This window comes from Astatotilapia calliptera, chromosome 16 (genome assembly GCF_964374335.1).
Source record: "Astatotilapia calliptera chromosome 16, fAstCal68.1, whole genome shotgun sequence".
NCBI lineage: Eukaryota > Metazoa > Chordata > Actinopteri > Cichliformes > Cichlidae > Astatotilapia > Astatotilapia calliptera.
Genome location: NC_137437.1, coordinates 35,685,846 through 35,830,024, shown reverse-complemented (window position 1 = coordinate 35,830,024; position 144,179 = coordinate 35,685,846). Strand labels below are relative to the sequence as shown.

The 144,179-nt window shown below is 42.4% G+C and overlaps 5 protein-coding genes across 16 annotated transcripts; 3 read left to right on the top strand and 2 right to left on the bottom strand.

Annotated features, from left to right (window-relative positions):
• Positions 1-23,059: 23,059 nt before the first annotated feature.
• Positions 23,060-31,844, bottom strand: LOC113008066 (eIF5-mimic protein 2-A-like). Its single transcript, XM_026145215.2, has 12 exons — positions 31,391-31,844; positions 30,664-30,736; positions 27,720-27,896; positions 27,425-27,519; positions 27,282-27,347; positions 27,000-27,135; positions 25,444-25,553; positions 25,036-25,206; positions 24,594-24,740; positions 24,180-24,318; positions 23,793-23,915; positions 23,060-23,658 (listed from the first exon to the last, which is right to left on the bottom strand). Exons 2-12 carry the CDS (start codon positions 30,725-30,727, stop codon positions 23,627-23,629), a joined length of 1,260 nt encoding a protein of 419 aa, XP_026001000.1. The 5' UTR covers positions 30,728-30,736; positions 31,391-31,844; the 3' UTR covers positions 23,060-23,626.
• A 494-nt stretch (positions 31,845-32,338) lies between these two features.
• On the top strand, positions 32,339-87,822 carry myo1b (myosin IB). 8 transcript variants are annotated; one of them, XM_026145208.2, is made up of 32 exons: positions 32,339-32,627; positions 39,723-39,869; positions 44,677-44,792; positions 57,120-57,214; positions 59,349-59,453; positions 60,921-60,967; positions 62,434-62,497; positions 64,044-64,142; positions 64,905-65,008; positions 67,151-67,298; positions 67,879-67,997; positions 68,563-68,649; positions 68,749-68,814; positions 71,284-71,388; positions 73,093-73,155; positions 73,503-73,703; positions 73,890-74,116; positions 74,352-74,552; positions 76,278-76,371; positions 78,913-79,062; positions 79,147-79,215; positions 79,310-79,396; positions 79,726-79,812; positions 82,339-82,425; positions 83,209-83,295; positions 84,033-84,107; positions 84,191-84,325; positions 84,429-84,535; positions 84,654-84,786; positions 85,165-85,317; positions 85,530-85,660; positions 85,745-87,822. In XM_026145208.2, the coding sequence occupies exons 2-32, from the start codon at positions 39,744-39,746 to the stop codon at positions 85,875-85,877; spliced, it is 3,501 nt and encodes a 1,166-aa protein (XP_026000993.1). In that variant the 5' UTR covers positions 32,339-32,627; positions 39,723-39,743; the 3' UTR covers positions 85,878-87,822. The 8 variants fall into 8 exon arrangements, with proteins under 8 accessions (XP_026000993.1, XP_026000994.1, XP_080147123.1 ...); XM_026145209.2 differs by lacking the exon at positions 79,726-79,812; XM_080290997.1 differs by lacking the exon at positions 82,339-82,425.
• A 31,787-nt stretch (positions 87,823-119,609) lies between these two features.
• Positions 119,610-122,776, top strand: LOC113008285 (uncharacterized). Its single transcript, XM_026145589.2, has 3 exons — positions 119,610-120,396; positions 121,215-121,375; positions 121,572-122,776. The coding sequence occupies exons 1-3, from the start codon at positions 119,931-119,933 to the stop codon at positions 121,914-121,916; spliced, it is 972 nt and encodes a 323-aa protein (XP_026001374.1). The 5' UTR covers positions 119,610-119,930; the 3' UTR covers positions 121,917-122,776.
• Positions 122,777-123,009: 233 nt separating this feature from the next.
• Positions 123,010-137,003, top strand: cfap65 (cilia and flagella associated protein 65). Of its 4 annotated transcripts, none has more exons than XM_080290994.1 (35): positions 123,010-123,161; positions 123,294-123,376; positions 124,310-124,497; positions 124,574-124,676; positions 124,946-125,112; positions 125,242-125,447; positions 125,790-125,926; positions 126,009-126,234; positions 126,369-126,637; positions 126,707-126,901; positions 126,992-127,200; positions 127,314-127,470; positions 127,609-127,728; positions 127,854-128,105; positions 128,198-128,337; positions 128,479-128,563; positions 128,664-128,810; positions 128,975-129,140; positions 129,228-129,356; positions 129,471-129,684; positions 129,898-130,026; positions 130,186-130,276; positions 130,383-130,468; positions 130,595-130,661; positions 131,126-131,236; positions 131,326-131,517; positions 132,147-132,305; positions 132,389-132,550; positions 134,302-134,418; positions 135,086-135,220; positions 135,301-135,351; positions 135,444-135,661; positions 135,755-135,871; positions 135,988-136,356; positions 136,467-137,003. In XM_080290994.1, the coding sequence occupies exons 2-35, from the start codon at positions 123,296-123,298 to the stop codon at positions 136,513-136,515; spliced, it is 5,244 nt and encodes a 1,747-aa protein (XP_080147120.1). In that variant the 5' UTR covers positions 123,010-123,161; positions 123,294-123,295; the 3' UTR covers positions 136,516-137,003. The 4 variants fall into 4 exon arrangements, with proteins under 4 accessions (XP_080147120.1, XP_026001090.2, XP_080147121.1 ...); XM_026145305.2 differs by having other exon boundaries at positions 126,989-127,200; XM_026145306.2 differs by having other exon boundaries at positions 123,056-123,156; positions 126,989-127,200.
• On the bottom strand, positions 136,673-142,901 carry LOC113008130 (FAST kinase domain-containing protein 3, mitochondrial-like). Of its 2 annotated transcripts, XM_026145309.2 has the most exons (10): positions 142,443-142,901; positions 141,378-142,191; positions 141,054-141,204; positions 140,744-140,931; positions 140,474-140,642; positions 139,514-139,599; positions 139,181-139,349; positions 137,885-137,954; positions 137,583-137,697; positions 136,673-137,307 (listed from the first exon to the last, which is right to left on the bottom strand). In XM_026145309.2, the coding sequence occupies exons 2-10, from the start codon at positions 142,173-142,175 to the stop codon at positions 137,158-137,160; spliced, it is 1,896 nt and encodes a 631-aa protein (XP_026001094.1). In that variant the 5' UTR covers positions 142,176-142,191; positions 142,443-142,901; the 3' UTR covers positions 136,673-137,157. The 2 variants fall into 2 exon arrangements, with proteins under 2 accessions (XP_026001094.1, XP_080147122.1); XM_080290996.1 differs by lacking the exon at positions 142,443-142,901 and having other exon boundaries at positions 141,378-142,430.
• Between the last annotated feature and the right edge of the window lie 1,278 nt (positions 142,902-144,179).

Genomic DNA, 144,179 nt, shown 5'->3' with positions numbered 1-144,179 from the left:
TACCGAACGGCTTCGAAGCCACAAACCTAACGAGCTGTTTGCTAAATTCTAATTGGTGCTTCTCACTGTGCAACAAGGAGTTTAATATGAAAAAAATCCAATATTGCTGTAAATCCTCTGCAGCAGCAGGCAAAGGTTATAATACAGGGATAAAACATAATCATTCAAGTAATGAGGAGAGCTTAACAATAACACAAGCAACACAGTTTATTCACTCAGACTGAAGAAAAAACTTTGTTATGTTCTGATTAACGTCTTTGCTGTTATCTGACTGCCACACATCAAATATGATATTCATTACATTTAATGTTTGGATTTTCCTCTCCTGCCTCCGGCTGCTTCAGTCCATCCAAATCAGAACTATAAATAAGTGTAAGATCATGACTCTGCTGTCACGCTCCATAAGCTTGATGCCTGGTCTATTTTCCTGTCGAACTCAGGGGGGACTTTGCAGGTGGGAACGTCAGAGTGCCTTTAAGCTGTGTGCGCGTACGCAGTAGACACAGTGTATCAGCCCTTCTTTATATTTTCCTTTCCCCGACCCTCGAGTCACAAACCTGTTAATAATACAATATCACCCGTTGCATTTTTTAAAAGCCCTCTTTAAAAAAAAAAAAAAAACGTACTTTGATATTAAAATCAGTAGGGAATAATTTCCCGCTCCCCACGGTAAACAGCTACAACATAAATCAGTTAAGCTTTCTTTTTACGGGAACGCCACAGGATTCGCTGGACAAATTAGAGCACCATTAAAATGATGAAAATAGAACCTGACAAGCGAAGGGCTACCTCAAAATGTTTAATGAGCCTGCACACTGTCAATAATGGGTGTTGTTGACATTGTGTGTAACACACACACACACACACACACACACACACACACACACACACACACACACACACACACACACACACACACACACACACACACACACACACACACACACACACACGTCTCAAGACTGTTGCTGGTAATTATTTGACAAGGCAGCCATTCTCATCTGTTGTTGTATAAACAGTGAGCTTTAGCATAATAAGTCCACAAGCCTGCTATCAATCAAGGCAGAGGGATTACAGTGGACTTAGTTTAAGCTTTGATTTCCATATACGGGACTTGAATGTACAGAAGCTCCCGTCTGCGGCGCTCTTTCTTTACCACATGTGAAAGAGGGATGAGCTCCCAGAGGACATTAGGATTTAGGTAAAGCAGTGCTTTCAGTTTGTTAACTTTAACAGTGATTCTGCAACTAAAATGCTTATTAAAAGATTATTATTATTATTAGTAGCAGCAACGTCTTAAGTCTTGCAGAACTCCTTTTGTCGAGGTATTTAAAGATGTCGTGCAGATATAACTTAGGAGCTGCAGTCATCAGTGATAGTTTAAGATACATTTAGCTTTTTCATGGCATTCATGCTTTTTGCAGCCACTCTAGAAGTTGATGTTGACGATGGTCAGCGTTTGTTATGTCTGCCTGCTGCTACAAACAATGACATGTTCGGCTGCACGGCGCGCTGTGGCGTCTTGGCTCGAGTGCCTGAATGTGTTCTGAAAGCACTGACAGAGTGATAGTTGGAAAACATGAATAGGACTTTAGAAGGCAGAGCATTTATCTGCATGGTGCCGGGAGATGCCCTGCCACTTACACTATTGGTAGTCACGCACTAAGAGGTTTAAAAATATAATTGAACTGAACCATTAGGCTGTCGGCTGAAGTGGACGAAATAAAACAAACATCTGGTGAAAAAAGGCTTTTTGCTTCACTCGTGCTTGTTAGTTTCAGCATGTGACCCCTGCTGCGTCCACTGTCACGCTGTCAGAGCCATTTAATAAACAGAAGGTGTTGGCAAACGTCCACAAGCTGTCTCAGTGTATATTAAATAAATACGTATTTTCCGCACTATAAGGCGCATTATAGTAATTTGGACAGAACCAGGTTAGGAAAGAAATGTTCTCTACTGGTAAAATACTTCATTTAGTACTTTTTAGACTAAACTGGAGGTCGATCAATAACCACTGAAACAGACGAGGAAATCATCAGGTATCCAAATTGGTCACTTAAATTGAAGATTCTCGTTCTCTTAGCTCAAGTGCTAGATCAGGTTGAGGATGCACTCAAAGCCAGCCCCCTTTCTTTGCATCACAGCATCACTCCAGACTGTCTTTCAGCTTCATGAATTCATTGTTTCATCACAGAGAAAGAAAGTTTCACCTCTCCTCTCTAATGGAAAAGTACAAAGAAATCTGAATCATACAAAGGGTAGTATAGATATATATATTTATTTAAACTGGCTGCCAAATCTCATGTATGCATTGCTGCTGGTCCACGTACACACTTTGGAAAGAGAATATATTGAAAGCAATGGGAGTTTCACCTCTGTAGTCGTAGAAGCTCGCTGATGAGGCCAAACACTACATGTTTTATGTTTTCATCATCTTTCATTCGATATTTCCTTTTCTATTCATACCACCCAGGTACTAGGCTCTAGGGAAAAACGCTGCTTTTCTTCGGAGCCACTGTCGACATTACCAGATATTGTGTATTGTATGTTTTTATAGCAGCCACAAAATTTGCTTGCTCTACTTTCCCAGGAAAGAGTCTCAGTGTTGGAAAACAGAATTCGCTTTGGAGTTCATTATACGGTCAATGAGAGTAGATGTTTGAAGAGGCATTTCCGTCCAGCATATGAAAAAGCATAGAAACTAAGATGCACTGCCTCTGTTTTGTTTTAAAGCAAAATAAGCACTTAAATTTTAGCATCCAAACAAGACAGAAATATTATTAAGCAGAGGAGTTTTCAAAGTGTGGCTGTGAGCTCGCAGAACTGCACACTTTGGGTATAATTCATTCAAAGTGTAGATTTAACATTTTTCCAAGATAAACAGTCCACTGTTGTGCCGATTCTGAAAATAAATGTCTTTGCTGTACTACGTTTGATTGTGTGTGCGCGCATGCGTTACACACAGTTCAGCAATTTTATGCAGTGGCTGCTTTAATACACACAATCTGCATGACTTGGACCCACTCGCTCCTATCAGCAAGAGAAGATAAAGCTGAAGTTGTTGGTGCTCGCTGAGGCGCCAACTCTGCCACTTACTCTGATTCTCAGTACATTCACCCAGCTCACAACCTGCACCAATTATTCTAACTCAACACGCTTCATTCTGTGGATGAGCAGAAGTGGGAAATATTTAGATTTCTGTGTTTTGTCTTTGTGGTGAAATATACAGGGTGGGCCATTTATATGGATACAGCGTAATAACATGGGGATGGTTGGTGATACTAAAGTCCTGTTTGTGGCACATTAGTATATGTGAGGGGCAAACTCCTCAAGATGGGCGGTGACCATGGTGGCCAATTAAAGTCGGCCATCTTGGATAGAACTTTTGTTTTTTCCAATAGGAAGAGGGTCATGTGACACATCAAACTTATTGGTAATGTCACAAGAAAAATAATGGTGTGCTTGGTTTCAATTTTTAGTTGCTTTTTCCTCTCCTACGTCTCCCTGCCTTATGGCTGTGACTCTTTTGCATCACTGTGGAGGATTTTTGGACACTTTTCTTTGCAAAATTGGTTTAATTCAGCCACACTGGTTTTGGTTTTCAGTCCAAACACCCTTTTTAAGGTCGTGCCAAGGCAGTTTATCTGATTTGAGTCCAGACTTCAACTAGGTCACTCCAAAGCCTTTGAGGTCTTCGAGGTGGCCCTGCAGGTCTGTTTTCAACCATTGTCAAGCAGCAACGCAGCCCCAGACTGTTACACTACCACCACCATGCATGACTGTTGGAGAGGAATTTTCACTTACATCAGATATGCTCCAGTGCAGTCTCCCAAGATCCTGAATGGTGATTGGTTGACAAGTGGGAAACGATTAAACAGAATGCAGCATGAAAGCAGAGACAGTGGCTGCAGTGACACTTGCTTGGTTTTCTGAAGTGCTGTTAGTTTCACACCAAATGTAATGACTGTAATGTTTCAGACAGAGCTGGTGGACTCATGATGATCAGTTTTAAAAGTATTTTACAGGAACTGCAACAGTACGGGATGACTCTGAGGAGGCTCTGGGAAACCTGTCCGATCATGGAAGGAGATACTGTAGAACAGCGGTCCCCAACCCCCGGGCCTCGGACCGGTCCGTGAGTCGTTTGGTACAGGGCCGCGAGAGTTGAGGCTCAGGTGTGAAATGTATGGTTTTCAGGGTTTTCAGCGTTATTTTGTTATCGTTTTTATCGTTTACTCCGTTTTCCTGGGTCTTTTCACGTGTGTTATGAATAAATCTTCTTTTTTTCGGTACCGGTACTGGTTTTATTTTGTTGTATTTATCCGCGACACCTTAAAGGCCGGTCCGTGAAAATATTGTCGGGCATAAACCGGACCGTGGCAGAAAAAAAGGTTGGGGACCGCTGCTGTAGAAGACAGGAGACGGGGATTATTCCAAACACAGACACTCCGTGAGGAAAGTCCAGCTGGTGAGTGTGAATGTGAATATCGTTGCTCACTTGGAGCGCAGAGAGTTGCTTTCTGAGTGAGAGGTTTGTTTTTCCACAGGAGAGGAGATCGGAGGGCGAGCAGGCTGGTGAGTAAGCGAGGTGAGTGTACCAGGGAGAGCCTCCAGGCGAGGTGGACCAGCTTGACAGAGACAGGAGAGTGATTTGAGTGGGTATTCCACACCTCGGTCACAGGAGTTCACACACACTGTGGAGACAGACCGTCTGGCAGAGACTGGCAGCTGGAGCTGGTCCTTAAATTCAGGTTGGTCATGAGGCTGATGAAAACAAGGCGTGGGAAGTCTGTGCTCCACAAGAGCCTCTGCTCAGCTCCTCCTGGACTCAGGGACTGTTACAGACTCCAAAACAAACTGAGCAGAAGTGGGTTTGTTTCAAAGAAAGAAGAAATATACAATATAAATCATACCAAATTTTATTGTAAAAGTGAGATGTAAATGGGACTAGATATAAAGATTTCCACAGTCAAATTTCCATCTATTCCATTTTCCAAAGAAGAAAGAATTTGTGTGTTTAAACCATGAACATTTGCAGGTCCAGCCTGCGACCCTGGTGACCTCTGGGATTTCAAGCTTGAATTAGAGGCTTGAATAGGTCCGCTCAGCCTTTCAGTCTGTCTCCAGCCAACACTGTCAATTTAGGCCACGTCCACACTGTTGCATTTTCGACTAATGCGTCATCGTTTTCTCTCCGGTTTGGCCTCCCGTCCACGCTGAGACGGCGTTTTCAAAACACTCTCGAAAACGCACACATTTGGAAATGGTGCGTTTGTGTCGCAGTGTGGACAGCAAAAACAGAGACTTTCTAAAACGATGACACATGTTAGTCATGTGATGCAGTCATGTGACTAATTAAACAAAGACAGCGGAGGGCGTTACACAGCAGCTGTTTTGTTTGACAGCTCTATTAAAGATGAATATCAGTCTGCACGCGCTCCTGAGAGCTTTTCTTCAAATTCTTTAATTCTCACTCGCTTTTGCAACTTTGTACTTTTGTGTTACTCGCAGCAACAACTCCACCTCATTGTGAGTCCATTTAAAAAACTCGCTGCTTTTCCTCCACATTTTGCTGCAACGTTTCAAAGAGCCGGAAAGTAAATAAGCGGCAGACGGAAATGAGGCAGGTCGAATCTTCTTGCGCTTCACGCATGCGCAGGACTGGAACGTAATGTTTTCAGCCGTTTCAATGTGGACGCACAACTGTGTGAAAAAGACCGAAAACACTAGTGTGGACGCGGCGCGCTTTCGGAAGGAAACGCCGTTTTCAAATCTGTCCGGGCCGGTGTGGACGTAGCCTTAGCATGCGACTTTTTTCATTTTTCTTATGAAAATACAGTATTTCAAATTTCCTTTTGTTTTCTAAGCACACAATAATGTTAATGATGCAGCGTGACTACATTTACCGTTAGCCCTATGATGCCCTGTCCTGTCCGGGGTGTAACCCCTCCCCCTGTTTCCTCCTTTTGAGTGACGATTCCAAACTGTCCATTTATCCCAAACTGAGTCATTCATTGAAAACATCGGCTAATAAATTGGTGTGTTTCAGTGATACTTTGAGCTACAATAAATGTACAAAGTGTCCACTTAAAGTGGCTCTCAGGTGTTATGGTGGACAGAGAGTCAGCTCAAGCTGAGATGCTCTTGCGAGCTCTGAGGTAACGTTATGACAGAGCAGTGAGGAGAGACACTCTTTAGAAAACACTTTACAATTCTAGGGGTGTCTGTGGGTGCTATCTATGCAACAACTGTCTTTTCTTGGATTCAGTGCAGCAACAGATGATGTGTGAACAGAGGCTGATCATTCCTCTGCAGCATCATCATGCTAAGTTTACCATTAACACAATACACGTCGTCCAACAGTGCACACATTGTTAAAGCTTAGGCTGTGTTTATATTAGAGATGGCACGATACCACTTTTTTATGTCCGATACCGATATCATAAATTTGGATATCTGCCGATACCGATATGAATCCGATATAGTGTTTTCTAATCAACAAAACTGTTTTTTAAATATCTTGCTGCATTTTGTATAAGTTCATACTCAAGTTTAAAACAACAACTACACTAAAGCTATTCTGTTATACCTGTATGCAAAAAAAATATTTCATAGTTCAGCAATACTGATCAATCTAATAAACTTAAACCTGCACCATCCTCCCTATTCTGGTATTTTAAAGAGTACTTAGCAGAAATATTAAGCAACCTAACTAATAGGGTTCCAACTCCCAGCAACAATAAAAATAAATAAATAAAAAATAGGGAACCACCCCTCACGCTCCACCTCATGATGCTTAATCGACGTAATCAACCTTAATTTGATGCAGTGTGAAAAAAATGCACAGAAATCAATTATTTTTCAAGAAATATTAAATAGATTCAACATCTTTCTTCAACAAAATTGCAGACTGCACAGATGGTACCTTCCCAAAGGAAAAAGTACTATAGCTTACTAGGGTATATATATTAGACTTAATAGTCACTATATCAGAATCAGAATCAGAATACTTTATTGATCCCTGGGGGAAATTATTTTTTGTTACAGTGCTCCATTTTAAACCAACATTAAGACAAGACAGACAATACGCTAACTAAGAATAGTACAATATATACATATATATACATACATACATACATAAGTCACTTATAAATAAATATTTGGAAAAGAAACATGTGTAGTTGTAGCAGCAAACAGTGTGTTAAGTGGATGCGTTGTACAGGGAGATGGCCACAGGCAGGAAAGATTTCCTGTGTCGTTCAGTGGTGCTTTTCGGTAATCTCAGTCTCTCACTGAACGAGCTCCTGTGACTGACCAACATGTCATGGAGTGGGTGGGAAACTTTGGGTGTCAGATAATTATTTATTAAAAGCTCGACATTTTAAATGAGAATAAGAAAGAAAAGTATGTCTTTGTGCCCCCTTTTCCCTGTTCATGCCCTATCGGCCCCCCTGGCTAAACTTTGCTAGATCCGCCCCTGCACAGTTACAGCCGTCAGCTACATAGAAAAAGATCCTCGAGTAGAAAGTAATATTAAATAAATTCTAACAACAGCTGATCAAGCTTAAACGTGCTGCTGTTGTTCAGCCGCTGGTTTCCTCTTTCTGGTGCAAAGTGGGCCAAAAGCAAACTAGAGAGACGGACTCGCGACAGAAAAGCCGATCAGCTGATCATTAAGCAGTTTCACCATTGAAGTAGCAGCAAGAAGAGGCAGTCGCTCCATATATCGCTTGTTAAGCTTAACGCAGGAATGCTTTACAAACATTCAGAGATGGACTTACACACTTGCTTTACTTCTCTCGGGGATAACTTTGTCGGAGATGAAATGCCGGGTTGCTAGCGAAGCTCCAACGTGATGCATACTGCTCCGACGTGCTAACGTTCTGAGGTGAGTTACGGCGTGTTGCAAGTTTTGTGAGGTGCTTTCGTGATATTTAATGGATCGGATTACATTTTTTATTTTTCTCCGATATCCGATCCAGTAATTTAGGTCAGTATCGGACCGATACCGATACGTAATATCGGATCGGTCCATCTCTAGTTTATATCACATTCATAACCTCGTACTCTCTGTATAACTGCAGAAACCACAGCAGTAACCAACAAGGTGTCACGGCTGCGGGGCCGACGTGTGAGGAGTTTGAGACAGGATCCTGAAGCAGGCTCTGGCTTGGAAGTGAGCGAGCGTTTATTTACACAGGTGGTACAAACAGAAACACGGCGAGCAAAGCAAAACCTGAAGGTGACCTAAACTGGGGATGACTAACCAAACGAACCTGAAGGGAAGACTCCGGGAGAGAACGCAGGGAAGAAACACAGACGGACAAGCAACTAACACGAGTGAACACGCACTATAAATACACAGAAGGGAACGAGGAAACTACACACAGGAGGGAGGCAGGGGAAACGCAACCTGAACACACTGGCATAACCACAGACTTTCACAATAAAGCAGGAAACTCCAAACACACGCGAAGACACAGACTCGGAGACGCGGGCTTTACACAGAGACCTGACTACACTAGTCGGGATGATACAGAACAGAGGGAGCACAGAATTAACTCTGGGAGGTCAAATAACAAAACCTAAAAATCAGAACTCAGGATGTACCACGAAACTAGGGAGCTAGAAACATCTAGGACAGAAAACCCAAACAGTCACAAACCATTATGAAATCAAAGGTAAAAGCACAAAAACCAAAACCACTGGGTCACTGCCCCAGGACCGTAACACAGGGGTTTTTAGGGTAAGTTAATGTTGTGGTGGTAATATATGACTCCATGGCCTGTTTTGTCTAACACACAGTCAGATCTCACTTTCAGTTTAAATGAGGTTGAAATAAGTCATAGCTGGACCCTCGACTACTGACATGACTCGTCTTTCCCATGTTGAACCTGTTAGAGGTGCACATCTCTGTGAGAGAGTGCGATAGCCAACGAGAGCCCTCGTTCCATATTGTAATATAGTTTCACTAAAATATGTCGGGAATCCTTCTACTCTAAACAGTTTGCAAAAATCAAGGAGATGACTTAGAATCCAGATTTTAAAATTCTGAACTGTAACTTAATACATGTCTTGTTTTTGAGTCATAATAATAATGTAATTGTTCACATCAGGAAGGCTGACGTATCTGTGGTGCGCTAGGCTGAAGAGCAGCTTTCAGTGAGGAAGCCTTGAAAAATTAAAAACACTCTTTTCACCTCATCAGGTTTCTTTTGTCTAACCGAATAATGTTTCTAAGTACTGCTCTGATATTTGAGGGCTTATTTGAACATACACTGTGCCAGCACAGCACAGCCCTACACTAGCAGGGGTTAAGGAGCAATCAGAGCGCGAATCCTGCACACATCAACTTTGACTCGGATGACGCTGGGATGAGAACAAAGCTAAAATGCATCACAATGTCAAGACCTGCAATTTGAAGCTGTCTTTTCTTCAGCGGCTCTGTGGAATTGGAAGCAGCAATAAAAGATAACTGACATTGTTCTCATTTCACTGCTGTATTCCCCCTGATTAATTATCATCAAAGCATGTCTAATCAGACATAACAAACATGCTTAATTGGAACAGTTCTGACCTGTTTGCCCAGTGGTGTGCAGAGTATACTGTGGGAAACGGCCTGTGCAAACGTGCTACAGTACCATTATTTTTAATTGAGTTGTGGCGCAAACGCCTCACACGAGCTTGCAGACATCAAACAGCAGCACAGCATATGCAAACACGATCTCTATAGACAGACTCTACACATGAATATGGATCATTTGTAAGCAAGGGGTAATATTTCTATACCCTCTGCTTTCTGATCTCTGTTTGTAGTCCCAAGTGCTATTGACCAATCACATACGAGCAGATTAAATGTAGCCAAACAGTCAGTAAAACAGACCAACAAGAAACTCACTTGAAAAATGCGGCTCACAATAAACTTAAATGTAGATGGATAAATCAGGTGTACTACTCAACACTTTCCGCCAAAACTAGAGGGGTAGCTATCTTAATCAAGAAAGATACCCCGTTCAAACATAACTCCACTATAGTTGATAAGAATGGGAGATATGTATTAGTGACTGGGGAGCTGCATACTACTCCAATTATTCTACTGAATGTCTATGGGCCCAACCATGACGATCCAGAATTCTATAGAAAGGTCTTCAGCTTAATTCCGGATATACCCAACAGTAATTTAATAATTGGAGGTGACTTTAACCTAGTATTAGACCCATATTTGGATAAATCCTTGACCAAAAAAAAAAAAAAAAAATCACACCGTGTAAAAGCAGTAACTTTATTAAAACATATATGAAGAATATGAATATCTGTGATGCGTGGAGAATTTTAAATCCATCAGGTAGAGAGTATTCTTTCCACTCCCACGTACACAATAGTTATTCAAGGATTGATTATTTTTTGGTGGATGGAAAAATGCTCCCCCTAATTCGAAATGCAACCTATCATAATATTATTATCTCTGATCACTGCCCCGTTACTTGCTCCTTTGCACTTAGTAACCCCATTAAAACATACAGAAATTGGAGATTTGACCCACAATTACTGAACGATTTAGAATTTAAACAATATATAAACTCTCAGATGTCTTTATTCTTTGATATAAACGATAATGCTGAGACCTCTCCAGATATACTATGGGAAACGTTTAAAGCTTATATCAGGGGGTTTATAATATCATATCAAGCGTCACGGAACAAAAGGAATAAATTAGAACAGCTAAATTTAGAAAAAAGAATCCACGAACTGGACGTCAATAATGCAATGGCTCCTTCTTTAGATAAGTATAATACTATTTGTGCACTAAAATATAAACTAAACCAAATATTATCTATTAATATTAATAGAACTCTCACTTTTGTGAGACAGAACTATTTTGAATTTGGGGATAAACCCCATAAGTTGCTAGCCAGACAACTAAAGAAACTAGAAAATGATAGAGCGATTCATAAAATCAGAACAAGTAACGGAAATCTGGTCACATCACACAAAGATATTAACGATAACTTTAGACAGTTTTATGAATCCCTCTATACTTCTCATCCCACTGCAGGGCCTAATGAAATGCAGGAATTTTTAGATAAATGTGATCTTCCTGTGTTAGACCAGACAAATGCCAATATTTTGAACGCTAAGATCACAATTGAAGAAATTACAAAATCTATCGGATTACTAAAAAACAACAAGAGTCCAGGCCCTGATGGGTTAGGGAATGAGTTTTATAAATACTTTAAGATCAAATTAAGTCCATATCTATTTAAATTATATAACCATGCATACAAAATGAGCACCCTACCTCCAACATTGAATGAAGCAACTATTATAGTACTTCCAAAAAAAGGCAAAGCAACGGAGGAAGTGGGATCATATAGACCTATTTCTCTATTAAATTCTGATGAAAAAATTCTGGCTAAAATACTAGCGAGTAGACTTAATACAGTAATAGATAAATTGGTGCATTCAGACCAAACAGGTTTCATTCCAAACAGGAGTTCTTTTAATAATCTTCGACGTCTATTTAATATAATCTATTCCCCCAAGGTACAACAGGACCTACTTATACTTAGCTTGGATGCCGAAAAGGCATTCGATCATGTGGAGTGGTCCTACCTCTTTGCAGTCCTAGAAAAATTTCAACTGGGACAAGATTTCATCTCTTGGATAAAACTACTTTACAATAATCCCACAGCCAGAATTCTTACAAATCAGACATTATCAACTCAGTTTAAACTCAGCAGAGGTACAAGACAAGGATGCGCTCTTAGTCCATTATTATTTGCCCTGGCTTTGGAACCCTTAGCACAGACAATTCGAAGCCATATGGATATACACGGTTATGATACAACATACACTTCTAATTCTATATCGCTTTATGCTGACGACATATTATTATACATAACAAAACCATTAATATCCCTCCCAGCAATTCTCTCCGTGATTGATAAATTCAGTACTTTCGCAGGCTACAAGATTAACTGGGGAAAAAGCGAAATACTGCCCATTAAATTAGAGAATAAACAATGGCTTACATCTTTCCCATTTAAAATAACCTATGAAAAAATCACTTACTTGGGCATTACAATACCAAAAAAAACACAGCTCCCTAATGAAAGAGAATTTTCTTCCCTTACTGGAGAAACTTAAAAATAACATTCAGTACTGGAGGACACTTCCTATTTCTTTAATAGGGAGAGTGAATTCAATAAGAATGGTATTCCTCCCGCAGTATTTGTATCTGGTTCAAAACATCCCAATTTTCTTGCCCAAATCTTTTTTTAAAAAGATGGACGCCATCATTATGCCATTTATATGGAATTATAAAACACATAGAATAAAAAAAGACCACTTATGCAAACATAGATCCCTTGGTGGACTTACACTACCTAACTTTATGTACTACTACTGGGCATCAAATTTAAGAATAATTTCCCTTCTATTGGATGACACAGCAATACTCCCTAACGGCTTACAGATGGAGCGGGAGGATTGCCTTCCTTACTGTGTTGGTGGAATACTACTCTCTCCTATTCTTTTGACAAACTCATATTACAATTCAAATCCAGTGATTTATAATACCGTACAAATTTGGAGACAAATAATTAAGCACTTCAAATTGAAAAAACTATCAATGTGTACATCCATTACAGCTAACCCCTCTTTCCTTCCATCATGTGTAGACGGAGCTTTCAATATATGGCAGGAATTGGGAATTTGTAAATTAAAAGATTTATACCTAAATGATACTTTTATGTCATTCCAACATTTAAAAGATAGATTTGGATTGCCTCACAGTCATTTTTTTAGATATCTTCAACTAAGAGACTATATCCGTACATACCTGCCACAATTTGAAAACATATCGTCCGATCCTTTGGACAGATGTCTTAGTGATGGAAGGGGGTTTGAACAGAGAATTTCATTATTTTATAATTCAATACAGGAGATGAGTATACCTTCAACTACTTCAATCAAAGAGGAGTGGGGAAAAAGATTTTGGGACTCTCCTATCAGAAGATTTCTGGCAGGAGGCCTTACACAACATAAATACGCCTTTTATTAATTCCCGTCACTGTTTAATTCAGTACAAAATTATACACAGACTACACTATTCAAGGGAAAAACTTCACAAAATGTATCCAGAGTGTTCCCCCCTCTGTGAAAAATGCAAGATACACTATGGAAATCTGTTACATTGTTTTGCACTATGTCCAAGGCTTCAGGGTTTTTGGTATGATATTTTTACTTATATGTCTAATATTTTTAAAAGTAAGATTGAACCAAATCCGACAGTAATCATCTTTGGGATTTCCAACGAAACACAAAATTTACAACACTCTCAAAAAAGGTTTATGGCATATGCTTTGATTATTGCAAAGAAATTGATCCTGCAGCTTTGGAAAGGCAATGAGACTCCTGTATTAAAAATGTGGCTTACTGAACTTATAAACACTCTTCACCTTGAAAAAATAAGATATAGTATGAATGACAATGTAAAAGATTTTGAATTAATCTGGCACCCTTTACTTATATACCTTGGGAAAATATAAAACTTTGTTTACTTGTTTCTCTTCCCTTTTGCCGACAGCCGGGGTATTGGGACCCCTTATGGGTGACTGCGGGTTTTTTGTTTTTTTTTTGTTGTTGGTGTTGTTTAATTATTTGCCTTGTTAGTTTAGAAAAAAAAAGGAGCATAAGCTATGTTATGTCAATTTGTAAAAACTACAATCATGATACTTGCTCTCAATAAAAATATTTGAAACAAAGAGTAAAAGAGCCGAAAAGCTGAAACGCGTCTGTCAGCTATTGCCTGACAATTATGTCACTTTTCGTCAGACTTTTTTTAAAGTGCATCTGAATTTGTAATCAGTGACTGGCAGATGGAAATCCTGGCCTGCTGGCTGACAAACTGGACGTGTCACTGAGAGGCTAATTTATGGACTGACTGAGTGACTGAATTACCAGACTGGTGCAGTCATGACACTATTGTGAAATCAAAACTGGGACATGTTCATATTTGTATTCAGAAAATAAAACTATTGGCCTCAAATAGTGTGCACAGTGCTAATTTGATAAAATACAATATTGTAGACACACACACACACACACACACACACACACACACACACACACACACACACACACACACACACACACACACACACACACTTATTGTGGTGGACCTTTGTTGTGTGGGGAATTTTGTCCCTGGTAGATTCTCCCAAGGCAAACTGGTAGATTCTCCCAAGGCAAACTGGTAGCCCACACTGGGGGAGAGACTCATTTGAGACCGCCTATCGGCCGAGCCTTAACCCATGAGGTTCAACCAGGTTCAGGTTGAACAACGACGTGGGTCTTTCCTCCTGTGGGGACAGCCCCTGCATAAGGAAACATAACGGCCTGGTGCTTAATGTATTGGACAGCACTTGAAGGTGGAGACCTTGGTGCCCAATTTCTGGCTTTGGACATGGAGTGCCACCTCTTTAATGGGAAAGGAGCCCAAACCTGTGCAGGAGGCTAAGACGATACAGTTGAGCTAACCTCACCACACATATTTATATCCTGTATGTTAGAGGTTATGTGAATCAGGACACAGGTGCTGAGTAATGTTAGGACTTGGTGGACCTTTGGTCTGCATTCCAACCATCGAATTCAGGCTCAAGCTGTGGGTAGTGGACAAGTTATAAGCTCAGTAAGCTTGGTTATGTGCTAGAACCTTACTCACCAAACCCAAACGTCTTGGACATGTACCAAAGCCAAATGTCCACTCCAGTCACTTAAATTAGCAAAGGGAAGTTAAGGCCAACCAGACAGTGATTTGCTATTCCTCGTCCTGTTGACACAGCCGTCACACCACTGACTTTAAGTCTGGCTAGGACTTAAAGGTATGTCAGAACGAAGTTACTCACCTCTGAAGTCAACCTCAAGTGTCCATTAGAGCAGGGGTGGGCAACTCCAGGCCCCGAGGGCCGGTGTCCTGCAGGTTTTAGATCTCACCTTGGGTCAACACACCTGAATCACATGATTAGTTCGTTACCAGGCCTCTGGAGAACTGCAGGAGCTAATTTAGCCATTTAAATCAGCTGTGATGGATCAAGGACACATCTAAAACCTGCAGGGACACCGGCCCTCGAGGCCTGGAGTTGCCCACCCCTGCATTAGAGGAAAGTTGCCGTTTGTCTAAGGCAGGGGTCCCCAATCCCAGTCCACGAGGGCCGGTGTCCCTGCAGGTTTCAGATGTGTCCTTGATCCATCACAGCTGATTTAAATGGATAAATTACCTTCTCAACATGTCTTGAAGTTCTCCAGAGGCCTGAACTAATCATGTGATTCAGGTGTGTTGACCCAAGGTGAGATCTAAAACCTGCAGGGACACTGGCGCTCGTGGACTGGGATTGCCCACCCCTGGTCTATCCCCTCATTTATCTCATCAGCGACACACAAAATGTTCCGTGCAGCATAACACTGAGGAAAGTGGTAATGCCTTGTTTTTAGCAGAGGGATAAAAAAAGATATATTTAGTGTTCAGGATGTTTGTGACTTGGTTCATAAATCCATTTTGTGCAGCACTCTGCCTCCAAGCAGTTTTGCTGCTGTGGCTTGGACATGTGTTTTGGTCCAATGCCTTTATTTAAACAGGGTTACTACTGAAATTACTATATCAGTATTATCAGAGTATGTTTTATTTAATTATTATGAATGAATACAAACAAAATTATGGCACCAAATCTGTTTTTGACACTGAGTAGAAATGGAGGCTGAGAATTTGTGCAGAATAATCTTTTTTTATAGAAGCGAGATGTTCTTCCAGTTTCATTATAATCGCCTTTCTCTCTGCTGCTCAGCTTCCTGTTGTTTCTGATTGTCACCACAGCTTGAAAGAGCAAGGCAGACAACCGATTCACTTCCTTCCATCTTCCAATCCTCAGTGATTTCTCCAAAACACTGAAATACTGCTAAACAGTTCATCATCACTGTGTTTCATTTGGATGCGCCTGCTATTTATGCTGTTTATGGTCTGGAGGTAATAAAAGCTCTGCTCGGTTCAAAATAAACTAAATCCACCTACCAGCACCCAGAGATGGTCAGTAATCTGATTACTTTTTTCAGGTAACGAGTAAAGTAAGGGATTACTATTGCAAAAACGGTAATTAGATTACCGTTACTTTCCCGTAGGAACGCTGCGTTACTGAAACCGTGATTTTTTTTTTTTTTTTGCGAGAATGTCTCATGACAGGGACGTAAGCGAGTGCGACGTTCGTGACAACAGCTGTGTGCAGATCAACAATGGATCATATATCGAGTGCAGAGAGAGTATGAGCGTGCAGCGTTTAAAGCGTGGAAGTACTGACCTTACTTTGAGTTTGATTCCATAAAAAGTGACAAAAACATTAGTGTCCGCTGTGCGTGGGAAGAAAACTTCTTTTTACAGCGAAAAAACCCCTAAACTTCCAAACAAGCACCGAGTAGCTACGACGTAATGGGAAACTCACAGAGAAACTCGCGGATTCTTCCACTGACCGCGGCACACCTGCACCAGGGTAAACCTCCGCCTACCCCACTCCTGCTTTACAGGTGAAAATAGAGCAACAGGACCGCTGAGTCTTTGACTTTATTTATTTTCTGCTGTGTTTTACTTGCATCTATTTGAAAGACTGAGTGTAAACACAAAAAATATTTTATTTTATGTGCTGGAATGTGCAGAAAATAGGTTTACATGTTAAACTAATTTCTTCCAGTCAGAGAATGTTGCAGATAATTAAATGTTTGCTTGATGCATAAAGTTAAAAGATTAAAACTAATAAAACAAGTTTTAAAAAGAGACTTTTCCATTTGATTACATTTTGTATGATGGATTATGTAGAAAAAGTAGAATTGGGCTGAAAGATCTATCGCTCTATCACCTACTCAGGTTGTAAATCGTGTTTTTAAAAAGTAACTAAGTAATTAATTACTTTTGAAAATAAGTAATCAGTAAAGTAACGGGATTACTTTTTTGGGGAGGTAATTGGTAATTAGTTACTGATTACTTTTTTCAAGTAACTTGACCAACACTGCCAGCACATGCTTTTAAAATATTGTTAAAAAATAGACTAATTAAAAAAACAGAAATAAAAAGTACTTCCTGCCTTACTGGTTTCTTAGTTGTTCTTTTTGTCACTCTTACACGTTTCAGATGATCAAATAAATTTTAGTATTTGAGAAAGTTAACCTGAGTAATAAATATAAAATGAGTCAGTACTGACTATTTACCTGCTTCCTGTCTCTGTCCAATTTTAATATTTGGCAAAGATAACCGGGGGAATTTAAAATGAAGTCTATAAATGAAGATTTCATTTATTAAGGGGAAAAACAAGCTTACCTGACCCTGTGTGGAAAAGTAATTGCCCCTTCTTGTTAAATTGCTCACTAACTGTGATTAACTGGACTTTTTAGAATAAATGACGCTGAGCTGAATAAAGAAATGACTTAAATAGAAGCTGTCTGACAAAATGAAGCAGGCTGAAAGATGTCAGAAAGCAGCACATCCAGCCACAGTGCTGAACTGTTGCCAAACACAGACTCGTCCACTTCTCTGGAGTCCGCTGGCAGCGTGCTGTACGCCACTGCATCCAAAGCTTTGCATTGTCCTGGTGAGGAAAGGCTTAGATGATAAAGATGTTCTTCAGCTAATCTGAAGGCCACGTGAAGGTTGGAGGTCTGTAGCGACCGCCTCTGCTCTATGAGCCTGACCCTGCTCTCAATGGTCAATGGTAACTTTGACTCTGTGATTTTACCGGCCACCACGTCACGGCTCGGGTGCTGTCATTGCCCATCGCTTCCACGTTGGTAGAAAACCTCTAACAGCTAAATGTGCAATATTTAGTAGTGAGGAAATTTCAGGACTGGACTTGCACAGGTTTCATCCTATCACGGTACCACGCCGACACTCCTCGTGTCGTTCTTTCGTTTGTAGAAGCAGTCTGCAGCAGGTGCTTGATTTTCACACCTGAATTCAGTGACTTGGAGAGGTGACTGAATACTTTTTGGCTGCTATCTGGGAACGTTAGCCAGCTAATGATAGGATCTATAGTTTGTAGTAATCGACGTCTTAGCTGGGAAGCACAGAAAAAGGACAGGCACCCTAAAAGTATCAAAACACCAAGTTTATGTTAGGATACGTTAGCTAACCGAATGTATCCTTGATGACTGATCTTGCATCAAGACAGAAGCAATGTAGCATCATTTACTAAACTTAGCTTTTCTTCTGCATCCACAGGAAAAACTGTAACGTGAGAGCTGAGCTATTTTATTTGGAATCACTTAAAACAATGAGGATCGCAGCAGTGCAGAAGCATCCTGAAACCAGAACACTGTTCACTCCTGTCCCAAGCTTAAAGATATATTTACATATTCATATGCAGATACCTGTTTTAGGATCATGTTTAATATTTTGGACAGTCGGTGTTTAGGTCAGCTTTGGTCTTCTTTGATTTCCTGCATTGACGACACCATTTGGAGGCAGAATTCGTTACAGTTAGCACCGTGTTTAGCCATTTTAAGAAAACTAGAGCTGGAAAAAGATTTTCTGTTGCTTTAGTCATCACAGATAATCAGCTACCTCTCTCTGTTGTACGTTATCAAATGTTAGGGTGCGATTTAATCATTTAGTTGAAGCATTTCTTTGTTTCGAGCGCTCTGCCTTTCATAACTCTGTACAATCTTTTTCTTTTCACAAGTCACTTAATCACTTAATCAAGTCACTTAAATCATTGACTTTGTTACTTTTGCATTTTTTCTGTTTCAAATTGTTTAAGGACATAAACTATAGTGAAAGTATAAAGTAAGGAAAATATGCAAAATGTGCCTCGAAACATAAGCTTACTTCACACCTCGAGGACAAAAGACACAGACCCTTAAAAATGCTCTTGATTAAAATCTGTTTTTGTATCTCATCAGTTAGAAAATGTCAGCATTCTTTATGTTTGTGTGAGTTTATCGATTTATATTTTCTATGTAACTTTTTACGAGTGATTTAACATTAAGTGGATTCCTCCTCCCGGCTCTGCCGTTCCTCACAAACAGTTTTGTAGTTTTTTATGCCTTTCTGCAGACAGTCTGAGTCCCTTGAGCTACTGGTGCATAAACGGGCAAAAGAAAGCAAAAAGCTGCATGCAGACCGAACACATGCACTCTCTCTGCTTTCTGGAGTCACAGTCATTACGCGACACTCCAGGGAGACTCGTTAAAAACATTCTGGAGACGCAAACTTTCATTCCATTTGCAAGTTATCTGTGTGGTTTGTCAGAGCCAAAGTGTTGTGATGTAGCTTTGGTGTTCCCACGGGAATTCTGTCAAAGCACCGGCCCCTTCCCTCTTAAGTTTGTGCAAAGCTCCAACCAAAATCAGTTACTGCAGCTGCAGAAGTGTCCTGATTAACCGTGACAATGGTTATATGTTGGACTATTTGGTGCAAACGCCTGTGTGAGCCACATCAGCTCTACAAGATGCCACAAGCTTTATTCTGTGGATACAGAGCCACAGACCAGCACTTACCCAGTAAATGGCAATCCTCGAGTCGATCATTCTTTATCAAACCAGGCCATCCCTCCCTTTGCTTCTAGTCGTTTGTACACAGCTATCAGACCGGGGCCAGCGAAGAGGGAAAAGGACAAGCCAGGAGAAAGTAATGATGTTTGTGATGAGCCTCAGAGTTGACTTAAGTCTAGCTGCTAAATCCCCGGACTCTCACAGCCAGGCCATTACGCACACTCCATGTTTCCCTCACAAGCTGTGTGAGGGGCTTTTGGGGAATGAAGATGCTCTCATTTGAGGCTGTGGTGAACACTACATCACTCAACCCTGCGTGCACCACGGGCACGTTTCACCGTTGCCATTATGACTCCTTTCTCTCGGCGATGTAGCTCCGTCCAGATCGCACGCTGCGTTTAGCCGTCTCATTTTTGATTTTATAGAAGGACCACCTAAGCCTTTTTTTTTTTACTGCGTACCCTTTATACTAAATGCTTCTTGGTTGATTGTGAGCTGTCTGAGTGTTCATTGTTTGTGCACAAAAGACCTCCCACTCAGAGATCATGACTGAGGATTGAATGTTGCCATAGAGTCTGAGGTGCATTTTATACCGTGGTATGAGAAGAATCAAATATGCAAAGTGAAGAAAAAATCTCTGACTGTGATTCTATGAAATTCTAAGCTGTATCACTGCTTTTTCCCTTTTGCCAGCAGGAAACGGACACATTTCATTGCTCTGATATGACTTTGGTTGTTAATACAGAAAAGTGAAATGCGAACGGAAAACGAGAGCTACAGTCAGGCGTTAATAAAAAGTCTTTATAGTTTATGATGGCACACCTCCCCGCTTCCTTTACCCACAGCGCATCAGCTGTGAATGAGTTATGTTCATCCTCTGTGACATAAAGAACTATCTAATCTAATCTAATAACTTTAATCTCAGCCAAACCGATTTACTCACGAACAAACAAAACACTGAAAAAAGCCCAACAATAACATTTTTAGGTTGTCTAAGTGACTTATATATTACGTTTAACCCGAGTAGCGAAAGTCCGCGGTGATCTGAAAATGATGTGCCGGGAGTTGTGCCGTTCTCGGCCGCATCAGTGACCCTCGAGCTCCCGGCTAGCTATCGAGCTGGTGGGTAGCAGACGTCTCCGAAAACGTGGAAGCACTTTTGCAAATATGGGATATCTTGATAAACCGAGCAGATATTTGATGTTTACACAGCTACTTTCTCGCCTGAAAATATGTTAAAAGTTTCTTTTGTGACCCAGAAAGATTAATAAGAGTAATTTTAAAACTTAGTAGCGGCCCACATTGTTGGAAACTGGAGTCTGGCTCGGCCGCGCTATGCATTCTGGGATATGGTGGGCCATGAAGGACACACCCGACCCATCCTTCAAATTCGGGGAAAAGGAGGACGCGTTTGTCGGCTGCATTCGGAGGAGTCTACGAATTTGGACAGCCTTCGGCGCGTCGCTGTGACGTAATCGGTCTACAAATGCGGCCTCAGGAGGATGCAGCCCAAACAAAAAAAAATGAAAAAGGATGCAGCCCATGAATTTGGACACGACCATTGACTGTGCAGCGTTCTCAGTTAAACAGCAACGGTGGCCTGAAAGGTTCAAACCGACGTCGCTGTCTTCTGTAATTAGCTGCCTCTACAATGGGATCGTTATACATGATGAATAACCTTGAGAATAAACGTGTCAGGCCCAGACATTAAAAAGGCAGCTATGTGTGCCTCAGTGAGACAAAGCACCGTTACATGCGGGTAACGGGACCAACAGCGCCACGATGACAAAAGCACGCCTGTAACCCAAAAACTCTTCAGCTGTCTTGGTTTCCCGACACAGACGCTCGCTCGTCTATGAATAAGAGCAGGCAGGATGGCCGCGTGCTTTAAAAGAGCAGAAAGCTGATGGGAGGACAAACAGTCAACATGTTGATCCTGGTTTCCATATTTCACCTGGTGACTTCCATAAAACGCAAAAAGCAACCAAACACAGGGTCATGTGACACAGCGCGGCCTCTTCAGGAGAGCGAGATGTAGTTTGTGACGAAAACTGAGTAATTATCTCAAGTCTGTCTCTTCTCATTCAAAATAACGGTTACTGTCTCCCCGTCTCTGTTGATTCAGATGAGTTCTGCACCGCGGTCCGCAAACACGCCCAGCCTCGCTGTCACTGAGAGCCAGGATTTAAGCCCGTCTCAGCCAGTACGTTTAGCACCAGTCTTTGCACCCTGACATGCTGTGAGACACACCTGTGAAAAAAGAGCACGTGAGTACCTACTGTATATCCAGCAGCATACGTAATTGCTGAAAATGGCAGAGAAGCAAAACAAACAGATGTGTCAGGGTGTGCACAGCTCATTATGCTGCAGCATCCCTCAGTGTGCAGCAGTGCACATACTCAACGACACGCGGGGAGGAGCCCAGTGTGTGAGGCGTGAATAAATAAGATGATTACTATATATATATATATATATATATATATATATATATATATGAGCGAGTGAAGACATGCAGCACTGGTAGCGAGCAGATAACAGTACTGCACAGTTAGAGGTGGAGTTGGGAGGCATCATTGCCATTCAGTGCTGCACACGTGCAGATGTGCAAATCTGAAAAGCAGTCGCGTCTCCCCCCCGCAGCACGTCACTCTCCCAAACCGTCTCATGTTCTTTACAGTGACTAAATAAAACTAAAAGGCAAACAAATCCTCCTGGGACACGCAGGCAGAGAAAATACTTTGGAGTGGAGCTGTGTCTAATACTTTCTAGTCTGGTTTCTTCAAAATGGCATTTCTATTTGAGCTTCACTCCAAAACTCTGGGAGGCTTAAACAGGGGCGATAATGTCTCTTAAGGATTTACTGCCATCTGTTGGCACAGAGGGAAACTGATTATTGGTCGATTGTACACAGGCTGCTCTGCTGTACTTACAGTATGTACTGTAATTCTCTGTACTACACGCATTTGAATAAAACAGCGAACATTACTAGTTCATCCTATGCAGCTTTTTTGTAACTCAGCTGTGAGAGCCAGAGTGCTTGTTTGTGATGTGATGACACGATCACTCTGCTTCCAACAAATCCACATGTATAGAGCTAAAATAACTAACGATCGAACACAAAGAGCTGGACACAAACGCATCCTGACCTCTCCTCGTCTTGTGCTAACATTACAATAAGCGGTCTGCTTTCTAGACTTTGTGAGATGACTCTTATAATGAATGTGGACCATTTTCATAACATCTTGAATCACCATCTCACTTTCATTCCTACATGCTTGACTGAACCATAATTACCATTTAAAGTGGGACAGGAGTGAAGAGAGATCTTTGTTTGCAGCTCGGGTCACGCATGGCAGCCAGCCGTTCTTGATTGCATGATTAGATAAGGCCAGCCGAGATCAGTGAAAACTTTAGTGCGATCTCAAACACAAGAGCTCAGTTTCTACTTTTCCATGTTTATCTGTGTACGTACACATCTTCTAATTGCTCCTTTAATTCACCTTCAACTCCACATGAACGGATACGGCAGTAATGAAAACCATTTATTTGAAAATGTGCGATAAAGGGGAAAAACCCTACAAAGCTAGCGTGGTTGTTACACATGATGTATGGAAAAATCAAAGTTCTGTTTATGATGACGCGGCTCCATTAACAATAATGGATAAAGAATCTTAAAAACTGGCAACAAATTCAAAGTTGTCACATATCTGAGACGCAAATCAACAGTTTTCACTTCAGAGGACCGAATAAGAGCGATCAAACACAAAGACTGAAACACGCCTTCACATGGTCGAATTTTAAAGGGTCTCATGTTTAAAAAAACCAAAACGCTCTGCTTTGTCACATGACAGAGGTTTCAGTCTATCAGCTAAATGTGGCACTCTGATTGGCTCCTGAAGGAGTTTGAAGATGAATACGAGCATCAAAAAAAAAAACAAAAAACAACCCCATTAAAGCCCTTACATTGCAGTCGAACTAGATATGAAGAGGTAGAGAATAGAGAAAGAAAAGAACTAGAGAACAGGCGTCTGTTATAAATTCTTGTACTGCATCTGATTAAAAATACAAATTTCGATGGTTTTATAGGCAGAGGTCTTCAGTCTGCATCCTCCTCCTCCGACTCGGACTCTGAAGGAAAGGAAACATCCGTCACCAGACGCGTAAACTCGACGTGCATTTAGTTACTAACATTTGGAGACCATAAACACGAGGCGCGTTTTGGGGCATCTCCCATCAGTGGCAGACAGAAACGAGGTGCTTACCTTCCTCTGCGTTCTTGAGCCATTCAACAAACTTTTTCATCTGCTCAAGGAAAACGCTTTTTCCTTTAGCTTGGTGGGCTTCATTGTACCACTTCAGAATCGCCTCCTCGCTCAAGACATCGGCTGGGAGAAAAACACACAAAGATAAAAACGAGAACATAAAACAGAAAAAGAAATCATTTCAACTCGACGCCAACAGCACAGATGCGTCCGCAGGTGCCGGGAAAACAAATGTCACCAGGCAGGTTGATGACATCAATCAAGGCAAAGTTTTGGCTATAATCTCTGGCCATCTGGCATCAGTCGCACAAGCCTGCGTCGCTTCCTGCCGCAAAGTAAACGTCTTTACTGGTGGGAACAGGAGCCTTATGGGCATAATTAACTCACCTTTGTAGAGCAGTACAACGATCTTCTGAAAGGCCTTCATGAAGTGGATGTTGTCATAGCAGTACTCCTGGATCTTCAGCAGCAGCGTGAGCTCTGAGAGGCCCTGGGAGGTGAAAGCCTTCAACAGCGGGCTGTATTGCTGAGGATGGAAACCAGGGAAAAGCTGGAGTAAGAGTTTCACACACAGAGTGGGAGGGGGAGATGCTTCTGATTTCTCCCATTACTTCCACTTTGCCTTACTAAATCAATTATCTTCTCTGCAGAGTTCAAAGCCTACAGCAGCGCGGATTTTCTAACATCTCCGAGGCACGATTTAAGAGCGACACCCGTACGTTTCTTTAGATCTCTCGGATCGTGTCATAACTGCCGTGGGAGAGAAGAAGAACAGGAAGAGCAGAGCGACGCAGGTGTCACCTTTAAGTGTTTGATGGCTTGTTCCGTCACGAGCTCCTCCTTCTTGTTCCACTCCACCGAGCTCATCACGCTGGACCAAATTAGTCCGATCATCGTCTGCTCAGAGATGTTGTTCTTCTTGATTTCCTCTCGGACGTAAGCAATGATCTATAAGATCCAAGCCGAGAGACGGAACAAACGTTACTATCAACGCAGACCAACCACGGCAGACATTACCTACAAGCATCCTGGCAGGGTACAGAGGTTGGCAGGAGCAGATAATATGTTCAGGCTGAGTGGATTTCAGGAATTTGCCATTGATCCACTGCATCCGTTTCCTCACCATTCCTCAAGACAAAAGGGTGACAGGTCAAGCAGAAAGCAATCTTAAGTGCTACTACACAGCGGTGTGCTGCGAGGAGCGAGTCTGTGTAAAAGAAGATGGAAAACCACGAACACTTACGTCTTTGAGGGGCTCTCCACATGACATCAGATCCTCAAGCTCTTTCTGCAGCTCTTTGCGAGCACCTATGGACTGCTGGTTCCTGGCAAAGTCGGAAATCTCCTTGAGCCCGGCGTCTGTGAAGTACTTTGAGAAGTGCTCGCAACTCCGCTTGTTGGCTGGGAAAAGTTCCTGCAAATTTACATAATCAAACATTGAAGCAGACCGAACAAGCCTTCATCAGCAATTAGGAGGCCTTTGGTGCAGTAGCTGCTGTGACTGCCACAATAGTTTGAAACTATTCAATTTATGCAGAGCCGTAATTAAGCAGTCATATTTAGAATACGCAGACAGGCCGCTGAGCGGCATGGGGAAACGCCGCTTCGCCTAAGCCTCGTAGAGATGTTGTAGCGAAGATGTCGTTCTCACCATAAGCCTGTTGTCCATGCCAACCTTTCGAAGACTGGCAGCAACCGAGTTGATGTCCTTTTCAGAAAGCCAGGATTTGAAGAGTTTTACAGCAAAGCAAGGCGAAACACCTGAACAAATGCACAAAAATGTGAGTCAGCTGTTACTGACAGACCTGCCAGGATAAAGAAAGTCAAAGTAATCCGTCGGTAAACACAACACCGAGGCTCTTAACTGGAAAAATGCCACAAACAAGAAAACATTCAAGTGTGGACCAACGGGTAAATCAAATAAACATCTGCATCTACAAGCTAAATAAAAGTGTATGATGATCAAAAAGGTAAAACCATCAGCATCCGTCGGGTCCTTTAAAGGGCGCAGCAGTGGATGCTGATGGATTAACTCATCACATCTATTAGCTGTTGTGTTTGTGGTTAATCTCTTCTTCTGGTACAACACAGACAACCGGCTGACAACGCCCACTCAAAGCAAAACTTCACAGCACCATCTGCACCTTTTACTGCATCACACATTAATAATACTAGCATGTAACAAGAGCACTTATTTGCACAGAAATTAGCATTACTCCATTACTCTGAAGCTTTTTTTAAAATTGCCTTTTCATTAGGGGGGCTGCGAATGGAAAATATTAAGCATTCCCTTCATGCACGTGTAAAATGTAGTAATGTAACGCAGGCGCATCTTTCTAGACTTTCACAGACTCGTGCACTACTGTAAGACCTCAGGTTCTCTGTAGCCTGGCCATGCAGCTGCTATCAGCTTGCACAAATATGCAAACTCTGTGTCAGAGGGACAGACGTTAGGCATCTCTGTGTGTAGCAGAGCAAGTCCACTGTGTGACCAATTACATTGACTTTGGTTACTCAGGGGTGGACAGCTTTTTTAGAATATATTTTATAATTTAACTATATTTGTAAACAAAGAGTGGAGCAGACAGTCCTGAAGCAGACGTTTGACACCAGCTGCTTTAATGGAGATTCCCCAAATGTTTTCTTTGTGCGTTCAGTTATTTTAAAGACTCGTCTTTGGAATCATAAAGGATACGACTTCCCATCGCTGACTTTCTTTCAGGGAAAAAAAGGGAGAAAATGGATTCAAATGTGACTGATGACAAGTAAATGACGAGAGAAAGAACAACTTCCACAACTCAAATGGGAGGATAACATTGCAGTGACAATGTTTAATATTGAAAGTTTAATAATTTAGTTCCACTCATTGAGTTTCGGCCCTGCTGAATGAGCAAAACGTGAGATTTCTGCAGCATTTTTTCCCCTGATTAATCCCAGCAGCTGAAAACAGACACGTCTGCAGGCATCAAAGGCTTTTCCATAGTCTCTGACTAAAATGAAAGCCTACATACTGTCAACACTCGTTTGCATGACTGCCCGTCCCTCTGCTACTTCTACATTAATACCTGCAAAGCATTCAGGCTGTCCAGATAAAGCAAACAGTGCGCTGTGTGTGTACAGGTCCTTAAAATGTCTGATAAATGGTGGCTCGGGAAGAGAAACCGTGAACATAATTCTGCACACAGACCGAGTATTAAAGCAGAGTACCTTCTTTGACCAAATTCTCATTGAAGAGGCTGCTGAGAATGGATGCAGAGATGTTCCCGTTGGCCAGCAGAATCCCTGTTAGCATGGCCAGCTTGTTGCGCTCAGACTCTGTGAAACCCTTGAGAAACAGCAGCAGCTGTAAAACAGTAAACATACAGGCTGAACCACAGCAGAGGCAAAGCTGTACTCTTTATATTTTAAACTGAAACAAACTGCTCAAGACCATGACCCGGTCAGGCAGGTCAGGCTACCTACGTGACCCGGCTATGCAGAGAAACAAACCTTTTTGATCTCCTCTTCAAATCCCTTCTCCAAGTATTTGTAGCGCCTAATGAGCTTGTTAAAGACCTAAAGGGGAAAAATTGCTTTATTATCCATAAAAACAAATGGATATTAAAACGTGAACTGAACACAGTGGTATTCACCTGTGCATATGCCTGCATGGTCTCCATGTCCTCTTGTGCTTTGAAGAGACAGAACTCTGTACAGGTCATGTCATCTGACAGCGTACCCCCGGGGGCTGAAATTAAACACATATTCGTGTCTTAGGCGCATCACATGTTTCACCTCTGCTGATCACTGTATCGACATCAATTCAAAAACAGGGGGGACACTTGTGCACGCCAGTATTAACCTGAAGACCCAGAGAGCGCTCGACTGGGGGACACATTTTATTACCATGGTATAATGCAAAGTTTAAAAGAAATGCCTGCAACTCACCCAGCATTCCACCAGCCACCAGGATGTCGAACAAAGTCTCGGCATAGCGTCGGTAGTCAAGCTTTGCACCAGAGGCATCAAGGAACTTTGCGACAGCTTCCAAATCAGTGCCAGTTTGGTTCAGACCCTGCACAATGCTCTCCTGAAACTGGGAAGGGTCAAACCTCTCCTTTTCATCTGTGCAAAAAGAACAAAAAGACAAATTAGTTCAGTTCATTTTTTATTTCAAATGTATACATTCAGCATCATTTCGTGATATCATTCCATTATTTTGTTTGAAAGGGAGTAGGCAGAAGTATACACTTGTTTGGCTCTACCCCCACAAATTTTACATCTCATTCATTTAGTTTTCTTTTAGTCTTAAACAAACAAACAATGAAACAAAAGCAAAACAAAACAAAAATCATCACAATATAGTTACTTTCATATAATAAAAGACAGAATATGTAAATGAGCAGATTCACAAATACTGAAACAAATAAACCAAAACATCCCAATTACCGTCCTGGGTTGACCCCATTTTCTTCATTCTTAAATTTGTTTTTTATATTTTATTTTAAACTGGTATATGTTGTTGCTTTCTTTTATTTCTTATGTTAGACCAGGGGTGTCCAACTCAAATACACAGTGGGCCAAAATTCAAAACTGGAACAAGGTCGCGGGCTGACGTTAATATTTATTGAAAAAAAAAAAAAATCCCTCCAGATTTAAGAATGAATCTTTTCTTATGGACTCAAACAAGTTTTGCTGAAAAACTGAATAAGGAACAAGCAAAGCTTAATACTAAACAATATATATATTAGCTGTATAATACCAGTAGGCCAGCTCTAATAATAATTTGGTATGGCTTCGTGGGCCAGAGTTTGACACCTATGTGTTAGACTGTTCCATAATTTAACTCCCACTATGGAGATAACTTACTTTAAAAAGTAAGTTAACTTTAATCCACCAGAAATTTGGAGTCAATAAATAACAGACAGACATTTAAAAAAAATATTTCTCTCTCTAGCTGGAGGCTGTAAAAAAAACTTTTTTCGAGTCATTTGGACTTGTTGGTGCGTTTTCAATCATTGTCCTGGTGTATAACACAAATGTGCTTGAGGGCATGAAGTAGTGGCTGAATGTAATCGTTCAGGACTTTCTGGTAGAGAGCAGAAGTCGTGGTTCCATCAGTTGAGCAGGTCCTGAAGTAGCAAAGCAGCCCCATGCCATCACACTCCCACCACCATGCCTGACTGTTGGCATGACGTTGTTTTCATGAAATGCTGTGTTAGGCCGGTTTTATGTCTCCACCCGCGTACATGATTCTGAGAGGACAGAGGGGGAGAGGGGTTTTCACCCACCCCAGATGTGCGTCTGTGCGGTCACCCAAGATCCTGGAGGACTGGATGACGTAAGCAACTAAGTGACGTAAGTGTGATGGAACAGAGCAAGGAGCAAAACCAGAGTTCACCCAAAACGGGAGGGCCATGAAAAAACTTCAAAGGCCAAAAAATAAAGCATGAAAAGCAGAGATGGTGGCTGCAGTGACCTTTTCATTGTTTTTAACGCTGTTTCACTTCAACTCTTTGTTTGTTAGAACTTCGCTCTTATCTGCAGCTGCCTGATGGATCAACAACAGCACACAGACTGGTTTTACCACGTACTTTGTAAACTACCTCAGTCTCACAAGAGAGCTCTCTGCAGGCATCTGGGCAGTCCTCAGATCAGAGCAGACAGCGAACGCACCGTCTGCTCAGCCATAAAAACAGCTTCAGTTTTACATCAGATGTAACTGAGCCAAGTGAGGCCTGCAGTTCTTTAGATGTTGCTCTGGGTTTGTCTGTGACCTCCTGGATAAATCGCTCATGTGCTCTTGGAGCCGTTTTGGTAGGCCGGTTGCTCCTGTGAAGGTTCACCACGGTTCCAGGTTTTCTTCACGTCGCTGACGGCTCTCACTGTGATTCACTTGAGTCCCAGAGCCTTACAAACGTCTCTGTAACCTTTTCCAGCCTGATAGATGTTTTGTTTTTCAGCTGTTTCTTTAGCTCATGGCATGATGTGCTGTTCTTTTATTTAAACCTGCTTCACTTACCAGACAGCTTCTATTTAAATGAGTGGTGGGCGATCGTGGCTCAAGAGTTGGGAGTTTGTCTTGTAATCGGAAGGTTGCCGGTTCGAGCCCCAGCTCGGACAGTCTCGGTCCTTGGGCAAGACACTTCACCTACCGCCTACTGGTGACGGCCAGAGGGACTGATTGCCCAGGGCAGCTGTGGCTACAACTGTAGCTGCCTCCACCAGTGTGTGAATGTGAGAGTGAATGAATAGTGGCATTGTAAAGCGCTTTGAGGGTCTCGAAATGAAAAGTTATTTAAAACTATATAAATGCAATCCATGAAATGATTTCTTGGTTCAGCAGAACTCATTTCATGGATTGAAATGATGTGTGGGTGTGGCTAGTGAAGCTGAACTTAGATTTCGTTTAAAAAAAAGAAAAAAGGGGGACTCAGATAGTTCAGATTTTTGGCATGATGAAGAGCCAAAAGTCTTTTAAATACTACATATATTTTTTTCATATTAAGTATTTGTTCCCAGTTACAAAACGTTGGCAGAGAATGTAAAAGATTAAAAACAGGCAAATTTTGGTACTGCCGGCCTGCATTATTGTAGGGTCTTTGACAATAGTTGTAAGTCAAAGACTAAGTGGTTGAGATTTGGTGCTATATAAATAAAATAGAATAGAATTGAATCAGAACTGAAAATTGGCATTGGTTATCTGCAAGATTTTTTTGTTTTAATTATGGCATCAAGGTTGGAGTCAATCCAGGATTTCACAATCTGTGCTTTTCCATTGCTGGTAGCATGAAAAGCTACAGGGAGGACAGGCGGGCGTGATCTGTATATCCTGATGAAACCACCTGTGTTTAATGTGACCAAAACAAAGTGATGCTCGGCGGTTTCTCACCTCTTTTCCGAGTTTTGAAACGCTGGCCTGTTAGCGTAGGCTTCTGCTGCCTTTGATTACTCATAAAAACACTCTGCAAGAAAAACATAAATGAGCTCAGGGTGAGGAAACAACAATGGGATCCGTCCGCACAGTTCCACCCATGCATAATCAAATCTGCATGAATCATACAAATGTTGTGTGCATGTGGGAGCGCAACGTGAAACAAGCCAGATGTTAGCCACCCCCATTATTTGTTTGGGAGGGAAGGGCAGAAGCTGGTATGAGCCTTCACCCCTGGGGATGTATACACACACATATACTCATACAGGTATAAACAACAATGCTATTTACCATAAATGTTAGCGGTAACCACAGCTATTAGCATCGTCCACGTCACCACGCGTGCTAAATGTACGAGCAGCAGTGCATGCACAGCACCATACGAGGACATTTGTCTACCTTCGTTCATTGTCATGATACGAATCTATAAAAACAGCACTTTACTCTGTACATATTATAAATATCACACCAAAAAAGGCCAGCTGTGACAGTCTATATTTATCAAAGCCGAGCGAGCCAACTCTGGATATCTGACTTCAGATAACACAATAACACTGGGGCAGTGCTAGCTTGCTGCTAACTATAATCCATTTTCCTGGAATTTCCATCCGCAGTGTCGCAGTAAACTGAACTAGTGCGAGCAGCGCTCGGCTCCACAAAGAGAAAAAATTAGTCAGAAACTCACCGAAATCCTCTTTAAGAACAAAAACAGTCCGTGACAAAGAAACTAGTATAACTGGACTCCAGTACAACCAGTTCTAGGGAAGAGGAAGCTGTAGACGTAACCGCGCGTGCGCACTAACGCAGTCTATTTGGGTCGCCACACTTGACTGAAGAGCGAAATTTAAGCGGTTAAAACCAAATAAATAACATGCAGTGATACTGCAGGTCTTCTCTGGATGCAACGCAGGAGTGAGTGATATTTAAAAGAAAATCTGGTTTAAACCCCAAATACCGTAAAGTCCGAATCTGTAAATCAGTACAAGAAGAGACAAACACCCCCCAACAAAATCACAAATATGAGTTTCCTGTGCACAGAGAGCGACTTTAACTATTAAACTTGGCCCAGAGTTTCATTAAAAGCTCGTCAAATCGTCGTTGCTATGTAGTATTAAGACACAGGAGGGGGGTATTGTGCTGTCGGGTGGATGGAGTGTCTGTCTATATATAACGATGAAGGAAAACTTTAATGTTGCTTCACACTCACCTCGTAAATCTTGGTTTTATTCCCTAAAGTCGTGTGGGAACTTCTTCAAACAAGTTTGGCCAACTATAACCTAACCAGTTCGCCTTTTTACAGTTACTTATGTGAGAATAATTTAACAGATCATAATACCGCATAATGAAAGTTCACTTTTAAACAATCAAAGTCCAGTTTACTTTTTTAAAATTCTTCCAAGGCTCAATGTCTCTGCAGCAAACCGCCTCTTTCCTCCGCACAGGAGCCATGGAGCAGTTAAAACAGCTCACGTTGCCTGAATGTTTAGTTAGTAAATATGAGGAGGAAGCAGCTCGCTGTTTGCTTTCTGACTTGGATGTTTCGTTAAACTATTATGTGTGGGGACAAAAGATGAAGTGGCATTGTTTCCGACGACACCTGAAGGCACCACCTCCCCAGCGCTGGAGGTGATTAGGGGACTCACTGGACGAGCTGACTAGCCCAGAGCCGCCTCTCCAGCCACTCCCTACGCCCGGCAGTTTCTGCGCTCTCAAGTCCATCAGAGCTCCATTCAAAGTGCTGAGATTCGGATGAGAGCCTCTTCCAGCCTCATCCAACACAGGCAGACACTAGTTAACCCAAAGACAGCAGGAAGGGCTTCAGGAGCCTCTCCTGACTTGGAGAATCATCCCGGGATCTTTTTTTTTCTTGTCCGTGGAGTGGATTTAGGACAAGAGGGAGCAACTTCCACAGAGCTAAAGCGGTAAGTTGTTCTGGAAGTGTAAAGCTTTTTTCTTCTCCGTTGGCTCTGGTTTATCGCTGTTACATTTTCGGAAACTCTTCAAAAGTTAACTTTCCATTTCTTTAGATCGCCTGCTTCCCAACTCATTCATTCCTCCCCTCTCCGTACAGGAGGGGGTTGGGGGATAAATATATACGTTTTTATTTTTTGTGTCTGTTTCTCTCTTTCTCTCTGTGTGTTTCTTACTTTTCTATGACTTGGGGAGAAAGCGCAGGAGGGATTTCGTTTAATGTCTCTTTCTTGCTGCAAACCGCGGCTCATTCAGCAGTATTCCTGAAAACCGTTGTCGCTAATTGCCTACATCTGCGGGCAAGAACCGTCTTTGTGGCTGAGCGGAGCCAGAAACCCACTGCAGACCCTGAACCAGAGGACAGCAAGCGCCAAACGAGCGTTTTCAGGTGCTGCTGTCACCAAACGCTCAGCTCTGTGTGTGAAATGGCAGATTTAATGGCCCATGCAGAGGACGATGAAACTCTGGAATCATTTAAAGTTTTTTTCCATTAAAATATCCTTGCATTGCCCCACTCTATGATCTGTGGAAATACCTGGATTAAAGGTATACAGAGACGGATCAATGCGAGATTAAATCCTGGATAAAGTGGGTGAAGGTGGGCTTAGCCCTCAGTGCGCCCCCGGTTTCAAGAGATCATAATGTTGCTGACTGGAAAACATTTCTGCTCAGCATGGATAAAAGTCGTCTCTGAGGAACATCCCAAAGTTCCTCCTGGACAAAGTGTTTGTTTTGTGCCGGAGTCTGCTGTGGGTTGGGAACCAGCCTGGAACTCGTAGAAGAAGCGAAATACCTCATAGGAAGGAAAAAACAGTTGCTTTAGGGGGAAAGCTGCTTGGGGTGCTGCTTCCCTTAGCACATCTGTAAATATAGTGTTCAGTGCCGCAGAAGCTGGAAATGAGTGTTAATGGAACAGTCAAGTCCAAACAATGAGCAACTGTTGCTTCACTGCCTTTGATGCAAAGTTGTTTTTAATTCCCGTCTTTTCTTTTTTTTCCCAACTCCTAATTCCACTGGTGAACTTGGTGTCCCAAGAAGATCAGATAAGACCTTTTAAAAGAAGAAGAAGGAAAAAAAAAGTTGGTATCTTTCCCTTTGTGGGTTGCCACAAATATGTCCCACCTCTTTTGGCCAGATTCTCAGTTGGGAAACCAGATGGGAACTTTATTACCCGCACTGATCAAACAAACAGTGATGTAAGCTGAGTGTGAGAGGTAGTGTGTGGTAAGCCTTCAGAGCTGCAAGAAAGACTCCTGGAAAGAAAAGTAACAACCGTTTAGCTCAGCTGGAAGAGGGCTGCGTGTCGGCCATTGGAGTAGCTCTGCTCAGCGTGAGCTTGTTGGGCAGCTTGCATCAAGTTGCCACAGTTTTGTAACATGTGCCAAAAGCCTCTTCATGAACACTGTGGGGCGGGATGCTGTGGCCTAATGCAGAATGGATGGCAGTTCAAAGTCCCCCAGCCAGCGCCATGGTAATGAATGGTGTTTACACTTCCCTGCCTGTGTAACCCGGTGTAGTGTGGCGTGTGCTTGTGTTAACCATGCATCAGCTGTGATAGAGGGAGGCCTGCATGCTCCGCTGCCTTCAGCAGCCTCTCGTGCAGGGTGGGGATCTGAACGCTTGAAGCATTAAAAGTTCCACATCCACGTCACGGCCTCATCAGCATGGTGACAAATTGGAAGCCCATTATTGTGATTTTTCTCCCAGTTTTGCTTTAGGTGGGGAGGTTTTTTCTTTCACACTTCATCTTGAGTTTACTGTCCTAACAAAGAACTATTCTCAGTGCCGTGCAACTCTGAGAACTTTCCACCCATTTGACTTCGCAGCTCAAACTTCACTTCCTCAGTTTCCCAGAGGAGCCAGAGTAATAATGCCATACGTTTTTATTTCTCACCGCTTCATCAAGTCCGCTGCAGCTGCTTTCCCCATTCTCTTATTATAAAGGGAGGCAGACAACACTAAAGCAGCTAACTCAGAGCAGCCTGCAGGACGGTATATGAAAGTGCTGCCGTTCTCCTGTGCGCTTTTATTTAATGCCCAGAAGCGCTTATTTCAATACTGATTGAGTGCTCGCGCTGCGGTTTAACCCTGATGACAAAGTAACAGTAGTTGATCACAATAAATGCAAAAAGTAGAAAATCTTAAATCTGCTCCATCATAAGATAACTTTTTATTGTCCTTGCACAGTCACGTTGGCACTAAGCACAACTAAACACAGTAAACATTAGAGTGGATAAAGTTAGATAAGAGATAAGATAAGACTTTATTGATCCCACAACGGGGAAATTTTTGCGTCACCTCAGCTCAGGTACAGATATCAGAAGGAAATACAAAAATACAATAAGTACAATCAATGAAAGAAAGTAAGATAATAGGATGCCAGTGCTCTGTGTTGTTTAGTTTGGTTGTAACTGCCATTTTTCTTGTGATGAAATTTGAAATGGTCTGTAAAGGCTGGTCCGCTTCACCTGGTCAGTGCACTGTGTGTGAGTCACACCGAGCTCTTGCAGCGCTGACCTTTTTGAAGGAGCAGAAACTACTGAATAAAGTCCTCTATCGGAGCTTATTATCTGCACCGTTTACTTTTATCTTAGCTTCTCTGTTGGAATAAAAATGAATAATGATTTCCAGACACTCCGACCTCTCGGAGAATGTTGCAGATACTTCTGTTTAAGCTGTGTGAGCGTATTGTCTCATTAATAAACGAGCTGAGCTTCCAAGCTTACAGATGGTTCGTTGGGAAGTTTGGAAGCTGTGCAAGCTGCACAGACTTATTTAAATAACTTTAAGTACAACAGAAAGAAAATTTCAGTGGGGCTGAGATCACAGCAAATGAACGCAAAAACCCAATTTCAGGAAGTCTCTCGTGGTATTACCAGAACTTTGGCTGCTTGTGTCATGAACATGTAAAGCCCCATTGCTCATAAGAAGAAGCTGACTCCTCCAGTTCTCAGGGTTTGTGGAGTAAACATTGTGTAATACTTTGTCATCTTGATTTCCAGATACTGCCTGCTTCTTGCCTGACTGAACGTCCTCATGTCTGCCTGCACTTTGGGCTGTATTGTAAATAAAGAACAGCATTTGTGTGTGTGCTGCAGGTTCATGTTGGACCTGGATTGTGCGTTCGGAGCTAATGGGGTCACATTTGTGTGAGATCTCCTGTTTATCATCTAGTGTAAGGTTCAGTTTCAGCGTCTGTGCTGTCACAGCGGCTCTGGGCCGTCGGCGTGCCGAGCTTTCCTCACACAGATCTGCACCTGGAGTGTTGGGGACCCAGGAATTCCAGTTCAGTTTCCAGGCAGCTGCTTGTGTTGAGCTCCTGTAACCCTCGCTGCGTTGTCCTGCCCTGCTCTCTGGCACGGCCCCATGCCACGCTGCTGCTCCATTAGGGAGGGCTTTAATCTGCATCAGCGGCAGCAGCGTGCCATGTTGTGACTTTTCTGTGACAAAGCTGGACTGATCTGCGGGAAATTTTACAGAGTATTATGCTGCATAATGGATGTTTATTATCATCTGTTCAATGCCACTATATTCCCAAACAACTGCTCCAAAGGCAGCGTCACGAGACCCGTGTCTGCGATTATATCAGAGGCCACAATGCAGAGCCTAATTGGTCGACTGTCCTGGAAATACTGACATTTTCAAAACCGTTACAGGTTTCTCAGCAGCGAGTTCACTGGCTCCGCTGTGTCTCCAGCGTTGTCACTATTTGTGTTGTGCAGGCCTGTGAGTGCCTGCACGGCTGTTGACCTTTGTTTGGACTCGTTTTTCTCTCTGAAGGGCAGAAAGAACATCAGGACCTGTAAATATTAAATGTACTTCTAATGGTGATTTTTGTATTCGTGTTTCCCCCATAGCGTGATCTGACTGAGAAATCTAGGTCAATGTCAGAGGCACAAAGTAGAGCACATCTCATATTATTGCTGCGACATGCATCCATTACTATCAGATCTCAGATGATAAAATCTCTCACGTGTTTTATTTTTCTGTACAGACACTTTGCTCCTTCTTAATGCAGCACTTTAATCTGATGGACTCGTAGATGAAATTCTGATTTAGAAATTAATTCTGAGAGTTGTGTCAGAGGCGGCCCGGAGTCGTGGGTGTGCTCTATCTGCTCCGCACATCAAGCTTCATGCTGCGTTAACAAGCAGGGGTTAAGGCAGTGCCGCTGGATGGCTTTGAGTCTGCAGCACGTCACCGACAGCTGATGATGAGTCATGAAACATCGCCGCCCCGAGAAGTTTTAGTAAAAAGTGGTTATTAGGCTTCAATTAGCAAATCACTCAAAGTCCTCGTGTTACATCTGCAGTAACGTCCTCGCTGAGCTCCAACCGTGGGAGACTTTAAGTTTTGATGTTTTTGGTGTAATATGCCAAATTGAAATGTGTAATCACAGCCACGTGCTGCACACAGGCGCTGTGCCAGTGTGAGCGCGCTCAGTAAAGGTGACTGTGAGATACAGCCTTGCATCGCTGATCTAGATTTGAGATGAATGACAGCTAAACCATACCATTTGATGCATTTGATGCTTAAACATGCAAAATTCAAAAAGCACCAGAGAGAGAGAGAGAGTGACAAAGCCGGGCACTACTAATCTGGTTACTCCGAGGAAATTGGCAGAGGTTAATACGAGGTCATTCAGGTTTAGGCTGATTAAATCAGTGTGTTTATATCAACCACAATTTTAAAAAACTTCTTTTCTTTTTTGCCCTTTATCTGTGACAAACCACAAAAGTCAGTGTTTTTCGTGTTTATCAGTATAGATGATATAAGTTTTATCCCCCATTTCTCTCCCACACGGCAGTAAGGATAATCCCAGGAGTTTAATCAAAGCCATCAGGTTTTCTCTCATTCTCCCTCTCTTGGATGTAGTACAACATTTAGCAGCAGGCAGCAATTCCCATTAATGGGATTTTTGTCACAGGCTGCCTGGAAGCTACTTCTAAATGTGGGGTAGTGGGTTATCAGCCGAGGATGTCCAAGATGCAGACAGATGCCACATTTTTGGCACTCGGGCAGCTTTATCTCCCAGGTCAACACGAGGCGTCAGAATCTGCTTTTGCTCAGAACGAATAAGCTCCCTGCTTTAAACACTCGTGTTTAGTAGCAGACTTTCAGTGTGGCGTGGCTTTGCACTCGCTGCCATGACCGACCGGGCAATCAGTTTGCAGTAGATGAGTATTTAACTGGTTTGGTGTAATTGGTTTGACTAATATTGATTGTTGCAGGCTAGTACAAAATCCCCGATGCTCTGGATGCTCAGTAATTACAGAGGAGCTATTAGGTGTTTTGTAAACTTTGGTTTATTTACACGTGCAGGCTTTAGGAAGTCTGCTCCTCTCTGAAATGTGGAAATGATCCAAAATGATATTTATTGATTTGCAGCAGAGCAGCTGCATTATAAAGTCCTACACATAAGCAGCATATGGGCTGAGATCACAGAACAACTGACTGCTGTTTTTCATGCCTCCAAAGAATTTTGCAACTGTTTCAAATGTAAGTAATTATATTTTTAAAGTGCGCTGCAAACCACTCGAGCAGCTGGTCGACTCGAGCCATCACTGGGGCTGCTTTGGCACGAGGCCATCAGGCCAAGAGGAAGTAACCTACTTATGAAATATATATACTTAAGTAATCACATATTTCTCCCCTTACTGGAGCCTGCTAAACCGAGATGGGGTTGATGACATCATTAGAGGCATTTCAAATGTCTTGGTTTCCTAAATAATTTTTCATCCATCATCGTTTTTTTTCTTTTCAGTCTTTAAAAGTTGTCTCCGTGCTGAGTGTGAGAGCGAGTGCTGCTGGAAACAGACTCCTGCCTGCTGCTAAGAACTGGGCAGCTTCTTTATGGGCCAATAATAGTGTGCCCTGCGGGGGAACACAAGCCAGGGAAAAAGTGAAATAGAAGTCTCCAGTTTTTTCCAGAAAGTCGTGCTGTTCTTACGCTGCAGCTAAAAGTCGGTTTGACAGCTGAAAAATCTTTTTTTCCTTTTTTGGTGAAATATCCGCCCCTTCCTTTTCCGCACCTCCAACAGTTTCCAGTCACGTATCGGATCCACGGTTGAAGATGCGTCTGTGTCCGTGAGGCACGACGATATTGTTTCTGTGTTTTGAGTGTCAGACGTCGCCTCGTTTTCGGGCTGCTTCTGATTGCCACCCACGACGGTTCATTCATTCCCAATGCTGTCTAAAACATCACAGTGCATTATGCCCCTGTCATATTTTCATTTGCTTCAGAGCACGATCCGTTCTGACTATTCAGAAAGAGACGTCTGTCCTACCGGCGAACAATAGACGACTGCATGGCCTCATCTATTGGTCTTGTGTGGGCAGTCTGTCACAACAGCAGACATTAGGTTTTTGGTGCAGCAAAGCCCTGAATGCATCCCAGGCCCCTCTTTTATCTCCAGCCCTATGGCGTTGGGATTACTCTCCCAAAGGAGACTGGACTGAAAACTGCCAGCCGCAGCACAGTCTTTGTCACAGCCGGGACTCTTTTCCAGCCGAATATTATATCACAGCAAGCAAAGCAGCACAGGAGAAAAGTACAATTCTCCAGTGGAGTTCATGGGACTCGTACGAAACCCCGAAACAGGAGGAGACTCCAGCTGAGCAGACACCCACAAGTCAGGGGCAAAGTTGCTTAGTTATGTAAGTTTCTATGGGACATTCTCGCATGCCACAGGGGAGAAGGAGACCTATTAGCCAATCAAAAGGCCCCGCTCCGCCTCTGGAGGCAAACTCTTGCCTTCCACACATGTGTACCCCTGCACTGAGTTTATTTACATTGGCTAAGTTTAGGACTGTTTGTTTTCTAACGAGAGGACGCCTCTGACGAGTTTGCTGGAACGTGATGCACACAAAGACAAAAAAAAGGATCTGATAGGAGACACAAGGCTGATGCATTCTGTGCTTTTTCTTCCATATAAAACATGCAGTTCTGTGCTTCATGCACACTTTGGCCCACCAGGATTCCTCCAGAGCCTTCCCCTTTTTCTAAATGAGTCTCTAATGTATGTTTCCTTCTTATATCCTTGCAGGGGGGGACGACTACAGCCAAGATGGAGGTGAAGACGTCACTTCTAGACAATATGATTGGGGTCGGCGACATGGTCCTCCTGGAGCCCCTCTCTGAGGACTCCTTCCTTGGCAACCTGAAGAAGCGCTTTGACCACAGTGAGATCTATGTAAGTCTGCTGCTTCCTACATTAACAAGGCTTAATAACACTGACTTCAGATAACGTGGAGAAAAAGACGGGCTCGGTAGCAGAGCAACAACACTGCTTCACTCTCTCGCTCTGAACGCTACAGAAGGCTTCTCCTAGGAAATGCACAGATACTTTTCATAACTCTATTGTTCCTCCCATGCTTCACTTATTTCAGTGTTGGCTATACAATCAATAAATCAAATCACGGAGGAATGTAGTCGGTGCCCTCAAATGAGGCATGAAATCCAGAGCTTAGGAGGAAGGAAGGCCCGGCAGTCTAGCTGACGACTTATCTGTAGAAGAAGGGGATTGTTGAAGTGTATCCACCGTATCAGACAATTGGGCTTTATGTTGTGGCAGCGATTCTTCTGCTTTGTAGGATGGCGGCCATGTTCAGTGTGAAGAATATGTCTGGTTATTCTCAATGCTCTTCTTCAGCTCTGTCAGTGGTGAAGAAGTTGGAAGTTCCCTGTTTTGTTTGTTTGTTTGTTTGTTTTCTTCATATTCGTTCCCCTGCATACAAACACCAAAGTGTTACTGTGAACACGGAGCTGTGAGGACGTCCTGGGTAAATGCACGGTACTGCCTCACGCTGATAAGCTGAGGATCTGTTGCTGTTTCTTTGTTTTCTTCCCTCTGCTATTCATCATTAACATTGTATTTCCAGGAGACGTCGCTTAGTTCGACTTTGATTAGATGTTGTGCACTTATTGAAAGTAAATGGGATTTTACTACCTGTGTGTAACACTGAGCTGTGACACCATGAGTGCAGTTAGCTCAGGGCTGGGCAACAAGGCCTCGAGGGCCGGTGTGCTGCAACTTTTAGATCTCACCCTGGGTCAGCACACCTGAATCACACGATTAGTTCATTACCAGCCTCTGGAGAACTTCAGGACATGTTGAGGAGGTCATTTAGCCATTTAAATCAGCTGTGTTGGATCAAGGACACATCTAAAACCTGCAGGACACCGGCCCTCGAGGCCTGGAGTTGGACATCCCTGAGTTGGCTGGCTGTAAAACTAAAGAGCCATGAAGAGAAACTCAAACCTGAGATGAATGAAGAAAGGAATGACCGGCTGTCATTAAGTTACTTAATGTGAAAAGTAGTGAGTTACATCTCGAGTTATGTATTCCTCTCACACTCCAAGGAAGAAAAAATAGAATTCAGCTAAAAGTGAAGATTGGAAACCGTTAAAGTTCAGTAGATATCGCTGCCACCCTAACCTTTAAATGCTTTGTCCACTAATCGTCCTTCTTCTGCAAAATAATTAGATTCAAAAAGTTACTGTGATTTTTGTGATCTGAAGATGAAGCCTTTGTGGTGACATTTTGAAACCATAAACTCAGGTTTTCCCTGTGTGGTGCTCAGAGATGGGCAGTAACGCGTTACTGTAATCTGATTACTTTTTAAAGTAACGAGTAAAGTAAGGGATTACTATTGCAAAAACGGTAATTAGATTACCGTTACTTTCCCGTAGGAACGCTGCATTACTGCGTTACTAAAACCGTGATTTTTTGCGAGAATGTCTCATGACAGTGACGTAAGCGAGTGCGACGTTCGTGACAACAGCTGTGTGCAGATCAACAGTGAATCATATATCGAGTGCAGAGAGAGTATGAGCGTGCAGCGTTTAAAGCGTGGAAGTACTGACCTTACTTTGAGTTTGATTCCATAAAAAGTGACAAAAACATTAGTGTCCGCTGTGCGTGGGAAGAAAACTTCTTTTTACAGCGAAAAAACCCCTAAACTTCCAACAAGCACCGAGTAGCTACGACGTAATGGGAAACTCACAGAGAAACTCGCGGATTCTTCCACTGACCGCAGCACACCTGCACCAGGGTAAACCTCCGCCTGCCCCACTCCTGCTTTACAGGTGAAAATAGAGCAACAGGACCGCTGAGTCTTTGACTTTATTTATTTTCTGCTGTGTTTTACTTGCATCTATTTGAAAGACTGAGTGTAAACACACAAAATATTTTATTTTATGTGCTGGAATGTGTAGAAAATAGGTTTACATGTTAAACTAACTTCTTCCAGTCAGAGAATGTTGCATATAATTAAATGTTTGCTTGATGCATAAAGTTAAAAGATTAAAACTAATAAAACAAGTTTTAAAAAGAGACTTTTCCATTTGATTACATTTTGTATGATGATGATGCAGAAAAAGTAGAATTGGGCTGAAAGATCTATCACTTTATCACCTACTCAGGGTGTAAATCGTGTTTTTAAAAAGTAACTAAGTAATTAATTACTTTTGAAAATAAGTAATCAGTAAAGTAACGGGATTACTTTTTTGGGAAAGTAATCAGTAATTAGTTACTGATTACTTTTTTCAAGTAACTTGACCAACACTGGTGGTGCTTACCTAAATGATGTGGCTACAGTAGTTAAACCCACTTCATATATGCAATATTAGATGCAAATAAAAATAGACTGTTTATGGAAAGGTAAATCACATAGCCCTAAATCTGCTAAAGCTGCACCTCAAGAGCGATGACCAGGAGAAGCACTAAAACCTGTACTTACCCAATAAATCTGCGGTGTGCAGTCCTTGCTTGCAAATGTATTTTCCCTCATGTGGCATCATTCCTTACAAACGGGCCCATCCCCCACACCAAACTATCATATGACAGCTCATAGCAGAAGAAACATGGCTTTGTCTTTCAGAGGGACAGCACATCATGCGTCTGTAACTGGAAAAATGTCCCTGTTATTGTGTGGCTCAGAGGAACCATGAAGACTTTCATACACAATAACTTGATTAGATGTGATGGCGTCTTTTCCTTGCGTGTGGATTTATTGATAAAGAAATTCATACAGTGTCTTGACTGTGCACACATCCTACTTTCTTCATCTCATGAACAACACCAAAGTATATAAATGTAAAAAATATGCAGGCATGCAGATTGGAGCAGGGATCGAACCACCAACCCTCCGATCGCCTCCTGAGCTACAGCCACGCCTAGAAAGTAGAAACCCCGTGATCGTTAAGACGAATCTGAAAAAGCCTGCGAGTTCCAGTTTACGTAATGGATCGATGTGGTTATAAACCTGACCTGCGAACGCCGGGCCTGCGTCGTTCTGCATTTCTGCATCGCAGCTCGGCTTTGAAAAGGATCGTCAGAGACATCAAAAGATGCAGGAAGATGTGCTACCAACTGAAAATCACCACGGGCTCAGGTACGACGGTAATCAGGAGGTACAGAGCAAACTGCTGTCCCACTAATCAGAGCTGCATTTTTCATCCTTCTGAAAAGACGCTACAGATGGTGAGCTACCCACACAATCGAGCTCTGAAAATCAGCCTCGGCACAGGCGTCGTTAGAGGAAATCACGGTTTCTGTGACAGCTCATGCAGTGTGAAGGACATTGCATAACATAAAAGAATCACATCTTGCTTGATCTTTGGCACAAACATACAAGATAAAACTTTTCCAAAAGCCCACAAAAAGAAACCGGATGTGCAGCATGCCGTGTTCAGTCAGATGTGAAAGAGATGGAGGTCCAGTATGTTGGCCAGTACTCCCACTTGTAGAAATGGAGGAGGGAGTGTTATGCTAAGGGGATATAGTTGGGGACATGACGACTCCCAGTCTCCAGAAGGCTGACTGAGGATTTCAGCGTGACGACGTTAAAGAAACAAACTGTTGCCTGAAAGTAAAAAAGCATCTCCAGCAAAGTGCAGCTGCAAAAAAAAGGTTTTCAGGTTTTCCAAAATAATGAAACAAAGCTTCATGTTGAGGAGCGTGAATGTCTTTGGCTTCATCGAGGTCTTAGTATTTATAAAAAGGAAACTACGTAGGAGCAGATGCCCTGCTGTTCATCCCGGGACAAACACAGCAGACACTGTGGGGTGATGGGAACTTTTAGTCCCATCAGTTCAAAGCTCTTCGTACATCTTCTGATGTGTGAGCTGAACCACGAGGAAGCATGAAGCTCCTCTCAAGTTGTGATTTATTTAATGACTTGAAAAGGCCGAGTGGGGGAAAAAGTTTCAGGTTTTTAATGCTTCTCTTTTTTGTGTGCGCGCGTGTTCTGCTTTTGCTCAGAACACGTGACTTTTTGTTTACATTTGCAGCTCTCGTTGCCTCTGTGCACATCCTCTGCACTCGTGCCGCCTCTGGTGTGTTATTGAACGAGAGGCAGTGGGAGGCTGCGGTGCTGCCACAGGGAAGGCCGTGCTCCGCTCTCGTCAGAGTGGCTTATGCAACAGCCATTACCATAGAGAGCAGAGAAAATGTTTCAGGTTGATGCTTGAAAGGTTCTGTTTGCCGTGTAGGAGGATGATGATGGAGATGATAGCTGGTTGCGTTCGCTTTGAGACATTTCTGATGAGTGTGATTTGTTGGACTTGTTTGGATGTTACATGAATTTGTTCCATTTGATATAAAACACTGATTTTCTTTGATTTAATAAAAATGACTGAGGTTGGATGTTCTTGCATTTTCCTTTGATATCAGCTGACTGATGTTTTTGTAATATCAGAGCAGGAAGTTTGTCTCATCTGGACTTTGTCCCGGCAGCTGTTCCAGGCTTGTTTTGTATGGCAGCGTTGGGCACTAAAGCTAAATGACTCTGCTCAGCCCACAAACGTGTTTTTCTCCTTGTTTTCACACATCACGAGCTTTCATTAAGAATACCTGTCTGAGAAACGCTGACATTAGCAGAATTCCCGTCCCTTTGATTCAGAGACTGCCCGTCTGCACGGCGGCGTTAAGCTGTGCAGACTGAGAAAGTAACCTGTGGATTGGTGCTAATGCTTTCTGTCTCTCCTTCTCCCTTCAGACATACATTGGCAGCGTGGTGATCTCCATGAACCCTTACAGGTCCCTGCCCATCTACACACCAGAGAAAGTAGAAGAGTATCGCAACAGGAACTTCTACGAATTAAGCCCACACATGTGAGTCCAGCTCTAAGGTCCTCTTCACACCCGGCGAGCGTATAAATGTAAATTAAAGAGAGTGAGGTTAGATTTGGTTTGGAAAAAGGACTTTTTTGAGGCTTTGTTAGCCTTGATGTGGTGAGAAGAAACTGTCATCTGTCTCTTGAAGATGGGGTATTGAGAAGCTCTTTGCAGATTATCGGTTTGGACCCAGTGACTAATGCATTGGGATGGATGGAGGAGGTGGGGGTGCTGAGATCAGAGGGACCCTAACTAGTGTATGGGGAGTGTTGGCCATTCAGTGCCGTGGCATGCCATCTGTCCGCTGGCAACATTAAGTCAGCACTGCTGCGACTGTGCCAAGACAAAACAAAGCTCGGCACTCGTCAATTAGCCCGCTGTGTCTCTGGGCTGCGGCAGAAGCCCTCAGAGACTCCGACTGGAGGAGCGAGAGTGCTCTCGTCCCAGAGCAGACATACTCCCTGCAGACAAAAGCAAACTCTTTGGCTTTACTTTACAGCCGGAGCCGACACGACACAGTTTCAAGCTGCTTTCCCCCCTCCTGTTCGCTGGTCAGTGCCTGTCACGTCTCTCTCCTCTCACCGCACACAAAGAGGCTCAAGAAATCCTGCTGTCGATTTTTGTCTTTAACATTTTCATCATTGAATTCCACTTTGACTGCCGTTCAACCCCTTTATGATAAACGTTCCCCTGTATCCTTCTGTCATTATTTTGAAGGATGTTAAAGATGGAAATCATCAGAGCCGCGAGTCTCACGGTCAAACTGTGAAAGTAGCCAGAAATGTAAATGGCCAGCATGATTATCAGAGCATTACAAACAACAACACTGATTTTTGGCAGCGTGCAAGATTTTCAAAATAATCTCTTAACTGCATTTCCACTGGATCATTTAGGTCGTCGCACAGGGCTGAACAGCAGACCGTTTGCACTGCTAATATGAACTGAAAGGGTTTATTGCTGTAAAAAGACAGCCGTGCATGTTTGAGAAAAATGCATGGTTTCAACTCATCTTCCTGAAACTTTGAAAACTGGAACAATGAATAGAAGCCTGCGACTCTGTACAGGTCAAAAGGTTCATGGTAAATTAAAAAATGTGCGATATGCAGCAGGCAGAAGCCCCAGAAACAGGCTCTGCTACAAGCTTTTCTTTTCATGCTCTGCAAAAAGCATCAAAGCGTGCATCCCTGCAGAGGGAGCAAGAATAATACAACGTATGGATAATTGCTCACTAAAGATCATGGCCTCTTTAATGGGACAGACTCTTTAAGAAGAGCTCAAAGGCAGGTTATGTCAACATGCTTCATAAATTGATGTTAATCCTCGAGTCGGACCATCTGGACTCGGCTTTGCAGCACAGCATCGATCTCCTGTAATATTAAACCCTCAGTGTGGTCACATGCGTCCGCCCGGGCGACCAGCACTTGACAGAAATTTTACAAAATGTATGTAAATGTACTAAAACCTCAGGAGGTCAGTTTGAGTCATGCGATGCGTGTGGCTTCGTTCACTTCTTTCCATCTTGCAGCTGAATGTTTCCCATACTGACATTAGTTTTTTCCCCTTTTACACACAGAAAAGATGAAAAACGTGCTCGCTGCAGCTGGATAGCTGTGGTTTACAAATTCATTTGAATGTTGTTATTTGAATAGATTTGACTTGACTGGTATTCAAAGCAGAGCAGTGTTTCACAAACACAAAGGAAATCATCCTCAGTCACAGGAGTCGCCTTTTTGTTTTTAAAGAGCTGACGACACACTCGGCACGCCGCGTCCACTCAGTCTGCTCCTGGGTTGTTTTTGTATTTATTGTTTTTAAGCGTCGATCGGGACTCTGCTGTGATGTAGCCGTGCAGGCGAGGCCAGAGCGGAGCAGGAGAAATCAGCCAGTATGAGCGTGCATCATAATTTGCTTTGTTTCGTTTTTCCTTCTCGAATGCACAATATTTATGGACTCTAGAGAACCGAGTGTCCGGCTAATATTTTTAGATTAAAGATGACTCTCGGTTCTCTGCAGCGTTTCCAATTTTAAAACACAAGTTCCTGTTTTTGGTAACTCATTTAGCCTCTGCAGGAATATTAGCACACTGACTGGGCGGGTCTGACGTCCTTCAGTGTTGAGCTTTAATTAAGCTAACTACAGGGGGCTGTATAATCGTCCTCTTCTCATCTCTGATCCTCATTAGACACTTGATACGGTATAAAGTCAGAAGCTCAGAACAGACAAGGTCGCAGTTCTTTGGAGGCCCCAAAGATCCAGAAGCACGAAGCTGCATTAAACACAAATGGATGGCATCATGCCGTGGTCACTTCTGGCTCCTCGATGGCTGATGCTGAAGTAGTTGTTGCAGTTACACAATGATGCGTATAAATGGCAGTTCCCTCGATGCTGGTGCGTTTGGGCGATGGTGGAAGATGTGCGACTTCAGGTGATTCAGGACAATTACGGATTTTGTAAAACTCGTTACTATTGGTTAGTGCTGTTGTGTTGTTGTTGCCTCACTGTGTGTATACCGGGTGTGTGTTTGCTGTAAGAGTAAGTTACATCGATGGCGTGCAGGTGGAAACGTATTTCGCACCTGCTCCTTTGGTCCCCAGACAAATTGTGATGTGTGTACATCAGCTGGAGGCAGACCTGCAGCTGGTCCCCTATCTGTAATGTTGTAAGTAGGCTAATTGACTGTTGAGCTCCCATCTTAATTATAATTATTACGAATAAACAGTGGCTGATGCCAGGCCAGAGAGCCGTGCAGTACATATTGATCAGTTTAGGAGAACCCGCGTAGCAGTTATCGAGCAGCCTGCAGTCTGATTCACGACCTGCACATTGCTCTGGAAGATTTTACAATATCCAGAGATGCTTTTGAATATGTATGCCTGTAAATTCTGCCCATGATGGCTCGTAACACCTTTTAATACTGAAGTTTAGGGGACTGTAAGTCTTTTTTGCTTTTTCCATTTTTCCTCTCTCTGTTCATAAAAATGGCTGAACGCAAGCCCGGATGGAGATTTCGTTCGTAGTTCTGCGGAGCTGCACGGCCACACCCGTCTGCATGAATCTGTCCGCTCTTCTGTCTGCTGTCCAATTAAGTAAAATGCTCCCTGCCCAGATGAGGCACCTAATGATTAACTGGCAGGTGTTTTCCTCCTTTCAAAACACAGGCAGCCCATTAGAGATGAACTAATCAGTGGGCTTTCTTCACGCGCAGCAGCATGCAGATGGCCTGCAGTCCTGTATTGTCTGCCCCTTGCCACTTAGCCAGTCACAGATTGAGGCGTTTGCATGTGTGCATACGTTTCTGTGTATATGCACACACCTCTTTGGAAACTCTGAACAAACTCTGTCCTTGTCGTGTCCGGAAGTCCACATGTGGGCGCCGAGGTCGGGCGTAATGAGGTGAAACCTCGTGGATCAGCGTAGTCGGGTTACAGTTGTGTTTAAGCTTGGAGTTAACATTAAAGTCAGTGTCCTCTCTGAAGCCACCATTACTGTGTGCTGACAGTCAAGACAAGGATCACATTTTCCTAATGTTTAATAAAGTTTTGACTGAAGCGCTGACCACAGAGCTTCATCACCATGGTGTGCATCAGCACTTCCAGCTGTCACGTCTGTGTCTTGACGTCAGTATTAAGATCTGTCTCAGCATGAGGCGCTCAAAAGTTAATCAAAACAATAAAGGAATACAATTACACTTCAAGTAGAGTTGTTTGATTTGAGCTTTGCTCTTCATTATTATTATTTTCCCACTGGTCCAGGTCCAGTCATATTAAGCATAATGTGAAGGACCTGCAGCATCTGTTAGAAGCACTGGTGACATAAATCATTGTTATTACACTTTTAATAGAAAGACTTGTGCTCACGAGGTCAAAGGTTGGGTATCACGTGTAAACTAACTGTACTTCCTGTCTGATAACAGTCATATATCAGATCTCTCAATGCGACCCTATGTAATGTTTAATTACACTACGTATAACGCGTTAACCCTTCTCCACGAGTTTACAACTGTTTCATCCTTCTCACAGATTTCAGCTTTCACTTCCTTTTTTCACTCTGATCCAGAAATTTTCAGCTTCTGCTAGTATTTTATTTATTTTGAACAAGATATGGTTGGAAGAAATAAAGTTTACTCACTGGATGTGGACTTCAGAGTCATTTACTGCAGGATGATATCACACCTGTGCTATCTAACACTAACCAAAAGGCAATATGTGGATTTATGCATGTTATAAATAATATGAAATAAGGACACAGTACATATTATTGAATATTTGCACAGCTCGAGCTGTTGGGTAACAAACGAGTCACATGGACTGTTCTGGTGTTATAATACTGTGTTCAAGGACGCCTTGGTAAGTTGCACCTCAGAACCTGCATGTAGGTGGATTTAAGTGGGCACTTGTTGAAATGGCACTTTGACTCAGGTGGGCAGCGTGAGTCCTCTCCAGCATGTGTGTTGGCGTAATGGTGAGACGATAGAAAACGTGTGTGTGTTCCTTTTTCCACCCACCTCATCAACCCAAGAATAAAATGCAAATGTGTTCAACTGGATAATGCAAGAATTTCTAATCAGTTGCTGCATATTCGTGCATGCAGGCAGTACTCTGGCTGCTTATATCATTAGAAAAATGCAGTACAGTGTACACGCACTGATTAGGAGCCTGTAGAGCTTAAGCAGCCCATCAGGTTGAAACTGAAAAAATGGCTAATAAATGCAGAATAAACGAATTATTTTTCGGACGTCATGACGGTAATAACCTCCCGTTGCCCCTGAGGAGAGCAGTCCCTTACATCCTGCTTCTTGCTCACGTTGGGCCCCTGTTGCTTGTTACTGAACGTACAAACCGTGAGATGAAAAACGTGTCTGTGTTAAGTATGATCGTGCTGGTTTTGACTCTTGATTTGTGCTGTAATTCTACATGAGCAGTTTTCATCTTTTTGATGCCATGAGACTAAAAACCCTGCTGTCAGTGTTTAATTTAGAAAGCTTTAGATTTTCCCCGTCTTCAAAGACGATACGTTTACCTGCCAATAGTTTAACACGATACAGATTAAACACTGCTGCGGCTGACAGTTATTGCTTCGGCGAGCATATATTTTTTAAATGGATTTGCTCTGTGTGTCAGCGTCCAAATCCATTGTAAACTCTGCCTATTCATAGTCAGAACAATGGGTGCAGCTTTTATCTGTGTACACAGCTTGCATAACAAAATATGTGAGGCATACCGAAACGCAGGCAAATAGATAAGACTCGTATTAGCTGCGTGCAATATTGTTCCAGCGTCCAACCTTATATCTCCGACAATAATAAGATTTATTTATATTATTGTGTGCTGAAGAGCCTCAATAGAAGCGAGCACACACCGCATGCTTTAATTAATTTTTTGCAGGTGCTCAGTAAGTATTATCTGCCCCGAACAACACACAGACACACAAAGTAAACTCTCACAAACTGATGTCTTATTAACTGTCACACATAATAATCTCACTAAGACTGAGAGTAATAACAAACTGGTTTATGTGTTATTATGAGGCAGATCATTTATTTACATTTTGATATAACAACGACGTACATTATTATATAAACTCGTATTTCTAAGGCTACGTCCACACCAGCCCGGACAGATTTGAAAACGGCGTTTCCTTCCGAAAGCGCGCCGCGTCCACACTAGTGTTTTCGGTCTTTTTCACACAGTTGTGCGTCCACATTGAAACGGCTGAAAACATTACGTTCCAGTCCTGCGCATGCGTGAAGCGCAAGAAGATTCGACCTGCCTCATTTCCGTCTGCCGCTTATTTACTTTCCGGCTCTTTGAAACGTTGCAGCAAAATGTGGAGGAAAAGCAGCGAGTTTTTTAAATGGACTCACAATGAGGTGGAGTTGTTGCTGCGAGTAACACAAAAGTACAAAGTTGCAAAAGTGAGTGAGAATTAAAGAATTTGAAGAAAAGCTCTCAGGAGCGCGTGCAGGCTGATATTAATCTTTAATAGGGCTGTCAAACAAAACAGCTGCTGTGTAACGCCCTCCGCTGTCTTAGTTTAATTAGTCACATGACTGCATCACATGACTAACATGTGTCATCATTTTAGAAAGTCTCCATTTTTGCTGTCCACACTGCGATGTATGTATGTATGTATGTATGCGCTTTTGAGAGTGTTTTGAAAACGCCGTCTCAGCGTGGACGGGAGAAAAAGTTTTCAATCGAAAACGCATTAGTGTGGACGTGGCCCAAATCTGTCTGTGAGCTGTGAGTTATTACTGCCAGTCACACTTGACAGACCCAAAGAGCCTGACCCCAGGCCCCAAAGGTCGAGCTGATGGCGTTACATGGAGAGATGTAGGGATGATTATCAGGGCCAAGCTTGATTTTTGCATGGATTGTAGACCTTGGACATTGGAATTAATTTATTGAGAACAAAGGTTGCATATTAAGCAAATGACTATGAATAGGAACATTTTATTATTGAGATTGACACCAGTGTATTATGTAACCTTGCTGTATTATGTAACCTTGCTATGACACCTTGCGGCGTCATAGCAAGTAACAAAGTAGACGTGTTATTAGAGCACACAGACTCAAGAGAAGCAATTTTGTCGTGTTGTGTCCAACAAATCGAGATTTGAAATGACTTTGGGAAACCATCAACAATGCAGCTTTTGGGTGAAGAAGAGAGGGAACATCTGGCCTGCTGTCAGCTCCCGGTTCAAAAGCCCGCGTCCATGATGGCACGACATTAGCGACTTGCACATATGCTGTATGATAAACAAGTTTTGCAGCATATGCTGCCGTCCAGATAATGTTGCTTTCAAAGCAGCCTTGCTTATCTTAGTATTCTACCTTTATTACAACAGCATGGCCAGGTAGCAAGAGTCTCTGTGATAAACCGGCCGACCTGCAGTCCTAGTCTGTCGCCCACTGAAACAAAATAAATGAACACGTTTATCTCAGTACCAGCAGCCACGTACTTAAATACTGAGATTTGTTTTGCATTTAAAGGCCTCTGAGCCTGTAGTGACCAGGAGCCCTGAAGAGAGGAAGTCCTCAAACCTGACTGGACGGCGCTTTCGAAGCTATAAAAAGCTGTTTCCATCATGCTGTCTGCAGCTCGGCACATGTGGCCATCTTTTACACAATTGTTACTTTCAAGGTTCTTTTGCTTTCCTTAAAATTTTCCTTTGCATAAATTCTCATGACACCATTCAAACCTTTTATTATAGATTTGAATATGTGTGTGTGCATGAAAAATATGTATTAAAGCATATTCACAAAAGCCTGATGCCAGAGATTGATAAAATTCTTTGCTTGAATGCGTCTTTGAGGATGTTTGCTACCTTGCTCAACCTGCTGATTTCCTGCTTTCTCACTGATCGCATACACAGCTCGGACTGGTGTTTTCCTCGGCTCTGGAACACTAAATTGCTGTGTGGTAAAATAAATTAAAGCTGTAGATCCTTTCAAAGTTTGATGTATGGGTGGATGGTATCAATGAGCAATTTAGCCAAGGTCTTAGACGACCTAGTGTTGAATAAATTATAGAGCTGTGGCAGCTGTGCTTAACTATGAACTTTCAATTTAGTAAGTTATAGGTGTTCCTTATTGCACGCTGCACATTTCGAATCCTCCTTTGATTATGAGACAGTAGTCATATTCTTCTTCTTTGTTAGATGCTCGTCCTGTGAGCTGATCTTTTCCTTACCACCTGTTTTACAGAACAGCATTGTTTTACTTGGTGTGCAGATGGTGCACATCTGTTAGGATCAAGATCTTTTGTGTGCATGTGCGTATCCGCTCTCTTGCCCACCCACACCACAAGGTTAAACTCTCCAAGCATGTGCCACTGAATTTGCGCGTCCCTGTGTTTCTTGCAGCACTCACCCACTCTTCCACCTGGCCGTACAGCGTCAGGAAAGAGTTGTTTCCTTGGCTTCTTCTTTGGAGCGCGGCGGATTTCCTGTAGAGGAGCCAGGTCACGCTGAGATCACAGGCTACTGTGCTGCCCCCTCCTATGCATGGAAACGAGTAACAATAACTACCACTGCAGGGCAAGATATGAAACGATTTTTTGGAAAATGACTTCGCAAATGTGCAAAAGGCGGCACGATGACACGGCTAAGAGCCCCTGAGTAAGATGATCATTAATTGGGGACAGCCTTTTATCTTCCAGTAGCTGGGTGGGCTCCAGGCCATACATTACAGCTTCATCACCATCTATCCTGACATTAAAGTATGTTCAGTCTCTCCTCAAAGTACTCCACCCTTGAAATTCAGGTCACCAACCTCCTGTGCTACCAGAGGCTGGTGGTAAAAGAACTGAAGGCACTATTTTCTGCTGCTTACCTCATGCCAGTGTGGCTTTGTGTTCACCGCTGCCACGTGCACGTCCAAATTACAGCCTGCAGGCAGATGTCTAGGGGAGGTGCCAAGCAGCGCTTACAGCCCAAGGCCTGATCCCAGCCTAACCCCCATCTCCACACACTGATCAGGGAGGCCTCTGGGGGGTTTTTAGTCCTCACTCTCTGTTTTCTCTCTCAAGGTCTTGATGCTTCATCACTTCACAACTCTAATTGCTGTTTAGACTCATTTCCCAGCTTTATGTTGCTCTCTTATTTGTAAATATGCACATTTTTATTTATTTTTTGTCCATTTAATAAAAATACAGAATAATTATTATCACAAACTGTAAGTTGAGACAAATTACTGGTGATTAAATGTTTTATTTCTTCAATTTTAAGATGCAAATCTTGTGAAGGTTTGGGTGTGGCTTGTTTCTGCTGACCTCTATTCATATTATAATTACGAATATGAATAGCAAGTGTGTGTGTGTGTGTGTGTGTGTGTGTGTGTGTGTGTGTGTGTGTGTGTGTCTCTCACTGGGACAAGTCCGTGGCAAAAGACCCCCACTCTCCTATTTTACGCCCCCTGCCCTCTCCTGGTACACTCGCCCCTTCCCCCGGGCCCACAGGCTTCCTCTGGGGGGGATAATTGTGTGATGGTTTGCTCATTGTCAGGATCAGGTCAGGCAACAGGAGTGTTTTCACAAAGCAGACATCTGCTGTGCTCTGCTGCCGTTTTCAGCAGTGACGTAATGTCCTGTGGCAGGTCTCGTCCATGCAACCCCGTTGGATTGGTTGTACAGGAGAGGGCAGGGGGGTGGGCTGTGATCAGAGCTTGTGGGGGTGGGGATTGAATTAGAGGCTTATACTTGGGGACAGAAAAAAATAATGCTGCTAGCTGGAAGTTGGTTTCAGTTCCCTGCAAAAACGTAACATTCACGATTAATTTCACACTCAGTGTTTCTGACCTGGAGGATGCGTGGAAATAAATCCACGGGACGACGAAGTGTAACCTTCAGATATGACTATATCTATAAACCTGTTTTGGCTTCCTGTTAAATCCAGAATTTAAAATCCTGCTCCTCACATACAAGGTCTTAAATAATCAGGCCCCATCTTATCTTAATGACCTTGTAGTACCATATCACCCTATTAGAGCACTTCGCTCTCGCTCTGCAGGCCTACTTGTTGTTCCTAGAGTATTTAAAAGTAGAATGGGAGGCAGAGCCTTCAGTTTTCAGGCCCCTCTTCTGTGGAACCAGCTTCCAGTTTGGATTCAGGAGACAGACACTATCTCTACTTTCAAGATCAGGCTTCAAACTTTCCTTTTTGCTAAAGCATATAGTTAGGGCTGGACCAGGTGACCCTGAATCCTCCCTTAGTTATGCTGCAATAGGTGTAGGCTGCTGGGGACTCCCATGATGCACTGGGTGTTTTTGTTATTAATCTCTGTCTCTCTTCCACAGCATGTCTTTATCCTGTCTTCCTTCTCTCTCCCCAACCAATCGCAGCAGATGGCCCCGCCCCTCCCTGAGCCTGGTTCTGCTGGAGGTTTCTTCCTGTTAAAAGGGAGTTTTTCCTTCCCACTGTCGCCAAAGTGCTGGGTATTTCTCTGTATGTGTTATTGTAGGGTCTACAGTAAAGCACTGTGAGGCGACTGTTGTTGTGATTTTACGCTGTATAAATGAAATTGAATTGGCAAACTGTTGTCCTGGATGCCTACAGCACATCTGGGTTATTATTTATTAGCCATATTTACAGGACTCCAGGGTAAATAAATGGACTGAATGGGAGTTTAACTGGAATCCTGTTCTTTGGTGTGGTATGGTTTCTCTGGGTTCCTTCATATTAGTTCACAATTATATTTACTACTCACACCAGCCTGTCAGTCGGAGAAATGCTGCCCTAGTATAGCCCATTACCTTATGGATTGTTTGCGGGCCTGCACTGGGGGCTGTTAAAGGAGAGGCCTGGCAGCAGGGCCGAATGAGGTCTGATCCAAATCAATGTGTGATGGTGCAGAACCTTGAGCTCCATTAGCCCGCCTGAGCTTTAACTTCATATTGTGGTCTGGAATACATTCACTAGGCTGTCTATCTCTGGCACTCTCTCTGTCATGGCTTCCTACTAGCAATCAAGTTCTTTACAAATCAGGGGTCAGTGTTAGTTCAGTGTGTGATTGCACGCTTTAAAGTTCGGCTCCGTGCAGCCCCGGCCTCACTAATGCATTCGCTGCTTCACCCAAAATTAGATTTAGGCAGGAGTTTCATTTTCCACGTCTTGGTGGATTTCTGAAAGCTGGAGCAGGAATTACAGAATGATGCCGGACAGCCTTTGCACAAACTCGAATGATGACACTTCCTTTAGAAATCGCTTTGAACCTAATTTAACTGGTTTTAAAGCCAGATGGTTGGAGCTCATTTTGATGTGCAGAGTACTTGAATCTGACAACAGCATTGCCTCTACAAATAAATGTAACCTCAGCAAGCGTTCAGAGTTCAGACCCAGTGCCCAATGGTAGTGCTGCGTGTCAGCATCCGTGAATGTCACATTCCTCCCTGCGTTCACGTCGGGTGCACTTTGTGCATATAAATTCTTGATTTGGGATATTACCGAGACCTGGGACTTTTCGAGTGTTCCCACCCTCCAGGCAGGAATAAGAGCAAATTAGACGCTGGGGAGAGGCTGTTTCTGAAGCATTCCTCCAAAATGACCTAGAGCTATGTTTACCCTTTACTCAATGTGAAATGTAAAACTTAAAGATGTTGATCTTTGCTTGATACTCGAAAAGCTGAGAGATTAAGACCTTGATGCTTTCAATGTTATCAGAACTAAGAGAGTCTTGTTGTATCTGTAGAGATCTTGGGGACTCTCGGGGTCACGTGAGCAGCGAGGTCGTCTGTTTGAAATGAGCTTAAGACAAAATTTGTGTTATCCCAGTTTCTTTCCAGTGACACCCCCACAATACATCAGCCTTTACTTAATCCTGCCGGAGCTCATAATGGAGGTCTTAGATGATCCGATATTGCAAATCCACTCTATCTTTTCCTGCACACACACACACACACACACACACACACACACACACACACACACACACACACACACACACACACACACACACACACACACACTGCTTTGGACCAAATTCCTGAATCAAGCCAAAGTACGGGCCGGAACAGCTGATTTGCCGTCTCGTGTCCTGTTGGAGGAGAAAGTTGGACGCAGCTCTTGCCGCGCTGTGAACGACTGTTTGCCAAATGGAAGCTGTAAAAAGTTGTTGTCGCAGGCGTCTCCTTAGCGCTCTGTCTTTGTGGGAATATCGTGTCAGAATTATAGACCATTTTGCCACAAGAGATAAAAAGCTGTCACTGCGATATGGCCCTCGTACATCCACACCCTGATCTCAGACCATCACAGGGGATTTCCTGCATTAAGAGAACAAATAATGTATTGTTGTGGAACTGAGTGGGGGCGAAACTGTAGTTTCACTTTTCCTTTGTGTTGTTGTCCCAGAATGTAAGACGTAGGTTTTTTTTTAACCTTTGTATCATTAATTATCCACCCAGGTCGGTTTCACGTAGACTGCTTTCATTATTCGGGGACCTCTTGAGGTTTTATTAAAGCAGGCAGATTCCTAAAAATGCATTTTATATGTAAAGGTTTCAATATGTGTATAAATATACAACAAATCAGAGTCGCTGTGACATCATTTTAATAATTAAGTTTTGTCAGAGCCAAATCCCGAGGACAGGCCAGCCAAATAAAGCTGCAGCTCACTGCACGTCTGTGCATGTCCAAGATGTCCCGATCCAAGCCAGTGATCCCACGTGCTGGTGATTAGTGTAGACGCCATGCAGCCTGGCACATAAGCGTGCAGCGTGTGTGAACGACCTCTAACTGCCCTCACCCACAAAATGTCAGAGAATATACGTGAACAGCAGTTAGCTGTGTGCAAATGTAACGTGGAGGCTTTCGGGTTTGTGCTTTTGCAGCTACGCTTTGGCAGACGAGGCCTACCGCTCGCTGAGGGACCAGGACAAGGACCAGTGCATTCTCATCACAGGGGAGAGCGGAGCTGGGAAAACTGGTAAATGCTCAGTTTTTTTTTGTTGTGTCATAACTTCAGAGCAGGTAACGGGATCACCTCACCACACTGAACGAACACCTTCAATCAGGCTCTAACAGAGTGTCTAACACTTCATGTGCTCAGCGGTTCTTTGTTTTAAATGTAGTCATAACTTGTAAAGAAGCCGATAAGGGCTGTGGGATGTAATCCTCCATAAAAGGGAGCTGATGTCAGTTTTGTTTTGAGAACATCGTGTTGGGACATGAAACTAGATAATGACTCTGCTCACATAAAGTCATGGCGGTAGACATATTACAGCAGCAAACACACGGCTGTGGTTTCCTCATATTTGTGAAATTATGTATATTCAGAGCCAGTCAGTCACATTCACACTGTTATGAACACTTAAAGGCTGGACTTTCCATCAGACTGAAGCCTTTTTCCATATTGTGTGGTTTTTATGATGGTGTATCCATGTTCTGGAGCAGTTTCACATACTGTACAGAAACACAAGAGGATGGTATTTCCTGTGCTGTGTCACAGGTAACAGCAGTATGCATCTGACTGCGTGTTGGCTCTGGGAGTGCTGCTGCAGCTCAGTGCAGCTGCAGACATTCATTCATACTTTGAGTTCAAACTCTGACCTGTTCGCACGGCCAACGTTGTCCCGAAGAACGTTCTGGCTCGGTGAGACGTGGCAGCAGCCCGAGTAAGCTGTACAAAATCCCTACATGCATTTATAAGGCTGTGCAAAACAACCTTAATGACCTCAGACTGTTATGTTTTCATTTTTCTAAAGCTGTACTTTATTTGTCGTATTTTTTGAGGGCTTTTCAGACCTCTCCATCATCCTACATCACCCCCTAAAAATCTGAATACACTGAACACCACATGTTTAAGCAACAAGTTGCATTATTAATAAAGCTAAGAAGTTCCAGCATATCAATACATTTCCTTTGTGTAACCTGCTTTCAAACTCTTGCTATGCTGATCTCTGACAGGAGCTCCGATTTCCCAGCAGAACTTTGCCTGCAGCCTTTGTCAGCACTGTGTAGGAATATATATTATCCATAACCAGGATTATTTCTCAGTGATGCATCAGTGGCGTCCACCACGGGGGGCACAGTGCAGTCAGACCGGCCGTGTTCTGTTCTGTAGGATGCACCAGGCTTTATTCCAACTCCAAACCTCTCCTGGTTGTTGGAGGGAAAAGAAAAAACGACTCCGAGGAGCCGTTTCTGCAGCCAAGTCGGAGATAAATTTGGATTTCGGTAATCTCATCAGCCCCGAAGCTCTGCAGTGAAACGAGGCCATCAAAACCAACCCTATCGATATGGGTCATTGACATTAAAGTGTGATAGGGGTTTCTTTTTTCAGGCTCTCTCTGACTGTGGCTTCTATAAAGGGGATGTGACCAAAATTATTATCAGATTCCATCTCAGTGTGCAGGAGACATAACAGTTTTTATTGTCTGCAGACGGAGTACGTTTACTTTCCTAACCTGAGAGATAACAACGTGAGGATTAAAGTCCTCAGCTTGTAACTCAGAAAAGTTTTTTCCTATGTTTAGATAAAAGTACGTGTCCCGAGCTGTTTGCCAGACTAATCAGGAATCTGTACCGACGACTGCTCTGAAGGTCTTTCCCGTCCTTGCCTGGCACGCCGCACGCATCGCCGGTTCTGGGTCACCGTCCGCTCTCTGGTCAGGAGAGACGATCCTGATGCCAGCCGTCGTCCGACGAGGCTTGTCGCTTGTTCAGACAGGACATGTAGCTTTTTGAGCCAAGCAGAGAATTATTTTTGGGGAAACGTGTCTTAGTTGCAGCACGCTGTGCTGGAGCATTTTTAAATCACTTTCAGCTCCACAGAAAGTTTTATTCCCGTGCTTTCCCCTGGCTTTCAGTGTAATCATAGTATGAATGATGATAATGTGATGCAATTCTGGTCACCGTGTAATTTAACAAAGCAAGTCTTTATAACGGGACCTCCTCCTCTGCTCTGCACCCTAACGAACGGTCCACACCCTGCTCTGATGGCTGTCGGGGGGGATGATGTAAGGGGGATTTTTATAGGGGATGGTGAAACAGGTCGACATCTCTGCACTTGTCCCTCAGTCATGTGAATCACATTATATTTATCTGTGTGTGTGTTTCAGAGGCCAGTAAGCTGGTAATGTCGTATGTGGCAGCGGTGTGTGGGAAGGGCCACGAGGTGAATAAGGTCAAGGAACAGCTGCTGCAGTCCAATCCCGTGCTGGAGGGTGAGTGAAGATGCCCAAGCTGCGTCCCAATTCAGGAGCTGGGTTGTCTGAAGTTCACGTTTGGAGGGTGGATGTGTGTTGAGGGGTTGCCAGAGCTGCTCTAATTCAAGAGATCTTCAAAGTGCAGCTGAGAAAAGCGGCTTTCTTTACTCGGCGTTTAGGAAACGAGAAGACTGTGCAGGATATTTGCAGCCCGACTGTAAATGCACTGCAAACCGCTGCATGAGAGCGTTTAATGATGGTCTTTGATATTTTGGCTTGATTTCCAAATGCACAATACACCAAAACAAAAATGCAAATGCAAAGCTCCTGGCAGTTAGTCACACAACCTACAAAACATTTCTTTTAGCTAGCTTAGCTAATCTGTAAACACAGATGATTATATAACCATGGAAATGTAATCACAGGCAAGTTAACTCATCCGCAAAATAACTTTAGGGATCTTATAAATACTGTATAATACACTTTTTTATTTTCTTAGCTAAACGGGACGCTACACACACACACACACACACTCATTCCCACAGCTCAGTTCTGGCACACAAACAGCTGTATTTTAATTGGGGGCAGTGGACAGGAAATGCCCATGAATGATGAAGCTGTATGCCCGGGTTGCTGCAGAAAACCCCGCACATCTGCAAGAGTTTAGCTCACGTCAGTCTAATTGCCCTAACACTGAGAAGGGGGAAAGGGAACAGAGTCACGCTTAACACGACGGATCCGTCACGCTCGCGCTCTGCGACACGATACGCGTTGGTTTCGTTCTTTGTCGCCCTCGGTTTCTTTTCATTTACGTCTCTTTATCTTCCTCCAGCCCTCTCCTTCCCCGTCCTCCTCTCCCTCTGGCTGCCATTGTGCCAGACTAGCAGCCCACACATTCACAGCAACCGCCGACTTAAATGCACATTAATCAGCTGTTATCAGCAATTAAGCAGTTATGCTAATAGCGCTGTGATGCGTGACACGTTAATGGCATCTTTATGTAGAAATGTGGTGTGAAGCCAATGGAAAGGTCGTAGCAGGGAGATGTTCTGAAAGGCCTGATTGTGCACGAAACACAAAGTTGTTTGTGTCAAAAATGAATATTTAATGAACCCTTTAGTTACGTTTATTTACAAGCAGGAGCCCGCATTGAAGCACTTTTTGAACGTGGCGTGACATCAAGGTTCAGCCCGCCCTAAGCCTGCAAAGCCCTGGTGCTTTGCTTAATCCACCCAGAATTATGGGGCCTCATCAGTACAAATGGCTTTGACATCCAGGCCATGTATGATTGACAGCTAGCTGGACTCGGGCACGAGGTTAGGGATCATTATGAAGGTTTTGAATATTCTTAATGGCCTCTCTGCAATGCATCGGCGGTAACTTTACTCTGAGGTTATTTGCACAAGCTTTGCATTATTTGTAAAGCTTTCTGAATCCATTAGTTTAATTATTTGTGTCTGATTTTTCTTTTTTTCCTCTCTTCAGCTTTTGGAAATGCCAAAACTGTAAGAAATGACAACTCTTCCAGATTTGTAAGTATGCAGGACGAGCTTCTGTGGTTTGGAAAAATGATCTCGTGACACACATTCTTTTTCAGAAAGCTTTTGTTTCTTGAATACTTGGTGTGCATGTCCTGTGTGCTTATACTGTTTGTGTTTATGGCAACATTACTCCAGAATGTGTTTTCATGCATGTGAGGTAGTTTGACTATCATGCATGTGAATATGTTTTTTCAAATACAGGTGATTTTCTTGGTGTCCTCCCTGTGTTCCCATGTAATCTGAGACCCTGGATCTTCCCAGTAGACGGGTCCACACGCCCCCTCAGTCTGAGCAGGCTTTGCACATTTGATATAGTACATGTGCACATGCCTCAGGAAATGCTCTTTACATAAAGCGAGCAGGACGAGGCCTTTCACCTACACTGCGCCGCCCGTTCCTCTGCGTCTCGTATCTCTCTGAATCTGATTGTTGGAAAAGCAGAAATTTAATGCCTATCTCTAACATAGGTCTGGCGTCATAAGGGTGATTAAGTAGCTGCTTTGGTCCTTGGAGACACACACACACACACACACACACACTGCAATTTCAATGTTACAATGTTACAATGTAACAATGTAACTGCAGTTGTAACATTGCCTTTGTTTTCCTCAAACTGCCCAGTTCAGTATTTTGGGGACGTCTGATCTCCTGTGATTTCCATCGCTGTTCATTTCTAAATGTTTCTAACATGAATGTTTAGTTAGCTGCAGTTTCTTCAAAGAGAAAAAGTCACTTCATCTTAGCAGCTGGCAGTCCATCCCAAAAAAGTCTATTTCAGTAACACCCCAGCCCCCCAGGACTGAACTTTGTTCTCCTTCTTGTGCCTGACGCTCGATTATTGTAAAAGAAAACGATTCTCCCAGCGTGTGCCAGCTCGCAGGCGAACTGCCAACCTACCTGTCGTGTCCCAGTTTTTGTGTCACCGTGCACACGGTTTTTAATCATCCGCCTACTTTTAGATGGCAGCACATGCCGGTGCACGGACATGCAGTTGTAGCGGTGAGCGTTATAACGGATTATGACCCTGATCTGTTTATATTTAGCTAACCTTCGCAGCAACCTCAGGCCCGCTCACCAGATATCAGCTCATCAGAACGCCATCGGTTGATCAGAAAACTATAAGTCAAGCTGGCTCTTCATTTTGCTGAGTGCAGCAGGCTTATTGAGTTTGGCTAAAACCCATTTACCAGCAGAGCTTGGCCTGTTCAGAGGAGCTGTCTGCTATTAATACATCAGAGGAGGGAAAAAGCCCAAACACAGGACTCTCTGTCTCAACTTCCAGGTTTCAGAGAGAGTCAGAAAAAAGGCCTGAATGTCATTTTTTAAAAAGAGGTCACGCCTCCCTGTTATCTTTAGGTGCTCGGAGTCCTTACACTTCTCCGACCGACTGAATCTATACGACGTTTTTAAAAATAGACAATGGCAATAAAATCTAACTGCTGCTCTTTGACCCTCAGGGAAAGTACATGGACATTGAGTTTGACTTCAAAGGAGATCCCCTGGGCGGAGTCATCAGTAACTGTGAGTAATAAAATGGAAAGAAAGCTTCTTTTTTTTCCCTGATTGATATTTTAAATATTTGTAAATCACATTCCTCCGAAAACGCCGTCATTCCAGCCTCGTCTTTCCCCCCTCGGCTCCTTGGCAGTGTTTTGGTTTGATCTCGCCTCTGTTCACATTGTTTTGTCTGAGCTGGTTTCCCCGGCAGAGGTCACAGAAACAAAGACGGAAGCTGACAGCCGAGGCACAAATGAACCTCTGTCTGCTCGCCTGAGTCAGTCAGACACAAAGATGGTCTGTGAGAAGCAGCTGCTGACATGTGACTTGGTCAGACCGAGCTGGCTAGCTACACGGCTGCTCTTCCAGGCCTGGATGGATTCCTGTCTGCTCATTATGTTTTAGACGAACCTCCTCTGAGCCTTCGCTGCTTCCTACGGCCGAGAATAGCTGGTTATGATTTATGAGAAGTTCTCAGTAGCGTTGGTAATGATAGTGGGGAGACATTTTTGGCATGCCTTTAGTCACAACATAACACAATATTGTTCCCGCACGGATGCTTGAATGTGTGTTTGCTTATCTGAGGCTGAGGGAACATTAAATAAACGCTGTTCAGGAGGCTTTGCAGCAGAAAGTGGAATCCTTCCTTCTCTTCAAAGTAAAGCTGAGTACTGAGTGTGGCTGGACATGGCTGTGCTCAGGTCACTTCGCTGCCCTGCCCCTGTGTCTGTCTGTGATGGAGGAACTGGTTTTCAGTGGCTTGTCTTGTCCTCTCTGTATCTTTAATCACAGCTCTGTATTGCTGCTGACAGCCACTCAGTTGTGGATGTTGTATTATTGATGTGCAAGCTCTCACGGAGCCACTAACGTGATTCGTGGCCGGTGGGTGTCACAATCCGCTGCTAACCCCGACAGCCCCGGGGCTGCAGCGACCTCTAGTTTGGTGCTTGCAGTGGAGCCACGACCACAGATCTGTGAGTCGGTGTTTAAACAGCCTTAAGTGCTGAAAATTGCCAAAAGCCGTTTTTATTTCCTTCTGATTTTTGGTCCCGGTCACTGTGGTCAGTTTGTTCCCCAGACTCTTCACTTGAGTACAACACCAACTCTTCAAGTTTCCTAAAATAAGCTGTTTTTTAAAAATAGACAAATTGAATGCTTATTCAGCCGGTGATGTTGCTGAGCAGCACAGTCGGGCTTTAATTAAATCGTACTCCTCCTGATGTGGTGAGAGGATGATGGTCCCTCTTTAATCAGGTGCACTCGGTTCCAGCCCCGGAGAAAGGGCTGACGTCTGATATCGTTCGTGGGGTTTCTTCCTGTGGTGTTTGCACACAGAGATAATTACCAATATTGGTTTGGTCACCTTGGAGACTGAAAAAACCATCGCTGGACGAGGATCCCAGTCGAGCTCTATAAATACAGACCGGGCAGCTTTAATTCCTGAGGCTCGGCTCGATATTTACTGCTGGGGGCACCTGAGAGTGGCAGCAGAAGGATTTCCTGTGCAGGCTTCTGGTTCGTCTTTGTGTGTCATTGTTTCCTTTTGTTTTTTCTTTCTTTCTTTTTTTAGATCTGCTCGAGAAGTCACGTGTGGTGAAGCAGCCGAGAGGCGAGAGGAACTTCCACGTCTTTTATCAGCTTCTGTCTGGAGCCTCAGACGACACGCTCAGTGAGTAAAACTGCTGGAAAAGCTGGTCGAATGGTGACCTGGACAGGAACGTAGAGCTGCCGGGATCAATGCCACTTTGAGAATCAGGAGAAAGACCTCAGAATGTGCACGTCTCTGGATGCTCGCAGTATGAATTAAAAAAATAGGCCTGATGTTCTGCTTACTGTTACGTTTACCGTGTGTATACTAAATGTGCCAATCCCCCCATGCAGCTGCATGAACACATGGCTAACGCATTAATAAGTCGCCCTTCCTGCCTAATAAACACCACGAGAACAAAGAGAGTGAAACCCACTCGCTCTGTTTGCGTTTCTGCTGCGAGGGGCCATTGTTTAATGTTCTTCACAAAGGAGAACAATATAATGGTCATTGACCCCAGAGCGCACACATCACTGAGGCTCTAGCTGTTGTTAATACTGCTATGAATGAAATCTGACACATGCACCCAGAAGAGGATTTCTCTACTAAATGACAGGGAGGCCTTTAAAGAGGGCAATCTGATCTTCCAGCATGATGTTCACAGCAGCAGCTCAGTGTTTGAATACACCGTGTCAGAACTGAAGGAGGGCAATACCCCAGGGCTTAGACACATTTTTCTAAAATTTCTAAGGCAACACCATCAGTTGTGTTTCTTTAAACGGGAATTGAATTCAGCATCTTCTATCGGCTCACAGAGCTGTGCTGGATTTTATGGGGCAGCTGGCAGGAGTGTAGTTACGCTGCATGAGTCTAAATGACAACCACATGGTTTGTGTGTCACAGGGAAGCTAAAGCTGGACCGGGACTTTAGCAAGTACAACTACCTGAGCCTGGACTCTGCTGCGGTCAGCGGACTGGACGATGCGGCTAACTTCAGGACAGTCAGAGTGAGTAGAGCGCATACGTGTGTCCGTATGACTGGTGGAGCCCGACGCTGCGCCTCACCCTCGTGACGTTTGGCACAGACTTTCCTCTCTGCGGGATTTCTGTTAACTCGGTGTGGCGCGGCAGAGCGAGGAGGCGGTCTGATTGCCCTGCTATCTCCACGGCAGAACAAACGAACAAACGTGCTTTGGCGTCAGTATTGCTGGCTGTGTCAACACTTCACGCCAGCGGCCCTCCCACCTGTTGCAAAACCAGGTGAACTTTGATCTTGACGGTGGATTAAAGACTGGTTTGTATTGATTAAACACAGGAAAAACTCCAAAAACAGAGAAAGCCACGGGAGAAAAGAGTTTCCTCTTATTGAAGCTCTGCACAAATATGTGCTATTTTGTCTTTGTGCGTCTTCTCAGCCTTATTGATGGTAACACAGAGGATGTTGTGTCTGGGAGAAGCGCTCTGCTATCTCCTGTGCTGTGTCATTAGGCCTGTTTCAGCATGCTTTGCTCAGCTACTGTATAAGCCCCTACAGCCTGCTCTGTCACTCTCTACTGTACTCATTCCCCCTCCTCACATCCTGCTTCTCATCGACTCCCACAGAGTTTTTAACGCTGTTCCTGCTGCAGCTGCGTTTCTCCACAGGAAGCACGAGACGACATTCCCTCCACACAATGACGCCGCCACACGGAGCTTTCTTTTCTTAAATGTTTATTTGTTGATGTTTGATTAAATGTTTGCGATTCATGAATTCTCCATCATCGGTCGTCACCGTTCACCGCTCTGTGTCTGTGATCCAGGAAGAGGAAGTTTGACTGTAATATGATGGACCGGGATTCCGTTAAAGAGATTTAAATATTCAAATTCATGATTTCAGGTGTTATGATAGCTTGTGCTGATATGTTTGATAGGATTTTGCTTTATATATATACAGTGTGTACAAGTTTGAGTGGATTCCACAAACCAGTGAGAAGACTAGATGTGTCTTTTTAATAAACTCATTGTGAGAGCACTGATCACAGAGCAGTGATATACACAACATTATCAGCACCTATTGTGTTGGTCCTCCTGACTCATCGAGGTATGGACTCCGCCCCTGAAGGTGTGTTGTATCTGGACCCAGATGTAGGTCCTGTAAGTCCTGTATGCTGTGAGGTGGGGCCTCCACGTGTGGGTCCAGCACATGGCTCGACTGGATTGAGATCTGGGGAATTTGGAGGTCAAGTCAACTCCTCAAACTGGCTGTTGTGCTCAAACCATTCCTGAACCATTTCTGACTTGTGGCACATTATCCTGCTGAAGAGGCCACAGCCATCAGGGAGCACTGTTCCCACGAAAGGGTGTAGATGATGTGCAACAATGCTTAGGTAGATGGTACGTGTCAAAGTAACATCCACATGGACGCAGGACACAAGGTTTCCCAGCAGAACATTGCTCAAAGTGTTACACTGCCCCTGCTGGCTGGCCTTCTTCCCATAATGCATCCTGATGTACCAGATGTTCATCACTTACCTGGGGAACAACCACCCAGCCATCCACGTGCTTCATCAGACCAGCCCACCTTCTTCCATCGCTCTGTGGTCCAGATCTGATGGCCACATGTCCAGTGTTGGTGCTTTCAGCAGCAGACAGCATGGAGACCCTGTCAGGTCTGCAGCTCCACACACAGCAACCTGTGATGCTCTGTGTTTTCTCACCTTTCTATCAGAACCAGCATGAACGTTTTCTGCAATTTGAGCTCATCTGTTGGACTGAAGAGCTGCTGTGGGAGTAAAGGCTGACCATAAGGGAGTCTTGGCCACCCATGAGCCCATCACTGGTTCAGCTACCTTGGATCACTGACCCCTGCAGATCAGGAACACCCCACAGGAGCTGACCCAGTTCTATCAAACGCTCCCAAATCCTTACGCTTGAAAACGATTCCTGCTTCTAACATCAACTTTAAGGACAAAATGTTCCCCCTCTCTGACACCTCCCGCCTGCTAACAGAGGCCATGATGAAGATATAATCAGTGCGATTCACTTTACCTGTCAGCTGTCAGGATGTTCTGTGTGATGTTTGTAGGTGTTCCCCTCTGCACCAAGTTGCAGGAACGTCGGTGCCTTAGTGACGTTGTTTCTGTCTTTTCCCTCTTCTCGCCCTCTTCCAGAACGCCATGCAGATCGTGGGCTTCATGGAGGACGAGGTGCAGTCGGTGCTGGAGCTGGTGGCAGCTGTGCTGAAGCTTGGCAACATAGAGTTCAAGCCAGAGTCGCGCTGCAACGGCACCGACGAGAGCCGCGTCAAAGACAAAAATGGTGGGCTTGGTGCTGCTGCGCCTTCATCGGACATATTTTACACGGTTTTGTTTTTTTATTCACAGGAGTTATTGTGAATATTTTCTCCTTTCATTTAACCCTTTTGACTCACTGGGCCTGGTCCAGAGTCACCGTCCCCTGTTGGCAGCTTGTTGTCCTCAAACAATATTTGTGTTATGATTTGCGTGACAAGAGTTTCACCCTCACAGCTGCTGTTTTTAGGGAAATCATTCATTTGCATTTTTCCCTCAGTGAGTCTTGGACAACCGTGCTTTCCTCTTTTTTTCCCACATTTGAATCAAAGACTGCATTGTTAATAATCAGCTGCAACGTGTTATTCAGATGAGTCCTCTGTTTTTGCTTTTCCCTCGACTCTGCCGGTGGGAACACCTCATTGTCGGGAATAAAACCCAAACGCTGAGGAGGTTACGAGGGTTGATTCTTCCTCCTTACAGCTTCCTTATGACGTTACCCTCTGATTCGAATCAAATGTAGAATAAGAACCATCACAAGATGAGACCTGATGTCTGCAAAAGCATTATCTGCGTGTCTTAATCCGTTTTCTGTGGCTACTTTGCAGATTTGAAGGAGATGTGTGAGCTGCTGGGGATCGAGCAGTCGGTGCTGGAGAGGGCGTTCAGCTACCGCACAGTGGAGGCTAAAATGGAGAAAGTCTCCACGACGCTGAATGTGGCCCAGGTCAGAGGCAGACTGGCATCTCTTTCACCTGCTTATTACACACACACACACACACACACACACACACACACACACACACACACACACACACACACACACACACACACACACACACACACACACACACACACACACACACACACACACCAAAGGGCCATTTCTTCCCGTTGACTTGCTTTACTGGCTGCCGACTCTGTGCCACTTCTACATGACAACGTCTGCATTATACATGTGCAGTATTCCTCCTGGAAATTCAAATGTAGGTCATATTTTCGAGGTTAGTGGGTTCATTCAGACTCTTCATATAACATTAATGCTGCAAACATGGGCCCTGTGTGCCCAGAACAGACGAGGAAAGGGTTTATTAGCCTGACTTTATAATCCTCATATTTCTGCTCATGTATGGCCGCTGCTCTGTTTCCTTTGAATCAGTGTAGCCACGATAGCTTTTTTTTTAAGGAACAAGTTTAGTTAAATTCTGCAGATATGTAATAAAATGAATCGTTGCCGATTCTGCTGGTTCGCTTTATTGTCGCTTCATCATTAACAGTGTCTTCATTCACAGGCCTACTATGCCCGAGATGCCCTTGCCAAAAATCTCTACAGTCGCTTGTTTAGCTGGCTGGTTACCAGAATCAATGAAAGCATACAAGTAAGCGATGTCAGGCATCTTTTTAATTTATTTATTTAGACTGACAAAACTCCACTGCTGTACTTTATTCCTAATGGTACCAATATTGTGTCCCTGTAGGCACAAACTAAAGCTCGGCACAAGGTCATGGGCGTCCTGGACATCTACGGCTTTGAGATATTTGAGGTGAGACAAATAGCAGCTCAGACCAGCCTTTTTTTATCCTGACAGGCCACAAGGACACAGTCGGACCATCCAAACATTTTTATTACAAGGAAAAGAATTTTGCCCTCGGCTGTTTGCGTGCATGTTTTGGTACCTGTGTGGAGCCTGTCGGCAGAAACGTAGAGCTGATAAAACCACACTGAGATCAGATTAGTTCAGTTTTTGTTGTTGCTCCTGGAGTTGAAATTATTTTTGTGGAAAAGTGGTTTCAATTCTCAAAGTCTGCATTTCACAGCAGGAAAATAGCCTTTGCACACTCTGCACGTCGTATTCATGCTGTTGTTACACAATCAAAGGTGATTCTGATTCTCAGCATTAACATCACATATTACAGCGAGACGTAGAACAGACGGCTCCATTTATGCTAACTGTATACAAAGTAATGCACCAAACGCCACATAGACAGCAGTGCATGTAAACATGTGACAGAGTTTGAACAGAATGACGGCTTTAAGTTTCTTTGTTGTGATGCACGATGCCCCCCGATCATGTCTTGCTCCTATCCCTGCTCGTTCACCCCACTCACTCTCGAGTCCTTCCTCTCCTCTCGTTGTTGTTGTGTCTGGGTCACCAGAATGGAGTAAGTAACACCTGCACCTGTTTGCTGTGGCCGCGAGCATGCTGTGATCTAAACTCCTTAATTCACCTCCCCGTTAAGGACGATTCAGGGCTCCTCGTGTGCAGCAGAGCCACGCGGCTGACAGGAGGCTGGACAAGCCAAAGTCACAGTCTGCTTAAGTCAGTTCAGTCAGTACACTTAACAGCAATGCACTCTAATGCAACAGGCCTGCAGTGAAGCCTACATGTATAACAGTTATGTGAAGAATGTGAAGCTCTCGGCCTTATTGCTTGTTGCACTAACAGGTGTTTCTATTATTAATATTAATGAGTGTAGAATTAAATGCTTTCTTAGAACGATCAGGTGTTTCAATAAGACTGAAAGCTGATTGCTGAGTCTTTATTTGGCTCCAGTTTTTAAACAGGATAACAGAAAGTGATTAGTTTAAAAATGGATCGTTATTTTGGAGAGATGAAAATGTATTTACTTTATTTATATCATGCTGATATTTGACACAGACCGTACCAACTTTAGCTCGCAGCATATTAAAAGCATCATAAAACGATCGTGTGTTAAATTTTAGTTTAAACAAAATAACATGGTCAACATGTCAGTTACTGAGCTTCAGAGGAACATTGTTCATCTTGGCTAAATGTTTATTATTCAAACGTGGAACCATTGATGAAAGTCTGTGAACATGAAGGCATTTTTATTATGTCCTTGAATGAATATTAACCACTTGTCATAAAAACATTGACTGTAGATAAAATAGTTTTGGTTTCTTTTACATGTTTCAGCCACGCATCTGCTGCCACTTTGGAGCGTGTGTGTGTGTGTGTGTGTGTGTGTGTGTGTGTGTGTGTGTGTGTGGACAACCTTTTCGTTTCTCAGTAAAAGGAAATTGTTTTAAAAACTGCTCCACTTGTACGTGTGGATCCTATTTCCTGGTCACTGAGAACCTCGGTTTGTCCTCTTCTCCGAGCTGTTGGACTAAACTGTCTTTGAACCTCTAACCGTAGCAATAAATGTTAACCTAACCCAGTGTGCCAAGAAGCATGACTCACCACTAAACACCGTCATGATTGACGACAATAATAAGTGAATGCTGTGGGGATTAAAAGTGGTCGAGGCTGTTATATAGTCAACGCTCCATCAATGTTTAATGAAATCTAATCCAAGACAGTTCACAGGAACGTGTTCTGATAAGAATTTGTCATTATCTGGTATTATTACAACCTTCCTGGTATCCATTGTTCAACGTCCAGATTGATTAGGTGTGTGCTCAGTCGGAAAATGAGTTAGCAAATCCTCAGAAGGAGCGAGCTGCTGTTCAAACTTATTATCACTGGTGTCATTTCAGAGGTACGGTAAGTGTCAGTGCGTGCAGCGACATCAAGTGATGCTGGGTTACAGTCATGCTTTACTCTTCGTTTTCTAAAAGCAGCTGTGCAGCTGTTGAGGATATGAATTCACTTTCAGGATGCGCAGGTGCAACCGTACTTTTTAATAAAACACAACAGGAAATTATCTTGGAAAAGTGAATTGAACAGACAAATCCAGTGGAAATGGATATGAAGGATGAGTCTCAGTTAGCCAAGAGAAGAAGAAGCTGAAGCAGATTTGACAGATAAGCTTTTAATACAATGAAAGATGAGATGATCCTTCAGACGTAGATTCCTGAAGTGTAGTACTTACAAACAGCTGGATGTTGGATATCCGGATATGTCGATGGTCCACCTGTCCTACCTTCTTCTAACCTGTTATTAAGCCACTCAGCAGACCGTTAGTGGCAGGAATTCTCTGAAATGCAGATGAACCAACACATTAACAGAAGTCTGACTGTTTTTCTCCTCCTGGTGCTACACCCACAGGACAACAGCTTTGAGCAGTTCATCATCAACTACTGCAACGAGAAACTGCAGCAGATCTTCATCGAGCTGACCCTGCGTGAGGAGCAGGAAGAGTATGTCAGAGAGGTGAGCGTGTGAATGGTGAACTCTGGGATTCAATTCAATTTTATTTATATAGCGCCAAATCACAACAAAAGTCACCTCAAGGCGCTTCATAGATACAGAGAAAAACCCAACAATCATATGACCCCCCATGAGCAAGCACTTTGGCGACAGTGGGAAGGAAAAACTCCCTTTTAACAGGAAGAAACCTCCAGCAGCACCAGGCTCAGGGAGGGGCGGGGCCATCTGCTGCGACCGGTTGGGGTGAGAGAAGGAAGACAGGATAAAGACATGCTGTGGAAGAGAAGAGAGACAGCCAAAGATTATTAATAACAAATAATTAAATGCAGAGAGGTCTGTGAACACATAGTGAGTGAGAAAGGTGACTGGAAAGGAAAACCTCAATGCATCATGGGAATCCCCAGCAGCCTACACCTATTGCAGCATAACTAAGGGAGGATTCAGGGTCACCTGGTCCAGCCCTAACTATATGCTTTAGCAAAAAGGAAAGTTTGAAGCCTGATCTTGAAAGTAGAGATAGTGTCTGTCTCCTGAATCCAAACTGGAAGCTGGTTCCACAGAAGAGGGGCCTGAAAACTGAAGGCTCTGCCTCCCATTCTACTTTTAAATACTCTAGGAACAACAAGTAGGCCTGCAGAGCGAGAGCGAGCTGTGCTGTGCAGGCCTACAGCTGTGCAGAATCTGCATCACTCTACGTGTTGGCGCTCTGCACACCTTTGTTGCGCTGGCGGCTTGGCGCTCGGCGCTCATCTGTTTAAGCTCTACAAGCCTCGCCCTTTGACCAGACGCATTATTACTTCACGTGTGTCTCTGTCATGAAAACCCTCTTCATTTATTCCCTTCACGTCTTCCCTCTGTGGATTCTTGGGGACGGAAATGGTCTTCCGCTCCAGCGAGAGTAAACACTCCCCGCTGCGGGCCTTTAGGCTCTGTTTGTTTTCCGAGCTCTGTGTATGAGTGCAGCAGTAGTGACCCCCACGCCACTTCCCTACTAACACCACCACCAATGATATTCCACTCCTGGCCTCTCTCCAGTATACTGCATGGGAAAATACCGCAGTGCTGGAGCAAGAAGGGAGGATTACCAATCAGGAATGCGGCCGGCCACCCGTCAGTTTAAGCTATGCCTCCTGTGCATCCGCCCCTCCCCCCTCCAAAATATCTGTCCAGTTGCTTACCCCGACCTAGGTTACCAAGCCGTTAGTAGCTATGAAGTTGATGGCTGCTAAAAAAAATTTTCAAGGCCCAGTGAACCTTTCTGAGAGGGCAAGATTGAAAGTGTTCCTCCTTTGAGTCTCCAAAGGGACTCTGGCCTCGACGTGAGGCAGACGGAGCCTCTAGGACATAACATCAAAGCACCGAGGACAATTATGTCTTCAGAACTGATGGAAACGCATCGGTTTATCCTGATTAAATCATTTTCAATAAACGCACTCGAGTTCAAGATGAAAGAAACAAGATCTGTGACCAACCCAAGTCTCTTTGTTTTTTCCTTCCCGGAGCATTTGTTCTCATTACGCCCATGTAAATATTAAGTGCTGCAACATGTGTCTCTGTAATTGCAGCACATGAATACTTGGTAAAGGTGATAGATGAGGTGCACGCTGAAAATGCACGTGCTGTGCTGAGCTCTCCCACATGCAGCGTACATCAGTCTCTAAAATGTACACAAATGTCTGTATACCTCTGCTTATGCATTTGTTACAGGGCATCGAGTGGACCAACATTGAATATTTCAACAATGCCATCATCTGTGACCTGATTGAGAACGTAAGTCCTGTGTCTGTTCTTGGCTTTTCATGTTCTCCACACTTGTTTCTCTGGAATAACTGAGAAACGCTAATTTTGGTTAAATCTGGATGATTTCTCCCGCTCTGTGACTCCAGAGGTGGCGTAAACCTCCTGTGTAACCTCATGATCGGTGTTGTTATTGAAAAGCAGTTCATCATTAAAGCTGATTTTAAGTCTGACGTTGTCTTAGCAAAATGAGATGATTATCCGAGCTGTTGTGAACAGATTGTTCAGCACTGTGAAACACATGAGCCATGACAGAATAATACGTTTCTACATTGAACCCTTCAGAAGTTTGACCCTAAACCTCCTTTTGTTTGTGCCAGAATCAAAACGGCATCTTGGCCATGCTGGACGAGGAGTGTCTGAGGCCGGGGACGGTCACTGATGAGACCTTCCTGGACAAACTGAACACCATCTGTGCGGACCACCAGCACTTTGAGAGTCGGCTGAACAAGAACTCAAAGTTCCTCAACGACCACAGCCTGCCGCACAACTGCTTCCGCATCCAGCACTACGCCGGCAAGGTACCCGAGGCAGCAACAATAACAGCTGACGGATATGTTAAAAAAGACATGTTAACAAATTAATAATATAATATTATGAATTTTTGCATAGGATAAAATCAAAGTGTAAAAAGAAGTAACCACTTTGTTCAACTTGTGTATGAAAATACCTTTTTGTGAATGGCTCACTTCCCTCTGTGTATCCAGGTGCTGTATCGTGTGGAGGGCTTTGTGGATAAGAACAATGACCTTCTGTACCGGGACCTGTCACAGGCCATGTACAAAGCCAACCACAGCCTCATCAAACAGCTGTTTCCTGAAGGCAACCCAGCCAAAGTCAACCTGAAGAGACCACTAACTGCTGGATTCCAGTTCAGAGCTTCAGTGGGCACGCTGATGAGGAACCTGCAGACCAAGAACCCAAACTACATCCGGTAAATCTGATCATATCGATTACACAGAAAGAGCAGTTTGTGCTGTTTGTGATTCTCTCAAAGTTTGCTTTGAAATCATTTTCAAATAGTCCAGAGAGTACAGCCGGCCTGCTGTTACTCTCACCGTCTAGCACGGTCTATTAATCTATAAAAAGCGCACTTAAGAGCTGCTGCTGTTACTGCAGCCGGCTCTACGCACCAGCCTAATATCTGCAACTTAATTTTTGCTTTCCAGCTGCATCAAGCCCAATGATAAGAAGGCATCCCACATCTTCACCGACTCTCTGGTCCGCCATCAGGTGCGCTACCTGGGCCTGATGGAGAACGTCCGTGTGCGACGAGCAGGCTATGCCTTCCGCCAGCCCTACGAGCCCTGCTTGGAGCGCTACAAAATGCTCTGCAAAAGGACCTGGCCGCATTGGAAGGGGCCTGCAAGGTAATTGTTGTTTATACCCTGAAGTGGTGACATTAGGGAATAGTTGATTAGGGGGGAAAAGAGGTCTTGGCCCTGGAAGCTTGCCAGAGCAAATCCCTTCAAGTTTTCAGTGTGAAAATGTGAGTGTGGAAAATGAGAAATGCTCCCAGGTGTCTTTAGCTAAGGCACTAAACTTGACTCTGCTCCCAGTGGAGAGTGTGTGACCAGCACTAATAGACTGTGGCTAGAGCGGTCCACTCCCAGGTGTGGCTGTGTGAATGCGAAGCAGCCGTTGCTAGAAAGTACTCGGATGACACAGAAAGAGGCAAAAGGGAAAATAATTAGGGGAGCTTGACAGCAGTTTACCCAGCAGACCATATGATCTGTATATTTAAATATGTGGTCTAAAACTCTGAGCTATAAAGCAACACTTTTGGCTGAGTTTGGTATGTGTAGATCTAAGGATAAGGAAACTGGTTCCCTCCTTTTTTCCCAGCTGTTTTCATGCATTCCTGTCCCCACTGTGTGCATATGCATGGATTCACATGCAAGTTAACTAAAGACGTGAGTGATTCCAGGGTAAAAAGGTTTGGCTGGTTCGGTCATGTTATATAAAAGCAGTGTGTCAACAGAGATGTTTTAGGTGCGTGTCGTCACAGCGAGCTTTGTTTGAAGGAAATGAAACCTTATGTTTCGGAACCACAACATGCCCAGACGTTCCCTCCTTATCTGTCTCCTCGACTCGGCCAGACTTGCAGGTTTCGTCCTCTCTGCTGGTGAAGTCACTGATTCCTATCTGCCGTCTCACACATCTGGCTCCTGATGTTTCAGCATCTTTGTATCAGCTTTGTGTGGTTTTAGTTTTCTTCTTAGTCTCCTGACATATTTCTCTGGCTGTTGCTTTCATCATGGTTTCCACCATTTCTCAAACTCCATCCTCGGCGCTCTCTTCTGTTATTCCATGAATCCGAATCCTTCTGCTGTTTCTGTCAGGTGAAAAACTAAGTACACCCCATGATTCAGCATCATGTGCAATTGTTTTCTGTGTGGTTTTCATCAGTCTCACATTGTTGTGGTGTAATTTTGGCCCGCTCACCTTTGTCTGTGCAGGTCACAGTAGTCTTAAGATCCTAAACACGAGACGACTACACCTTAACTTTTTAAGACATTTAACCTCTGATCTAAGAAGCGTGTTTACTTCTGAATGAAAACGTTGAGGAACAGATGTTTGCAGGTGTTTATTCACGCGCAGCTCCCATCACGTTGACGTCTGGACTTTAAACGGCTCCCCTGTTCAGACGGCACAGGTTGAACCTTTGCAAACATGAGCTGTGCTGCCCTGTTTTTTCTTTATTTAAAAAAAGAAGAGGCTGTCGTTCCAAACAAGCCATACTTGTTCAGTCTCTTTCTAATTGTACTGTGATGAACTTCCCAGGTTAGCATGCTGAGGCCTGCAAAGCCTTTTCTCTGAGCATTGCACAACCTGACCCCGGGGTGAACTTGCTGGAACGTCCACTCCTAGGAAGATTTTGTTGACACACACCTGAAAGCTCGAACTGACACAACCTGATTTTAAAGAGTTGTTATTTTAATCAAGTGCGTTTGATTAGCAGCGCACGCCTGCGACTTATCCTCTTAATTCCTATGGAAGCAGTAAGGTTGGGACTGCACTGCAATCCTGTGAAAACTGTATATATCTGCGCTCGTGTAGTGTAGGACCCTCTTGACTTTTCTGACTTCCCACAGGGAAGGAGTGGAGGTGCTGATGGCCGACCTCCAGATTCCAACAGAAGAGATCTCTTATGGCCGCTCCAAGATCTTCATCAGAAACCCAAGAACGGTAAAATCCACTCTCTAACCTGGCGAAGCATTTATTTTTTGGACAGCTGCTCAGTATTCCTGCAGATTGGGCTGTTTTGGAGTCGAATGGTTGAAGCCGGTGTGCTCAGCTGCCTTGCTTTCTCACAGCTACATGTTTGTAAAGCAGGGTGGGCTTTGCTTGGAGCCCCCACTTCAACAATTAGCTTGTAACCACCACTCTGAGAACACATGGTTTCATTTAGCTGTCCCATATAACATGGGAAACAGGCTTCTTTCCTCTGCGCTTGCAGACTCTTCAGCTGCTCGGGCCTGCAGCGTTTGGATGGACTTTCTCCCCCACCAGCAAAAGGCCAAACAGAGCCTGGAATAACATGATCTCACACTGGGAGAATTTTTCCATAATTGCTTTTTCTATCTGATCAGCTTATCTGCTTTACATATCTACAGCTTCAAAATCACTGAAACAGAGTTCGAGCATATTTATTCTGCTCCTTAATCACTGCAGTCACACCTTTAGCTTAACTGACACCATTTTTTTATCTATACAGAAAATAGAATAGTCGCGACGTAGGTATCAGTCAAGCTCTGTGGATATATGAACAAACCCAGAAACTTCCATATGTGGCGTTATATCGACAGGCCCAGTGTTCCTGAAGGTAAAGCAGTGACTTCCTCACTAGGGCTGCCACGATTAGTCGACTAGTCACGATTACGTCAACTATCAAAAACGTCGACGACTGATTTAATAGTCGACGCGTCGTTTGAAGCTTTGTAAGATCCTGAAAGACGCAGGAATAAGTAGCAGGATTTAAGAGTGTAATAACGGACTGAAACAGAAGATGGCAGCACTGCATGTTCATGATGCCAGCTGCCGTTAAACCCCGAAGAAGAAGAAACTGTGTCCCAGAATTCATAGCGCGGCCCTGCTTAGTTTCCAACAATGGCGGCAGCTGCTTAGTTTTAATATTATTCTTATTACTCTTTCTGGGTCACAAAATAAACGTTTAACATATTTTTAGGCGAGAATGTAGCTGTGTAAACCTCAAATATCGGCTCAGTTTATCAGGACACCGCATATTTTCAAAAGCGCTCCGACGTTTTCGGAGACGCCTGTTACCCACTAGCTCGAAAGCTAGCCGGGGGCTAGGCTAACTAGAGCCGTGAGAACACCGGACTCCCGGTGTTGTGCCAAAAAGTGATTGTCTGCCAAAAACTGATTTCCAGTGTTTCTGTGTATTTTTTATGTGTAATATCTTTACGTATGTTCGTAAATAGACTTCGGTGAACAGGGGATACAAAGGGGTTACATAAAGAATTAAAAAATTATCTGTTTTTGAAGTATCTTTACAACTTGTACTTACATTATAACCAATCCGGTCCTTTATCCCCACTTAAAATATTTTTACAGAACTATTGTAATATTTGCTGCCATTTCTGCTGTCCTGTTGGGCAACTTACTCTTACAAAATACATTTTTAATGTTAATGAGATTTTTTTTACTGCATAAATAAAGGTTATATAAAAGTCGCTGCCAAAAACTGATTGCGGCTTGTATCTTGCTACACGAATGTTGTTTGTGGCTCAAGATGACTTTATGTCATCCATAAGGGATGCATTTGACATATGTTTAACATATTATAGCCCAACAAGTTACTTATAGCACTTTAAATATGAGCAATCGCTTTTTGGCAAATACCGGAAATCACTTTTTGGCACAACACCGGCAAATCGTTTTCAAACCCACCGCCGTCTTTCACTACTCAGGTTAAACATGATATATCAGTCACTTAGATAACTTAAAAATGTTGTTTGGCTTTTTTCAGTGTTTTATTTGTTCCTGAGTAAATCGGTTTGTCTGAGATTAAAGTTATAGTTTTTACACAGCTGAATAAATGTCAAGCAGACAGCTGATTATCAGAAGTGTGAGATGCTGGAGAATTTACTCCGGTGTCCTGTTATATTTTAGATAGCAAGGAGTTTATTAAACTTCACCGAAACAATCTGCAAATGTCATTAAAATTGAATAAACTATCATCTTGTCTTTATTTTTAGTTAGCACAGACCTTAAACACTTAAAGCTGTAAGCTAATGATAGTTATATAAGAGCAGATGCTGCTGGTGCAATAAGCTGTATGGTTTACGTCCAATGGATGATGAGCTGATTAGTCGACTAATCGCAAAAGTAATCGCTGACTAGCCGACTATCAAAATAATCGTTTGTGGCAGCCCTATTCCTCACACCAGTGCAATAACTGATGCGGTCTCATCCTTGAGAATAAGTCGATTATCAAAAGGTCAGTTTTATTGTCTTCCTGGAGCAGTAAACTTTTTCTCCCACCTGCACTTTGTTCTTGTCATTGAGAAATTGGTGCTTCCTCAGTTTAGAACCCCCCCCCCCAAAAAAAAGTCCAACTCGTAACCTTTTCCCCTCAGAGTAAACTGACTTTCCCTGACATTTTACCTTCCTGCAGATAATTTGATGATGTTGATAACATCCAGCGTTCACACAGTTTCCCAGGTGCTCTTGTCTGGAGCTCTTAATTTTCTCCTCTTCCTGCAGCTCTTTTTCTTGGAGGAGAAGAGAAAGCAGTGTCTCCAGGACCTTGCCACACTCATTCAGAAGATCTACAGAGGCTGGAAGTGCCGCACGCACTTCCTGTTGATGAAGAAGAGCCAGATAGTGGTGGCAGCTTGGTACCGCCGCTACGCTGTGAGACCCTTTAATTACACCAAAATACAAAGCGGATTAAAAACCATACTCACCGATGCATAATGACACTTTTCCATCTCACAGCAACAAAAGAAGTACCGGAACATCAAGAGTGCTACCACCATGGTTCAGTCGTACACCAGAGGCTGGCAGGTGTGCATCTGTCTTTGAATTCACTCTGTTCATTGAAAAAAGTGTAGCAGCTGTCGTGTGGAAGAAAATGAAAGTGTCTGCATGTTTCCACCAGGCCCGCAAACTTCTGCGAGAGCTGAAACATCAGAAGAGATGCGAGGAGGCAGTGACCACCATCGCAGCGTTCTGGCACGGCACCCAGGTACGGATATCAAAGAGCGAGGTGTTTGCTGTACCTTGATGGCTTCTGCAGGAGAAGCCTGCTCCTGAACGCTTCAAACTCTTTGGTTTTTTATTGTTCGCTGTGTTCTTGCCTAAAGGCTCCACAGTATTGCAAGACGGCTGTTCTTTAACAAACCTGTCCTTTAATGTTATTGCTGCTGTTTTCCTTTAATCCTGCTTCTTGTGCTGATCACACAGCTCCCACTTATCTTTTCTCCCCTGCTCCTTTTTCAACTTTCCCGTCTCGATTTTTTTTTCTCCTCCTCACATCTTTAACTTGTCTTACCGAACGCCCACCACATCCACCAGGCACGGCTGGAGCTGAGACGTCTGAAACAGGAAGTGCGGAATAAACATGCTGTGACAGTAATTTGGGCTTACTGGCAGGGAACCAAGGTATTTCCACCCAGCGATAGTGTGTTGCTGTCCCAGCTGCCATCCCTGTTCATCACGTCTTGTCCCATCCTATGCTATTCTCACCACGAAACTGCCTGATAGAGTAGCAGCCCTGCTGAATGAACCTCGGCCAGATTAACGAGCCCGACTGTTCATTTCTTCCCGTTTTCTGTTGTGTGGCTCTTAACCCTTGTATGGTGTTCGGGTCTGTGAGACCCGTTTTCAGTTTTTCTCAAAAGAAAAATTAAACAATTAATTATTTTTTCAACCTGAAATTCATTGACTTTGGCTTATTTTCTGTGAAGAACATAAATCCGAACTAATTTTCAGTGACCTCATACTGTACCTCCCCCCACGCATTTACATTACATACAAGGTGTTCGGGTCCACTGGACCCAGGTCTAATAAAAGTGTTGAAAGTGTAGGTCCTGTGTTCCCACACTCTGTCTTCCTCCTTTCTGGTGCTGCTGATAGTGTTTTCTTCCCCTCCTGCTCCGCACAAAGTTGCAACATTGTTGAAAATTCAACTACCAACACCGTCTGCTCTGACATCTCACACATTTTACCCTCTTTCTTGAGAGATCCAAATTTTATTTTCTCATACCCTGTCCCACCTGCAAATTAGGGGCATAATACTATAAATAAGACTTTGCCAGTGTGGTTCTTTATCACAACTGATCAAGATGGCAAAAGATTATCTGCTGCGAGGGCCATCTGATTGATTTTGGAAGAGAGAGGGGCTTCTGATGATGATGTTGACAAAGAGGTTTCAGAATATTTCACATTTCTGAAAATTCAGAGTCTGACAGTGACTTTGAAGAAGAGGATGAGGTTGAGCACCATTTAGTAACAAAACGAAGACGAGTACCCCATCTGCAGCCAGCTCCAGGACCAGAACAAGCCCACCAGACAGCAAGTGAAGAAATATGGACGTCAATAACTGGTGAAATTGAATGGTCTTCTTGCCCAAGAAATGAGCCACCCTGCAGAGCTGCTACTGTGATAAGCCAGGGCCAACACGGCTGACAGTTACTCATGTGCAGGACATCAAGTCTTCATTTGAGCTTTTCATCCCAGATTCCATCCAGAAAATTATTCTGGATTGCAGTAATCTAGAAGGAAGGTGTGTTTTTGGAGAGAGGTGGAAGGAGATGGACCAAATTCATCTAAGAACCCCAAAGGCCTACTTTGGGGTTCTTATCCTTGCAGGAGTTTTCAGGTCCAAAGGGGAATCCACAGAATCCCTGTGGGATGCAGAAACCGGCAAGAACCTTTCCGTGCATCAATGTCTCTGGAAAACTTCCACAAAATTTCCAGGATTATCCGATTTGATAACCGAGACAACAGACCAGCTCGACGGCAGAGAGACAAGCTAGCTGCCATCAGGACAGTGTGGGATAAGTGTGTGCACCGCCTCCCCCTGTTTTACAACCCTGGGCCCAATGTCACCATTGATGAGCAGCTGATCCCATTTAGTTGTGAAACATATTGCTTCACGTGTAAATGTGTTGTCTTTCCACTCACTCCACTTGATTACAACTGATTTATTTTTTTTTTATAACATTTTATAAAAAAAAAACGACGAGAAGCACATTCATTCATAAATGTGATCTAACAAAGGTAAAGGGAAAAAATTAACCATGTTTACTGTTCATATGGTTTGTAATTGGGATGAAGTAAACATCTGAGTAATTTAACATAAAATTGTTTGATAGTGTTAATTTGGAAAGCCAAAACTCTAGCGGGTCCAGCAGACCCATGAACACTGGCTGAGTAACAAAAATATGAACACCACACAAGGGTTAAATGTGGGATTATCTCGACTTCCCCAACTAACACGCTTAATCCGGCGTCGTAAACGGTGCCGATCGTGGCTGCGACGTGCGGCTCAGGTGTTTTACACTTTCTGTCCAGTGTGCCACACCTCTGCTGCGATCTAAAATTACTTCCAGCATATGCTGCAAACATATGCTGGAAGTAAGAAATGTACATGTTGCCACACATCTGATTATGATTGTGGTTTTTACTCTGGTTAAAGTCAAGAAGCTTCTTATTAATCGATGTGATGATGTGCAGCAGGAAGCTCTTAAAGCTCAGCCTGATTCTGCTGGCATGCAGGAAACCATTATCCTGTCAGAATGTAACAATCTCTGTTATATCGAATATTCTTGGAGGTTGTTATTAGACTAAATTACAGCCAGGCTCAAAGCATTAAGACTTTAGTGTCTTAAATCTAAACTGTGGTTCTGGCTCTTTGTTAGTTTGCACCTTTGACGCTGAAGATAATTGAACTTTCTTGCTGGACTTTATTTTGCATCATTTCATACGATATTCTTTTAAAGCTGACCACACACAGCCTCATTGTGGGGAGAGTCTCCTCGTTCGCACGTTTTCTTGTTGTTCGTCTTTGTTTATCCGCCTTTTTGCCCCTGCTGTGTCGCCTCTGCTGTCCCCTGTTTTCGGACAATTGTGTTTTGATTGCCACTGAAATTAACTTCACCCACAACTGCCACCGCTTCTCATTAGGCCCGGAGAGAGCTGCGTCAGCTGAAGGAGGAGGCGAGGAATAAACATGCCGTATCGGTCATTTGGGCTGGCTGGCAGGGCACCAAGGTATTTGGGAAGCCTGTTGACTTGATTTGCCGTGACTCTGACTTGCCGCCCTCCATCAATCCCACTCCCACCTCGTCCATAACGTGTCCATCTGCTCGACTCTTTCCAAACACTTAAGTTGTATGTAAGACATCTTATTATGGAGTCTCTCAGAGGTGGACTGCTGGCTGCTAAAGCACAGCAGTCTCACCCATGTGACCAGAATGGTTATTTTCATCTGAACCTGCCTTTGCAGTGCTGTCATTTTTCCACTGTGAGTACTAGTCAGTGAAACGTAGGCGTCCAGTCTCCATACATCACATCAGGGACTGATGTCCTATCCTGGCATTGTTTTCAGCTTCTTCCTCCGAGGTCCATGCTTCACACCGCATGCTGCCTGCTGCCTCTGCATGACTTGCTGTGTAGCTGGTGCATGTGTAGTTTTTGCATTGCTGTGCTGTTTTTTAGAAGGATGAGTTTGGATCCTCTGACCGCCTGAGATGTGACTTTTTGTTTTCTCCTTTTGCACTCAAAGTTGTCAAAGCACCAGCTCTGTTTGCCTTCCAGAAGTTCCCCAGATAAATGCTCCCATGACCCACACTTCCATATTGGTTTCTGGAGGCTGGAGAAGCAGAGCTGTAATTTTACAGTCTCTCAGTGATCACACTGTGCTTGTGTGCAGTGTGTGTGTGCGCATTTGATGTTTCTGACCTCAGGCAAAACGGTGTCTACCTCCTCTCCCTCTCATCTTCTCCTGCTTCATTTGTTCCTACTCTCTGTCTCTTCCCTCCCACCCCCGAACAGGCTCGCAGGGAGCTCAGGAGACTGAAGGAAGAGGCCAGGCGTAAGCACGCTGTCGCTTTGATTTGGGCCTACTGGCAGGGACTCAAGGTACCTCCCAGCCCCACGGCGCAGCCATCAACAAGTCTGCCACCTACTCGACACCCCTGACTTTCCTCATCCTCCTCAGGGATCTTCTCTGTCATTATCCAGGCGCTGTCCTCGTGACACTTCTTGCATTTTGTAATTTTTTTTTAAATGCAATGTATATAAGACAAGTAGTTAAGAAAAATCAATTTTAAATGGATGATTGAGGATTGGACCTTTCTTTCCTCCTTTGAGGCTTTTAATGTTGCAGATGTCACGCAGCGGCGTCTGACTCGTATCTTCTTTTCTCTGCATCTGTCACACTAACCCATGAACGAGCACTTTTTTCCTATCCAGCAGAGTTTCTCTCTTTCTCTCTAGGTGTGTGTCCTTGTCCCTGTTGCTGGTTGTTGAAGTAAACTTGTCCATACACCATTTATTGCAGTCCTAATATTGTTTTTTTTATTTTTCATCACCTCGTGCATCACAGTGCACCCATTTCCACCTCAGTTTGTAGACTTATGGTCAGACTGCTTGTTGTAACCATCACATCCTTTCAAGTAAAGTAAATGTCAACGTCCAGCAGACTGCAGTTGTTTGTCACTAACCAAACGTCAGATGTTTTTTTTCAGTGTGCTGTTTGTGTTGCACTGTCATCCTGCTGTCGGTGTGCCTCCTTCTCTTTCCAAATACACACACAGATAAGATTTAAGAACCAACTGAGTTCATTGATTTCATCTGATCTTTTGGTGCCGTTATAGGTCCGCAGAGAGTACAGGAAGTTCTTCAGGGCAAATGCCGGCAAAAAGATCTACGACTTTACCATCCAGCGAATTGTAAGTTGGACTTTTCGTTTTTAATGTTCAAGTTTAACATGATATTAAGAAACCAAAGATGATTTTCTTGTCTGTGTGTCCAGATACAGAAATACTTCCTGGGCTTGAAGAGCAGCATGCCTTCCATGTCCCCCATAGACAGAAAGTGGCCGGCCAGGCCGTACGGCTTCCTGGATGGAGTCCACACCGAGCTCCGGAAAATCTTCCATCACTGGAGGGTCGGTCACAAAAACCGACCACATTCAGCCACATTAAAGAACCATGTTTATAATAACTGCATATACATCAGAATGTAACTGAATGAATTTGTCTCTTGTTTAGTGCAAGAAATACAGGGACCAGTTCACCGAGGAGAAGAAGGCAGTGTATGAGGAGAAGCTGGAAGCAAGTGAGATCTTCAAGGATAAAAAGGCTCTCTACCCAAACAGGTAGCTGAACATCACTGCCATCAAGTGCCCTTTATTTTATTTTATAGCAAGATAAAAGCAACGTGTAGTCACATGATCAAGGTAAAGCGGAGTCTTGTTTTCCTGTATTGTGTGTCAGTGTGAGTCAGCCTTTCAAAGGAGATTACCTGGAGATCAGCAAGAACCCCAAATATCAGAAACTCAACAGTGCTGTGGACGAGAAGGTCCTGCTGGCCGACGTGGTCAACAAGATTAACAGGGCGAATGGCAAGGTCAGAAAACACACACGCGCACACACCACAGTATTTACAGTCCATTTAGTTTGTATGCAAACTGGAAAACCTAAAACAGGAAGTGTGATTACACAGCGACCTTGTGTGTTTAGAGATTTTCTGCAATTTTCCACAGTGAAGCAGAGCCGCCGTTTGTTGTTTTGATGTATATTTCAACACTTTACACGGTGAGCTGATGTTTTTTGACATCATAACAACTGACAGCGTTTTTCTTCCAGCAGACATCAGACATTTCTGCACAGGTCTGCTATGTTGTAGCTCAGAGCTTGGAGCTCACAAGCATTTAAAAATGCATTGAAAGAAAACATGTAGAGGGGGAATGATAGAGGGCTAAAATGTTAGCTTGCACGTTTGCAGGGAACGCCACGGATCTTCCTGCTGACCAAGAAGAACTTTGTCCTGGCTGACCAGAAAACGGGCCAGGTGAAGGCCAGCATTCCTCTGCCAGACGTCACTAGCGTGTCGGTCAGCACGCAGAAAGACGGCTTCTTTGCTCTCAAACTCAAAGAGGTGAGAAGAGACACGATTGTGTAGTTGAGTAGAATTATGAAGCCGCTGTGCTCTGGCTCGTTGAAGCCAAAGTCATTCAGGGAGTGAGCTTCTCATTTAGCTCGGCGGGAAGCGAATAAAAATGTCTCCAAGTGACGGACGATTACTGTAAGGCCAGACGAGACACCAAAGTTTATTAAAAGATCTTAATATGTGACTTTCTTCTACTGCAGGGTTCGGCTTCAGCTGTCAAAGGAGATTTCTTGCTCAGCAGTGAGCACCTTATTGAAATCATCACCAAGCTCCATCGCATCGGGGCGACCGCCGCAGACCGGGAGAAACTTAAAGTTGACATCTCGGATGAGTAAGAGCAGTCGCACTGAGAAAGGTGATATTTCTTCGGCGCCGTCGATGTTTTGTGACGTTGCCCATGTTTTCTGTGTGGCAGGTTCCTGGTGCAGTTTAAGCAGGACAAAGTATGCGTGAAGTTCATCCAGAGCAGCCCGAAGAACGGCAACAGCATATCCTGCAAGCGCAAGAACAACCGCCTGCTGGAGGTGTCGGTACCCACATCGCCATAGTGAAGTCTCCACTGCTGTCGTTGAGCGCTCAGTCTGGCGGCGACTAAACATCAAACCATCACCCTCCCCCAAAACTCTGGACTCAAAAGCCGTCACACCAGTTTCCCCTCTGAGCCCAAAAATGTGCAGTTATTTGGCTTTTTGTTCTTATCAAAGTTTCTAAGGCACAGGTACAGATGTAACCACATTGTTTGTTTGGCATAGAAAGCCCTAATCTGGGTTGCATGCCACAGAAAATTATTAAAATGTTTCACTGGTGTTTTGTGAACCTGACGCGAAGAGTTGACGCTGGTGCAAATCTTGTTAGTGCACAACAGACTTCTGTATACCAATGGTGACGTTGACAATGATTGTTCTGCCTGTATGGTAAATTAGAGACGTTTGTGACGAGCTCCACAGAGCTCGACTCGTCTGCGTTTGAGCAGCTTTAGCTTTAAAAAGATGGCTTTTGGGGTCAGCCTGTCGGATTTTGTTCTCTGATGAACGTGAATACTGCACTTGCTTTCACCTCCGCATAACAAAAAGAGGATGACCTGAAAATGTATTTGATTGTATGTTGTATTATTTTCTATATTTTCTTTCTCAGAAAAAAGGTGGACAGCTGCAAAGTCAAATGTAATGTGCTTGATTTATTGTAAAACCCCATTCGTATCCATTCTATGTGCCATTGAACAGGTCCTGTGACTTGTCACGTGTCGGCGTACAAACACAAACGTTGTTCCCGTTCATGTCGAGCTATTCAAAGGGTCAAAAACCTTTCCGAACGGGCAGTGTTGACCTGCAGTGCCACTGTATGTTTTGATGAGGCTGCACATGTGATAACTTGCCATTTCTCAACACACTGCAGTGTGCATTGATTCTCAGGCTTTGTTCTGTAGAGACTTCCTGCACTCATATCACAGATTTCCATATATAAATTAAAAGAAGCCCCCTGAGCATCATGTGGGACTGACCAAAACAGAAAGATGCCCGACCAAAGGACAAAGGATTCATTCCCCTCATCCAAAGCTTTCTGTGACGCAAACCCTTGAACTGAATATTTTTCGTGCAATAAGTAAAACGTTTTGTCTCAATTATTCCCTCTCTGGTAAAACAGCAGTGAGGACCCATAGCAGTTGCCCTTCCTGTGCCATAAGCTGTACATAAGCTTTGAAGGCCGTGGCCCCGACTCGGACAAAGGGCAGTTTAGTATCTTTATTTTAATTGCTGTATTTGTAAAATTGCTGTTTCTGCCACTGAAGTTTGAGTCGGTGTTGTGCTCCGCCCACTCGCTCCTAATATGTTTTTTTTGTTGTTTTTTTTAGGAAAGGCCAAATATTAAGTGACTACAGATCCTTGATGAATCAAAGAATGGGCAAATTTGGGTTTTTTACAACTTTATAGAAGTCTTATTTAAAAAAAATCTGGTATTCAGTCATTTATACACGGGGAACATTTGCGTGTCAAGAAGCGAGAGCTCTATATTTTCAGGCACGTTGACTATTTGTCTGATTTTTCTGGTGGGGCGTTTTGTACTTTCGGTGAATGTGCGAGGGAATGACATAAATTAGCTCTTGATGGCTTTTGCAATCCAGGGTATCGTGGTCTGTACATGAAAATTGATTTTGTGTTTTCTTTAATGTAACGCACGACACAGGCACCTGAGAAATCAGCCGTTGACCCTCACGTGGGAACAGATGGGCTGAATTCCAGTTTTGATGTATTTTCCTGGCTACGCTGCTTTCAGTGCAGTTTTAGGGTTCTTCCTCCCCACTCTCTCTCTCTCTGAATCGCTGTTTTGTATTTGAACAGTTGCTAGAAATGCAAAATGATGTCTGCATTATTGTGTGCCTAATGTTAACCTGTGCTAAGAGACAGATCATGGAAATGCTTCAGTAGAACTCAATGTAACATTTACAAGTAATCTTTTTTAAATTAAATAAAAGTCAGTAATTAATAAATGTTATTCTGGGACACTCTTTGCATTATTTCTGTATCCAGTTATTTTCAAAGATACTTGCCTTTATTATCGAAACCAGTATATGGTTAATACTTCAAATCAAAAAAGGCTTTTTTATATATAACGTACCACGTGCAGGCAGCTTTCAGTCATCCGTACATCACACTATTAAGTCTCACATTCCTTTAAAGGGCCTTGGTTGCTGTTTATCATCAGTATCAACTGGGCTTTATCTTGGTATACGAGTGTTTAGGGGGGTTAGTAGCACTGAGGCTGGATGGCCAAGCCTTGTAGTCAAGCAGCTGGCCAGATGTTTTCCATCACATCTGGGGAGAGCTGTCCTAGGGTTAAATTCCGCGGCTTTGGGAGAACTGCCGGCAACAGGTCTCTAGAGAGCAGCCCTCAGATTGAACACAGTGGTAAAAATAGCATACCATTTTGGGCTGCCTAGTACCCGGTTCCCACCACTCTGCAGGCTGGGAAACGAAGGCGGAGTCCCAGCCTCCCACTGAATATTCAACCCTGAGTGAGATCTCGGAGGAATTGGCCAGTGCACGATCCCATCTCCTGCAGAACCTGAAGCTGTTGAACACTGAGCAGGTCTGACCGGTTTCTCCGGTGGATTCTGGACGTTCGCTGATTTTGTCAGAAACGGTGCACCGGTGGGGAAATGTGGGACCCTCCTTCGTTATTTTTATATAAAGGCAAAATTGTTCACTGGTGGGAACCATATTGGGGCAATCGGTGTGTACAAGCAAATTATGCCAGTTGAGAGATGATAGTCTCTAGCGACATCCTGTGGTTCTAAGGTGACATAACCATGAAAGCTGTGACGTGCAGGCAGAAAATGAATGGTGAGTTATAGATTTTCACTGATTCATGAATCCATAATAACATAAATTCGAATGTCTGATTTTATTTGTAAGTTTTTATGAAAAAATGCTGATGTCCTCACAGACTTCTCTGTAATCAACAGAGTAACGCTTCGGTTTTGCTCACTGAAAGGAGAGAAATACTTAAATAACTTTACTTTATCCACCTTTAATGACGCAAACTGTGCAGGACTCATTAGCAAACCTGATGTCTGATCGCGGTGGCAGGGATCCAGTGGCAGCTCTAATGCTGCTGGCAGTAAATAACACAATTAAGTCTACTGTATAAACCTGTGCAGACACAAAAACTGACGTCCTGTTTTTTGTTTCTTGGCAATATGCTAAAGGTCCATGAGTCATTAGACTCGCATCATTTGATTAAGGGTAGACGTACACCACATTCCCAGCACTGATTGGATTAACAGTTGGAAAAGGTTTTATTATGTTGCTTACATTCATCAAATACAAATCTCAGTTTTCATCCAGTTAACCCTTCATTGTCATATGCTGTGCACTGACTGGGAAGCGGGTAAATAAGATGCTGACATTGGGATCTACATGGCACATCATGCTTAAAAAGAGCTGCAGTGGCAGCTGCAATGCTGCTGGCATTAAATAAAAAATGCAAGTGTAATGTGTTATAAACCTGACTCACTCCTGCACAGGTTCTTGCTGCATCATCATTCTGCTTTTTGTGTGCAACACTGCATGCTTGCTAAGTGTGCTAAGAGTGTAACCACCTCATGATCAGATGTGTTTAAAGGTACATACTCGTCTCACACACACATCTTGTCCTGTGGGAGAAGTCCTTCTTGTCTGGTACTGGTCTGAGATGTGTTGCTCTCTCATACAGAATAACCACTCATTGCACTGCATGAGGAGAAAGCGTCTAAAACATGGTCTGAGTCCTGATGCTAAGATAGAGCTCACCTGGCAGCAGTCGAGATAAACGGGAGCCTTGAACAATGTTGACGGCGCTGATGATGCCTTGTCCTCTTTTCTGTTGCATTTGTGGCACAGATTTCTTTCACGTGTAGAGAGCTGACTCTTAAATATATCAGCTTGGTTTGTTCACAGCTTCTTCTCAGTCTGGCACTGACAGCTGAAACATCTCTGCCTCCAACTGGAGCTGTGCAGCTGTTTGGTAAAGACACTAGGGGGCAGTCAAAGCCACCGACTGAAGCCAAAGCTAACCTCTCTTGTAGATCTCTCACTGGTTTCTACCGATTTAACATTTACAAGTTGAAAGCAAAGAAAGTTTTTGAATCTTCGAGACTTTTTGAAGTGACCATGTCATTTAAGGTGGACCTCATACATGAGGTAACTCGCAACACGACATAATGACCATAATTAATAAATAGAGAATTGATAATGAACCTTCAGTTAATAGTTACACAGCAGTAAAATCATAACTAATAATGCTTACTGATTAGTAAATGATTCATAGATGATGTGTGTAATGCTTATTTTAAAGAACAAATAATTATCCTTTGATTGTTTTTGCTTTTATTTTCTATGTTTGATTAGGCTGAGGCACCAAACGTATTCAAAAAGGTTTAGCTTAAAATATAAGCTCTTATGACTGAGACTTGTCTCACTGTTTATTTATTTTATTATTATTATTATTATTACATGAATTAACGACACAAACAGATTATTAGCTACAGGCAGATAAAACATGCAGGTCATAGTTTAATGAGCGCCATCAATTTTTCTTTGTGAAGGGTTTCCTGCATGGCCGGTTCTCCTTCCATACATCAGAATCAGAATACTTTATTGATCCCTGGGGGAAATTATTTTTTGTTACAGTGCTCCATTTTAAACCAACATTAAGACAAGACAGACAATACACTAACTAAGAATAGTACAATATATACATATATATACATACATACATACATACATAAGTCACTCATAAATAAATAGTTGGAAAAGAAACATGTGTAGCTGTAGCAGCAAACAGTGTGTTAAGTGGATGCGTTGTACAGGGAGCCACAGGCAGGAATGATTTCCTGTGTCGTTCAGTGGTGCTTTTCGGTAATCTCAGTCTCTCACTGAACGAGCTCCTGTGACTGACCAACATGTCATGGAGTGGGTGGGAGGTGTTATCCAACATTGTCTTTATCTTGGACAGCATCCGCCTCTCCGACACCACCTTGAGGGAGTCCAGCTCCATCCCCACAACATTGCTGGCCTTACGGATTAGTTTATTAAGTCTGTTGGCATCTGCGACCCTCAGCCTGCTCCCCCAGCATGCAACAGCATAGAGGATCGCACTGGCCACCACAGACTCATAGAAAATCCTCAGCATTTTCTGGCAGATGTTGAAGGACCTCAGTCGCCTCAAAAAATAGAGACGACTCTGGCCCTTCCTGTAAAGTGCTGTGGTGTTTTTAGCCCAGTCCAGTTTATTGTCAATGTGTACTCCAAGGTATTTATAGTCCTCCACAATGTCAACACTGACCCCCTGAATTGAAACAGGGGTCAAGTGTTTCCTGGTCTTCCTGAAGTCCACGATCAGTTCCTTGGTCTTTGCCACGTTGAGCTGCAGATGATTCTGCTCACACCACGTGACAAAGGAGTCGACCACAGCCCGGTACTCTGTCTCATCATCCCTGCTGATGCATCCAACCACCGCAGAGTCATCAGAAAACTTCTGAAGATGGCAGGTCTCTGTGCAGTGGCTGAAGTCTGTGGTGTAGAGGGTGAAGAGGAAGGGGGAGAGGACAGTCCCCTGTGGTGCCCCTGTGTTGCTAATCACCTTGTCAGACACACACTGTGGGAGACGTACATATTGTGGTCTTCCTGTCAGGTAATCAACAATCCAGGACACCAGAGAAGCATCCACCTGCATCGCTGCTAACTTATCACCCAGGAGGGTCGGCCTGATGGTGTTGAAAGCACTGGAAAAGTCAAAAAACATGACCCTCACAGTGCTCGCCGGCTGGTCCAGATGGGTGTAGACACGATTGAGCAGGTAGATGATGGCGTCCTCAGTTCCGAGACGAGGCTGATAAGCGAACTGAAGGGGATCCAGCTGTGGTCTTACTATGGGTCGCAGCTGGTCCAGGATGAGCCTTTCCAGGGTCTTCATGATGTGGGAGGTCAGTGCCACGGGCCTGTAATCCTGGGGGCCACTGGGACGTGGCGTCTTTGGTACAGGGACGAGGCATGATGTCTTCCACATCACCGGGACCCTCTGCAGACTCAGACTCAGCATAAACAGTTTATGAAAGACTCCACACAGCTGGGGGGCACAGGCCTTGAGGACAAGGGGACTCACATGGAAAATGTAAAATTAAATGTATATTGTTATTTTATTATTCAACCCGTTTACTAAGGTCCCACTATAAAGGTAGTATTTCAAAGGTGGAAATAACCTCATCATGCAGCCATTTATCCATGCAGCCATCTCTTGTAGTTTCTTGAATATAAATATAAAATGTAAACACTGGAATTAGTTAAATGTCATGGGAAGTCAAAGACAGCGTAAGTAAAATAATTATATAAGGACTCGTAATATGTGATGTGATTTGTGACTGTACTTTATACTTACCTTTATTTAACATCCTACTTTATCCATCATTTAAACGCTTATAGTCATATTTCACATATAATATCGTCATAAAGCCAACTAGAAAAATTTGCATTTCCTGCGAAAATGCAGTGTGGATGCTTTAAAGCTGAAGCTGTATGCAAAAAGTAGCTGAAAAAGCTGAAAAGTTGCAGAAATTGTAAAAACTTTGCAGAAGCAAAAGAAGTTTGCTAAAATGGAATAACTTAGCAGAACTGCAATATCTTAGAGGAAACATAATACTTGGCAGAAATACAATAGCATAGCAGAATTTAGCAGAAATATTGTAACTTACCAGAAACATGATAACTTCTCAAAAATACAAGAATTTAGGAGAAATAGTATAAGATAACAGAAAGAATATATTTAGCCAAAAATACTTAAACATTACAGAAACACTATGATTTAGAAAAATAGTACAACAGAGCAGAAATATTGTGATTTACCAGAGACACTGTGATGAACTATGAATATTGTAATTTTAAATTGAGACTATGTTTTAGCACAAATATTATAATTTGGCAGAAATACTATAATTTAGCAGAAATACTATATTAAGCACAAATCCTATAAAAAGCAGAAATGGTATGATTAAGCACAAAAACTACATTTAGTAGAAATACTTTGTTTTAGCACAAATCCCATAAAAAGCAGAAATACTGTACTATGATTTAGTAGAAAAACTATAATTAATCAGAAATCCTAAATTTAGCAGAAATACTATATTAAGCACAAATACTATGAAAAGCAGAAATAGTATGATTAAGCATAAATACTACATTTAGAAGAAATACTATATTAAGCACAAATCCTATAAAAGCAGAAATAGTATATTAAGCACAAATCCTATAAAATAGCAGAAATAGTTTGATTTAGCACAATAGTAATAAGTTAAACAGAAAAATTGGAAAAGCAAAATGGACAGCTGAAAAAATGCTGAACATGCTGAGGGTCCCTCAAATATACTTGTTAAATGACAAAAATCTGCAAAAAAATTAATTACAGCCACACAATCACAAATATGTAGACATGAGGAAACACACATGCACAGAGAGACCCACACACAAGATCCAATTCAGTCAGCCAGTCTAAATATATTGAATTTAAATCTTAGAATGAGATCATCCCATTAAAAGCCTTTCTCTCTCTCTCTCTCTCTCTCTCTCTCTCTGTCACACACACACACACACACACAGGGAGAGAGAAGTAAGTTTCTAGGTCAGCCTGGGAGCTGGTGAATTTGAATCCACCAATCAGAGAGGCTGTGCACTTTTCCCCACCAAAACAGGTGCATCTGTTTACACACGCAGCAGCACAGAGAGACACAGGATTTTTGCAGTCTATTTCTCATAGTGACGACTCCCCTCAAACAAATGACCGTAATTTCCTAACCGTAGGGGCTAGAACGGTCATTCTTACACCGTTTTGTTCAGAAGAGATGGGGGAATCTTCAAGTGTTGACAATTTAATATTAAAATATGAATTTTTAGAGATATATGACATGGATGACTTGTTGACTTAGAAGCCACGAATTCCCCAATATGCAAATTTGAATGCCTGAGACCACATATGTGATTGGCTGGCTGGGAAGCCGTGCAGGCCCTGATTTGTGGGTTTGAATTCCTCAGCCCTCGGATATGATTGGCTGGCTTAGAAGCCACGAAGGCCCCAATATGCAAATTTGAATGCCTCAGGACACTTATTTGATTGGCTGGGAAACTGTGCAGGCCCTGATTTGAAAATTTGAATGTCTCAGTCCTCACAGAGGATTGGCTGCCTGGGGACCTGGCAGAAATATATAGAAATACTATTATTAAGCATAAATACTACATTTAGTAGAAATACTATGTTTTAGCACAAATATTATAAAAAGAAGAAAAACTATAATTTAGCAGAAATACTATATTAAGCACAAATCCTATAAAAAGCAGAAATACTATAATTTAGAACAAATAGTATAAAAAGCAGAAATACTATAATTTAGCAGAAATACTATGTTAAGCACAAATCCTATAAAAAGCAGAAATAGTATAATTTAGCAGAAATACTATGTTAGGAACAAATCCTATAAAAAGCAGAAATACTATAATTTAGCAGAAATACTGTATTTAGCACAAGTACCGAAAAGTACCAGAAATACTATGATTTAGCAGAATAGTAATAACTTATTGAAACACAAATGCACAGAGGGACACACAAACACAGGCTCTAATCCAGTCAACCAGTCTAACTATGTTCAATTTAAATCCTACAATGATATGCTGTCAAATAAGGGCAGGGTCCTCTCTCTCCCACTAAACACACACACACACACACACACACACACACACACACACACACACACACACACACACACACACACACACACACACACACACAGGGAGAGAGGACTAAGTTTCTAGGTCAGCCTGGGAGCTGCTGAATTTGAATCCACCAATCAGAGAGGCTGTTTACGTTTTCCCGCCAAAACAGGTGCATCTTTTTACACACGCAGCACAGAGACATAGACCTGCTTCTTTCAGTTTATTTCACATAGTGAGGATTCCCCTCAAACAAATGACCATAATTTCCTAACCATAGGGGCTAGAGCGGTCATTCTTACACCGTTTTGTTCAGAAGAGATGGGGGAATCTTCAAGTGTTGACAATTTATCATTAAAATATGAATTTTTAGAGATATATGACATGGATGACTTGTTGACTTAGAAGCCACGAATTCCCCAATATGCAAATTTGAATACCTGGAGCCCACATACATGATTGGCTGGCTGGGAAGCTGTGCAGGCCCTGATTTGTGGATTTGAATTCCTCAGCCCTCAGATATGATTGGCTGGCTTAGAAGCCATGAAGGCCCCAATATGCAAATTTGAATGCCTCAGGACACATATATGATTGGCTGGGAAGCCGTGCAGGCCCTGATTTGAAAATTTGAATTTCTCAGTCCTCACAGAGGATTGGCTGCCTGGGGACCTGGCAGATATATATAGAAATACTATGATTAAGCATAAATACTACATTTAGTAGAAATACTATGTTTTAGCACAAATACTATAAAAAGCAGAAATATTATAATTTAGCACAAATAGTATAAAAAGCAGAAATATTATAATTTAGCACAAATAGTATAAAAAGCAGAAATACTACATTTAGTAGAAATACTATGTTTTAGCACAAATAGTATAATAAAGCAGAAATAATATAATTTAGCAGAAATACTGTATTTAGCACAAGTACCGAAAAGTACCAGAAATACTATGATTTAGCAGAATAGCAATAACTTACAAAATTACAAATATGGAGGCATATTGAAACAGAAATGCAGAGAGGGACACACAAACAAAAGGCTCTAATCCAGTCAATCAGTCTAACTATATTCAATTTAAATCCTACAATGACATGCTGCCAAATAAGGGTAGGGTTCTCTCTCTCCCACTAAACAAACACACACACACACACACACACACACACACACACACACACACACACACAGGGAGAGAGGACTAAGTTTCTAGGTCAGCCTGGGAGCTGCTGAATTTGAATCCACCAATCAGAGAGGCTGTTTACGTTTTCCCGCCAAAACAGGTGCATCTTTTTACACACGCAGCACAGAGACATAGACCTGCTTCTTTCAGTTTATTTCACATAGTGAGGATTCCCCTCAAACAAATGACCATAATTTCCTAACCATAGGGGCTAGAGCGGTCATTCTTACACCGTTTTGTTCAGAAGAGATGGGGGAATCTTCAAGTGTTGACAATTTATCATTAAAATATGAATTTTTAGAGATATATGACATGGATGACTTGTTGACTTAGAAGCCACGAATTCCCCAATATGCAAATTTGAATACCTGGAGCCCACATACATGATTGGCTGGCTGGGAAGCTGTGCAGGCCCTGATTTGTGGATTTGAATTCCTCAGCCCTCAGATATGATTGGCTGGCTTAGAAGCCATGAAGGCCCCAATATGCAAATTTGAATGCCTCAGGACACATATATGATTGGCTGGGAAGCCGTGCAGGCCCTGATTTGAAAATTTGAATTTCTCAGTCCTCACAGAGGATTGGCTGCCTGGGGACCTGGCAGAAATATATAGAAATACTATGATTAAGCATAAATACTATAAAAAGCAGAAATACTATAATTTAGCAGAAATACTATATTAAGCACAAATCCTATAAAAAGCAGAAATAGGATGATTAAGCATAAACACTACATTTAGTAGAAATACTATGTTTGAGCAAAAATCCTATAAAAAGCAGAAATACTATATTAGGCACAAATCCCATAAAAAGCAGAAATAGTATGATTAAGCATAAATACTACATTTAGTAGAAATACTATGTTTTAGCACAAATAGTATAAAAAGCAGAAATATTGTAATTTAGCAGAAATACTATATTAGGCACAAATCTTATAAAATAGCAGAAATAGTATTATTTAGCACAATAGTAATAAGTTAAACAGAAAAATTGGAAAAGCAAAATGGACAGCTGAAAAAATGCTGAACATGCTGAGGGTCCCTCAAATATACTTGTTAAATGAAAAAATCAGCAAAAAAATGCACAGGGAGAGAGAAGTAAGTTTCTAGGTCAGCCTGGGAGCTGCTGAATTTGAATCCACCAATCAGAGAGCCTGTGTACTTTTTCCCGCCAAAACATGTGCCTCTTTTTACACACGCAGCACAGAGAGGCACAGGATTATTGCAGCCTATTTCTCATAGTGACGACTCCCCTCAAACAAATGAAAATAATTTCCTAACCGTAGGGGCTAGAGCGGTCATTCTTACACCGTTTTGTTCAGAAGAGATGGGGGAATCTTCCAGTGTTTACAATTTATCATTAAAATATGAATTATTAAAGATATTTGACTTCTAATGCACCATAACTGAGTAGAGCGAAGCAAAAACTGCCTTGACTTGCCCTCAAACAACGCTTTCTAACTCGAAATCTATTTGGAGTATCGATATCATTCTTTCACCGTAAGAGACAGCAGGGTTTGGTGAACAATCATGGAAATTTTCAGGTCTCTGTGGAAATCCAACAAAAAGTTATGACGAGAGAAAAAAGTGGTTCATTTCCACAGTTTGAAATCTGAAGAAATCTGAGCGAAGGACAAATTTCCTACCCTCAAACAAGTCCAACTCATTTCAGAACGGTAATAGGTGAGAAAATAATTCTTGAATTGTGAGCGTCACGAGTGTCTGAAGATATACCGGGACAAGCCTCATGTCTTAACTTTGCTTCGTTAAGGAGATATGACGATTCGAATATGCCTCTCATTACAGAAATGCAGCGGTGATTTTGAACAAACTCTCCATTGACTTTATATGGAGAGTTTTCTGACCTTGTGTTAGTCTGAGGAGATTTGCCAAAATTATATAAATCCCACAACAATGATGGTGACATTTTCTGAAAGCCAGCAAAAATACCTACGTTTTGATGTATAATTTGTGGAAGTTGAGTGAAAATTGAGCAAGTAGCAGGAAGTTGTTCGGACATGAAGTGAAAATTGCAAAACCTTCAGTGGCACACTGGAAGCCAAGAGCATAGCAACCATAACAACACATGTATTTTGTGAAAAATCACAATTTTGCAACTCAAAACTTTAAGAGGCATAAAAGTAAAACAGTAAAAGATTTGAAAAAGCTGAATCATACCTGAATAGCCCAATAATTTGTGAACATTTTAAAATTTGAATGGTTGTTCTAGGTGAAAGTATGAGGAAGTAGTTAAGTTTCAAAAACAAGCAAATTTTAGCAGAATTGCTGAAGTTTCCCATTCATTTCAATGGGACAAATTAAAGGAAAAAAGCTTAATATTTTAAAAAGTATAATAGCAAAAAATAGCAAAAGTCATAGCCGGAAAGAGCAAAAATAGCAGAATAGTTTAAAATTTGAACGGTGAAAATCGGCTGAAAATTGTGGAAGTAGTTCTACGGCGAAAAGTGTACGGAAGCAACTTGAAGAATAACTAGAAAAATTTGCATTTCCTGCGAAAATGCAGTGTGGATGCTTAAAGCTGAAGCTGTATGCAAAAACTAGCTGAAAAAGCTGAAAAGTTGCAGAAATTGTAAAAACTTTGCAGAAGCAAAAGAAGTTTGCTAAAATGGAATAACTTAGCAGAACTGCAATATCTTAGAGGAAACATAATACTTGGCAGAAATACAATAGCATAGCAGAATTTAGCAGAAATATTGTAACTTACCAGAAACATGATAACTTCTCAAAAATACAAGAATTTAGGAGAAATAGTATAAGATAACAGAAAGAATATATTTAGCCAAAAATACTTAAACATTACAGAAACACTATGATTTAGAAAAATAGTACAACAGAGCAGAAATATTGTGATTTACCAGAGACACTGTGATGAACTATGAATATTGTAATTTTAAATTAAGACTATGTTTTAGCACAAATATTATAATTTGGCAGAAATACTATAATTTAGCACAAATACTATAAAAAGCAGAAATACTATAATTTAGCAGAAATACTTTATTAAGCACAAACCCTATAAAAAGCAGAAATACTGTACTATGATTTGGTAGAAAAAACTATAATTAATCAGAAATACTATATTTGGCAGAAATACGGTATTTGGCACAAATCTTATAAAATAGCAGAAATGGTATGATTTAGCACAATAGTAATAACTTAAACAGAAAAATTGGAAAAGCAAAAATGGACAGCTGAAAAAATGATGAACATGCTGAACGTCCCTCAACTATACTTGTTAAATGAAAAAAATCAGCAAAAAAATCTATAACAGCCACACAATCACAAATATGTACACATAAGAAAACACACATGCACAGAGAGACACACACACAAGATCCAATTCAGTCAACCAGTCTAAATATATTGAATTTGAATCTTAGAATGAGATCATCCCATTAAAAGCCTTTCTCTCTCTCTCTCTCTCTCTCTCTGTCTCACACACACACACACACACACACACACACACACACACACACACACACACACAGGGAGAGAAAAGTGAGTTTCTAGGTCAGCCTGGGAGCTGCTGAATTTGAATCCACCAATCAGAGAGGCTGTGCACTCTTTCCCTCCAAAACAGGTGCATCCTTTTTACACACGCAGCACAGAGAGACACAGGATCATTGCAGTCTATTTCTCATAATGATGACTCCCCTCAAACAAATGACCATAATTTCCTAACCGTAGGGGCTAGAACGGTCATTCTTACACCGTTTTGTTCAGAAGAGATGGGGGAATCTTCAAGTGTTGACAATTTATCATTAAAATATGAATTTTTAGAGATATATGACACGGATGACTTGTTGACTTAGAAGCCACGAATTCCCCAATATGCAAATTTGAATGCCTGGAGCCCACATACATGATTGGCTGGCTGGGAAGCTGTGCAGGCCCTGATTTGTGGATTTGAATTCCTCAACCCTCAGATATGATTGGCTGGCTTAGAAGCCATGAAGTCCCCAATATGCAAATTTGAATGCCTCAGGACACATATATGATTGGCTGGGAAACCGTGCAGGACCTGATTTGAAAATTTGAATGTCTAAGTCCTCACAGAGGATTGGCTGCCTGGAGACCTGGCAGAAATATATAGAAATACTATGATTAAGCATAAATACTACATTTAGTAGAAATACTATGTTTTAGCACAAATACTATAAAAAGCAGAAATACTATAATTTAGCAGAAATACTATATTAAGCACAAATCCTATAAAAAGCAGAAATACTATATTAAGCACAAATTCTATAAAAAGCAGAAATACTATATTAAGCACAAATTCTATAAAAAGCAGAAATACTATATTAAGCACAAATCCTATTAAAAGCAGAAATACTATATTAAGCACAAATCTTATGAAATAGCAGAAACAGTATGATTTAGCACAATAGTAATAAGTTAAACAGAAAAATTGGAAAAGCAAAATGGACAGCTGAAAAAATGCTGAACATGCTGAGGGTCCCTCAAATATACTTGTTAAATGAAAAAATCTGCAAAAAAATGCACAGGGAGAGAGAAGTAAGTTTCTAGGTCAGCCTGGGAGCTGCTGAATTTGAATCCACCAATCAGAGAGCCTGTGTACTTTTTCCCGCCAAAACAGGTGCATCTTTTTACACACGCAGCAGAGAGAGGCACAGGATTATTGCAGCCTATTTCTCATAGTGAGGACTCCCCTCAAACAAATGACCATAATTTCCAAACCGTAGGGGCTAGAGCGGTCATTCTTACACCGTTTTGTTCAGAAGAGATGGGGGAATCTTCCAGTGTTAACAATTTATCATTAAAATGTGAATTTTTAGAGATATACGACATGGATGACTTGTTGACTTAGAAGCCACGAATTCCCCCAATATGCAAATTTGAATGCCTGAGGCCACATATATGATTGGCTGCCTGGGAAGCCGTGCAGGCCCTGATTTGTGGATTTGAATTCCTCAGCCCTCAGATATGATTGGCTGGCTTAGAAGCCATGAAGGCCCCAATATGCAAATTTGAATGCCTCAGGACACATATATGATTGGCTGGGAAACCGTGCAGGCCCTGATTTGAAAATTTGAATGTCTAAGTCCTCACAGAGGATTGGCTGCCTGGGGACATGGCAGAAATATATAGAAATACTATGATTAAGCATAAATACTACATTTAGTAGAAATACTATGTTTTAGCACAAATAGTATAAAAAGCAGAAATATTATAATTTAGCACAAATAGTATAAAAAGCAGAAATATTATAATTTAGCACAAATAGTATAAAAAGCAGAAATATTATAATTTAGCACAAATAGTATAAAAAGCAGAAATATTATAATTTAGCACAAATAGTATAAAAAGCAGAAATATTATAATTTAGCACAAATAGTATAAAAAGCAGAAATACTACATTTAGTAGAAATACTATGTTTTAGCACAAATAGTATAAAAAGCAGAAATATTATAATTTAGCACAAATAGTATAAAAAGCAGAAATATTATAATTTAGCACAAATAGTATAAAAAGCAGAAATATTATAATTTAGCACAAATAGTATAAAAAGCAGAAATACTACATTTAGTAGAAATACTATGTTTTAGCACAAATAGTATAAAAAGCAGAAATATTATAATTTAGCACAAATAGTATAAAAAGCAGAAATATTATAATTTAGCACAAATAGTATAAAAAGCAGAAATACTACATTTAGTAGAAATACTATGTTTTAGCACAAATAGTATAATAAAGCAGAAATACTATAATTTAGAAGAAATACTGTATTTAGCACAAGTACCAAAAAGTACCAGAAATACTATAATTTAGCAGAATACCAATAACTTACAAAATTACAAATATGGAGGCATATTGAAACAGAAATGCAGAGAGGGACACACAAACACAGGCTCTAATCCAGTCAATCAGTCTAACTATATTCAATTTAAATCCTACAATGACATGCTGCCAAATAAGGGCAGGGTCCTCTCTCTCCCACTAAACACACACACACACACACACACACACACACACACACACACACACACACACACACACACACACACACACACAGACAGACACAGAGGGAGAGAGCTGCCGAATTTAAATCCACCAATCAGAGTGGCTGTTTACGTTTTCCCGCCAAAAAAGGTGCATCTTTTTACACACGCAGCAGAGAGAGGCACAGGATTATTGCAGTCTATTTCTCATAGTGACGACTCCCCTCAAACAAATGACCATAATTTCCTAACCGTAGGGGCTAGAACGGTCATTCTTACACCGTTTTGTTCAGAAGACATGGGGGAATCTTCCAGTGTTTACAATTTATCATTAAAATATGAATTATTAAAGATATTTGACTTCTAATGCACCATAACTGAGTAGAGCGAAGCAAAAACTGCCTTGACTTGCCCTCAAACAACGCTTTGTAACTTGAAATCTATTTGGAGTATCGATATCATTCTTTCACCGTAAGAGACAGCAGGCTTTGGTGAACAATCATGGAAATTTTCAGGTCTCTGTGGAAATCCAACAAAAAGTTATGACGAGAGAAAAAAGTGGTTCATTTCCAGACTTTGAAATCTGAAGAAATCTGAGCGAAGGACGAATTTCCTACCCTCAAACAAGTCCAACTCATTTCAGAACGGTAATAGTTGAGAAAGAAATTCTTGAATTGTGAGCGTCACGAGTGTCTGAAGATATGCCGGGACAAGCCTCATGTCTTAACTTTGCTTCGTTAAGGAGATATGACGATTCGAATATGCCTCTCATTACAGAAATGCAGCGGTGATTTTGAACAAACTCTCCATTGACTTTATATGGAGAGTTTTCTGACCTTGTGTTAGTCTGAGGAGATTTGCGAAAGTTCTATGAATACCACAACAATGATAGTGACATTTTCTGAAAGCCAGAAAAAATACCTACGTTTTGATGTATAATTTGTGGAAGTTGAGTGAATATTGAGCAAGTAGCAAACAGTTGTTCGGACATGAAGAGAAGACTGCAAAAGCTTCAGTGGCACACTGGAAGCCAAGAGCATAGCAACCATAACAACGCATGTATTTTGTGAAAAATCACAATTTTGCAACTCAAAACTTTAAGAGGCATAAAAGTAAAACAGTAAAAGATTTGAAAAAGCTGAATCATACCTGAATAGCCCAATAATTTGTGAACATTTTAAAATTTGAATGGTTGTTCTAGGTGAAAGTATGAGGAAGTAGTTAAGTTTCAAAAACAAGCAAATTTTAGCAGAATTGCTGAAGTTTCCCATTCATTTCAATGGGACAAATTAAAGGAAAAAAGTGGAATATTTTAAAAAGTATAATAGTTAAAAATAGCAAAAGTCATAGCCGGAAAGAGCAAAAATAGCTGAATAGTTTAAAATTTGAACGGTGAAAATCGGCTGAAAATTGTGGAAGTAGTTTAACGGCGAAAAGTGTACGGAAGTCCTAAGAATAATAATAATAACTAGAAAAATTTGCATTTCCTGCGAAAATGCAGTGTGGATGCTTAAAGCTGAAGCTGTATGCAAAAAGTAGCTGAAAAAGCTGAAAAGTTGCAGAAATTGTAAAAACTTTGCAGAAGCAAAAGAAGTTTGCTAAAATGGAATAACTTAGCAGAACTGCAATATCTTAGAGGAAACATAATACTTGGCAGAAATACAATAGCATAGCAGAATTTAGCAGAAATATTGTAACTTACCAGAAACATGATAACTTCTCAAAAATACAAGAATTTAGGAGAAATAGTATAAGATAACAGAAAGAATATATTTAGCCAAAAATACTTAAACATTACAGAAACACTATGATTTAGAAAAATAGTACAACAGAGCAGAAATATTGTGATTTACCAGAGACACTGTGATGAACTATGAATATTGTAATTTTAAATTGAGACTATGTTTTAGCACAAATATTATAATTTGGCAGAAATACTATCATTTAGCAGAAATACTATATTAAGCACAAATCCTATAAAAAGCAGAAATGGTATGATTAAGCACAAATACTACATTTAGTAGAAATACTTTGTTTTAGCACAAATCCCATAAAAAGCAGAAATACTGTACTATGATTTAGTAGAAAAACTATAATTAATCAGAAATACTAAATTTAGCAGAAATACTATATTAAGCACAAATACTATGAAAAGCAGAAATAGTATATTAAGCACAAATCTTATAAAATAGCAGAAATAGTATGATTTAGCACAATAGTAATAAGTTAAACAGAAAAATTGGAAAAGCAAAATGGACAGCTGAAAAAATGCTGAACATGCTGAGGGTCCCTCAAATATACTTGTTAAATGACAAAAATCTGCAAAAAAATTTATTACAGCCACACAATCACAAATATGTACACATGAGGAAACACACATGCACAGAGAGACCCACACACAAGATCCAATTCAGTCAACCAGTCTAAATATATTGAATTTAAATCTTAGAATGAGATCATCCCATTAAAAGCCTTTCTCTCTCTCTCTCTCTCTCTCTCTCTCTCTCTGTCACACACACACACACACACACACACACACACACACACACACACACACACACACACAGGGAGAGAGAAGTAAGTTTCTAGGTCAGCCTGGGAGCTGGTGAATTTGAATCCACCAATCAGAGAGGCTGTGCACTTTTCCCCACCAAAACAGGTGCATCTGTTTACACACGCAGCAGCACAGAGAGACACAGGATTTTTGCAGTCTATTTCTCATAGTGACGACTCCCCTCAAACAAATGACCGTAATTTCCTAACCGTAGGGGCTAGAACGGTCATTCTTACACCGTTTTGTTCAGAAGAGATGGGGGAATCTTCAAGTGTTGACAATTTAATATTAAAATATGAATTTTTAGAGATATATGACATGGATGACTTGTTGACTTAGAAGCCACGAATTCCCCAATATGCAAATTTGAATGCCTGAGACCACATATGTGATTGGCTGGCTGGGAAGCCGTGCAGGCCCTGATTTGTGGATTTGAATTCCTCAGCCCTCAGATATGATTGGCTGGCTTAGAAGCCACGAAGGCCCCAATATGCAAATTTGAATGCCTCAGGACACTTATTTGATTGGCTGGGAAACTGTGCAGGCCCTGATTTGAAAATTTGAATGTCTCAGTCCTCACAGAGGATTGGCTGCCTGGGGACCTGGCAGAAATATATAGAAATACTATTATTAAGCATAAATACTACATTTAGTAGAAATACTATGTTTTAGCACAAATATTATAAAAAGAAGAAAAACTATAATTTAGCAGAAATACTATATTAAGCACAAATCCTATAAAAAGCAGAAATACTATAATTTAGAACAAATAGTATAAAAAGCAGAAATACTATAATTTAGCAGAAATACTATGTTAGGCACAAATCCTATAAAAAGCAGAAATACTATAATTTAGCAGAAATACTATATTAGGCATAAATCCTATGAAAAGCAGAAATAGTATGATTTAGCAGAAATACTGTATTTAGCACAAGTACCGAAAAGTACCAGAAATATTATGATTTAGCAGAATAGTAATAACTTATTGAAACACAAATGCACAGAGGGACACACAAACACAGGCTCTAATCCAGTCAACCAGTCTAACTATATTCAATTTAAATCCTACAATGACATGCTGCCAAATAAGGGCAGGGTCCTCTCTCTCCCACTAAACACACACACACACACACACACACACACACACACACACACACACACACACACACACACACACACACACACACACAGAGGGAGAGAGCTGCCGAATTTAAATCCACCAATCAGAGTGGCTGTTTACGTTTTCCCGCCAAAACAGGTGCATCTTTTTACACACGCAGCAGCACAGAGAGGCACAGGATTATTGCAGCCTATTTCTCATAGTGAGGACTCCCCTCAAACAAATGACCATAATTTCCTAACCGTAGGGGCTAGAGCGGTCATTCTTACACCGTTTTGTTCAGAAGAGATGGGGGAATCTTCCAGTGTTAACAATTTATCATTAAAATGTGAATTTTTAGAGATATATGACATGGATGACTTGTTGACTTAGAAGCCACGAATTCCCCAATATGCAAATATGAATGCCTGAGACCACATATATGATTGGCTGGCTGGGAAGCCGTGCAGGCCCTGATTTGTGGATTTGAATTCCTCAGCCCTCAGATATGATTGGCTGGCTTAGAAGCCATGAAGGCCCCAATATGCAAATTTGAATGCCTCAGGACACATATATGATTGGCTGGGAAGCCGTGCAGGCCCTGATTTGAAAATTTGAATTTCTCAGTCCTCACAGAGGATTGGCTGCCTGGGGACCTGGCAGAAATATATAGAAATACTATGATTAAGCATAAACACTACATTTAGTAGAAATACTATGTTTGAGCAAAAATCCTATAAAAAGCAGAAATACTATATTAGGCACAAATCCCATAAAAAGCAGAAATAGTATGATTAAGCATAAATACTACATTTAGTAGAAATACTATGTTTTAGCACAAATAGTATAAAAAGCAGAAATATTGTAATTTAGCAGAAATACTATATTAGGCACAAATCTTATAAAATAGCAGAAATAGTATTATTTAGCACAATAGTAATAAGTTAAACAGAAAAATTGGAAAAGCAAAATGGACAGCTGAAAAAATGCTGAACATGCTGAGGGTCCCTCAAATATTCTTGTTAAATGAAAAAATCAGCAAAAAAATGCACAGGGAGAGAGAAGTAAGTTTCTAGGTCAGCCTGGGAGCTGCTGAATTTGAATCCACCAATCAGAGAGCCTGTGTACTTTTTCCCGCCAAAACATGTGCCTCTTTTTACACACGCAGCACAGAGAGGCACAGGATTATTGCAGCCTATTTCTCATAGTGAGGACTCCCCTCAAACAAATGACCATAATTTCCAAACCGTAGGGGCTAGAGCGGTCATTCTTACACCGTTTTGTTCAGAAGAGATGGGGGAATCTTCCAGTGTTTACAATTTATCATTAAAATATGAATTATTAAAGATATTTGACTTGTAATGCACCATAACTGAGTAGAGCGAAGCAAAAACTGCCTTGACTTGCCCTCAAACAACGCTTTCTAACTCGAAATCTATTTGGAGTATCGATATCATTCTTTCACCGTAAGAGACAGCAGGCTTTGGTGAACAATCATGGAAATTTTCAGGTCTCTGTGGAAATCCAACAAAAAGTTATGACGAGAGAAAAAAGTGGTTCATTTCCACAGTTTGAAATCTGAAGAAATCTGAGCGAAGGACGAATTTCCTACCCTCAAACAAGTCCAACTCATTTCAGAACGGTAATAGGTGAGAAAGAAATTCTTGAATTGTGAGCGTCAGGGGTGTCTGAAGATATTCGGGGACAAGCCTCATGTCTTAACTTTGCTTCGTTAAGGAAATATGACGATTCGAATATGCCTCTCATTACAGAAATCCAGCGGTGATTTTGAACAAGCTCTCCATTCACTTTATATGGAGAGTTTTCTGACCTTGTGTTAGTCTGAGGAGATTTGCAAAAATTCTATAAATCCCACAACAATGGTGACATTTTCTGAAAGCCAGCAAAAATACCTACGTTTTGATGTATAATTTGTGGAAGTTGAGTGAAAATTGAGCAAGTAGCAGGAAGTTGTTCGGACATGAAGTGAAAATTGCAAAACCTTCAGTGGCACACTGGAAGCCAAGAGCATAGCAACCATAACAACACATGTATTTTGTGAAAAATCACAATTTTGCAACTCAAAACTTTAAGAGGCATAAAAGTAAAACAGTAAAAGATTTGAAAAAGCTGAATCATACCTGAATAGCCCAATAATTTGTGAACATTTTAAAATTTGAATGGTTGTTCTAGGTGAAAGTATGAGGAAGTAGTTAAGTTTCAAAAACAAGCAAAATTTAGCAGAATTGCAGAAGTTTCCCATTCATTTCAATGGGACAAATTAAAGGAAAAAAGCTTAATATTTTAAAAAGTATAATAGTTAAAAATAGCAAAAGTCATAGCAGGAATTAGCAAAAATAGCAGAATAGTTTAAAATTTGAACGGTGAAAATCGGCTGAAAATTGTGGAAGTAGTTTAACGGCGAAAAGTGTACGGAAACACCCGGAATAATAATAATAAAGATAAAGAATAAAGAGAAACAGGAACTCAATAGTGTGGATGCTTAAAGCATCCACACAATAATAATAATAAAGAATAAAGAGAAACAGGAACTCAATAGTGTGGATGCTTAAAGCATCCACACAATAATAAAGAATAAAGAGAAACAGGAACTCAATAGTGTGGATGCTTAAAGCATCCACACAATTATGTATTCAGTTATTTTAGGATGTTTTAAAAGGTTCTACTGTGAGACATCACCAAACAATAACAACTACAAATTAAAATATGTCATTTTGCATTCCTTGAACAAGATTTTCATACTGGGATGCTTAACCAGCTTCCCCATGAGAAACACTGGACTACTCCTTCAGATCTACAAACAGTGACTGCAGATTTAGCCAAAGAACGACCAAGCAGACTCAAATCAACCAGGCAGCCATTTTTATGCTCCTGGAACAATTACCAGGTCTTAAATTTACTGCTGCAAAGTGCCAATAAGATCAAAGTTGATCCAAAGAATTTCTAAGTTCAATATGCAACACCCCTCCTCCATTCCTCCTTCTTCCAACCTTTTTGTTGATCCATTAATTTAATGTAGCATATCATCGGAGATGAAATCGTCATAAATAATCCTCGTTCTGTATCGCAGGACCACGAGCTGTCGTCATATTGTGACCTTCTGGCTGTAACTCAATTAGGATAGCATCAAAGACATAATATCAAACACGATTAGATTAGCACCTTGTATGATTACAATTTTCAGAAATGTCATCATTGAAATGTTTGTTTTTCCCATTAAACGATTGTTATGATTTTGTTTGGTTGTGGGGTTTTTGTTTTTTCAAGGCAGTGGGCGTAAATTAGCCTGTGTGTGAAGTTTGTTCACCATATTGACACTATTGAGTTGTCAACGCGTCAAGGCTGATTTCATTATTGAGTTTAGGATGTAGATGTCAACATATTGGTCGCCAGCTTGGTGATTTATTTTGGCATAAATCGATACTGTGATTTAAATAAAAGCAGCCCTGAAGACCAGAAACAGACAGGGGAAAGTCATTTCTCTTTACCTTAAGTCCGATAGCTAGTTTTGGAGTTCATTTACTGATGTTCTTCTTTTTCTTTTTATAACCATCAATATAACGTCCATATAACCATCAATATAAAGAATAATTCAATGTATGATGAACTTACTTTGCAGGGGCTGATGGTGGCATGAACAGGAAGTAGAGACCCAGTAACAAGAAAATGAGGTTGTGCTAAAGGCAGACGAGGACGGACACCCACCGACAGGGACAGACACAAAGTATCACATTACTGCCTCTGGCAGCGTGTCAGGCAGTCTGAAGGGAGGGACTGGGGATGGACCAGATCTGATTAATGAGTGCTACTGGGTGGTGGAGACTCTGTCCCCACTCACCCTTGAGTCACCAGCACACTCAATGGCTTCATCAATTTGTAGCCATTATAGACAAGAATGGATCCGGGGGTGGAAACTAGCTTCTGCTCCACCATCTGTGGGTATCTGCGCGAGTAGTAATCATTTCTTTCAGATTATAAAATGACACATTTATGTGCTGAATGCAGCCACTAAGTTAAAGTGTCTGTTTGATAAAAGTTTGACTTTATTCAAATATTCATGGCTTTTAACTAAAACTGTGTTGTATCTGCACCATGCTAAAATGCTAATGATAACTAGGCTAACCTGCCAATGTTTGTGAATTTTTTCCTCTGGGAACTACAGCCTATCAGTCATAATTGACTTAAACAATGGTGATACATGGGAAGTTAACATAAAATAATGTATTTGTATTGTAGAGATACTTCATTTCATTGGAAAAGTAATGATTCTCACAGTCTGCTAGTGGCCCAAAATCAAAGGTAGAATTCTCCGGACACTATCCAGTTGTTAAATGATGATGTGATAAACCCTGCTTCCTGCTCCAAACTACAAGGCTGTTGTGTTTTTAACATGTTTTGTATCTTGTTCTATTTAATCTGAACAAGCCCCTAAAAACAGTCAGTGATCACTGTCGGCCTGTCTGGGTTTTTATTACCACTGTTCATTTTAAAGCTCAGTTTTTAAACCCTTACGATGTAGCTACAGCCCATGCAGCAGTATATTAATGACTAACCTCGTATTGTGGATGGATTATCTCAGTTGTTCTCCTGACTGAAGTTTACAGCATCCTGCCATGCGATTGCATTTGTGCCTAACCATCGGGAACCCTCTCATTAACTTTTATCGAGTGGAAAAAAGTTAGCGTTCATCCTCCAGCTTCACTGTTTATGCTATGCTAACATAGCTGTGTCGCTAGCGATCACGTAGCACATCATTATATACCAGCTAGCCCAACTTCAATAACCCTACAAACGCCACTGCTGTTTAGTTTTCTGTCTTCATTTATGTTGGAAGTGATAGCAGAGCTGTACGTTTGAATTTTTCAGAAATCTCTCAGTCAGAACATGCTATATCATGTTTAGGTATCATGCTATATCAAGCTAGCGAGCTAACTTCCTGCTAACTTCTAACTCAGTTAAACTTCATAAAGTCTGTTTTCATGGATGTTAAACTTTATTGTTTACCTGGTAAAGCAGCAATGCTGATCATTATTACAGATGAAAGAATTTAGACCGTTTGTGACTCTCAATGATGCCACAGTGTTCGTTTGACTTTGGGACCTGAAGCGGCGTTTGGACCCTGAAATGACTGATGATGTCAGACTTACAGACCAGATGGATATGCAGTGAATGTGAATGTACCACAAATCCAGCTGCAATCCAGCTAATAATAGTTTCAAAATGTAAGTGCTAGACTGACCAACCAATCTTAATATCCTTATAACTTCTCCATTAGCTTAGCATGAGAAAGGGCTTGAGCTCACTTTCTGCCACACAGAGTCGCTTGCATTTAGGGTTGCCAACCGTCCCTTAAAAAACGGAATCGTCCCGTATTTAGAAACAAAAGTACACGTCCCGTATTGAGCTAATAAGGGACGCACTTTGTCCCGTAATACAGTGAGAATCAAAAGTAGTCTATAACTTTTAATGGAATTAACACTTTGTTTGAAAACATAATTCCCAGCCCCTCTCCTGCTTTGTGACCAATGAGCTGACAGCACACTTATGACAATTCGAGTATGACAATTCAGATTACCGCTCATCTCATTGGTCGAGGAAAGGTCGCTTACGGAGAAAATACCGGAAGACAACAGATGACCACAACAAGAAGCATGGCCAACAGGGAAACAAACGCCGACACTGCGGTGCAAGTCTCGGACAACAGTACACCTAAAGCTGGGCAAACACTGTGCGATTTTTTCAGTTACGTTATTCAGCTCCTGCTCAAACTGCACGATTGACTCGCAGGGGTTAGACGTTCATAGGTCACGATGCAGGTCTCACACTATACGGCCCGATGCTCTGATGCGACCTGAGTGCTCACACTGTGCCTCCATAAAATGAAGGTTATAACAGAAAATCTGTCGCTCCCTCTCTCTGTCTTTCACTCACACAGACACACCACCACCATCAACTTTGCTAAATTGCTAATGAAAAACATTGATCAGGCAGCTGTGATTGAGCAGCAGTGTAAATCCAACTATTTTCACGGTTGTTGTGGTCGTGATAATTTTGTGATGCCACATGGAAAAGGCTCGGATGAGCTTTCCAAAGTTCTACAAGTTGTGCCTCCATCGCTTGTGTCCAGATCACACGCTGCACAGCCGTGCTGCTCCATCTTTTTCACCGACGTTTACGTGTTTGCGCGTGAGCAGTGTGAGCGGCTGTGTCACCACAGCCGCTTCTCGTTACCCCACGTATACTAAACGATGCACGATGAAGGCCAAAATCGGGCCGATCACCAAATCGGTCGCACGACTCAAAAATCGTCTCAAAATGGGCCAAAAATTGCACAGTGTAAGCCCAGCATTAGAGCAGCAATGTTTGTTCCCTTCAGAGAAAGAAAAAAAGGCTGCAAAAGTACTGGGAGGAATGGGAAAAGGAAAACACCTGGCTGGGAAAATGCATGGTAACACCTATAAAGCGCACTGCACTGTGTGCCGGCGCACTTTTTCCATAGGCATGCTTCTAATGGTGGGCACATGAAGAACATGAGGGGCGTGAAAGCTCGGGGAACCCTTAACCAATTTTTTGTCCACCAGGCCACGGCAGAAGCAGATATGGTATGTAAACACTGGTTGTTTTTTTTTAAACCCTCTGGTTAAGGTTAATATGGCCTGTATTGGCCTGTATTTATATAGCGCTTTACTAGTCCTTAAGGACCCCAAAGCGCTTTACATATCCAGTCATCCACCCATTCACGCACACATTCACACACCGGTGTGGACATGTGCAGTGAATATCAGCGCTATGTGGCCAGAAGTGTGATAATATAAATTTATTTTGTGTAATAAACAACTGCAAGGATGGATGATTGCAACAAATAGATCACTAATACATAAAAGTAATACATATTTTAATAATGATGATGAGTTATGATGCGTAATCATGGGAACAAGTGGGTTTACAAACAGGAGCAGTTGATTAGCATTAGAAAAGCTGAAATAATACCTCAACTGAAGCCAGTTGTACTAAATGCACTATATGTGCACTGTTACAAGAATATTTTTCTATTGTTTTCTATTAATTTATATAATTTTAAGTTAAGCAGGACAGAGTTTTTTTAAAGAAAGATTTACTTATATTCTCAAAAGTTAAGCATGACAGGCTTCTGTTTAAGAAAGAGACCTGTTTTACTGTGTTAATGTTGTCATTTTGAGCTAAAAATAAATGGCCAAATGATCATTTGTTTCCTATATGGTCATATCACAAAGAATATGCATCTGCTTAAATCAAGTTCAAGTCAAATGGTTAAAAAATAATTTCACACACAAAAAAAAAAAACTACAAAATTCACCACACTGGGAAGGGTGAACTGGGTTGCCCGGCCCTGGCCACGAGGTGTCCCTTATTTATTTTTCAGGGAGTTGGCAACCCTACTTGCATTGCATTACAAGTTCATGCAAGTGATAACACATCCTGTTCCCTGTGCAAGCAAAAGTTGGCGTGTTTGTGTGTGCATCTGTGTCTTTTAATGATCTTCACATAGATTGCGTGTGAACACAAGCAGCTGCGACAATGATATAGATAAGCAAATAGCTTCACACACATCGTTAGGTGCTCATTTACAGACATTAGGCAGGACGACAGGTAGCTCAGAAACTAGCAGGCATGTATGTGAGTGTATCTGCCTCAGTGAATATAAATTATTTGTAACATGCAAAGGCTGTGAATTTATACATTTTAGTGCAGTAGAGCACAGTTTTGGCAGCTATCCATCTTCCCAGCAGCTTACTGCGTCCGGTTACTACATCAGGTTGATTCTGTGACATTTTCCTTAAATTTCAAAAAGGCCCCAGGCTGCTTCAAGGACTACGATGAAATATTTGCTCTTCATGGTAAATGGTAAATGGCCTGTATTTATATAGCGCCTTACTAGTCCCTAAGGACCCCAAAGCGCTTTACATATCCAGTCATCCACCCATTCACGCACACATTCACACACTGCACCAGTATAATCATAGTATAAACTGTCTCGTGGAGGGTGAAAAGGCAGTTAAAACTGAGTTTCCTGATTGGTGCTTAGAAGCTGTTTAGAGCAAAATTGGAAGGATAATGACTCTTAATCAAGACATTATGGCCCCCAATGGTACTGATGATTTTAACGCTTGCTTTTTAAATTGCATATTACTGTAACTAACGCATTTGTTCAGACTGCCGTTAGATGAACAAAAATTGGCAAAAAGTGTGGAAAAAGAAGACAAAGTGAGGAGCAGAAGGTTGGGGGGAACAATAATGACAGAAGACATAACACATAAGCAAAAGGATCAGTGAGGAAAATGAGACCTCTTCCTCAGCGTGGCACGACATGCATCAAGCAGTGGCAGCCCCTCCTCTAAGCCCGTCAGTCCTAAATGACCAGTTAAACCAAAGGTTTTTCTCTTTTTAACGCTTGGAAACCTTCTGAAACACAACTTCATCCTTTAACCCGTCCCAGGCTGGAGATTCCTGCACGACAACCAGGCGTCATCTGCTATTAAACCAGAACTGGCTGCCATTTTTAATCGCACCTTTCAGTAAAGAGGTTGTATATTAAATTAATGTTTTTTGAGCAGATTCAGTCACATCATTGTTCATTGTCTCATTGCTATAAACTGAGTGTTTAGCTAAAGTACACGATAAAACTAAAATAACATCAATAAAATAAAGTGATGGGGACACAGATCTCATTATTTTCCTAAATACTCCCGAGTGTCTTTAGAGCCAGACGTTTGGCATTATGTATGTGGAGCTGTTACTGAATGAGTTTGGAAAAATATGCCGAGAGCATCATGGAATAATCATGAGCAAAGAAGACAATGATGAAGAGTTGCTTATAAAAATACTGTTTAATGCTGTTTAAACCCAGAGCACTCATGTATCTGGCATGTAGTGACAGAAATTAATTTGGAGGCATGTTGCTGACATGTATCAGTCTGGAAAGGCTAAGAATCCTTTTCTAAGGTTTTGGGACTTCAAGGTCAAGGTTCAAGGTTCTTTATCATTTGTCACATGCATAGTTATACAAGTATAACACACAGTGAAATGTAGCCTGACACGCTCCTCGACATGTGCAAAAATTGGGGGGGGTGTAGAGGAAGAACATTATATATATATATATATATATATATATATATATATATGTATATATATATATATATATATATATATATATATATATATATATATATATATATATATATAGTATATACACTGGGTGAATGTGCAGTAGTAGCAGCAAGCAGGTGAATTCTGTACATTAATATGAATAGATATCTGACTATTTTACAGGATAGACAATATAAACATATTTAAAATTAAAGGAATTGAAATGTACATTGTGCCTTGGTTTAGTGTCTGGAAGAGTCTGGAAGTGGACTGCAGTGAACCACGGTGAGAGCCGTTATCCACACATGGAGGAAACTTTAAACGAAGGTGACACTTCCCTGCGTGGCCAGACAATCCCAATTACTCCAAAAGTGCATCAGTGACTCATCCAGAAGAGCCCAAAACAACATCTAAAGAACTGCATGATTGAAAATACTCGGTAGAGTGATGGTCTGCGATTGCTGTGGAGTGGCTTAAATCAGATTGGCAGGATCTTAAATTAGTTAAGAGTAGTAGTAACAGTTTTTAGGTCTATGGGACAGTTACTTTTTCCACGCAGGGTCAGGTAGGTTTGGACAACTGTTTTTTCCCTCATTAATAAATGAAATAATCATTTTACACTGAAATTCATATTTCCCTATGGAGTTTATATTTAGACATTTAAAGCCCATGGTTTAAATTAAGAGGAGGATGTGTGCAGAATATTTGCAAAATAAAAGCGATAGAAAAACATGAAGGCTGCTCCGTGTCTTCAGTATGAAACAGGCTGAGATTCCAGCGTTTCTTCATTTATTCAGATTGTTTTCAGCCCATATATCATCATGTAGGTCACTTCAGGATGCGCTTTGATAAGAATGCAACACCCCCACAGCAGCCAGCGATGCAATATTCTAAATCTGCAACCTAAACTCATTCCCAGAGTTACAAGCTTCTCCCTCTGGCCTTTTTTATTTAATCTGCCTCACTCAACAATAAAGGCATGTTTCATCTCAGCGTGTCAGGTACTAAAGCAACCAGAGGAGAAGGGGAACAAAATAAAGCTGATGTGACAGTGTCACACAAGGTTACTACAAAGAATTATGTGTTTCCTTCTTAACCTACCACTCACCCTAACACACACACACGCATGCCACTGATTAAATGCCACAAACATGGATTGGTGGGAGTGTCTGTGGATCACAAGGCTAATTGAACTGTCTCAGCTGTGGAAAGAACGATTATTAGTTATAGAAAAATGCAGGTAAGAGCGGACAAGAAGAGCAGATGTCTGTTCATGTCATATTCAAGCAAACATATAAAAGAGGAGATTGCTACTTTGATTCGATAAAAGTTTACTTTTATGTCTGTGTTGATCTGTCACTATGTTTATGGCTAAAATATCTCAGGAACTGGAAGTTCATGTTCCCTAAAGCATGATTTATAATGATTCTGGTGTTCCCTTAATGCTTTATGTGAACAAATATTGACAGCACTGGTGCAAAAATAGCAGTTTTGTATAAGAGTGGTTAGCACAGGCTTCACATTGTCGTGCTGAGGAACATGTGTGCGATGAGCGCTTTGAGATCCTCGCTCTGAGGAGCAGACTGGGTGTCCCACAGAGCAACAGATGTTTAACTACTCTCTCCAGCCACTCCTTTGCGGCCCAGTCACTGCCCCTGTCTTTGTGTGCTAACCAGCTCTACGTGTGTCTGTCTCCTCCTATCATTCACAGACCTCTGTTTAGGAGTAATTAGCTATGTGCCTCCTCTCTTCCTCCACTTCTACCCTGAAGCCTCATTGTCATTGTACTGTCATCTCACCCTTAACTGTGCTAAGTAATAATCATCCAATCTCAGCTCTCCGCCTCGCCTCCTTTCCCTCTCCTCCTCCTCCATCCCTCCCTCTTGTCCTCCTCATTATCTCCCGGTCTGAGTTTTGAAGGCTGTCATTAATCAACTCATTTTGAACAATGTTGAACCTTGCAACCCCGAACACCCACCGCTGCTCAACTAGGAAGTGTTCCATTCCCCTGCGGTCCATTAGGCCAATCGGAGCAAAACGAGGGTACGACAAAAGATACAATAGAATCCAAAAGCAGATTTTGGACTAGATTCCACAATAGGACGCAGACAGCTGGGGAACAACAGGCTTTATTATATTCTATCTGTTGGGAATTTGGGAGAATTTTCTTCTCAACCCAAAGTCTCCTGGGATACACTGTCATGTCTTACTTTACTAAAATGCGTGGCGTGTTAATCCCTGTCTGACGCCCGTATCTTTCCTTGGTTGCGTGGTGTTGATGATGGGAACATGCTGCTGAACTCTCAGGCGCTACCTTGCAGCAATCATTAGTGTCAACTATTGGAAAATACCCACAGAAGCCTGCACAGAGTCTGTCCTTTGCAAAGTCATGAGAGTCACGAGATGATGTGCATAATTTCCACCCACATTGTAGCCAAATGTGGGTGGAAATTATTATTTTTTTAAATTGCACAAATTCTATTAGAGGTTCACTGCTGCACTAGACCCCGTTTAACAAACAGGTTCTTGGCATAAAATAAGTGAAATAAAATCGGCTCTGCCTCTGCACTTCAAGAATGGGGTAACCTTTTTGCCATTTAACTATAGAGGTCTGACAGAATCGCCCACCTTCTTTACATTTGTGTATGAAAAGAGGCGACATAAACGCTTCTTTTACAGCTGAGGGTAGAGGGGAGCGATGGGCTGGCTTGTTTTTCTATTCTATGGCTTGCTCTTATCCATTATAACTCTGTGATCTGCATTGTTGCTCTTGTCAGACCAGTGTGTGTGTGTGCATGATAGAAAGACAACAAGAAAGGGAGGTTAAATAAAATGCATTAAATTGTAAATCATTTAATTTAAATCAAGGATTTTAACATGAATGGAAGAGCAGCCATCCTTCTGAAAGAATAAACATCTGCTCTGCTTCTTTCCTTCAGTTTCTTTTGTGTTAAATTGGACCAAGAAGGACAACTTTTTTGCCAGGAGAGAACACATTCCTCCTTAAATGTAATGAAGACAACCCAAAAGCCTACATCACAGCCTTAAAAACTCTTCTCCCCCCTGAACCGACGTCCTGTGTTAACTCTTAAATTTCAGTCATGTCTTCTAACAACACGTATCTGAAAACTGAACAACGACAAAAAGTTTGCAGCCCACTTAAAACCCTCACTCCTGATTTCCGCTGTTATAGCTGAAGATGAGTGAATGTGGTTGATGAATAATGTCTCCGTTTAACAAAAACAGATGTAGAACGATATCTTATAACAGGCCATCTCTGCTGTGCAATGAACAGAAACCATCTATGCACAGATGTTATATGAAAACAAAGACTTTTTTAAGGATGATTAAAATGGCAGTCTAATGACCATAAATCACAATTCTAATATATTACCAAACACGCTGTTTCTATTTGGTGTTAAATTTTAAATATCAATGTCATCAGCCTACAGAACCTTATCTCAAAGGTTATGATATTTATGCTTGGCCATCAAGAAATGTTAGACAGACTGTATTTAATGGTGAGCTATATCCTCGCTCTGCCTTATCTAATGCCCGGAGAAGAGATCACAGGGTGGTAATTATTTTACAGTCGGTTTTTACAGCCTTGGATCTGTCCAACATCACAGTGATGTATCTGACCATCAAAGACACCGAGAACGAGTCGCCCATGCTATAACATAAAGCATTTACTTTATAACAAATACCCAAGAATTTGCAATCAAATTGCTTGCTCTTGTTAAAACAGGATACATAATAAATGTTATAGAATATATGATGAACATGTACGCTGCTTTGTGGACTCTTCCTGTTCATGCACAGTTTTGTGCAGCACGCTGATGGGTGCATTAGCCATGGATAAGACACCTTGCTGTGCCCATGCTTTAATATTTGATCAGTGATGTAAGTTATAATAATTACACAACATTAACTCCTACTATACGCACAGCTCTTCCAGTCAAAGGAGGCGGCTGATGATTTACTCAAATATATATATGTATATGTAACGTTCCAGCACACACATGCAACTTTTACTTTAAACACGTAGGCTGTTTCTCTTAAATGCTGTGTGCTCAGTTCAGCAGGTGTTGGTGTATTTGTCTTGGACATGAGAACAGTTTGTTTTCCCAGGTCAATGACTGTCTCTTATCAATCCTGTAAAGTCCAGCAGGAAATCACACCTGGTGACTGTGGAAAATAGTCTATATAGATGAAGGCTGAACCCTTTAAGCGACGCTTAATTGCTCAGTTTCAGCCTCTAATTAAGATATTGTCTGTCTGTTTGTCTGCGACACGTAGGAATCAGTTTAGGTTGAAGGGAAGATCTCCTGGAAAACTATAACTACTTACATGCCGTCCTCTTTTGTGCACATTAATATATAAAATATACTACTGCATGCAATAGACGAAGAAGAAAACTGTCTTCCCTTTCCAAATCTTGGTTGCATGCACCGTGTGTATAATTGAAGAATAAATGCCAACTACTACGTGTTTTTTGTCACCTGTGTCTACTTTGCCGGTGTGGTTCTAATCTACAGGAGGGGAAAACAAAGAAAAGTTTGCTTTCTCTCAGTTTACTGCCCTTTTATGTGCTCTGTAGTGTGGTGATGACGATAATCATGGAAGCGGCTGCTGATAAGAACAGTTGGGTTTCTGTCAACCTTAGCAGGCTATAAAGTTTAATCAAGAGTTAGCTGTAAAATGATTAATTTTTGTCATAACTCTAAGTAAGATTACAGCAATTAAGGCAATATAGTCGTCAAGAGTGTTTGCACCTCACACATGTTGGATGTGTAATATAATGAGTGTGTAAGAGGTTGTGTGAGAAAACTACACCTCGACTTCACCTGAAACAGGGTTAAAGATAGAGGACGCAGACATTTAAGGAAGAAGAAGTTCACATTATTAATCTTTCTTTCCTTTTTACAAAGTTCTCCTACACAGGTTAATCTTTTCTGCTTTGAGATTTATTGACGCGTAAATGGTTCTAACAGGGGCTTACAGGAAGCCATTTCTGTGACCTAGTTGTATGCATAAGAAGGACGAGATCAATTAACACCAGAAGAGTTTGTGAGTTCCTGCCCCTGTGCTTCTGCAGAGCTCTGGCCAATCACAACAAAGCAGACTTTGTCGTGCGCTTGGGTTCGAGTAATTTTTGCGCTCACTGTCGGAGCGGTGAAGTGTTTTTTACACGCAGAGTTCGTGCAGTGGGTCAGAAAAAAGGCATTTCTTCCGTGAGTGGGAATGACAAGCTTAACCCGTGTATCAAGACCTTAGGGAAACATCGAAAGTTCATCAGAAGAGTTTATTTCATTATTGAAGTTTAGGTTCGGGTTTTAAAAACAACAAAAACGCTTCACACGAAATAACATCAACTGTTCAGAGGACACATCTCGAGTCAGAATGACAGCCAACATGGAGAAATCCAAAAACTTTCGAATTGATGCGCTGCTGGCGCACGACGTGGACCAGAGGACGGACACGGACAGTGCGTCCCCCGGGCTGTATCACAGCAGGAGCCCCGGAGACAGCCCGCTGTCGACCGGCGGCTCAGAGACGCCCTCCTCCCCTCATCCAAACTCCTCAAACTCGTCTCCGGCGCAGTCTGAAGTCCTCTCCAAGTCTCATCTCTTCAACCTGTCCCAGTCGGCATTCCCTGCCCTGCATCAGGTGGGTCTCATCGGAATGCACCCGAGCTCTGTGTATCCCGTGGCGGCCCTCGGAGGCCAGCACACCGCCTTCATGTACCCCGGCTTCACGCAGCTGGTCCATCCGTATCCGGAGCAGCTGAAGGGGGTCACCGGGACGCTCCCACTGGAGCCTTGGATCAGAGCCGGGATAATGATGCCCAGACTCAGAGAGTATAACGGTGAGTTTGCGTGTTTGTTTCCACAGATTTGCATTTTTCTCGCCTATAAACTTTATCATTGTTATTTTCGTACATGGTAAGAATTTTTCAACATCTTAATTTTTGGATCAAAGTTTTTGAATATTTAATAAAACTTGTTATAACATTCTTTTGCTTGGTATTAACATTTAAATAATAATTTAATAGTTGCAGTGTTTCTTTGTTGATCACGTATTTGGCCAGTGTGTTAATTTATGTAGAACAATAAAGCACTTCATAAATTGATTCTATATTTTTTCTTTAGTTATTGATTGTTTGGTGCACAGCTGCATGTGTTTTTCTCTGAGGTCGTTTATTGTAAAGATCACTATTACCTGTGTGTTCGTATTGAAAGTGCTTTGACATTGAGAAGCTGTAGTTTGAGGACGATTTATGTCATACAAATAACATGCACTGTTTATGGTAAAGGTAACACCTGATACAGACCTCAGTCAACTGATCACACTTATAGTGTTTTCATTAAGGTAATGGACCCCTGTGATGGTTTATTACTCCTCTGCAGCAATCCTGTTATCATGACCCTCCATCAAAGCAATAACTGTTAACTGACAGAAACACTGTGACACAGGTCGGCCGTGGCAGCAATGAGAAACCAGGATTTGGGATTTTGTAATATTTCCTTTCCTCCTTAATCCCATTTATAGATTACCTTTATGTAGGCCGCCATATGATTTGCTTCCTTACAGGCCTACCAGTCATAACAAGTGAAATATTTCCACTTGCAGAGACAAATTAATATCATTGATATGTCATAAATAATTTGTCTGGTTTCTCCTCAGCACCATCTCAGACAGGTTTGTTGGGGAAGTGTCGGAGGCCCAGAACAGCTTTCACCAGTCAGCAGCTGCTGGAACTGGAAAACCAGTTCAAGCTCAACAAGTACCTATCCAGGCCTAAACGGTTTGAAGTGGCCACCTCGCTCATGCTAACAGAGACTCAGGTTAGACGCTGACAAAGTTAGTGAATGACCATATAAGCCAACAATGGCTATTTTTTGTGTGTAACATTAACAGCTCCCTGGTGTTTGATTTTTACTACATTCTTGTCAGCATTTCATATACCAACTTCATTTATTCTCAGTTCAGCCAGCTACATTACTAAATAGTCCAAACTGTGATGATTCCTGCCATTTCCAGGTTAAGATCTGGTTCCAGAACAGGCGGATGAAGTGGAAGAGAAGTCGCAAAACTAGGGAACAAGTAACTCCAAGCAGCCTCGCGGACAGAGAAAGAAGCGGGATGGATTTGAAGAGTATCAAACGTCACGGTGGCTCTCGCACCTTGAGCCTAGAGGATGAGGAGGAGATAGCAGGGGAACACGAGGATGAGAAAGAGCAGATAAAAGAGCTGAGAGAAAGTTCCTTTGGCTCTGTTGGGTTCACGAGGCATTCAGGAGGAGAAATGGCAAACTACAACTCTTACTCAGAGGAGGAGACTGAGGAGGGAGGCCCAGGAACAAAAACTGGGGCTTTCCCATCATAAACTCGTCCATGTTTTTATTATATGTCTTCTTATGCTCATTATTATTAAAATAGTAATGCCATTGCAATCCTGTGCACGAAGACGGTGGAATGAAAACAACGTTTTGTTAAAAGTTTTGCTTGGTTAGTTTGTTTTTTAACAGCCTGGATCATAGTGCTAAACCAACTCCAAACATCTCAGTCTGTTATTAATATTACATGAAATCAGAACTGTTCAATTGTTATGTACCTGAACATTTAATGCTTTAATAGCCAGCTATCCATCCATGAGTTATGACTTTAAAATCAACAAATAATTCAGACTTTTTGAATTTATCTTTATGACTTAAAGCCCACTTCCCTGTCCTGCCACCTGCAATAAACACATTTATCTTTGTACGCGCATGCAATTAAACTACATGAACGAGTGATAATGGCACTTTCATAGAAGGTAGTAGACAATGAGACAGACATAAAATAAAACTAATGGTGTCAGTGTGGATGGTAATATTATCCAGGTTTCCTGGTCCGTTACAATACATGATTTACGTGAACTCAGCTGATGTTTCAGGGCATTATAAACACATAACAGGCACACTGTTGTGTTGCTACTGTATTTCCTTTTAGGAATTTAGTTTGTTTTATGATATTGAATGCTTTCCCTTTGTTTTAGTTTCTTGGAAATGCTTGTATTTAGTTAAAGCCATGGACTCAGTGAAATATCTGCATGCCTTGCTTTTCAAGTTTGCCTTCTCATCCCCCTTGTACTCTGTAAAAAATATATAATTTAACAGTTATAGAATTTAATATATTTCTTTTTTTTGCAATGCAGTGTCAGAGTTTTTGTTTGCTTGTTAATAAAATTTTCGAAATTACCTTAAATTCATGTGTTTTCAAGTTTGTTGAAAAAAATGAGAAACTTTGGATTATGAATTATAATTAAAGTTCTATAATTTAATAAAGTAGACACAGTGTGGCTGAACCATTTAAAGGATGATTACCTGCTATAACCTAACATATCTCTGCATCCGCGTATTTACATACCGTAAAACTACGTCACAGCGTCACCACTCTGGTTACGTCCTCACGTAGCAGTTTGCAAATGACCCTTATCAGTCGCCGTAATTTCTTCTGGAGGCTTGTTGCTATGGAAACGACAACGCAACAACGCTGACCCATGTCTGTTCCCGGCGTGTTCTTTCTTCTTCGTCTTCAATTTTGAGGCAAATAAAAAGTAGTTGAAGAGTTTGCTCCGCGTGTCGGTAAGGTGAGGTTGTTTTTTAGCCACCAACCAGTTCGTGTTACTGACCGTAAAATGTGTCTTAAACGGGAAAGAGCTACGTTACCATTCCCCGTGTTTCCTTCTGTGTCGAGGACTAAGCGTCTTCTTCCTTTACAGCCATGTTAGCGGAGACTCGGGGTCCTGACCCGCTGGTGTCTGCCGCTCCACGGGAGGCCTCCGTCACTGGCAACGATATCAAAGTAAAGTTTGGCATCATTGTTTTTTTCCTGTTTGAGATCTGTGAGAATAACCCTGTGCTGTGCTCACATTTACGAAACTGTGTTTGTTTAGTTTTGTTTACTTTATGTCAATAATGTAAACAGTATACAGAAAATAATCCAGTAAAAACTCTACAATGTCACAAAGTTATCAGTGTTTATTTATCCAGCTTCCCTGTTGATTTAAACCTCAATAACAGCAGTGAACACATTTCTAACTACACATAATACGTACGCTACATAAAATACAAATTATTCCCGTATTATCTTGTTTTCACAACTCCATAATTGTGCTCCACGCAGCAAAGCAAGTAGCAGCTAAAAACAGAAACACTGACTAAAATTCAACATCTTCCTCTCCTATCTGATGAAGATCATATCTTTATACTTCTTTTTGGTTAAATTTATGTTTGTTGCAAAAGTTGTTATTGTCCCAGACCTTTGAACAATAGCTTAAATAAGGTGAACATGGAGTGATGTGAAATCCTGCTCTGCTTTGTTTAGTGCTGCTTGTTGACACTGAAGGAAGAATATATTTAACGTGTCCTTTCTAACTATCTATAATGTCTTTTTCTGTATCAACACCATCTATCTGGATCTTTATATTTGTATTTAATCCATTTACAACTAACATCATTAATCATAATTTGTTCTTATCAAGCCAAATCTTTAATTGAAATATACTGTGTGCAAAAAATGTTCACTGAATGACTTCATCCATTCCTATTGGTCAATGTAAAGTTTGTACAAAAATGTATCATTTTGAAGATATAGTTGCCTTTTCTCAAAGAGACATTGCTGTATGACTGTTTCAGGTCCACTATAAATGTTAAAGATTGTTTTGAATTTGGAATAAATGTTTTGTTTTTTGTGTTTTTCCAAAACTCACATCTCCTACAACACCAAACCTGCCAGGATCCAGGGATTCCCCACAGGCAGAGGGTTGGGAAGTGTCAGCGACGAGCACCAAGCCAAAGAAACTGCTTCTTTGGAGTGGAAACGAGACCAGAGCTGGCCTGGGAGGACTGGGACCTGGGCAGAGAATTTACCAAGACATTAGTGTTAAAGAACGTCCACAACAAGCTAAAGAAGCTACACATAAGGTGTTTAATCTGCTCTGTGCAAAGCTAAGCTTTGTTTTATCCCTGCAGATAACACGTCCCTCGCTTCCCTTCACAGGCCTCCTGTGTCCAAGATTTTCTCCACCTTGGCTCCTCACATAGCTGTCATCAGCCCCGGGACTTCCTTCTCCATACAAGTCACCTTTAAACCTCTTCAAAGGGTAACACATGTCAAAATCAGACAGAATACTACTTGATCTTCACTGATTTTGAAATATGAAATGTACTAGTGCTTTCATGCTTATGCAGCAGTATCTCTGTAGTCAGTAACCTTACATGATACAAACTGATGTATAGAGAGCAGGTAAATATAAAAGTAATTTAACTGTTTCAATAAAATCCTGAGTAGATGATAAACTATTTAAATACAGCAGCTCACTCTGTGCTTTGAAGTCTTCTGCTTGTGTACTGCTGCGTGTGTCTGAGACAGTGTGAGTATGAGGACAGCATTGAATTTCAAGGGAAAGAAGGCAGCTTTCATGTATGCCTCCGTGCCGTCGTTCCCTCTCACACCCTGGAGGTTCCTGAGTCTGTGATGCTCCCGCTCTGTGCTGTTGAACACTCCACACACACTGATTTCCCATTAAAAAATGCCAGGTACACGGTTATGTCTCTGTGTGTATTTCATTTAACCTGTATGTGTGTTTTCTATGTTGGGAGGAAATAGAAAATAGAACGCTTGCTTTTATTTTACTTTAATCGCCTCTTTTTTATTTAATCCTGTAGTAAACTCCATACGTACTTCCAGTGGGAGTGTCCTGCACCATTCCAGCTCCGTCCAGAGCAGGGCCTGTTGAAACCCGGTCAGGAGTGTCACACCACAGTGGTCTTCCGGCCACAGGAGGCACTGGTGTACCAGCAGCAGGCTCTCTGCAGGTTTGGAGAGGAGGGCAAGCTCGAGAGCAACTGCACTGTCCTCCTACAGGGACTAGGTACTGTAACTAGCAAACCAAAGATCTGATCACAGTGTCAGTGAGTAAGGGTTAGCGTGAGAAACTGTCATAACTGTCAGCCTCCTCACTGTCTCGTTTACTTGTACGTCATGACCAAAATATAAAATGATGGGCTTGGCCCACTCCCATAAAGATAACGTTTGCAACATCACACGATGAACGTAAAATACAAAAGGAGGAATAGAAAGTTAGCCTAAATACTGTTTTCCCTGTAAAATTCCACTCTAGGTATTTTTAGATCTACTTCAAATAGTCAAAAGCTGACACATCGGTCTTTCAAGCATCTGTTTTACCTGCGACTTTTTATCTTGCTTTTTTAAGCTAAATATCCACATCTACTGGTGAAAAATCCCAGCAGCAAAGAGGGAGAAGATAATGGTGGCCCACTGGTGGACTTTGGTCCTGTTGCTGTTGGCAAGAGTTTGCAGAAACACTTTGACATTTTTAACCCGTCTCCGGTGGGTGGTGCACATAGACACGTAAGTGCAAAAGTTCACGCTCGAAGCCTTCTCCCACACATCTTTGCATCCTTTCCTGCAGGTAACGGCGTCTTTTTCTCTGTCACGGCTGCCTGGTGGGGTGCCCTCGTTTGGATCAGAGTTCAGCTGTGATGCCACCCGTGGTAGGGTGGCTCCTGGTGGATCACGGCGGGTTTCAGTCACTTACTCCCCTGCTGTGGTGGATACTGTTTCAGTGGAGTACTTGTCTCTAAACTGCAAAGGCACGCTCAGTCAAAGTCTGCTCAAACTCTCTGGGCGTTGTATTGGTAAGAGGCCCAGACATGAAGGAAAACTCAGTTTCTCTGTAGCTTTAGTAAAGCACATGTACACTCCCAAGAAAGTTGTATTTTCAAATAATAAAAGGAAGATAGTTTATAACCCAGATAATCTCCTTTTGCAGGTCCCAAAGTTGCCTTGTCTTCCTCTGTGGTGGATTTTGAATGTGTTGAAGCAGGAGGATCAGTTGTACGGACGGTGGAGCTCGTTAATGCTTCCACTGCTGAGGCTTTCTACCAGTGGGATATTGACTGTAGTGGGAACAGTGTGTTTAGTATCCTACCAGCAAGTGGCGCTGTTCTCCCACATAGTCACACCAGAGTGAAGGCAGCCTACAGGCCCACACAGCCTAATGCACACTACAGGAGAGTGGCATGTCTCGTACTGGACGGGGTAGGACATGTTAAACACGGCACGGAGACAAGCATTTCTACCTATGTGCTTACATAATGTCTCTTTTAGGAGCCGGTGTTTCTTGACCTGATTGGTACCTGCCACTCAGGGCACCAGAAACCTGCCATACTAAAACCTGAACACTTGGTTCTGCACACGCTTCAGCAGGACTGCAGACAGAATTCACCACATGCCCCGGCAGCCCTGCGGGGAGGTCATAAAATAGAGTCTGACCAGAAAGGGCTGCACTCCCCTGTGGAGGGGGTATGCTTCCATTTTCACATTTCTGTATTTAAATTTCAGCGAAGGCTTAGACTTGCCTCTCTGACTCGTTGTCTGTGTCATTTACAGCAGTTCATGTCAGCCACCGCCGTGGAAGACTTTTACCGGGCCTGCTTGGGGCACACGGATCCTCTCTGTTTGAAATCTTCATTGCCATTGCTACGTGTATCTGTGGCCCCGACTGAACTGCTGTTTAATCACAAGCATACATCCTCTTCATCTCCTTCATCTGCTTTTACGCAGTCGGTCTCTATCACAAACCACACCAGGAGGAAACTCAGGTACGTCTTCGTGTCCTGCAGCGTGGCTTCTTTTGATGTTTTTGTTTTTCTGTCTGAAATCTACCTTTAATTTCTGACCGCTGATGCATATATTTCATGTATTTCCCTTCAAGTCTCGTTTGGACTGCCGCCCAAGAGTCTCCATTCTCCATCGCTCCATCATCTTGTGACTTGGCTCCACTTAAGTCCACCTTGTTCAGAGTGACGTACGCGCCCAAGCAGCTCAATACTCTGCACGGAGCACAACTTGAGTGCTTTGCATACAATAAGGTATTATTATTTTATACACTGCAGTAAACTGTGCATTACAACAGGCAGCGGTGCTTTTTTGACTTAGTATAACCTGGTCTTAAACAGTCACATGCTTTCAAACCTATGCTGTCAATCATGCGTCTTTGGACTCTGCAGCACAGTCCAGACACAGGTGTGTGTCCGCCTTGGTGTGTGACCATCAGAGTCATTGGCCACTCCTTTCAGCCAGGCAAAGAACACTTCACTCCACGCTGCTCCGTAAATCCCCCTCACGTGGTAAGAACAAAAAAGATGCACTTTCTTCAAATCCCAACTCATGAGGAAAATCTTTAAGATAATAAATCAAATATTCCTTCTTAGAAACAACATCTGGAGCTTGCTGAATGATTTTGTTCTACTAGGTGTTTCCAGCCCTCAGTGTCATTTCCTATCGGACAGTCCTGCTTCACAATGTTGGAGACTGGCCGCTCACTTTCTGTTTGGAGCGCAGCTCAAACCCTGCCCTGGCAGAATCGGCGTTTGTAGTTCCAAGCTGTGGTTTGATCCAGCCAGGAGATCACCAGATCCTGTCCCTCAGAGCAGTGCCAGCAGAGGATAGTTCTGACCAGGGGTTTAAATTACACCTGCAGCTCAATGCATCTAAACTCACAAAGGTGCGGCCCTGCACGAGAGCGTCAGTCAACAGTCACTCACGTTTTTACGTTATTTTTATTTTACTGTCTGTTAATGTCTCTTTCTTCTTCAGGAACTGACAGTTGTCAGTGTGGTGGAAAAGCTGTGTGTGTCTCTGGAAGGAGGCAGCACTTTATATTTCCAGCCAACAGCAGTGGGCTCGCAGGCCCAGCGCACCCATCACATCAGGAACCGAAGCCTGTTGCCAGTGAGGTCGGCTGCCTGATTTGTTTCTGCGCTCTTATTCTGGTCGTGTTTTCCGACATTTTTCAGTGTATTGTTTGTAGTCTGGACTTACCTCAGGATCATTCATCTTGTCTACAGCTGGCTTTCTCTGATTTCCTTTCATGATAGATTCCAGTGGAGCATTCCAGAGCCAGACCAGGAGCTTATCTCTGTCAAACCAGATGCTGGTGAACTGCATCCCAATGAGTGCTGTGTGAGAGACTGAGAGAGGAGTGCACACTGCACATTTATGTAGACAGTAACTGTGGAACTGTGGAAAAAAAAGCTGTTTAATTTGTTTATTTTTACTACAGATGCAGACGTGGACCTTCAGTCCGCTGGCAGAGAACGCATACACACTAGAACCTACTCTAACCTACTGGCCTGTCCAGTCACATGGATCCATCAAGTCACACCTCACCCTTGTAGTGGAGGGAGTGGGATCCAGGGGCTGGATAGAGGTGGAACTATTCATGTGTTTGAGTGATTTCAATATGTACACATGCTTGTTTTTGTTTTTTGTGAGTCAGTCATAACCGTAGACAAATATTGCAAGAAAATTCAAGCAATCATTTCCTGTAGCTTTGGAACAGCAGCAGATCTTTAGAGGTGCCTTCCTCCCCAGGCAGAGAAATCCATCCTTGATGTGGGAGAGACTTTGGTTGGAAGCTGTCGAACTGTTGAGATTCCTGTAGTAAACAAGAGCCCCTGTCCAGTCTCCTTCGGCCTCTCTGTGCAGCAGATACTTCTGGATGATGAACATCACTCTTACTCTGCAGCTCAGCCAAGTGGTATCTCGTTTTGTGATACACGTATACGTTCATCTGCACTCTGTACTTTTTGATTCTACTAGTGAGACTGAATCTGTGTCCTTTTAGCCCTACAGCTGGACTTGGAGAGGGGAACTGTTGCCTCTCACTCCACCATGGTGGTCCGATCCACAATCAGACCGAACAGGCAAGCCGAGTACCTCTGGACCATCACATATACAACTCTGAATGCCAGTGGTAGAAAACATACACACTCCATACGCTTAAATGTTTACTGCAATTTAACTCCAAGTCATTATTAAGCAACACTGCCTGTTTTATCCTGCTCTCCCTGTCTCTCTCTCTCTCCAGGATGTGTGATGTCATCTCCCCAAGCGCTTTGTGAAGTGCGAGCTAGGGGTGTGTTTCCCACCCTGCAGGCGATGGATGCGTGGAGCTGTGGCTGTGTGGGTAGACTCAGCAAGACACACATATGGAAACTCTTCTCACTGGACTGTCTCAACGACCAGCTGCTGTCCAACCCGTCCTCTGAAGAACTGACCTTTCAGACTCCCACCAGGCACAGGTCAGCATCTGAAACAAGCAAAAAAACTAAACAAAACAGAAACGTAACCCTGGAATAATTAAAGTTTTTTGGTATTAATGGTAATTTTTTGTATTTGAATTATTTTGTATTTGTTGTAGAACAGTTTGTATTTCCTGAAAAACAAACAGTCATTTTAAACCTGCAGTGTCTGGGTGTGGTGCGCACCACCCTGTTGTCTCCATCTGTCTCTAGACTGCACACAAGTCCTTCCATCTTCACCAAAACCATGCTGGATTTCAACTTTGGTTCGGCTCCTGTTGATTCAGATCCTTCAGACCTTATGTTGATGCTTCACAACCCTGGGTGTATTCCTGTACACTGGTATGTAAATATCATGCCATAAAGTATACTATTATTACAGACCAGTCTGCTCTATGCACCCTGTCATTTTTCATTTTTGTTGTTGAAAGTAGAGCGTATGTGATGGTTTGAAGGTAAATTCTACCATCTGCTGATAGTTGTCTTCTTCTTTGATATTAGGGCCTTCTTGTTTCCAGAGGATCAACAGATAGAGTTGGAGTACTGGGCAGTGACGGGAGAGTTCAGTAACACAGAGCTGTCCCAAATGAAGGTCTTACTTTTTTGTATCTTTTGTTTATTCCATTTTGCAAGAAAAAATATCAATATTATGATAAGACAGAGATAAAAACAAAAGTAATGTTTCATGTTTTTCACAGGTTCAGGACAACCAATTGTTCAGTGTTTCACCTCGCGCTGGAACTTTGCTCCCAGGCCAGAAGAGGGCAGTACACTTCAGCTACAGGTCAGAGATCATGACTGCACATGTCCCATAATCATTACACACTGACTAAAATCTGAAGCAAATTAATTTATTAACCAATGAACTAATAAACTGATACCAAAACATTCAAAACGTTGTCGTTCACAGTCACGTCTTTGTTGGGACGGATCACTTTCCTGTTGTGTTCAAGCTCTCATATGGCAGAGAAATCTTGGTGAGGCTTTTAAAAACTTTATATTTACGCAGGTCTGACAGTGCAGTAAAAATAAGTCACCTGACAGTTTTGGTAGTGTCAAAGGTAAGCTAGCTTTGTGCTCCTTTTACATTTTTGACCTTTTTTTGTGATGCTATGTCAGATTAATGAATGAGGGGCATGACAAACAGATATTTATGAAGTCAAAGAATCCAGTTTTATTTATATAGCACCAAATTGCAACAGCAGTCGCTTCATGGCACTTTATTTTGAAAAATAAAGACCCCACAGTTATACGGAGAAAACCCAACAATCAAACAACCCCCTACGAGCAAGCACTCGGCATTCTGTAAGAAACATTTTTAACTTATTCATGTGACAGTTCACATTTTAAGGGATGATGTACTTTCTTTTAACATCAGCACATTCGCTGCATTCGATTGTTTTCATTGTCTTTGTGTCCATTTCATGTATTCTGTGTGCAGCTGAACTTTCAGGGGGCGACGGTAGAGAGGGATCAGCCACATCTCCACTTTGACTCCCACCAACACTTCTTCACCTCCGTAACTATTGGAGACTGCAGTCCTCCAAAGCAGGTGTGTCTCTGCAAGTGTGTGCAGCGAGAGGATGTTTACAGCCCAACGCTTGGAACGAAAAGATTTGTGATTGTTTGTTTACCACGCAGGTGTATGAATTACACAATGGTGGGGCAGTGCCAGTGTGCTATGAAGTGGACACAGCTGTGTTGTCACAGCTTCAAGCTGACAACTTTGACCATCCAGTGCTGCGCTGCCTCAATCCACAAGGAGAAATTCCTCCAGGGAAAACTGCAAAGCTGGAATGGATCTTCTCACCGTTGGAGGCGAAGACGTATCACGTACGACATCATACTCTGCACATCTTTCCCTGTCGTCAGGATATTTACACAACCTGATTCCAGAGAAGTTGGGATGCTGTTTAACCTCCTAAGACCCGAACTCTTCCACGGCAGCATTTTTAATTTCTCTTTGATATTTGGGGCGATTGGGGCCCGATGAATGTAAAAACAAAGAATTACCAGATGTTTTTTACCTTATTTTTGTTTTTATGAAAAATCAGAGCCACATATGAGGATATTAGTTTAAAACTTTGATAGAACAGTAGCAGTATAATGTCCTCGTAAGTGGATATCAGGCCCTTGTAGAGCAGAATTGAGTATTTTGGTCTAAATAACCCAAAATGTGATGTCCACGTATGTGGACGCCAGGTCCTAGGAGGTTAAAAATGTAAATAAAAGCAGAATTTATTGGTTTGCATATATACATGTATGTATTTATTTATTTAGAGTTTATGAGATTCTGTTTTTATTTACATTTTGTCTTTTTTGGAACTGGGTTTGAATTGTGTTTTGTACTTCACCAGCTGGCATTGTTATCATTTAGGTAATAATCATTTAGAAATCAAGAGGAATTAGAAAGATAACAGATCAGTAACGATAAACACACTCTGTCGTTTCTGTATCCCCAGGTAGATGTTCCTATCCACATCGGAGGTAGTGACTCAGCGGTCGTGAGGTTTGAGGGACGTGGGCTTAGCAGCCTTACACAAGACTCCTCAAACCACTGTAACAGCAGTGACTGTCAAGCTTTTGTACCCAGTGTTACGAGGGTGCCCTTCCCGGGACAGGTGAGACTACGTTCATTTGAATCTTTTTTGTGTATCATTCAAATATTATTTTCATTGAATTCTAACATGTTTGCTTTATGCAGGTGTTGTTCCTGTCTGAGGACAGCATCTTTCTAGGTGACATCCCTGTGTGCTCACAGTCTTCGAGAATCTTCTTCCTCACCAACGTGTCTTGCGCAGACACCGCCCACTATGAATGGGACCTGCCCCAACACACCAACCAGCAGGAAGAGGAAGGTGCAAAGGTAGCCAAAAAAAACATAGATCCGCCCTCTTTGTGTGGCTCTGTTTGACTGTCACGGATCACACAAACACGGCTTGTACAGTGGGGCAAAAAAGTATTTAGTCAGCCACCGATTGTGCAAGTTCCCCCACCTAAAATGATGACAGAGGTCAGTAATTTGCACCAGAGGTACACTTCAACTGTGAGAGACAGAATGTGAAAAAAAAATCCATGAATCCACATGGTAGGATTTGTAAAGAATTTATTGGTAAATCAGGGTGGAAAATAAGTATTTGGTCAATAACAAAAATACAACTCAATACTTTGTAACATAACCTTTGTTGGCAATAACAGAGGTCAAACGTTTACTATAGGTCTTTACCAGGTTTGCACACACAGTAGCTGGTATTTTGGCCCATTCCTCCATGCAGATCTTCTCGAGAGCAGTGATGTTTTGGGGCTGTCGCCGAGCAACACGGACTTTCAACTCCCGCCACAGATTTTCTATGGGGTTGAGGTCTGGAGACTGGCTAGGCCACTCCAGGACTTTCAAATGCTTCTTACGGAGCCACTCCTTTGTTGCCCGGGCGGTGTGTTTTGGATCATTGTCATGTTGGAAGACCCAGCCTCGTTTCATCTTCAAAGTTCTCACTGATGGAAGGAGGTTTTGGCTCAAAATCTCACGATACATGGCCCCATTCATTCTGTCCTTAACACGGATCAGTCGTCCTGTCCCCTTGGCAGAAAAACAGCCCCATAGCATGATGTTTCCACCCCCATGCTTCACAGTAGGTATGGTGTTCTTGGGATGCAACTCAGTATTCTTCTTCCTCCAAACACGACGAGTTGAGTTTATACCAAAAAGTTCTACTTTGGTTTCATCTGACCACATGACATTCTCCCAATCCTCTGCTGTATCATCCATGTGCTCTCTGGCAAACTTCAGACGGGCCTGGACATGCACTGGCTTCAGCAGCGGAACACGTCTGGCACTGCGGGATTTGATTCCCTGCCGTTGTAGTGTGTTACTGATGGTGACCTTTGTTACTTTGGTCCCAGCTCTCTGCAGGTCATTCACCAGGTCCCCCCGTGTGGTTCTGGGATCTTTGCTCACCGTTCTCATGATCATTTTGACCCCACGGGATGAGATCTTGCGTGGAGCCCCAGATCGAGGGAGATTATCAGTGGTCTTGTATGTCTTCCATTTTCTGATGATTGCTCCCACAGTTGATTTTTTCACACCAAGCTGCTTGCCTATTGTAGATTCACTCTTCCCAGTCTGGTGCAGGTCTACAATACTTTTCCTGGTGTCCTTCGAAAGCTCTTTGGTCTTGGCCATGGCGGAGTTTGGAGTCTGACTGTTTGAGGCTGTGGACAGGTGTCTTTTATACAGATGATGAGTTCAAACAGGTGCCATTCATACAGGTAACGAGTGGGGGACAGAAAAGCTTCTTACAGAAGACGTTACAGGTCTGTGAGAGCCAGAGATTTTCCTTGTTTGAGGTGACCAAATACTTATTTTCCACCCTGATTTACCAATAAATTCTTTACAAATCCTACCATGTGGATTCATGGATTTTTTTTCACATTCTGTCTCTCACAGTTGAAGTGTACCTCTGGTGTAAATTACTGACCTCTGTCATCATTTTAGGTGGGGGAACTTGCACAATCGGTGGCTGACTAAATACTTTTTTGCCCCACTGTATTCATTGTTGTACAAGCCATTATTTTATTCTCTTTCTCACGTTGATGAGCGTTGATGTGCTGTGTCAGGTTGTGCAGATCCACCCAGACCGAGGTCGTCTTCGTCCGGGGGAGTGTGCCCTTTGTGTCCTCACCTTCACTTCTACTGATTACCCCACAGTTCATCAGCTGGATGTCGTCTGTCAGGTAACACAGACGCATCATCGTAAAGTTTAGGTTTTGTTACAGGTGGCACAAAGGCCCAGTTCACACCACTGAGTCAGTACAATGAGGTCTTTGTCATGTTCCACAAACCATTTCTGTGCAGAAACTGCAGTGTGGTGTGGTGCATTATCGTTGTTTGCAACAATGCTTACTGTTGCCCTAGGAAAGTCACAGGCCACCTTACCCACGCAGGGTCAGATGCATCTTCTCAGGGTTCTGTGCTTGGACCTCTCCTCCTTCCTTTATACATGTTACCCCTGCCACGTGTCACCTGCAGGCACGTTATGCAGACGACACGCAGCTCTATTTTCTTTTAACCCCACTGACATTCGTAAACTCAAAGCTTTGCCTGCTTTGATGCTGGATGGAATAGAACTTACTGCAGCTAAAATAAGTACAACAACAGAGCTCCTGTCTGTAAAGTTAATATGGTAAAAACCTCAGGGTCCTTTTTGAAAGCACCTCAGCAGGATTAAACATTTCACTTCAGACATCCAGTCTTGTTTTATGCAGCTCAGTTTTACCTAAAAGAAATGTTTTAAAAACATTTTATCCTTGTTCATCTTCTGTCTTGTGTCATAAATCAAGTTTTTTGTTATTATTTTTCTCATTTCCTTGAATTGTTGCGTCCTTTTCCTCTCTTCTCTAGGTTACTCTGGAAGCTGAACGTACTCGGTATAACGATGCTTTGCAGCGCTGGGAAGAAGAAAGAGAAAGACAAAAAAACGAATTTATAATCACGGACAAAAACATCACAGAGAGCCAAAGAGTTCTGATCGACGAGGTCTGACTTCAAAGACTAATTATTACATTTTTTAAAATCATGTAGAAATCAAAAGTATTTCACTCCTTGTCTCGTCACAGACACTCCCAGCAGTTCCTGTAAGAAAAGGTCCGCCACTCAGAAAATATAAGGTGGTCTCTGTGATTTTATTATTAAAATAATTACGAGACTATAAAAGAACATGAAGCTTTTATTCTGACTTCACGTTCTCTTTCCACTCTAGACCCTTCCTCCCATCTGTGCCAGTGGTGTGTATGAAGCAGCCAGTGCAGGCACTAAGCTAAGAACGGCCGAGCTGCGGGAACAGCGACAGATAGCAAAAGTATGGAGGCGCCCCGACCCCCCCAGACCTGCTCTGCTGTATCTCAGGGTCACAGCACACTCCCATGACCTTATAGAGTACCTAAATAACTGTCCTGATTACTTTAATAAGCATTATAGGTAAATCAGATACAGAATATGTTCAGTCCTTCATCCCTGAGCTTAACTGTAGATGCTGGAGCGATGACATGTCATTTCTCCTGCTGTTATTAGAAGCCTTCAGTCAGTTCAGATGCATCATCCTGAACCCACCGTCTCTACTGGGCTTCCTGCTCCAGCACACAGCCCCGACAAAGAGATCCTCTTCCACATACTCAGCTGTCTGCTACGGTACCGCCCACGTGTAGAGTAGACAGCCTGTCTTATGCATTTATTCTAATTTATAGATCGGTGATATTTAAGATGACAACACTGAAAATCAATCATGCATGTTCTTCGTATTTCAGCGACATACTCGATGACTCCGCCTTCATCCAGCGTCTGATTTCTTCGGCCTCCAAGCCCGACACCTACCGGCCCGCGGGATCGTCCTCTCCTGACAGATCATCGTTTCCATCCTCCTCCTGTCAGTGTTTGTGTCCCAGCTCTTCTCCCCCCGCCAGGCCGCAGACTCGGGCTCTGAGCAGGGCAGTGGGCAGCGAGGAGAGTGCAGGGTGCTCAGGAAACACGCCCCACACACGCGAACATGTGTCTGCTTTCATGAGTGAACTTGTTTTGATGAACACCCTCCAGAACCTGATGATGGAAGCTGTCAGAGGAGAGCTCGTCCTCACGGCGTGCCCCCGCCCTAATATCTTGCCACCTGTTAGTACCAGGTGAGTACAGACACACTCACATTAGCCTTCGCAGCGTTTCCTCTTTCTTTAGTTTGTTGCACGAGTCAGAAATGGACTCTAATTATTTGACGCATTGTTTGCTCCATTAGGAGGAGGACGCCCAAACCCCCGACCGGGGAGGAGAAAACTCACCTCTGACACGAATGAGATGCTGAACAACTACATGTGTCGTCAACAGTTGTGTATTATTTACATCTCGTGTGAATTTTATTCTGAAATCTCGATCATCTTCAGTCTGTGAGGCATTCTTGTTCTTCCCTATAAAAAGTCAAAATAACACACAGAAGCTAAGGACGAAGGTTAGAGCCGTACCGAGCGCCATTTAATATTTCTCTTACTATTACTCACATAAATAGAAAATATAATTTTCAACAATAAATTAATAGCAGAATAGAAAATAGCTTTAAATATACATATTACCAAGAAAAGCTGGCAATAAAGGGAATTATTACCCTACCCCAGCTGGCAGCAGACGCTCCACAGCATCTCAAATATTACTTATAGGTTCTAACAATGTTTGAGAAAATCTTTTAATGGAAGGGATGTGTATAATTTAAGTTCAGGTAAAAGTTTGTTATATGAGAACAGTAAAGAAACATTTTTGGAATAAATCCTCTAATCCAACATTCTGACACCGTGTCCGGATGTATGAGAGTAACAGATTACAGAGTACTCCCCGTCAGTCTGTCCATCCTTGCAAACAGACTGCCAGCAAATTCAGCTGTTGTGTTCACGATCCTCAGGTTTTGGCCTCTTGGTATCGTTGGTACCCCGAGCACATTACAAGCTGGTTTGTCTCACTGTGGATTTTTGGTTTAACTGGTTCGCTGCTTGATTGTTAAACTTGGATACAGCAGGAAAGATCTTGTCGTGAAGATACTGGATCTGTTCCTCTTCAGTTTGCAGTTTCTCAAACTCAAAGTAAGGGATCTGTTAGAGCGACGAGACGAGGAAGAAAATAAATACAGATCAGCTTTGACATTTTTGACCAACACAATAAATATAAAACTTTAAAGATATGATGTTAACATGCCAAAAAGAGAATTTAACAGTTCATTTCAATGAGCAACAATAGCATTAAGTTTAAGTCGGCCCTCTCAGTTTACAAAGAAGAAACTTCTAACCACAAAACAAAACTCTTACATTTTCTATCCGGTTGCAACCGTTCAGTTTCACGAGTATCTTCTGGGGTTTTTCACACTTACCTCCACCAGCTCCACGCCCATCCTCTGCAGGTGTCGTCTCTTTGTGACTTCCTTCCCCAGCAGGTGTCGTGTGTTGGTGCAGAAACGGTTTGGATCATCCAAACACAACACAACTCTACACGCGCACAACACATGAAGAAAAGCTTAATTACTCACTTAATTGTCGTTTTAAACAAAACAGGGCTTCACATTTTCAGCTGATTCAAAATCTAAAGCATGTTTAAGCCTCACAGGTTGGAGGCACATTTTCTTACAATTTATTGGAAATTTGTTAAAACGCTCAGAGCCAGATCAGTTCTTACCTCTTGTAAGTGTGATCCCACTGAGACGGAGGCAGAACAAATCCACTCTCATCCAGGCAAATCTCCACATCTTAACAAAAAGGAAGAAATGGAAAAAACGAACTTCTCGTCACAACACGATCTATCCCAGCACGCAGGTAATACACTCACGGGCTACAGCTCTTATCTCACATATCTAATCAGCCAATCACATGGTAGCACCTCAGTGCTTTCAGGCTTACAGACAACTGCTGAAGTTCAAACTGAGGTACCCCTGAGCAAGGTACCGTCCCTACACACTGCTCCCCGGGCGCCTGCTTAGTGGGCTGCCCACTGCTTCACTGAGTGAATGGGTCAAATGCAGAGAAAAACAAGTAATTTCCCCATGGGGATCAATAAAGTATCCATTATTATTATTATTATTATTATTATTAGAATGAGAAAGAAAGGTGAGCCAAGGAGCTTTGGAGGTGTTATGTTGCTGGGGGCAGACGTGCTGCTCTGAGTATTTTCTATTATACATTTTCTCATCTCTAGTGTTTACAGAGGGAGGTTTGAAATAGAGGAGGGCGGAGCAGGTCTCTGCGTAAATATGTTTTATTGATATCAGGGGAGAATAACACGACTGCTCCTGGTTTACAGGAAGGCATAACTAACTCAAATAACCACTCATTCCAACCAAGGTGATCATCTCTGTGAAACCTGGAAGCTGATGGGCTTCAGCACCAGGAGACCAGACTGAGGGCCTCTCCTGTGAGAAACACAGGGCTGAGTTTGTTGAGTTTCTGCTACAACATCCAGAAATTTGAGTAAAGAACATGAAAGCATAGATCCGTCCTGCCTTTTATCAACAGTTCAGCCTGCTGGTGGCGGTGTAGTGGTGTGGGGTGTGTTTAAGTACCAACTGAACATCGTTTAAATGCCACAGCTTAGCCGAGCATTGTTGCTGACCTTGTCCATCCATTTATGACCACAGTGTACTATCTCCTCATGGCTGCTTCCAGCAGGATACAGGATACAAAGCTCAAATCATCTCAGACACGATGAGTTCACTTTACTAAAAAGGCCTCCAGTCTCACAGAGAGCCTTTGGGATGTGACAGATTGGCAGATTGGCATCAAGGACGTGTAGCTAAATGTTCAGCAGCTGTGTGGTGCTCACATGGTGACCAAAATCTCTGAGGAAACTTTCCAGCACGAGGGGGCCAACCCAGACTGTACCTAACAAAATGTCCAGTGAGCGTGTAATAAGCATGAAAGTCAAATACCTGAGCTGCAGGTACTGTGATGATGTGTCACGTGTCCTGTTGTAGCTTACCTATAGTGTATCCACCATGAATCATTCTGGTGGAGTAAAATGTGCCCCCCAGCAGCTGTGCTAGAGGACCTTTGACCTGTTTGTATAAAAGACGTTCCATTGGTGTCTCAAAGGCCTGGCCTGCTGAGGAAAACCTCTTCACGTGAAGAAAGAAGGGCAGTCTGGGACCCTGGCGAGGAGAGCAGTAAAGACGAATCACTCCTGTTATCGAGGAGCCAACGCCTTCTTTTTGTTTTCGAGTTAAATGAGAGCGTTGTGGTTATAATTCACCTCTGACAGTCAGAACTCGTGTTTACAGTATGAAAAATTATAACCCTGTTCACAGATTCTTACCCAGTAGTATGTGCACTCTAACATGGTGGAGAGGTGGAGCTGTGTCAGCTGCCCCAGTGTGTTTTTGTCCAGTGGCTCCCCCTGTGCTGCAGGACACAGAGAGCTTACATCAGAGACACCGCGTAGCCTTGTGGGTAAATACAAAGTCCATGCAGTTATATGTGCAATATATTCTTGTACTGTAAAGAAGTTGTTTTCTATTTTTTGACAGCTAGCAGAGAAACTAAGATCCATCCATTTTCTTCCACTTGTCTGATTCAAAGCTGGGCTGGAGCCTATCCCAGCGTGCATGAACCATTTACACCTACAGCCAATTTAGAATGAACCTAACAAGCATCAGGTGGTTCAGACTGTGGGAGGAAGCCGGAGAGCAGAAACTCCACAGACACGGTGAGAACATACAAACTCTGTGAGCTGACGGTGTAACCATCACACCACGGTGCTGGGGGCGATCGTGGCTCAAGAGTTGGGCGTTCGTCTTGTAATCGGAAGGTTGCCGGTTCGAGCCCCGGCTCCGACAGTCTTGGTCGTTGTGTCCTTGGGCAAGACACTTCACCTACCGCCTACTGGTGGCGCCAGTGTCCGGCAGCCTCGCCTCTGTCAGTGCGCCCCAGGCCGGCTGTGGCTACACTGTAGCTGCCATCACCAGTGTGTGAATGTGTGGATGATTGTGTATAGCTTTGGGGTCCTTAGGACCAAGTAAAGCGCTATACAAATACAGACCATTTACCATAGCTGACACCTAACAGATACTTCTGCACTAAAATAAAGTGACAGCAACAAGTGAAAATGTTAGATTAAGGAAACAGAAGAGTGTTTCTCAGCCAGAGTGTTTAAGCAGCAAATAACAGACATCATCCCTCTCAGACAGGAAATATGGAAACACCCAAAAATGAACAGTGACAGACTTTTTCCTCTCCTCCTGCTTTTCACAGTCTGAAATAAAAGCCCGGCGCGTACCTTGCAGCTTCTGTAGAAAGTGTGGGCTGAATACTTTGGTCATGTAGTTGAGAGGGAAGCGTTCCAGGTGGATGCAGGCGTGCATCACGTCAACCAGCGAGCGAGGCTGGAACTGTGAAAACCTCTCTGACAAGATGCTCTCCAGCTTCTTAAACATCTGGCTGGAGCACTGATGAGGAACAGAGCAGTGACACATTACAGCAGATTTGTAATAAATATGCAAAACATAGGATCTGTTTATAAACTCTGAGAATATGAGAAAACCTTCACCTGTGGCAGGTAGTTGAGCCTCCCCATCGCAACAATTTGTTTGGCTATCTGAAGGGTGGTGTGGTTCTCAGCGTGGCGTACAAAGTTTTCAGCCACAGCCTCAAAGAGTGGCTCAGAACGGCACCTCATCTGCACACAATACTCCACGATGGCACCGATCAGCTCTGGATCGCACTTCTCCAGCCTCCCTGAGACAGAATGAAAACTTATTTTCTGGTCTTTTATTTTTTAATACACAAATAGTGAAATCTGATCAGAACAGTCACAGACGCACTGACTTAAGTGTATAATAAAACTATAAAAAACACACCTGGCAAGTGTTTCTCCATAGCCGCCACGAGCTCTCCATCATGCTGTTCCAGAGTCATTAAAGCAGTGAGTACCTTCATGATTTCATCATCACGAAAAGCTTTAAAGACCCGCGATGCCCTGTGACTCAGCCTCAGCACCAGGGAAACAGCCTGTGAAACAAGTATTATATGTTCTCACGTTACTTCGTGTAAAAGCATTAAATATTATTATTATTATTGTGGTTCTTAAATGACAGAGATTAAAATTTGTGGATGTTTAAGTGACAGCTGGTTTGTCATCACGAATCAAAGACAATCAAGGACGATGCTGCTGCTGTGTCTACCTGTGTCTGCTGTAACTTCAACAAGGACTGCAGAATATCACTGACTTGACCGGCTTTCAGCCGGTGGACCAGCCTTCGTGTGTCTGTGTGCAAAGCAGACAGGATTCGGGTCTGCTGCTGGCTGGCAGGCTCACAAAACCGCGTCAGCAGGGAGTAGACCATGACAGCCTCACTGGGAGAGACGACATCCTCCTCCACAGCAGCGCACACACAGTCCAACACCTCTGTCAGCACGCGTGACCGGCGGCCTTCCAGGGCGCACACCACCTCACCCAGGCGGCAGAGTTGTGCCACCCCGATGTCCCTGTTGGAGAGCAGCTCCAGGCACTCATTCATCAGTGTGAGGACTGGAGGGTTGTGGGCTTCCAGGCCAAACTCAACACATGCTCCAAGTAAAGAGGCCAGCCCCTCTGCCCTGTCACTGCGGGGGAAAGCTTGCAGCCTGGAGCACAGTTCAGCGATGACATCCTCTTCAAACAGAGACTGAATATCGAAGAGAGCAGCTGCTTTACTCTGTGGTTTGGTATATGGGATGTACGGAGAGAGGGCTGCTCCTGGTGCCTTTTGAGGTGCTGTGCGTCTTCCAGTCCGGTCCCAGCTCGGTCCAGTATCTCTTTTCCTCAGTAGTGGAACCGCAGCTTCGCTCATCAGTTTCAAGTCTGTGCCGCGCGTAATTTGGAGACATCGCGCTGTGTTGCTGCCAAACTCCACACTTGTGCGTTTTCGCACTGAACCACAATTTAGAGGAAAAGGTGAGGCCGCCCTGACAGAGGCCAAGAGGCACATCAAGGACTTCATTTCCCCCCGAAAGATCCTGAGTCAGAAAACCAAAGAAACCCCTCTGTCAGTACAGATGACAACTTCGACACTCAACACACAATCATTATTGACCTGACGGGCGAATCTACTGACGGGAAAAACATCAGCGCAAACTCTCAGAGCGACTGCAGAAAAAACAGCAAAGTTAAAAGTTTTCAAAGAGTCATAAAATGTGTTCACTCTGCTGTGAGACGTGCTACAGAAACGAAATCCCTCCTGCTTTCTGTCTGATTGCTGATTACATACCGTCAGTCAGGACCACAGGCTGCTCCTGCTGCATGTTACAGAACTCCCCTTCAGTGTTTGGTAATGAGGTTGTGTAAGGTGCCATGTCTTTGCATGTGCTGCCACACCGTAGTCACACCATGTACTGCACGCTGACTGCACGGTACATACTCATATCGCCGGGTTAGTGGAAATCTGGCGGGGGACGTCCTCCCACGGGAAATTCATGAGCTGTGGCTGGCCGTCTACCCGTGGACACGTCCCAACCTGTCAGAAGATTTTATTCTGATATTTAACAACTGACCAACAAATCTGTGTCTGCTTGGAAGCACTTGTTAGTGTTGTTTCCTATAAACGTTTTTTGAAGTCTGAGATCCGTTAAAAGGTCTTACTGACTGAAATTCTTCACAGTCTTAAAGAAAATGACAAATTCACTTAAATTCACGGGGTGAATAAAATGTGAGATTCTGGTCTCAGACTCTTAGTTCCTCTGACATCTTGAATTATTTCTAATTTAGAAAATGCTTAAAATAACTGACTTTGGCCCAAAGCCTTTGATACATGTTACTTATTGTTCGAAATTATGGTAATTTTATCACAGTCAGCATAAAGGAACACACACACACACACACACACACACACACACACACACACACACACACACACACACACACACACACACACACAATTATGACCTCAGGTCAGAGCAGCGTTCAGGGCCAGGGTGAAAGCGCCCCCAGGACACAGATCTAATTCTGGGGTCAGTTAAGAGGTCCACAGCTGATGACCGGAGAGATGTGACTGGGCTATAGACACTGAGCAAGTTAGCGAGGTGCTGGAAGCCAAACCACTGAGAGCTTTACGACCTAACAGAAGGATTTTAAAAGTAATTGTGCGTCGAGCTGGGAGCCAAAGAAGTGACTTCAGTACTGCAGTACTGTGGTCACATGTCTGTGTAGGTGTGAGGACTCTGGCTGCTGCAGGTGATTTGGATCATCCAGCAAACAGAGTCAGCTGTTTGCTTTAGGTCAGGATGCGTGGGTCGGTCAAAGATGACGTCATAAGTTCAGTTTCTCCCGGAGCACGATTCATACAGTTGTGTTTCTATTCGCTGACGCACAGGTATAACACGCACTGTGTAGCGTGCTAATGCAGAGCTAAACAGTGGAAGCTGTCTGATGATCATCTTGGGGAAATATTACTGTTATTTTACCCAGAGAGATTTAACAAATAAAGTGTTATTAGGCTCAGATACCCGGGTGTTTTTTTACAACAGTGGCCTTTACTAGGGTGACCATAGTTTGATTTCCAAAAAAGAGGACACTTGGCTCAGTCATGATGAAGAACTTTAACAATACTGTTTGCTTAAAGAAACCTTAACACATTTAAACAAGTCAACAAGGGCACAAAAACCCAACTCAAAACCCTCTGGAATTAAATAATGGTACAGAAATAAGGCTTCATCATCTTTATAAGAAAAATTACCGGGACCGTACGAGGGAAATTTATTTTTGCAGTTTATCTGAAAAGCTCCACTTGCGCTTTGACGACTTTTAAACATCATCAGGGGCGCGCTGTCTGTCCGGTCTGTGAGTCTGTGAGGGGTCAGAACGATGACAATGAGACCAAACAGACCGAATTAACCCTGCTGCTGACTCTTGTCTCCACAAGATGGCACCATGCACAAAGAAACGGACCCCAAAGTCTGAGTTTGTGTGGAGAGTTTCGTTCAGTCACACAGCAGCATATGCTGTGCCT

Coding starts and splice junctions, on each gene's coding strand:
- LOC113008285 (XM_026145589.2), top strand. CDS start 119,931: ATGACAGCCAACATGGAGAAATCCAAAAACTTTCGAATTGATGCGCTG. Junction 120,397..121,214: donor CAGACTCAGAGAGTATAACG/GTGAGTTTGCGT, acceptor GTTTCTCCTCAG/CACCATCTCAGACAGGTTTG. Junction 121,376..121,571: donor TCATGCTAACAGAGACTCAG/GTTAGACGCTGA, acceptor TGCCATTTCCAG/GTTAAGATCTGGTTCCAGAA.
- myo1b (XM_026145208.2), top strand. CDS start 39,744: ATGGAGGTGAAGACGTCACTTCTAGACAATATGATTGGGGTCGGCGAC. Junction 76,372..78,912: donor TCATCAGAAACCCAAGAACG/GTAAAATCCACT, acceptor CTCTTCCTGCAG/CTCTTTTTCTTGGAGGAGAA. Junction 84,326..84,428: donor AAATCTTCCATCACTGGAGG/GTCGGTCACAAA, acceptor TCTCTTGTTTAG/TGCAAGAAATACAGGGACCA.
- LOC113008130 (XM_026145309.2), bottom strand. CDS start 142,175: ATGAAGTCCTTGATGTGCCTCTTGGCCTCTGTCAGGGCGGCCTCACCT. Junction 141,205..141,377: donor TGAAGTTACAGCAGACACAG/GTAGACACAGCA, acceptor CTTGTTTCACAG/GCTGTTTCCCTGGTGCTGAG. Junction 137,955..139,180: donor TCATGGTGGATACACTATAG/GTAAGCTACAAC, acceptor CTTTTTGTTAAG/ATGTGGAGATTTGCCTGGAT.
- LOC113008066 (XM_026145215.2), bottom strand. CDS start 30,727: ATGAGTAATCAAAGGCAGCAGAAGCCTACGCTAACAGGCCAGCGTTTC. Junction 27,348..27,424: donor CCATGCAGGCATATGCACAG/GTGAATACCACT, acceptor TTTCCCCTTTAG/GTCTTTAACAAGCTCATTAG. Junction 25,554..26,999: donor TGAGAATTTGGTCAAAGAAG/GTACTCTGCTTT, acceptor GCATTTGTTCAG/GTGTTTCGCCTTGCTTTGCT.
- cfap65 (XM_026145305.2), top strand. CDS start 123,296: ATGTTAGCGGAGACTCGGGGTCCTGACCCGCTGGTGTCTGCCGCTCCA. Junction 125,448..125,789: donor TGTCCTCCTACAGGGACTAG/GTACTGTAACTA, acceptor TGCTTTTTTAAG/CTAAATATCCACATCTACTG. Junction 130,277..130,382: donor CAGAGCTGTCCCAAATGAAG/GTCTTACTTTTT, acceptor TGTTTTTCACAG/GTTCAGGACAACCAATTGTT.